Here is a 141,982-nt window from a genome sequence, read left to right on the forward strand (position 1 = left end):
GGCATCATGGTCTTCCTTCCTAGCACAGAACCAACCAAATGAATTAAAATATTAACAGTGCTAGTCCTTTTTAACCGAATATGTAGTCTATGCTGATTTTATCATTTCTATTGTGCTTCTACTTTTCAGTTACATCTTAAAACAAAGCTTGAATCTGCCTCCTATCCAGTTCTCCTCCACTAGGCAGGATTCTACTGACAGACATCAGTTCATTCCAGTGATTTCCCAGAGTTCCGTATTCCATCCCAACGGAAGAAATCTTCCATTCTACTAGCCAAAATACAAATTAAAGCTGACCCAGTTTTTGTGGAACCCTGTGGTATTTTGATACATACAGTATACCCTTAGGGAGAATGCTTAAGGTCAAATAAGGTAGGCTCTATCTGGAGATCAGTGTGAAGACAAATGTAAATTATGTAAGAGGCATGTATTCATGCATATTGTATACTGTGGGTGATAATGACAGGGTCTTGAATTCATTCTTGCAAGTATGTTCAAAATGAATAATGTCAGATTTGACAAGATCGGATCCTTGAATTGATCTGTGTTAACAATCACCTGCTGGGTGTCGAAAAATGGCAGCAATTCAAACATTTTATGAACTGGCTGATGTTCTTTAATCACAGGTGTTCAGGTTAGACGGCACCCAATGTTGTTAAGTGGACAATGTGTGGCTCAGTCGGTAGAGCATGGAGCTTGAAACACCAAGGGTCATGGATTGGATTCCAGCTGGGGCCAGCCATACATAAAATGTATGCACGCATGACTAAGTTGCTTTGGATCAAAGCATATGCTAAATTATAAGGACACTGCCATGCATTGCTCTGGTGTATTTCCCCTCTAACCTGTTTCAATATTGTGCAAACAAGTTCAGTATACTGTATAATATTTACGTAGTAATAAATCAAGTACAATTGAACTGTTGAAAGGTTTTTAATATGTTGCGTCATTCTTTTTACCCCCCCCTCCCCCAAAATAGGTTGCACTAATACAAAATAGGTTGCATCAAATGCAAACTTCACACATTTTCTTGACATTACCAGTCTTACATTGAAAGAGCCCACAGAAAGAAACCTTCATATATACACTACTTCTGCAAGCCAGAGCTTTGTACTGTTATTGTTCCAATACAACCGCTGAACCATTTCTAAGAAAGACATTTCATTGGGCGATATAAAAACATACATTTTATGCATAAAATGTATACATTGAGAGGCACAGAACTATGGCAGAGGATGAGATGGATGAGTCCAATTTACAACTGGCTTATGACCAGCATGACTACAGCGTAGGCTCTGTTTCAACATTCACACTAGCACACTACTTAGAATGAAGTTCTGGACATGTACTTGTAGTATGCTAGTATGGACATTGGAATGTAAGGCTACTACATTTCCTTTGAGTAACGTCCGTCCGGCTATCTCCGTCTACGTGGGGAGCTCTCCCTGCTCCGTTCCTCGTTTCTCCTGGGTTCTCTGTATCTGTCAGAGTGATGGCGGTTCTCCCTGTTCTCCTTGTCCGCCCGCTCTGCTTGCTGCTCCACCCCGTTCCTGTACGAGTTACTGGAAGAATCCGTGTCTTTCTCCTTGCGGGTGCTCTTCTCCCGTGACTTTGACCTCTCTCTGTTTCTGTACCTGGCTGGTTCCTTCTCTTTCTCAGGGCTGCGTTGTCTGACTCTGTCATGGTCAGCCTGGTCAACCTGGGGGGCTTGGCGTTTCCCATCATATTTCCCCCCATCGTCCCTGTTGTGCCTGCGGGACTCTGGATGTCTGTCACTGTCCTCGTAGTCTCTGCCTCTATCAGGCCTGCCACGAGGCTGCTCCTCATCTTGGTGCCCCCCACGGTCGCGGTGGGGTCTCTCATACGTGGGTTGCGGCGCGTCTTCTTCTCGACCCCTGTGGCGAGAGAATTTGTGGTGGTCCTCAGGCTCTGGTCTACTCCCACCGCGCTTCGCCGCCTCATCGCTACTGCTGTCATCGCGGCGACGGTTGTCGTTTCTCGGACTCTTATTGGGCCGTTCCTCCAGGGGTGACTTCTGATTTGAGGAGGTATTTTTGGAAGAAGCCTTGGACTTGGTCATCTTGTCTTTCTTCTTGTCTTTGTCACTCTTCTTATTTTTTCTCTGGCCCTTGCTCTTCTTACGCCTCGAGTCAGAATCTGTAAAACAGTAAGTACGTCTTAGAAGCACGAGATAATTCCAGACTTTGAACCAAAATCTGTTAAACATAAGCAAATAACCTAAATAAATCCAGAAGCATGCAAACAGCACACCACATTGCAATCCCATAGAGCGAGACATTACATATGCTGTAAAATAAAATAGACAGTCTCATCACCCAACATCTGCACACACAGGTTGTCCCCCAAATGGCACCATATTCCATATATAGTGCACTTCTAGGCCCTGTAGGCCCTGTTCAAAAACAGTGCACTAAATAGGAAATAGGGTGCGATTTCGGACACAACCTGTGTGTGCAGATAATGTGTGGCGATGACAGACTGCTTTTAGCAGGTGCCTGGAGTGCCCTACTCTGCCATGTTAACATGTCACTCTACCCTACAGAGAGCAGGCCAGGGACACCCAACACCACACCAGTCAAACAGTCACCAGACTGCCAGAGCACTGACTGCAGGGAGGGTGTATGTGTGTGGCCATTGCAGGGACTGACTGTCTTTACATGCATGTTTTTCATAGATATTTGCATACAAACACACAGGATGAATGGTAAATAGCCACATCAACATCACAGCAGGAAACACCTCTAGTATCTCAAACAGGCTTGATATCATGTTCAGGACAATTGAGAACCAACAGAAGCTCAGAGGACATTTCTGTGCCATTGGAAATTTCAGTGCTATCAAGGAAATGTTTTGTGCTGTTGGACAGACATTTCAGTGCTATTGGACATTTTAGTGCAACGTCATTTCAGAACGATTGATTTGATGTGAAAGCAGTGATTGTGTAGAGAACATCTTTCTCCCGGACAATTGCTGCTCTCTTCTCAAATAGGACATTTCAAGTTCTGCTCTGACAGACATGTTTCTTTAATTGAATAAGTGAATACAGACAGGTCCTCGGTTGGCTGTGGTTGCATGTCATCAGCAAGAGACTGACACGAAAAGCCATCTTAATGTCCCACAATCAAACAAGAGGTTGCCTAATCAGGTCTTTGGATAAAAACCTTTGCAAAATGGAATTTGGGGAGAAGCATTTTCCAGGGAAACAGTGAAGTCCTTCAAACATCCAAGTTTCATTTCAATAGAGCTGGTCAATTAAAATAATTAGCATGCCGAGTGAGAGGGGCTGAGTACAACACAGTGACATTCTTCAAGGTGAGGCAAGCGATGACCCATAACCCAGGCAAGCGCCCATGCACACAGGCAACAGGCTGTGCCACCCTCACATCAGGGACAGGACCTCCCCGACACAACACAACACAGGCATTATAATTAGGTAGAGGTGAATGTGGAGGGCAGACAGTTAATAAATACTAAACTATCGAAGGATGAATTAAAGGACAAGCACTTTGAATTCCTCAGAAATAATTCAGATATTGCTGTTAGAAGAGGGCTGGTTGTAAAGTGATTGCAACTACCTAAGTGTTTCAATAAAAAGCCTAGTTAGGATAGCCTGGTCCCAGATCTGTTTAAACTGCTGTTTGTGCTGATAATGACCAAAGTCAATACAGTATAAGAAACAGCTCTGGGACCAGGCTACTGTAAGGGTGGTAAAATGACTACCTGAGCTGCTGCTGGATGAGGAGGAGGAGTCACTGGAAGAGTCAGAGCTGTCACTGTCGCTGCTGTCACTGTCTGAGGAGGACGAGTCAGAGGACGAGTCGGTGTCAGACGACTCCACTTCCTGGTTCTGGGTCATGATAATCTTGGGGGCGTTCTTTAGATGCTCACGGAGCTCATCCCTGTGGTAATGAAGAGGAGAGATAGAGCAGGAGAGAGAGCAATTGAAAGAGGAGAGAGAAGGAGCGAGTGGAAATTATGACACTGGCAAGAGATCACAGGAGGCTGGTTACGCAATACACCAGCCTGTTATAGATGCCAAGGTTGTGGGTTCAAATCACACAGGGATCACAACACAGAAGGTTGGTGGCACCTTAATTGGGGAGGACTGCCCTATAAAATCAGTTTTATTTTTAAATAAATTCGTTGATGAGTTCAATACATTTTGGGATATCGTTGAATTCCGTTTTTGTTGTGTGGATTAAGTGATTTAGTCGGCGTTCTCCGCATCAGATTTTATAGTGCCCTAGTAATGGCCGGAGCGGAATGAGTCGAATGGTATCAAATACATAAACACATGGTTTCCATTAGTTTGATGCGATTCTATTCACTCTGTTCCGGCCATTATTACGAGCCTTCCTCCCTCAGCATCCTCCTGTAGATCACAAACATACATCAAATCTATGCACACATTGAGCTGTCGCTTTGGGTCAAAGCATCTGCTAGGTGGCACGTACTATCATATTATTAGGATGGAGGCACTTACGTAAGTCCACCCAGGCCGATGGAGGTGAAGAAATTAATGGCGAATCTGGTGTTCCTGGGGTTGTCACGAGGAAAAAGACCCTCAAAGAAGGGCTGCAGCGTCCTGGAAGATACAGAAAAGACCAGAAGCAGAAAAAAATAAAATAATAATCAGTAATTTGCCATTCAGTTAAATTAATTCAACTTTATTTTTCCTTTCAGGGGCAATAAAGAAAAACAGAGCCAGACTACAAATATCAACATCCTCAGGTATATATATTAGTTTACAGTGGATGAGGAAAAGACTAGATTGACTTACATATCCTTGAGTCGTTCATTGAGCCTGGGAAGTCCCATATAGGCACAGAGCTCCTGAAACAAGATCTTGACGAAGATACGACTGGATGAGGTGGTGGTGTCCTCACTGACTTTAATACATTCCAGCACCTGAGAGAGAAAAACCCAGACGGTGTAACTAGATTAGTAGCTGTTTAAAGGAAATCAAATCACCAACCCCAAAAAATCTTGGCTGACCGAAAGTCGTAAGGTTATTTCGACCTATCGATTGGTTGAAATGTTTAAACATGTATTATTCCATATAGACACACCCTATGTATTTTAATAAAATCATCTATATGCTTATCTGATTCTGTTTGATGAAATAAGACAGAAATTACTCAAGAGGGAGTCAGAGATCAAGATAACCAGAAGTGAAAACCCTTAACCCGACCATCCTCCTCCCGCTCCTGCTAGCTTTCGCAGATTCTGCCATTACTCTCCTGAAGTTGCCGGTAACGGGCTACACGAGGAGTCGGCAACCTTTGTCATGTGGCATGCCAATTTATCTGAACATTTCTACTAATCAACGTGCAAGTTATGGTTTTCATATGCACATTTTCTTCGAACAATTACATTTATAATAACGTCATCGTATCTCAAAATCATTATGTGGTTAATTAAAATGTATTCAAATCTGAATGAAAATGATAAACCTAAAATGTTGCATCTATTGCCAACTATGTAAAAAAATGTCCTACATAAAGCCCTTTTTTTTTTATTGCAGCCTGCAGGTAGAACAAAAATATTCTGATAAAAAAAACATAAAATCACACTGGCTACACATGGCCTGTCTGCAACGAATTTGAAACATTGTATAAACTATCAACTTTGGTCCAGCCGTGCCAGTGAGCTCGGGACAGACACAGCTTTAGGCTATTTTCCATAGGGGATAAGAGGTCATCAGGTAGACCTATTAAAAAATATATATATATATATAAAGTTTCCACTGGATCAGAGCATGACATTTTCCCCTTTCACGCTGAGTGATTATCGAAAGGCAGAGAGCTGGAAAGACCTTCCAAATACATTGAGTGTCATTCTCAATGGATGTTTAAAAAACAGACTCCACAGCTCATTAGTGGTAGTGCGTTAAGACAATTAGAAATACTATCAGATCCCCAAATGAGCACATTTATATGCCTACATTTACATGCAGGCCAGGTAGCCAACTTCTATGCGTAATCAGGTGCCTGTCCTTACTCATCATTGACAGTAGCGCTTTCTCACAGGTGTAGCATAGGTTGTGCGCTCTGCAAGCAACGTGTCTACTGGCCATGAGAATGGTAAAAGACGAATAATATACTGAATGCATTAACAGAAATTACCATAACCAAACAAACATTGTAGATGAGAAATTACAGGAATTAACAGTAAATGTAGGCTACTAGTGGTGATATATATAGTGGAGAATAGACACTAAATCAAGGAAAACAATTCACACAATTAAGTTACGAAACAATGAATGTGCACAAATTGGCGGGAGAGCGCATTGGATAGGGACTTGCATTGTGCGGTGTCTTGTGTGCCATAAAAAAAATATATATATATATACACAATGTAGAATAATAGTGAAGACATCAAAATTAGGAAATAAAACATAATGGAATCATGTTGTAACCCAAAAGTGTTAAACAAATCCAAATATATTTTAAAATTAGTAGCCACCCTTTGCCTTGACAGCTTTGCACACTCTTGGCATTCTCTCAACCAGCTTCATGAGGAATGCTTTTCTAACAGTCTTGGTGTTCCCACATTTGCTGCTTTCCCTTCACTCTACGGTCCAACTCACCCCAAACCATCTCAATTGGGTTGAGGTCAGGTGATTGTGGAGGCCATCTGATGCAGCACTCAATCACTCTCTTTCTGGGTCAAATAGCCCTTACACAGCCTGGAGGTGTGCTTTGGGTCATTGTCCTGTTGAAAAACAATTGATAGTCCCACTAAGCTCAAACCAGATGGGATGGCGTATCGCTGTAGAAGGCTGTAGTATCCATGCTGGTTCAGTGTGCCTTGAATAAATCACTGACAGTGTCACCAGCAAAGTACCCCCACACCATCACCCCTCCTCCTCCTCCATGCTTTACGGTGGGAACCACACATGCAGAGATCATCTGTTCACTTACTCTGCGTCTCACAAAGACACAGCGGCTGGAACCAAAAATATCAAATTTGTCTCCTATTCTCATTGGTGTCCTTTAGTAATAGTTTCTTTGCAGCAATTCGACCATGAAGGCCTGATCCACGCAGTCTCATCTGAACAGTTGATGTTGAGATATGTCTGTTACGTGAACTCGGAAGCATTTATTTGGGCTGCAATTTCTGAGGCTGGAAACTCTAACGAACTTATCCTCTGCAGCAGAGTTAACTCTGGGTCTTCCTTTCCTGTGGTGGTCCTCATGAGAGCCAGTTTCATCATAGCACTTGATGGTTTTTGCAACTGACCTTCATGTCTTAATGGACTGTTGTTTCTCTTTGCTTATTTGAGCTGTTCTTGCTATAAAATGGACTTGGTCTTTTACCAAATAGGGATATCTTCTGAACACCACCCACACCTTGTTACAACACAACTGATTGCCTCAAACACATTAAGAGATGGTTTGGGATGAGTTGGACCGCAGCTGTACATTTCAATGAAACATGGTGAAGCCACAAAATTGCCCTCGCTAGAAGCCTGTGTTTCAGACATAAGGAAGTGGAAGGCTGCAAACTTTCCACTTTTAAACTCGGACAAAACAGAGATGCTTGTTCTAGGTCCCAAGAAACAAAGAGATCTTCTGTTGAATCTGACAATAAATCTTGATGGTTGTACAGTCGTCTCAAATAAAACTGAAGGACCTCGGCATTACTCTGGATCCTGATCTCTCTTTTGACGAACATATCAAGACCGTTTCAAGGACAGCTTTTTTCCATCTATGTAACATTGCAAAAATCAGAAACTTTGTCCAAAAATGCAGAAAAATTCATCCATGCTTTTGTTACTTCTAGTTTAGACTACTGCAATGCTCTACTTTCCGGCTACCCGGATAAAGCACTAACACTTCAGTGCTAAATACGGCTGCTAGAATCCTGACTAGAACCAAAAAATGTGAACATATTACTCCAGTGCTAGCCTCCCTTCACTGGCTTCCAGTTAAGGCAAGGACTGATTTCAAGGTTATACTGCTAACCTACAAAGCATTACATGGGCTTGCTCCTACCTATCTTTCCGATTTTCTGCTGCCAAACATCCCTAGAAGTACGCTACGGTCACAAGACGCGGGCCTCCTAATTGTCCCTAGAATTTTTAAGCAAACAGCTGGAGGCAGGGCTTTCTCCTATAGAGCTCCATTTTTATGGAATGGTCTGCCTACCCAAGTGAGAGATTCAGACTCGGTCTCAACCTTTAAGTCTTTACTGAAGACTAATCTCTTCAGTAAAGTCTGGCCCAGGAGTGTGAAGGTGAACGGAAAGGCTCTGGAGCAACGAACAGCCCTTGCTGTCTCTGCCTGGCCGGTTCACCTCTCTCCACTGGGATTCTCTGCCTCTAACCCTATTACAGGGGCTGAGTCATTGGCTTACTGGTGCTCTTCCATGCCGTCCCTAGGAGGGGTGCGTTACTTAAGTGGGTTAAGTCACTGACGTGATCTTCCTGTCTGGGTTGGCGCCCCCCCTTGGGTTGTGCCGTGGCGGAGATCTTTGTGGGCTATACTCGGCCTTGTCTCAGGATGGTAAGTTGGTGGTTGAAGATATCCCTCTCTAGTGGTGTGGGCGCTGTGCTTTGGCAAAGTGGGTGGGATTATATCCTGCCTGTTTGGCCCTGTCCGGGGGTATCATCGTATGGGGCCACAGTGTCTCCTGACACCTCTCGTCTCAGCCTCCAGTATTTATGCTGCAGTAGTTTGTGTCGGGGGGCTCGGGTCAGTCTGTTATATCTGGAGTACATCTCCAGTCTTATCCGGTGTCCTGTGTGAATTTAAGTATGCTCTCTCTAATTCTGATTTGAAGAAGCACATAAAAGTTCATGTGGAATTTAACAATCACACCTGTTAATTGTAATGCAGTCCAGGTGACTACCTCATGAAGCTGGTTGAGAAAATGCCAAGAGTGTGCAAAGCTGTCAAGGCAAAGGGTGCTTACTTTTTTGGTTACTACATGATTCCATAAGTGTCGTTTCATAGTCTTGACATCGTCAGTTTGATTCTACAATGTAGAAAATAGTCAAAATAAAGAAAACCCCTGGAATGAGTAGGTGTCCAAACTTGTGACTGGTACTGTATATTTTCTACTGGTTATAACTGCACCATATAGGGAATAGGGCGCTGTAGAGAGCAACAATACGTACACTCCACGGGACTGAGTCTGTGTACAAGAGATGGGCGAACATTCTAGCAACATTCCTCAGTTTATTGGTCTCTAGGCGATGGATGGTTTCATACTGCTCCATGAAGATGGCCTCAAAACTCTCCATGTAGTCCTTCTTCAGCAGACAAAACCTCTGAGAAAATAACAGTCACGGTTAAAAATGTTAGTTGATGATAGAATAAAGTTATTTTTAAACTTAGTGCTCTTGAAGGAGAGTGTTAAAGGCCACATTAGTGAACTGTACTACTGTACCCTAAAGCTTACCAACAAATGTAATTTCAAGGGTGATGAAATTCCCATTTTCCCCATGCAACATAAACAGATTTCAACTAAATAAAAGAATGTCTCAGGCATAAAAAAGTATTACATTTTAGTAATTTAGCAGACGCTCTTATTCAGAGTGACTTACACGAGCAATTAGGGTTAAATGCCTTGACAGATGTTTAATTCAGTCGGCTCTGGGATTCGAACCAGTGACCTTTCGGTTACTGGCCCAACGCTCTTAACCGCTAGGCTACCTGCCGCTACTATGAAATATACACTGCTCAAAAAAATAAAGGAAACACTTAAACAACACAATGTAACTCCAAGTCAATCACACTTCTGTGAAATCAAACTGTCCACTTAGGAAGCGACACTGATTGACAATAAATTTCACATGCTGTTGTGCAAATGGAAGACAACAGGTGGAAATTATAGGTAATTAGCAAGACACCCCCAATAAAGGAGTGGTTCTGCAGGTGATAACCACAGACCACTTCTCAGTTCCTATGCTTCCTGGCTGATGTTTTGGTCACTTTTGAATGCTGGCGGTGCTTTCACTCTAGTGGTAGCATGAGACAGAGTCTACAACCCACATAAGTGACTCAGGTAGTGCAGCTCATCCAGGATGGCACATCAATGCGAGCTGGGACAAGAAGGTTTGCTGTGTCTGTCAGCGTAGTGTCCAGAGCATGGAGGCGCTACCAGGAAACAGGCCAGTACATCAGGAGACGTGGAGGCCGTCGGAGGGCAACAACCCAGCAGCAGGACCGCTACCTCCGCCTTTGTGCAAGGAGGGGCACTGCCAGAGCCCTGCAAAATGACCTCCAGCAGGCCACAAATGTGCATGTGTCTGCTCAAACGGTCAGAAACAGACTCAATGAGGGTGGTATGAGGGCCCGACGTCCACGGGTGGGGGTTGTGCTTACAGCCCAACACCGTGCAGGACGTTTGGCATTTGCCAGAGAACACCAAGATTGGCAAATTCGCCACTGGCGCCCTGTGTTCTTCACAGATGAAATCAGGTTCACACTGAGCACGTGACAGACGTGACAGAGTCTGGAGACGCCGTGGAGAACCTTCTGCTGCCTGCAACATCCTCCAGCATGACCGGTTTGGCTGTGGGTCAGTCATGGTGTGGGGTAGCATTTCTTTGGGGGGCCGCACAGCCCTCCATGTGCTCGCCAGATGTAGCCTGACTGCCATTAGGTACCGAGATGAGATCCTCAGACCACTTGTGAGACCATATGCTAGTACGGTTGGCCCTGGGTTCCTCCTAATGCAAGACAATGCTAGACCTCATGTGGCTGGAGTGTGTCAGCAGTTCCTGCAAGAGGAAGGCATTGATGCTATGGACTGGCCCGCCCGTTCCCCAGACCTAAATCCAATTGAGCACATCTGGGACATCATGTCTCGCTCCATCCACCAACGACACGTTGCACCACAGACTGTCCAGGAGTTGGCAGATGCTTTTGTCCGGGGCTGGGAGGAGATCCCTCAGGAGACCATCCCCCACCTCATCAGGAGCATGCCCAGGCATTGTAGGGAGGTCATACAGGCACGTGGAGGCCACACACACTACTGAGCCTCATTTTGACTTGTTTTAAGGACATTACATCAAAGTTGGATCAGCCTGTAGTGTGGTTTTGCACTTTCATTTTGAGTGTGACTCCAAATCCAGACCTCCATGGGTTGATAAATTTGATTTCCATTGATAATTTTTGTGTAGTTTTGTTGTCAGCACATTCAACTATGTAAAGAAAAAAGTATTTAATAACAATATTTCATTCATTCAGATCTAGGATGTGTTATTTTAGTGTTCCCTTAATTTTTTGGAGAAGTGTATATTGTGGTTATATTTTGTTATATTTCATATAATAAAACATGTACAAATATATTACATATAATAAAACATGTAAAAATATATTAATTTGGTCTACTTACCCCTGCTAGAAGACCAAAGAACTTCTCGTATGTCCTCTGTTGGGCACAGCAGTCCAGAATCATGTTGCACAGCTCTTTCTGTTGAGAGAAGACACACAAAAATAGCTTTAATCTCTGGCACATGGACATAGAGAGGGGATGCTGGCCGAGCCAGGCAGGGCTGCACCTACGGGGGATAGAAAATACCTTGTACTGGCCTGGAGTGGAGACCCATCTGTTACAACCTCCTGCAGCCAGCCAGAGGCTGCTTCTGAAATAGGACCCTATTCTCTACATAATGCCATTTGGGCCTGGTCAAATGTAGTGCGCTGTAGGAATAGGGTGCAATTTTGGACAGAGCCATTGTCTTTCCTCTCTCATTCTCCAACAATTATCCCAGCCAAGCAGGTTATTGATTTCATAAGATTATATTTTCGATGAGGAAGCCAGCCTTGGGCGACCATGGGCTGCGGTATGATCAATCTTCACACTAACGTCCTGGACAGGGCATGACAAAATTACACTGGTAGTGAGGAGAGATAGGAGAAAGTAAATATCTTGGGCTAATAATAGAACTATAATATGGAGATGGGAAAATGTATTTGCTATTTGTTTGACTAAAATATGAACACATTCAGATAACACAACACCTCAATGTCCCTCTCAGCACAGTTATTATAATAATGATGGGTATGAGGCTAGGCGCTGTATGTGTAGTTTGTTACTGAGAAGCCATTCTGTCTGGCGACGGTCTCTCTCTCTGCCACAGAGGAAGCCCTGGCAGCAGCATCAGGAGAATTATGTTGTTGTGTGATACAGAGATTGAAAGTGTGATGTTCGCACAGTGTGCCTGATTCACACGCCGCCCATGCCTGGCAACACGATGGGAATGCAATGAGACTGCTGTCTGTCCCCTATCTCATCTCAGCTGCTTTCCACCCGGAGGATATTGAGGGTACCTCCCAAATGGCACCCTATTCCCTTGTTTAGGGATGGGCAACTTTGATGGGGTGGGGGCCACATGAAATCGTAACGCATCATGAGGGGATGCAGTGGTTTGTGGGTCTGCATACCCACATCCATACCCAGGCCCAACCTTTTGGGGTCCCTAAGCAAACTTTTGTTGCAGGAAATGAGTTAATTTCCTACAATTCTACACATTTTGCCATAGGGTGGAGAGAAATGTTTGCAGTTTTAATATGATACACTACATGATGAAAAGTATGTGGACACCTGTTCATTGAACATTTAATTTCAAAATCATGGGCATTAAAATATGGAGTTTGTCCCCCCTTTGCTGCTACTTCTCATAGGTCCTCTTTTGGGCACAGCAGTCCAGAATCATGTTGAATAAAAAAAAAAAATTGCTTTAATCTCAGGCACATGGACACAGAGAGGGGATTCTAGAGATTGCTGTCCTGCTAAAGGTGCCCTGGTCAACTGTAAGCACTGTTATTGTGAAGTGGAAGGAGCAATAACAGCCCAGGTGCGAAGTGGTAGGCCACACAATCACACAGAACGGGACCGTCGAGTGCTGAAATGCGTAGTACGCAAAAATGGTCTGTTCTCGGTTGGAACACTCACTACAGAGTTCCAAACTTCCTCTTGAAGCAACGTCAGCACAATAACTGTTAGTCGGGGGGATTCGGGGAATGGGTTTCCATGGCTGAGCAGCTGTACACAAGCCTAAAATCACCACGCACAATCCCAAATGTCGGCTGGAGTGGTGTAAAGCTCACCGCCAGTGTAAACGCGTTCTCTGGGGTGACAAATCCTGCTTCATCATCTGGCAGTCTGACGTACTAATATGGGTTTGGCGGACGCCAGGAGAACGCTACCTGCCCGAATGAATAGTGCCAACTGTAAAATTTGGTGTAGGTGGAAAAATGGTCTGGGGCTGTTTTTCATGGTTCGGGCTAGGCCCCTTAGTTCCAGTGAAGGGAAACCTTAACGCTACAGCATACAATGACATTCTAGATGACTGTGCTTCCAACTTTGTGAAAACAAATTTGTGTAAGGCCCATGCCTGTTTCAGCATTACAATGCACAAACAGGGATGCAAACTGCTGAGGGCCCAAAAAGGAGATTTTTTGGGGGTTGCACTGAAACATGCACTAATTAAACAAAGAACATGATCTACATGATCAAGTGGTTAATGTGAACCTAACTCACAGCTAAAAAAAATAAAGAAAGCAATCCAATGTTATTTGTTGCCTAGACTTTACTGAAAATGACACGTCTTGAGAAAAAAACAATATGAACTATTATTGCAGTTTGCCATGACAGCCTTTATAATAGAATGCTTGTGACCACACACATCTAAATATTGCACTTAGGAAAAAAAACTTCTTAAAGTAGAAATATAATGAAACAAACAGGCATTCTATTTTCTCTATTATAGTAGCTAGTATAGCAGACATCGATCAAGTGCACAAGGCTACTGATGCTGTGACTAGTAAGTTGGTTGCCTATTTCTTCAGTCATGTGCTGCGCTACATTCTGTTATGTGAACAATTGGCTGAGAGTTGGATACAGACAGGGTTGCTCCAAATGCGCATCACTTGTTCACTTACAGCCAGTAGTGATCCAATGCCCCCCACTTTTCTAATCGGATCTACACGAATCACGTAGGTCACCTATTTTGGATTCATAACGGCGAATTTCACCAAAAGGTGACTAGTTCACATCCCTGACAAAGCAAGGTACATAAAGAAATGGTTTGTAGAGATTGGTGTGGAAGAACTTGATTGACCTGCATGGAGCCCTGACCTCAACCCCATCGAACACTTTTGGAACGCCGACTGCGAGACAGGCCTATCATCAGTGCCCGACCTCACTAATGCTCATGGCTGAACGGAAGCAAGTGGAAGTACTTGGCGCCGAAGAGGATGGCTGAAGTTTCACATGCTCCTAACCAACTATATTGTTCGTTTTTTTGCATTGTTTGTAACTTGTTTTTTTTATATAATGTTGCTACTATCGTCTCTTATGACCGAAAAAAAACTTCTGGACATCAGAACAGCAATTACTCACCACGAACTTAAAGGAAAAAGCTTCAACTTCTTTACGCTACCCACCCCTTAACTTCTTTGATATAGGGGGCGCTCTTTTAATTTTTTGATAAAAAAACGTTCCAGTTTTAAAACAAGATATTTTGTCACGAAAAGATGCTCGACTATGCATATAATTGACAGCTTTGGAAAGAAAACACTGACGTTTCCAAAACGGCAAAGATATTATCTGTGAGTTCCACAGAATTGATGCTACAGGCGAAACCAAGATGAAATTTCAAACAGGAAATGCCCCAGATTTTGAAGGCGCTGTGTTCCAATGTCTCCTTATATGGGTGTGAATGCGCCAGGAATGAACCGACACTTTGTCGTTTCCAAGGTGTCTGCAGCATTGTGACGTATTTGTAGGCATATCATTGGAAGATGAACCATTTTACACTACATCTACCAGGTGCTCGCTTGGTGTCCTCCGTCGCAATTATTGCGTAATCTCCAGCTGCGTGTATTATTCCATTTGCTTCCGAGGAGAAACCCAACTGCCACTAATTATTTATCATCGAATAGATATGTGAAAAACACCTTGAGGATGATTCTAAACAACGTTTGCCATGTTTCTGTCGATATTATGGAGTTAATTTGGAAAAAAGTGATGAACAAAACAGAGCGATTTGTCCTACACCAATAATCTTTTTGGAAAAACTGAACATTTGCTATCTGAGAGTCTCCTCATTGAAAACATCCGAAGTTCTTCAAAAGGTAAATTATTTTATTTGAATGCTTTTCTTGTTTTTGTGAAAATGTTGCCTGCTGAATGCTAGGCTTAATGCTAGGCTAGCTATCAATACTCTTACACAAATGCTTGTGTAGCTATGGTTAAGAAGCATATTTTGAAAATCTGAGATGACAGTGTTGTTAACAAAAGGCTAAGCTTGTAAGTGAATATATTTCTTTCATTTCATTTGCGATTTTCATGAATAGTTAATGTTGTGTTATGGTAATGAGCTTGAGGCTATGATTACGCTCCCGGATACGAGATTGCTCGACGCAAGAAGTTAAGCCGGATAATTGTCAACAACAACCGCTGAATAGCGTAGCATCACAGTCAAATAATATTACTAAAAATCACAAGTGCGATATTGCAAAACACAGCTTAGCCTTTTGTTAATCCACCTGTCGTCTCAGATTATGAAATTATGCTTTACAGCGAAAGCAATTCAAGCGTTTGTGTAAGTTTATCGATTGCATGACAAAACATTAAGTACATTTAGCATCAGGTAGCTTGGTCACAAAAATCAGAAAAGCAATCAAATTAACCTGACATGATGATGACTCCTTGCTGTCTCCAGTCCACCTGACCGTGCTGCTGCATTAGTTTCAACGGTTCTGCCTTATTATTATTCGACCATGCTGGTCATTTATGAACATTTGAACATCTTGGCCATGTTCTGTTATAATCTCCACCCGGCACAGCCAGAAGAGGACTGGCCACCCGGCACAGCCAGAAGAGGACTGGCCACCCCACATAGCCTGGTTCCTCTCTAGGTTTCTTCCTAGGTTTTGGCCATTCTAGGGAGATTTTGCTAGCCACCGTGCTTCTACACCTGCATTGCTTGCTGTTTGGGGTTTTAGGCTGGGTTTCTGTACAGCACTTTGAGGTATCAGCTGATGTACGAAGGGCTATATAAATAAATTTGATTTGATTTGTTTACCTTTGATGATCTTCAGATGTTTTCACTCACGAGACTCCCAGTTACACAAATGTTCCTTTTGTTCCATAAATATAATTTTTATATCCAAAACACCTCTGTTTGGCGCATTATGTTCAGGAATCCACAGGAAAGAGCGGTCACGACAACGCAGACAAATTCCCCAAAATATCCGTAATGTTCACAGAAACATGCCAAATTTTTTTTTATAATCAACCCTCAGGTTGTTTTTAAAATATATAAATCGATAATATAATCAACCGCAAATGTCTTTATCGGTAGGAGAGGGAAAAACAATAAGCTGTCCAAATTCTTTTGCGCGAGCAAAACTCATGTGACCACCTGACGCGATGTTATCTTTCGGGCTCATTTTTCAAAATAAAAGCCTGAAACTATGTCTTAAGACTGTTGACACCTTGAGGAAGGGATAGGAAAAGGAATCTGGTTGATATCCCTTTAAATGGCGCAATGGGAGGCTATGGAACATCGAGTTTTCAAAATAGAAGCCACTTCCTGGTTAGATTTTTCTCAGGGTTTCACCTGCAATATCAGTTCTGTTATACTCACAGACAATATTTTGACAGTTTTGGAAACTTTAGAGTGTTTTCTATCCTAATCTGTCAATTATATGCATATTCTAGCATCCGGTCCTGAGAAATAGGCCGTTTACATTGGGAATGTTATTTTTCCAAACATAAAAATAGTGCCCCCTAGCTTCAAGAGGTTTTAACGAGTCCGACGAGGATATAGTGCTTTCCCGGGAACAGGCCCAAATCCCCGTCATTTGCGTGAAGAAAAGTGAGGGGAAAGAGGACGCAGATTGGGCTATACAGCTCAGCTGTAAAATACAGTTCAGCATTAGTGTTACTTTTTGCTTTAGTTCATTTGGTAAATATTTTATTAAAACTCTTCTTCAACTGCACTGTTGGTAAAGGGCTTGTAAGTAAGCATTTCACGGTAAGGTCTACACTTGTATTCGGCGCAAGTGACAAATAAAGTTTGATTTGATGTCCCCACAACATGACCAGCATCATACCCCCACAACACGATGCTGCGACCCCCGTGCTTCACAGTTGGGATGGTATTCTTCAGCTTGCAAGCCTCCCCCTTTCTCCTCCAAACATAACGATGGTCATTATGGCCAAACAGTTCTATTTTTGTTGTTTCATCAGACCAGAGGACATCACCCCCAAAAGTACAATCTTTGTCCCAATGTGCAGTTGCAAACCGTAGTCTCGCTTTTTATGGCGGTTTTGGAGCAGTGGCTTTATCCTTGTTGAACGGCCTTTCAGATTATGTAAATATAGGACTCGTCTAACTGTGGGTATAGATACTTTTGTACCCGTTTCCTCCAGCATCTTCACATGGTCCTTTGCTGTTGTTCTGGGATTGATTTGCACTTTTCGCACCAAAGTACGTTAATCTCTAGGAGACAGAACATGTCTCCTTCCTGAGCAGTATGACGGCTGTGTGGTCCCATTGTGTTTATGCTTAAGTACTATTGCTTGTATAGATGAACGTAGTACCTTCAGGCGTTTGGAAATTGCTCCCAAGGATGAACTATAATTGTGGCGGTCTACAATGTTTTTTTTCTGAGGTTTTGGCTGATTTCTTTTGATTTTCCCATGATGTCAAGGTACACCTCCAATTGACTCAAATGATGTCAATTAGTCTATCAGAAGCTTCTAAAGCCATGACATAATTTTCTGGAAATTTCCAAGCTGTTTAAAGGCACAGTCAACTTAGCGTATGTAAACTTCTGACCACCTGGAATTGTGATACAGTGAACTATAGTTTGTTAACAAGAAATTTGTGGAGTGGTTGAAAAATGTTTTAATGACGCCAAACTAAGTGTAAGTAAACTTCCGACTTCAAACTGTATCTGTTCTCCTTTAAAAACAGAGGCAGACAGGCAGCGTTTGTGTGTCCACAGTCCAGTGAGCCGTGAAGAGAAATGGGCTATACTCTGCTGTGGCTGTGAATTGGTTGACAATCACTGCTTCAGTCATTAGCTTTTCTAATGTGTCTATACAATCACAGCTAAGATATTGAGCAGTCCATAACTCATGGTCTCCGTTATTATCCTATCCACTTGGCTGTCGGTCCAAGGAATTCTCTAAATGAATGTGTACCCATAGCCTAGAATATGTTAATTATAGAATGTGTGTGTGTGTGTGTGTGTGTGTCCTTGTCCACCTGGTTGTGAGGGCAGAAACCTCCATCACTGACACTCCGAGTCCTTGTAGCTGGGTGGGTATTACTTGCTAAGGTCGGCTCTATAGGAAGTGTGAGGATTATATATGCAGACATAGAGAACTATTTCTACATGGTTCTGTGTGTGCATGCTTCCCAGCAGCATTAAAGAGTTCACTTTAAATAACATTTGGTTCATTACCATGAAAGCAGTTTGTGGACATGGAAAGACAGCAGTCATGCTTTGGGTTCATTTACTGAGCAATTTCTTACCAAAAACCAATGCAGCTCTGACCATCCCTGCAGCTTACTACGGTATTTCTCTGGGCTGCAAAGAAAGTATTCAGCCTCTTTGCTACGAGAGACGAAATTGAGCTCAGGTGGATCCTGTGTCCATTGATCATCCTTCAGATGTTTCTACAACTTTATTGGAGTCCACCTGTGGTAAATTCAACTGATTGGACGTGATTTGGAAAGCCACACACCTGTCTATATAAAGGTCCCACAGTTGATAGTGCATGTCCGACAAAAAAACAAGCCATGAGGTTGAAGGAATTGTCCGTAAAGCTCAGAGACAGGCTTGTGTCAAGGAACAGATCTGGGTAAGGGTACCAACACATTTCTGCAGCATTCAAGGTCCCCAAGAAAAACAGCGGTCTCCATTATTCTAAAATGGAGGAAGTTCAGAAGCACTCTTCCTAGAGCTGGCTGCCCTGCCAAACTGAGCAATTGGGAGAGAAGGGCCTTGGTCAGGGAGGTGACCAAGAACCCGATGGTCACTCTGAATGAGCTCCTCTGTGGAGATTGGAGAACCTTCCAGAAAAACAACCATCTCTGCAGCATTCCACCAAATCAGGCCTTTACAGTACAGTGGACAGACGGAAGCCACTCCTCAGTGAAATGCACATGACAGTTGGCCAAATGGCACCTAAAGACTCTCAGAACATGAGAAACAAGATTCTCTGGTCTGATGAAACCAAGATTGAACTCTTTGGCATGAATGCCAAGTGTCACGTCTGGAGGAAACCTGGCACCATCCCTACGGTGAAGCATGGTGGTGATAGCGTCACACTGTGGGGATGTTTTTCAGTGGCAGGGACTGGGAGACTAGTCAGTAACGAGGGAAAGATGAAAGGAGCGAAGTACAGAGCTCCTTGATGAAAACCTGCTCTAGAGTGCTCAGGACATCAGACTGGGGTCAAGGTTCACCTTCCAACATGTCAATTACCCTAACCACACAGCCAAGACAATGCAGGAGTTGCTTTGGGACAAGTCTCAATATCCTCGAGTGGCCAGAGCCAGACTTGAACCTGATCAAACATCTCTGGGGAGACCATAAAATAGCTGTGCAGCGATGCTCCCCATCCAACCTGACAGAATCTGCAGAGAAGGGAGAAACTCCCCAAATACAGGTGTGCCAAGCTTGTAGCGTCATACCTAAGAGCCTGTAGTCTCTGCCAAAGGAGCTTCAAAGTACATATTTCCATGTTTTTATTGTAATAAATTAGCAAAAAAAAAAAAAAAAAATGGGGTATGGGGTATTGTGTGTAGATTGATGAGGAGAAAATACAATTGAATATATTTTAGAATAAGGCTGTGACCTAAAAATGTGGGAAAGGTCAAGGGGGCTGGAATACTTTCTGAAGGCACTGTAGATAAAGGCCAAAAGGGTCTCACTCCATACAACAGCATAAAATTTCTAAACCAACCCTAGACAATCGGAGACTCATCAGCCGAAAGACTAAACTGATAACATTGGTGTGCTTTCTTTTTTGTGTTCACAAGGTGAAAAAAAAAATCCTAGCTGAAATGTACATTTTTGCAATATATTTCACAGCAAGCGTACTTTTATGGAAGCATGTCATTCCGGTATGAGCAAGTAAAATGCATGTAAAACGTGTAAATCTCCATATAAACATTTCAAATATTTAAGAGGACAGATTCTGATTGATAAAGCGGGGCCGACAATCTCAATCTTTGTTTTCTTCTAGCAGAACAAACCTTCACGGTGAAGCATGGAGAGGCAGGCAGGGATGCTGTGAACAACGAGAGACCTAGCTGTAGAAACGACTGACACCGATTCATGAATTAATTATTCATTCATCCCAGTTATGACATTATACTATACATTGACACAGAGGACTGAAAGTCATTGAGGGTCAGTTTATCTGATCCAGATTGTCCTGGACTAAACAGCATGGTCAGTGAAAAAAAACAAAACAATTTCAAGTTCTTTCTAAGGAGCCCTGGAGTAGGCTTAATCGGAATCCAGGAAACTGGCCTTCAACGTGGGTGGCAGGTAGACTAGTGGTTAAGAGCGTGTGGCCAGTAACCAAAAAGGCGCTGGTTAGAATCCCCAAGCAGACTAGGTAACAAAAAAAATCGGCCAATGTGCCCTTGGTCCTGCAAGTCGCTCTGCATAAAATGTAGGGCTGTCCAACTCAAATAAATAATAATCTTGGTCGACCGAGAGTCCTCCTGTTTTTTAAACCTTATTTTTCCCAATACTGGACACACCCTATGTGTTTGAATATAATCAAATACATATGCACTGAGCTTGCCTGATGTTTTAAACACACTGTTAGATTAAATAATTAAGAAACAAAATGACCCAAAAAAAGAGCTCGATGGTCACACTTAAAAAATTACGAGTGAATGTGTGACTGGCGCACGTTGTCTCACTCTCCTCTCTACTGCAGCAAAAGGGCACCACAGCAAGTGTTTATTGCGCTGTCCGTGCTGAAGCTGCAACATTTCAGCGATTTAGTTCCTTACTTGTTTTTGACTGCCAAGTTCTGTCACTGATATCGTCTATTTGTTTGGGAAAAACCTTCCCTCAACCCTTGCTCTCTTTATGTGAAACATATGCATGAGATGTGTACGTGAAACATAGGGCCTGACCTATAGCCTATCATAAATCACATATATAAATTGGTCATAAATTCAGAACACAGTAACAAGTGACAGCAAAATGGATCCAGAGGACATGAAAAGGAACTTGAAACAGGCAAATGTTTACTGGTTGTTCAGGAGGTGTGTCTCCTGACCCCTCCTGTCTCAGCCTCCAGTATTTATGCTGCAGTAGTTTATGTGTCGGGGGGCTGGGGTCAGTTTGTTATATCTGGAGTACTTCTCCTGTCCTATTCGGTGTCCTGTGTGAATCTAAGTGTGCGTTCTCTAATTCTCTCTTTCTTTCTCTCTCTCGGAGGACCTGAGCCCTAGGACCATGCCCCAGGACTACCTGACATGATGACTCCTTGCTGTCCCCAGTCCACCTGGCCATGCTGCTGTTCCAGTTTCAACTGACCTGAGCCCTAGGACCATGCCCCAGGACTACCTGACATGATGACTCCTTGCTGTCCCCAGTCTACCTGGCCATGCTGCTGCTCCAGTTTCAACTTCCACCTGACTGTGCTGCTGCTCTAGTTTCAACTGTTCTGCCTTATTATTATTCGACCATGCTGGTCATTTATGAACATTGAACATCTTGACCATGTTCTGTTATAATCTCCACCCGGCACAGCCAGAAGAGGACTGGCCACCCCACATAGCCTGGTTCCTCTCTAGGTTTCTTCCTAGGTATTGGCCTTTCTAGGGAGTTTTTCCTAGCCACTGTGCTTCTCCACCTGCATTGCTTGCTGTTTGGGGTTTTAGGCTGGGTTTCTGTACAGCACTTTGAGATATCAGCTGATGTACGAAGGGCTATATAAATAAATTTGATTTGATTTGATTTGATTTGAAAGGGGAAGTCAGACTTATTTGTGGAAACTATTAGAGATCAAGATAATGGAGGGTATAGGAGCAAGCTTTGCGTGAGTATTGTGTGCCAAACAGTTGCTCTTAGATTACAATATCATAAATAAATAAGTGTACCAGAGTCTGTTCTGACGAAAAAAATATATAAAGCCTTTATTACAGCAGAAAAGAAACAGTTGCACGCATTCGTGTATTGCATGAATGTCTTGTATGCTGTGATGGCATGAACAAATTAAACTCCAAGAAGCTAGCCTGAAACTAGCCAGAAGCTAATCCAGAAGCTAGTTCAGAAGCTAGTTAGCTCCTTTACTGGCAAATCGTTAGTATTCAGCTAACCACGGTTTGTGGTCATCAGCTATCCTTTAGCTCGAAAATCTATCGCCAGTTCTGTACGGCGCAGCGCGGCTCGGAACGGAACATACCGGACCAATTTCTCTCTCCATGTCCCTGGATTTCGTCTGCTCTCTGGACATTCATACCCGGATCTCACAGCTAGCTAGCTGCTATCCGTGTGACTATCGGCCTTCGTCGATTCCGGAGCAAACATCAATTATTCCGGAGCTAGCAAGCTCCGTCAATCACTCCTGAGTTCCATCAATCACACCTGGGCTGCAGTCACCTATCCGGACCCGTTTTACTGCCTTCGCGGAGCCCCACCGGGCCTTCACAACTGGACTGCCGACGTTATCTACCCGAAGGAGTTATTCGGCTGGCTCCTCCGTCGCGACGTTACCTGAACGCCCATCTGCGGCCTGCTAACCGTTAGCTGTCTTACCGGCTGCTATCTGAATAGACAATCGGACAATTTTTTTATTTTTTATTATTATTATTATGTTTTCTTCTTGGGCCTCTATAACTATATCTATTGTTTTTATTTTTGTTGTTGTTGTGTGATTTGGATTAATCCCCTCTACCACACGGAACCCCACTAATCTACTGACGGAACGCAAGAGGTGGCTAACAACAGACATCCATCCTATGCTAGCTTGCTACCGATGCCCTGGCTAGCTGTCTAAATCACCAACCAACCTCTCCACTCACAGGACCCTTTTGATCACTCGACTAAGCATGCCTCTCCTTAATGTCAATATGTCTTGTCCATTGCTGTTCTGGTTAGTGTTTATTGGCTTATTTCACTGTAGAGCCTCTAGTCCTGCTCACTATACCTTATCCAACCTATTAGTTCCACCACCCACACATGCAATGACATCTCCTGGTTTCAACGATGTTTCTAGAGACAATATCTCTCTCTTCATCACTCAATATCTAGGTTTACCTCCACTGTATTCACATCCTACCATACATTTGTCTGTACATTATACCTTGATGCTATTTCATCGCCCCCAGAAACCTCCTTTTACTCTATGTTCCAGATGTTCTAGACGACCAATTCTCATAGCTTTTAGCCGTACCCTTATTCTACTCCTCCTATGTTCCTCTGGCGATGTAGAGGTGAATCCAGGCCCTGCAGTGCCTAGCTCCACTCCTATTCCCCAGGCGCTCTCTTTTGACGACTTCTGTAACCGTAATAGCCTTGGTTTCATGCATGTTAACATTAGAAGCCTCCTCCCTAAGTTTGTTCTATTCACTGCTTGAGCACACTCTGCCAACCCGGATGTTCTAGCTGTGTCTGAATCCTGGCTTAGGAAGACCACCAAAAATTCAGACATTTTAATTCCAAACTACAACATTTTCAGACAAGATAGAACTGCCAAAGGGGGCGGTGTTGCAATCTACTGCAAAGATAGCCTGCAGAGTTCTGTCCTACTATCCAGGTCTGTACCCAAACAATTTGAACTTCTACTTTTAAAAATCCACCTCTCTAAAAACAAGTCTCTCACCATTGCCGCCTGCTATAGACCACCCTCTGCCCCCAGCTGTGCTCTGGACACCATATGTGAACTGATTGCCCCCCATCTATCTTCAGAGTTCGTGCTGCTAGGCGACCTAAACTGGAACATGCTTAACACCCCAGCCATCCTACAATCTAAACTTGATGCCCTCAATCTCACACAAATTATCAATGAACCTACCAGGTACCTCCCCAAAGCCTTAAACACGGGCACCCTCATAGATATCATCCTAACCAACTTCCCCTCTAAATACACCTCTGCTGTCTTCAACCAAGATCTCAGCGATCACTGCCTCATTGCCTGCATCCGTAATGGGTCAGCGGTCAAACGACCTCCACTCATCACTGTAAAACGCTCCCTGAAACACTTCTGCGAGCAGGCCTTTCTAATCGACCTGGCCGGGGTATCCTGGAAGGATATTGATCTCATCACGTCAGTAGAGGATGCCTGGATATTTTTTTTAAATGCCTTCCTAACCATCTTAAATAAACATGCCCCATTCAAGAAATTTAGAACCAGGAACAGATATAGCCCTTGGTTCTCCCCAGACCTGACTGCCCTTAACCAACACAAAAACATCCTATGGCGTTCTGCATTAGCATCGAACAGCCCCCGTGATATGCAGCTGTTCAGGGAAGCTAGAAACCATTATACACAGGCAGTTAGAAAAGCCAAGGCTAGCTTTTTCAAGCAGAAATTTGCTTCCTGCAACACTAACTCAAAAAAGTTCTGGGACACTGTAAAGTCCATGGAGAATAAGAACACCTCCTCCCAGCTGCCCACTGCACTGAAGATAGGAAACACTGTCACCACTGATAAATCCACCATAATTGAGCATTTCAATAAGCATTTTTCTACGGCTGGCCATGCTTTCCACCTGGCTAATTCCTACCCCGGACAACAGCACTGCACCCCCAACAGCAACTCGCCCAAGCCTTCCCCATTTCTCCTTCTCCCAAATCCATTCAGCTGATGTTCTGAAAGAGCTGCAAAATCTGGACCCCTACAAATCAGCCGGGCTAGACAATCTGGACCCTTTCTTTCTAAAATTATCTGCCGAAATTGTTGCCACCCCTATTACTAGCCTGTTCAACCTCTCTTTCGTGTCGTCTGAGATTCCCAAAGATTGGAAAGCAGCTGCAGTCATCCCCCTCTTCAAAGGGGGGGACACTCTTGACCCAAACTGCTACAGACCTATATCTATCCTACCGTGCCTTTCTAAGGTCTTCGAAAGCCAAGTCAACAAACAGATTACCGACCATTTCGAATCTCACCATACCTTCTCTGCTATGCAATCTGGTTTCAGAGCTGGTCATGGGTGCACCTCAGCCACGCTCAAGGTCCTAAACGATATCTTAACCGCCATCGATAAGAAACATTACTGTGCAGCCGTATTCATTGATCTGGCCAAGGCTTTCGACTCTGTCAATCACCATATCCTCATCGGCAGACTCGACAGCCTTGGTTTCTCAAATGATTGCCTCGCCTGGTTCACCAACTACTTCTCTGATAGAGTTCAGTGTGTCAAATCGGAGGGTCTGCTGTCCGGACCTCTGGCAGTCTCTATGGGGGTGCCACAGGGTTCAATTCTTGGACCGACTCTCTTCTCTGTATACATCAATGAGGTCGCTCTTGCTGCTGGTGAGTCCCTGATCCACCTCTACGCAGACGACACCATTCTGTATACTTCCGGCCCTTCTTTGGACACTGTGTTAACAACCCTCCAGGCAAGCTTCAATGCCATACAACTCTCCTTCCGTGGCCTCCAATTGCTCTTAAATACAAGTAAAACTAAATGCATGCTCTTCAACCGATCGCTACCTGCACCTACCCGCCTGTCCAACATCACTACTCTGGACGGCTCTGACTTAGAATACGTGGACAACTACAAATACTTAGGTGTCTGGTTAGACTGTAAACTCTCCTTCCAGACCCATATCAAACATCTCCAATCCAAAGTTAAATCTAGAATTGGCTTCCTATTTCGCAACAAAGCATCCTTCACTCATGCTGCCAAACATACCCTTGAAAACTGACCATCCTACCAATCCTCGACTTTGGCGATGTCATTTACAAAATAGCCTCCAATACCCTACTCAACAAATTGGATGCAGTCTATCACAGTGCAATCCGTTTTATCACCAAAGCCCCATATACTACCCACCATTGCGACCTGTACGCTCTCGTTGGCTGGCCCTCGCTTCATACTCGTCACCAAACCCACTGGCTCCATGTCATCTACAAGACCCTGCTAGGTAAAGTCCCCCCTTATCTCAGCTCGCTGGTCACCATAGCATCTTCCACCTGTAGCACACGCTCCAGCAGGTATATCTCTCTAGTCACCCCCAAAACCAATTCTTTCTTTGGCCTCCTCTCCTTCCAGTTCTCTGCTGCCAATGACTGGAACGAACTACAAAAATCTCTGAAACTGGAAACACTTATCTCCCTCACTAGCTTTAAGCACCAACTGTCAGAGCAGCTCACAGATTACTGCACCTGTACATAGACCACCTATAATTTAGCCCAAACAACTACCTCTTTCCCAACTGTATTTCATTTTAATTAATTTATTTATTTTGCTCCTTTGCACCCCATTATTTTTATTTCTACTTTGCACATTCTTCCATTGCAAAACTACCATTCCAGTATTTTACTTGCTATATTGTATTTACTTTGCAATCATGGCCTTTTTTGCCTTTACCTCCCTTCTCACCTCATTTGCTCACATTGTATATAGACTTGTTTATACTGCATTATTGACTGTATGTTTGTTTTTACTCCATGTGTAACTCTGTGTCGTTTTATCTGTCGAACTGCTTTGCTTTATCTTGGCCAGGTCGCAATTGTAAATGAGAACTTGTTCTCAACTTGCCTACCTGGTTAAATAAAGGTAAAATAAAAATAAATAAATAAATTGATTGATACAGTAGCTTGTATATTGAAATATAGGCCTAAGTAAGTTACAGTATTTAGACTAAACAGGCCTACAGCTAGGAGGTGGTTATACAAAGATACTATACAAAGCCTACTCATAGCGACATTATTTATTATTATAATGATTATCATAATAATAATTGTAATAATAACAATAAGGAAATCAAGAAAAGGGAGGATATAGGAGCAGGAGCTGCATGCATATTATGTGACAAACAGGTGCTGTTAGATTAGTATATTCTTCTGCCTGTTTGGAACAGTGTAAACACTAAATAAATTAAAAGTAATACCAGTCTGTTCTAACGAAAACAATTGCCTTTATTATAGCATAGCAAAGATTAAAAAAACAGACGAATCTGTGAAATTGCTTTATCCAACATTTTGCCGTTGCATGAGGCTTGGTGATCATGGTAAGCTATTAAAACACACACTCAAAAAGGGAACAAAGCAATGTGTCTTATTTCTGTAGGATTATTTATAAAGCCAGGCACATTTAACAGTTACGCTATTAATTATAGACCTAATTAAGTTGGGGTTTCCTCTCTCCTCAACTTTCTTAGACAATTAGGCTAAGGCAAGGGCTGTTTCCTCGTCTCTGCCACATTGTTCTCAATCCCAATATTTTTTTTACATTTTACCTTTATTTAACTAGGCAAGTCAGTTAAGAACAAATTCTTATTTTCAATGACGGCCTAGGAACAGTGGGTTAACTGCCTGTTCAGGGGCAGAACGACAGATTTGTACCTTGTCAGCTTGGGGGTTTGAACTTGTAACCTTCGGGGCGGCAGGGTAGCTCTAACCACTAGGCTACCAGGCTACCCTGCCGCCCCGATGGTTACGCCCCGATGGTTATGATGGTTACCTTTGCTATTATGCACATAGTAACATAGGGAAAGTTGCCAATTCTACTGCGCACTGAAGAATGTCCGCGGTTCTGAAACAGTGACCGTATCCAACGCAGGAGAAAGCATGTGTTATAAAATAGTATAAGATTTATTCGTGTTGCTTCATTATTTTTTACATAATATAACGATATACAATTTCAGTATCACATGTCTTAGGGTAGGGCTCTCCAACTCGGTTCCTAGAGAGCTACTCTCATGTAGGTTCACTCCAACCCCAGTTGTAACTAACATGATTCATTTTATCAACCAGCTAATTAGAATCAGGTGTGCCAGATTGGGGTTGGAGCAGAAACCTACAGGACGGTAGCTCTCCATGAACAGGGTTAGAGAGCCCTGTCTTAGGGTGATGGAAAGTGCCATCCACAATGTATTAGTCCACTGAGACAGGTGTCTTGTGCACCATGACAAAATAAATCTTGGGTGACCAAAAGCCTATCGACTAAATGGGGTCAGCCCTACTAAAATGTAAATGTAATTAAATCATGAAGAGGATATAGAGCAACCACAATTATTGTGTTCCCCTCCAGTCTAATGACCTTGCATTTCAGCCAGACAGGATCTGCCGAATATGTAGGTCACCCTGTTTAAAATCGGGTTTAAGTGTCTTGTCCCTAAATGACAGCACCATGTGAACAGCCCATCAGCACTCAGTCACTAGAGTCACACCTCACGTAAAGACCTTCGTCTACGCATTTAATACAAAGACCTTTCTCCATCTTCTTCCATCTCTAATTATCTGTGACTGCTATGGTAACAGAGATAGGGGAAAGGATAGTAGGCAAGAGTGAAAGAGAGAAGGGGAGAAAGAGACACCTAAAAAGACTGTGCAAGAAAAATGTAAACTCAGCAAAAAAAGAAACGTCCCCTTTTCAGAACCCTGGCTTTCAAAGATAATGTTGATATAGAAGCGGTGATCAAAACACAGCTATAGGTTCAGAGAACATGCTCATTAAAATACCACGTTACAAATACATGAACCAAGTAGTCTCGTATTTAATTTATTCACGAGCCAAAAAAATAAATACAATAATAACAGTATAGCTATAGTACTATATGAATACAGCTGTAAACTTCATCATGCACAACTCTATTCCTACACTAAATACCTAGATGGGCACAAACTGAGGAATTATTTGGATGTTAAAAGTGACCTAGTAGTAAGCTCACAAAAGCAGCCATTTGATATGTTATACAACTGCTGGCCCTGTGGCTATACAGCACAGTGTACCCATGATATACACCTCAGTGATTCCTTTATAAAGCAGGGAAAAGACAGATGTATCAAAGACGCCTGGGTATATTTTCTTTCACTATTTACTTACACATCATAGCTTTATTTTCAACACTTATTTCTTATGGAAATAGCCAACTTACAATTGCATAAGAGACTAAACATATTGCAGAGTACAGGTACATGATAGCGAACACATAATATTATTTCCACCCACAAACATGTGTACTGTAGGCTGGCCACGAGAAAACATGACCTATCGCACAGCTATTTTAAGGTAACATATTTCACAGCCAGTAAATCATTGCGTTGCATTACATAAAACGTGTAGGTGCATTAACGGTGTGTAGGATGTCTCTAAACCTCTCCGCTCTACTGGGGATCTACTGTAAAGACTACAAGATATTGAAGCTTGTTATTACAATGTCCACAACTGGCACAGTTAAAAAATGGGACACTTCGGGGAAACAAACTACTTGATCGGCTAAATCATAGTGGGGAACACCCAGTTCCTAAAGGAGTGACTGAAGAATCCAACAACCCAGCAGACCAGAAACTATTTAGATGAAGGTATAATCTTTGATAAACAGCTCTGGAAGCTCTTTAGATTAGATGGCCATGATATGTCAGGCTGGCAGCTAGGGGGAAAGTATACTGGTGGAAGGGTATTGGGAGGAGAAGTATTGTAACCTACCGTTTGGCTGTCAGGAAAGTCCATCTTGATCAATTTGTGGGCACACTCCTCAAAATCCAAACTGTTGAAAGAAGAGAAACATGTATTCACTATTCATCATGACTTAATAAGACAATAATAATTACACAATAAGTGCATAAATTTGCATTATCATATTCCAAACATCTTTATCATGCCATATGGACTAGGACAGAGTGTCCAGGCACTAGGCAGGGTTGTCTTTGCTTGGATGGAATTTTAAAAACTTATCACACAGAAAAAATAAACTTTATCTGCACTCATGTTTATTTTAGAAGTACATTCAGTACGCATTTAGACTTTATATATCCATAAACAAACATGGGGAAAATAAATGTCTGATTTTGTTGTTTGATCACTTTGGAAAATTCCATCCAACCCAACTGCATTTAGGAAGCAGGCAAGACTGCATTCCAGACATGGTGTAAAACTGTGGTAAACACCACGGACCTCTCATTTCATTCATACATTTCCACCAGCATTCTGCATCTCTTCTCTAACCGCTGACAAACCCAGACAGACACACTGCTGAGCCAACGTGTCGATCCACGTGTTCCAAAACCACACAACACTCTAGAAAGCTGTCCTGACCATTTCATTTACCACGACTAGACAGGGGAATTCTGACAGGACAGTGTTAATACACAGAGGTTGGATAATCCCAGTGACAGTTATATAGCCTTCTTCAATCCATGTGACATGTCATACATGTTATTATATCACATTCATAAAGGACAATTTGTATAAGCTCCTTTTGAAAAAGAGACACTGATCTGCATCAAACCGGCTATATTCATGCATCCGTAGAGGTAAAACAGAGAGCAAGGCCTTGTCGAATTTCCTATGTAATCACTTATCAGGGTTCCTAAAGTTCAGTCCTGTCTCCGTGTTGATGCTACTGCCTTTCTACCAGCTGGAACAGAAAACCTTCTCTCACACCAAGTGGAGTTGAACTGGGCCAATGTGAGCCAAAAATAGCTACGCCAGCCCAGTTCGATTCAGGTCGGCACAATGTGAAAAGGCTAAGAGAGAACAAGGACCACAGCACTACCTCTTTCAGATTAAGTACAGTGTGGCCATTTATCACACGGAGACAGACAAGCCGGCCGGTCAACGGAAACTGATTTGAGTATATCACAGAAATTATGGAAGAATTATTGAAAATGTGACAAACTAGGCTATGACAAACTACTTACCTTTACTGGAAGGCCACAAATATGCCAAATGTCTATGTCCCCATGCTTATACAAAGGTGCATTGCAGTATGCAAACACATGTAATACAAATATGTGGTGGACCTACACTGCACATACAAATACTTAGCCTGTCTATTAGTGGCCTGAAGACGTTTAATTCAGAAACAAGGAAAAATAGACTGCAAACACGCATAACCTCTTATCTGAAAGGGCTTAAGAGAAGAGGAGCTTTCAGCATCAACATATGACTGGTCACTGACTGGCCCTGAGGTAGTATGTCTGAGACAGTTGATGGCTATGCACTCTGCTCTTCCAAACATTGCAGTGTGTCTGAGAGTAAGTGGATTGCTCTGCAGTGTGTCATCCTTCCACCTGCAACGTCTTGAAAGCAAGTCTGCTCTGTTCTCTCCTTCCTACACCCTACATCGGCTGGAAAAAGACCAGCTCAGATTTAGAGAAGCAGAAACTAAGAAAAATAGCCAAAAATGGTTGCCATTCTCTTGGACCTCTATGGCCAGGTTTTACTCATTAGGCAGAAAATGGAAGAAACTGTGATTGGACTACCTGGACAAATGTATTGTTAGTGTGCTTTAATGAAAAAGATCCAGCGCAAAGAGAGAAAACTTCCCAAAAAGATGAAACTAGAGCATGGTGCATTCTGATCTTAGACTTCAGCAGGGCTGCTGCGTATGAATGAATAGCCTACTTCATCACTTGGTGCAGCAGTCTCCCTAACAGCAATGTTTTAGCTAGTCACTAAAACATGGTTTATAACACCCCCGTCTCTCTGGACAATGACAAGTCTGTTCCTCTTCAAATCTACCCCAACATCCCTTAACACAATGCTATTAAATTCTGCTCTGCAGAAGTCTGTGCCATTGAGAACTTAACCCTATAAAACATTTTGTACCAATTAATTATGAATGCGTGTAAAACAAAAATGTTCATTCAATTAAGAGAAAAACGACATTCAGCAAATACAGCTTTAACTACACTGCATTCGAGACTTGTCTATCTGCCGTGGACATGCAGTGATTTTTAGCCATCTAGGTTTGGCCCAGAGGAAAAGTCTACTGCCCCATTTCTCCTGAAAACATCCCTGGATCTGGACCCTTTCCCATTCTGTTCTGTGGTTTGGCAGATCTAGTTTACTTTTCTTAACAGAAAAAACATTCAGGCAGCACGGACACACAGAAAAAATAAGATGGATTTCAATAAGGGTGATTGAGTCATATCAGTGAATCATTGCAAAAATTATAGCTAACTTGCAGATTGCACTCTGCATTCACCCTATAAAACCTGTGAAAGAGTGAAAATCCGCATTTATCAAAATTAAAATGCAGCAAAAAGTTTTTTGGGGCCAAAGCAGGCAGTAAGTTATGTGCAGAATCATTTGTATGGGGTATGCAATGTAAGTAGTGTAAAAACGTCGTCAGCCAAGCTAGCAGAATGATGCTGAAATTTGGAACGAGAGAGGCAAATTGAGGGTTCATTTGAATTTCAAAATGTGATCATTTCACCACTTCACCTGACTTGGGAGGGCTCAGTGACCGCTGGCAAACATTACAGCACGTCTAATCCTTTTAACACACACACACACACACCACACAAGACTGAGGTTATAGGAAACACACACACCATGCTAACCAGATCCTGATAACGGATAAGAAACAGAGGATGGGCTGCAGTAAGCGGGCTGCACAATTCATTTAATTTTAATAGAAATTGCGACGTTGACATGTGCAATATGAATATAGCAATGTCTTTGACGTCTCTATCCAGTCACCCTCGCTTTCATGCAGCTGCTTGCTTCCGACACAAACCAAGCCCCGCCCCTTGTCACTCAAGCAGGCACAGCTGGCTGTTAGATTCACTCACTCAGCTTGAGTCGGCATGCTTGTTTGCTTCTTCGTGTCAATCCACGTTTCCTGTATTAGACTATTTGTTTTTGTATCTTTATCTCTGCAAACAGCTAGTTGGTTAAAGACCCACACCACGTGAATCCCCAAAAACATGTTAGCTTCTTATGTTAATTTCTCTAATACAGGCTGCTGCGAGTGACTGAGGCCGCATGTTGTTTGTGCAACGACATGTTCTGAGTCAGAGAAGAACACGAGAAGCGTATTTTAAAATCTTGTCTGAATATAACAGCTCTATTCAAAATGTATCAAGTCTCCTGGGAAACACTGACCAACACCTTGGATTCTACCCTGTCACAACTCCTTCTATAAGGTATTTTTTATTCATTGTCATGCCGAACACCAGCCATATAAATGTCAATAGGCTACTCATTCTATTTCTATGATTCCAATGGTTCACATCACACACACACAAACTGCCTTCAATAAGTATTCAAACTCCTCAGTTTATTACACATTGTGTTAAAGCCTGAATTCAATCTGTTTTTTTCTCTCATCCATCTACACACAATACCCCATAATGACAAATTAAAAATGTTTTTAGAAATACCAAATACCAAATATTGATAATGAAATACAGAAATCTAATTCACAAGTATTCACACCCGAGTCAATACTCTGTAGAAGCACCATTGGCGATGACTACAGCTTTGGTTTCTACCCTGTGACAATTTCTATTTGTTTTTTCTTTTCTTTCGTTGTCATGCCAAACACCAGCCATAACTTCTTTGAGTGGTCTTGGGTAAGTCTGCATCAGCTTTGCACATCTGGATTATCTCCCATTCTTGCAGATTTTCTCAAGCTCTGTTAAGTAAAATGGGGAGCTGCAGTGACCAGCAATCATCAAGTCATTCCACGGATTTTCAATGGGATTCAAGCCTGGGCTTTAACTGGGCCACTCAAGTACTTTCACATTCTTGTTCCGAAGCCATTACAGCTTTGCTTTGGCTGTATGCATTGTCCTGTTGGAACGTAAACCTGCGGCACAGTCTAAGGTCGTTTGCTGACACCACCATGCTTCATGGTAGGGATGGTGTTAGACGGGTGATGAGCTGTGCCTGGTGTTCTCCAGACATAATGCTTAGCATTCAGGCCAGAGTTATATTTTTGTCCCATTAGACCACAGAATATTTTGTTTTACACTCTCAGACTCTATCACGTGTCTTTTTGCAAACTCCAGGCGTGCTGTCATGTGCCTTTTCTCAGGAGTGATTGGTCACCTCCCTGACCAAGGGCCTTCTTGCCCGATTCCCCAGTTTGTTAGGTCTAAGCTGGGAAAATCCATACATCATCTATTTCCCAACTTTTAACACTCAAGAATGTTGTATACCCTTCCCCCGATATATAGTACCAGTCAAAAGTTGACACACCTACTCATTCAAGGGTTTCTTTATTTGTTACTTTTTTCTACATTGTAGTATAATGAAGACATCAAAACTATGAAAAAAAACATATGGAATCATGTAGTAACCAAAAAAAGTGTTAAACAAATCAAAATATATTTTAAATTTGAGATTCTTCAATGTAGCCACCCTTTGCCTTGATGAGCGCTTTGCACACTCCTGGCATTCTCAACCACCTTCACCTGGAATGCTTCTCCAACAGTCTTGAAGGAGTTCCCACATATGCTGAGCTGGCTGCTTTTCCTTCACTCTGCGGTCCAACTCATCCCAAACCATCTCAACTGGGTTGAGGTCAGGTGATTGTGGAGGCCAGGTCATCTGACGCAGCACTTCAACGCTCTCCTTCTTGGTCAAATAGCCCTTACACAGCAGAGAGGTGTGTTGGGTCATTGTCCTGCTGAAAAACAAATGATAGTGGGACTAAGCCAGATGGGATGCCGTGTCGCTAAAGAATGCTGTGGTAGCCATGCTGGTTCAGTGTGCCTTAAATTCTAAAATAAATCACTGACAGGGTCACCAGCAAAGTAACCCTCACACCTCCTCCTCTATGCATCACTGTAGGAATCACACATGCGGAGATCATTCTTTCACCTACTCAGCGTCTCACAAAGACATGGCGGTTGGAACCAAAAATCACAAATTTGGACTCAACATACCAGTTTAATGTCCATTGCTCGTGTTTCTTGGCCCAAGCAAGTCTTCTTATTGATATCCTTTAGTAGTGGTTTCTTTGCAGCAATTTGACCATAAAGGCCTGATTCACGCAGTCTCCTCTGAACAGTTGATGTTGAGATGTGTCTGTTACTTGAAACTCTGAAGCATTTATTTGGGCTGCAATTTCTGAGGCTGGTAACTAATGAACTTATCCTCTGCAGCAGAGAACTCTGGGTCTTCCGTTCCTGTGGCGGTCCTCAGGAGTGCCTGTTTCATCATAACGCTTGATGTTTTTGCGACGGCACTTGAAGAAAATTTCAAAGTTCTTGAAATGTTCCAGATTGACTGACCTTCATGTCTTAAAGTAATGAAGGACTGTCCTTTCTCTTTGCTTATTTGAGCTGTTCTTGCCATAATATGGATTTGGTCTTTGACCAAATAGGGCTATCTTCTGTACACCACCCCTACCTTGTCACAACACAAGTGATTGGCTCAAACACATTAAAGAAATGAATTACACAAAATAACTTTTAACAAAGCATACCTGTTAATTGAAATGCATTCAAGGGGACTACCTCATGATGCTGGTTGAGAGAGTGCAAAGCTGTCGTCAAGGCAAAGGGTGGCTACTTTGAAGAATCTAAAATGTATTTTCGTTTGTTTAACACTTTTTTGGTTGCTACATGATTCCATGTGTTATTTCATAGTTTTGATGTCTTCACTATTATTCTATTCTACTATTATTCTACAACTTAACTCAATTTGGAGTGTCATAGCAAAGGGGTGTGAATACTTAAGTAAATTAGATATTTCTATTTTCAGTAAATGTGCTAACATTTCTAACACTATGTGTTTTCAATTTGTCATTATGGGGTATTGTGTGTAGAAAGGTGAGAGTAAATGTTTTACTTAATCCATTTTGAATTCAGGCTGAAACAACAAAATGTGGATTAAGTCAAGGGGTATGAATACTTTAAGGCATATATGCCATTTAGCAGACGTTTTTATTCAAAGTGACTTACAGTCATGCGTTCATACATATTTTCCGTATGGGCTGTCCCGGTGATCAAAGTGTTTTGATCTAAATTGCAATAAAAATGTATAAATCGCGGTAAACAAATCGATTTTTGGCACATATCGTGCAGCCCTAACACACACACGCACAGCCCAACTACCCACCTTGACTGGATGGCGAGATAGATGGTACGGCGAAATGCGACTAGGTTGACTTCCGTCTGGTCAAAGATGGTGACTTTCTGTGCTTCTATAAAAGTAAAACAGTACATAGTTATAAGGATGAAGGAGGGTTGTATTGATTGTTACACTGTCAGGTGTTGTCATGCTATCGGTCTCCACACAGAGGTCAATCTGTTTATCTCACTCATTCTTTTGGGAGTTATTTCCATTTCCCAAGCATGGCGTTGCCAATGCCAAAGTCATGTGTTTGATTCCCGCAAGATACTAAAAATGAATGCACTTACTGAAGTCGCTGTGGATAAAAGTGGCCAAGTGGCATGTATTATAATAATAAAACTGGGGTCATTCAAGTTGATACAAAGTTTAATGAATAGAGTGCCGAAGTGTTCTGACAGACCATCTAGGAGAGAGCAGTCAGTGAAACGTAAAAGCAGTGACCGATCTCTTGCTTGCCATGGGATAGCATGGAGACACTGAGAAATGACCATGTGCATCCCTAAATGGCACCCAATTCCCTATATAAGGGACTACTTTTGACCAGAACCCATTTTAGTGCATTATATAGGGAATAGGGTGCCATTTGGGATGCACACAGAGAAGCAGAGGTCTCCTTCCTACCTAATGGTCTTGGTATGCAGTACATTTCCTTTGCAGTACTGAGCCACTGGGGATGATGAGATTTCTGGGGCAGATTACCTCTGGGACCATCAAGGACAGCCAAGGCCACCACTATAACCACCACTGTCCTCAAGTTACCGCAGTACAGAACGCGTCACTGAACTGAGCACTGTTAACATAACAGTATCCTTCCTCGCATGTTTAGAGTTTTGAACCATACTCTTTGTAATTGTTGAATGTCAGTGTCCTTCTGTGTTAATCTTTGTGATTTTTCAAATGAATAAGATGTTGTATGCATACCATCTCCACCCTCTTCCCCCTCCTTTTCTCCATCATTATCATCATCTTCATCATCATCACTTCCATTGGCATCCTCTCCAGAGTCGCTGCTGCCCTCATCCAGGATCTCTGTGGAGAAAAGATATGGTCATATGACATATTCTACACTAACACACATTACTTTCGCCAACATTTGTATTTATTTAACTAGGCATGTCATGGAGGAGACCATCTTTTACAATAACTATCTGAAATTATGGCACAGTATGGTGGAATTCAGTTGATCATACAGACTTTATACACTGTATACACTGTAGTAGCTGCAACAATAACCTATTACACATTAAACCATATTCAGTTCAAAGTCAAATGTTTTGCTTTGTCTTAAGGCAATAATTGGCATTGTGATCCATCCATCTAGCAACTCACCCTTTTTAATTGCTTTGTACTTCTCCTCGTTCTCCAAGAAGTCTGTATCCATCTTAAAGACATCTGCAAGATACAGAACATTATTGTTTTTAATAGCAACCATTCGTTTGCAATTACTACATCCCAGAGCAATTAAAATCACTGCAAATGAGCCACAATCAGAAGTAATTACCCATAAAAACACACTCATTGTGTATTAGGATGCATTTCATATCAGGGCTTAAAGTGATAATGGCTTTCTTCCCTTCTCTTGCACCCTGAAGGAACGCTTGTATAGATTGTCCAATTAGGACAAGTGTGTATGTGCTGAAGCTACAGAAAATATGTTCATCTGTTGAATTGAACAAACATAAATAGAAGCGGAATGTTAATGTCCTGAAAATATAACCCTCTTTTACGAGAGAGCGAGGGAGTGAGATAGAGGGCAGAGGCGAACGCTGTGATTTCTCTCCTCTCAGAGAACATCATTCCACACTGGGACATCTATAGAGAGACTGATAGAGGAAACCCCCAGCTATACCAGTATAATTAGCTCAGAATCCTTAGGGGCCTAAAGGACAGCAGGTGAATTGACTGAATAATGGGACGGGGTATTCTCTCTCCCCTGGCAATGAACATGCTGAAAACTAAGCCATCACAGATATGGCTCAATCATATTTTCTTAAAAACATGTTTTCACTTTGTCTCCTCCCCTTCATTTACACAGATTCAAATAGTCTTGATCGTTGAAAACCACATGGTGGAAGCTAACCATTGGCTGGCTTTCACATTGTCAGTTATTTCAGAACAGCGCAATTAAGTAGGGTGAGGATAGGACTGTTGTGGTGACCATATTAGTTCCACACCGGCAGTCATGAGTCAGTCAACTTCCACATCAAATTTTAATTGGTCACATACACATGGTTAGCAGATGTTAATGCGAGTGTAGCGAAATGCTTGTGCTTCTAGTTCCGACCGTGCAGGAATATCTAACAAGTAATCTCACAATTTCACAAAAACTACCTTATACACACACAAGTGTAAAGGAATGAATAAGAATATGTACATATAAATATATGGATGAGCGATGGCCGAACGGCATAGGCAATATGCAGTAGAGGGTATAGAGTACAGTATATACATATGAGATGAGTAATGTAGGGTATGTAAACATTATATAAAGTGGCATTGTTTAAACTGACATTTATTACATCCAATTTGCCAACATACTGATTTGAGTCAGATGAAAAACATTCTTACATAGGTATTCCTCTAGTCCAGATGGGTTAGGGCAGTGTGAGTGTGTTGTCTGTGGACCAATTGGGGCGGTAAGTGGGTCTAGGGTGTCAGGTAATGTATAGGTGATATGATCCTTGACTAGTCTCTCAAAGCACTTCATGATGACGGAAGTGAGTGCTACAGGGCGGTAGTCGTTTAGCTCAGTTACCTTAGCTTTCTTAGGAACAGGAACAATGGTGGCCCTCTTGAAGCATGTGTGAACAGCAGACTGAGATAGGGATTATGTCCATAAACACACCAGGCAGCTGGTCGGCGCATGCTCTGAGTACACGGCTAGGGAGCCTTGCGAGGGTTAACACGTTTAAATGGTTTTACTCACGTTGGCTGGGGTGAAGGAGAGCCCACAGGTTTTGATAGCGGGCCGCGAGCAAAGTTGTTTAGTTTGTCTGGGAGCAAGACGCCCGTGTCCACGACGGGGCTGGTTTTCTTTTTGTAGTCTGTGATTGACAGTAAACACTGCCACATGAGTCTCGTGTCTGAGCCGTTGAATTGTGACTCTACTTTGTCTCTATACTAACGCTTAGCTTGTTTGATTGCCTTGCGGAGGGAATATCGACACGGTTTGTATTTGGTCATGTTTCCGGTCGCCTTGCCATGATTAAATGCATTGGTTTGCGCTTTTAGTTTTGCGAGAATGCTGCCATCAATCCACAGTTTCTGGTTGGGGAAGATTTTAATAGTTACCGTGGGTACAACATCATTGATGCACTTGCTAATAAACTTGCTCACCGAATCAGCGTATACATCAATGTTGTTGATCTAGAACATATCCCAGTCCACGTGATTGAAGCAATCTTGAAGCGTGGAATCAGATTGGTCGGACCAGCGTTGAACAGACCTGAGCACGGGCGTTTCCCGTTTTAGTGTCTGTCTATAGGCTGGGAGCAACAAAACGGAGTCGTGGTCAGATTTGCTGAAAGGGCGAGGGAAGGCTTTGTATGCGTCGTGGAAGTTAGTAGCAGCAATGATCCAGAGTTGCCAGCCCAGGTCATGCATTTGATATGCTGATAAAATTTAGGGAGCCTTGTTAAAAATCCCCAGCTACAATAAATGCAGCCTCAGGATGTGTGGTTTCCAGTTTACATAGAGTCCAATGAAGTTCTTTCAGGGGGGGGGGGGGGGGTACACACGGCTGTGATTATAATCGATAATTATTATCTTGGTAGATAATGCGGTCTGCATTTGATTGTAAGAAATTCTAGGTCAGGTGAACTTGAGTTCTTGCATGTTGTTATGATCACACCACGACTCGTTAATCATACGGCATACAACCCCACCCTTCTTACCAGAGAGATGTTTGTTTCTGTCGGTCCCGATGCGTGAAGAAACCGGGTGGCTGTACCGACTCTGATAACGCATCCCGAGTGAGCCATGTTTCCATGAAACAGAGAATGTTACAATCTCTGATGTCTCTCTGGAAGGCAACCTTTGCTCGAATTTAGTCTACCTTGTGAGCCCGGTGAGACTGTCTACGGAGCCTGACCAGAAGACCGCTCCGCCTGCCCCTTCTGTGGCACTGTTGTTTTGGGTCGCGTATTGGGATCCGATCCATTGTCCTGGGTGGTGGTCCAAACAGAGGATCCGCTTTGGGAAAGTCGTATTCCTGGTCGTAATGTTGGTAAGTTGACATTGCTCTTATATCCAATAGTTCTTTCCGGCTATATGTCATAAGACTTAAGATTTCCTGTGGTAACAGTGTATGAAATAATACCCCAAAAAACTAAATACTGCATAGTTTCCTAAGAAAGCAAAGCGAACATCTCTGGCGGAACCATATCACGCACGTTTAGTCACAATAATTTGGATTCTCCAAGCTCTGATGCTGCTGCTGGTCATTAGTAGCCTCCAAACTTGCTAACTGCCTGGTACTCAGCACTCTATTTTCCTTTAATCACTATGACATAAATGCAAATGTATTAGAAAATCTAATCAAACACTTCATGAGAGCCCATGAGCTCATGTTGCGCAACATTTCTATAGGCTATTCAACTGCGGGAGAAAACAGAGTGACAGCCGCTAATAAAAAAAGGATTCCATCAGCTTTCTATAGGCTAGGCCTACTAGATTTATTTCTCAACTTCCCTAATATTAAGTACATTGCTTATATTTCCAACAGGAGTAAAGCCTACGTGAAAATAAACCACGGGGAAAAGTGTCCTCCATTCGGTATTTAAGTGCATAGATGACATGTATTTTTTCCCGTTGCCCCTGTTTCGAGACAGGTGTATGATAATGGTCCATTCTAAATTAAATGTCAGACATATGATTTGGTATATATAAAGACAAGATTAAATCAAGAATAGTCTGATGGGTGACAATATTAGCCTATCACTTGTGAATGATGCCCAGCACCAAGGTCAGAAACTATGCCTTTTTGGGCAACTTTTTTTAATCAGTCGCACACTTTTTTTTGAATAGCCTAGCCCATAGGCCTATATGTTTTAATAAGGTTTTATCACAACTAAAGTAGCCAAATAACTTCTTAAAATGAAGAACATTAATCCATTTTAGAAGGGGTGTAAATCCTAACTGGCATACACAAGCAGCGCGTGAGTTTCAAGTTTGGGGAAGAGCTTACCAACATTTGAAGATCAATATTCTGATCTGTTGAGTCAGCCTCATTGCTTTAAAAAAATATTTTGATGCTAATGGATGTATTAATTTGGTATCTATCGCATCCCACAACTATGTTTGAAATGTGTTCCTCGCACAGAATAGGTAGACTTTCGTACTACGGGGAAGCAGACTGACATAGGATAGTCCTTTTGCTGTTCGTACGCCTACTCCTCTTGTTGGCTGACGAAATGTAAATGTGGACAATTCTACCAATATCTTCAATTTGCACCTCTGAATTGGAGGACGTGCGCAGTTGCATCCCAACGTGTATGTCTTCACTTGTAGCCTGTGAGAAAGACCAGATCACGTGATGGCGAGCAATGTAAGTGAGAGACGCTTCGGATTGCACAGGACACTCAGGGAGAAGGGCACAATGCAGCACTCTGGGCCACAAAAGGCATGGATTTTTTGGGGGGTGAATTACAACCACAAAAGGGATGCCACTGTGAAATTCAAGACATTATCAAGTGCTTGTCAAATTGTGAATGAGAGACTACTGGAGTGTGCACAGCCTGCCCAAAAAACAAAGCAGAGCTCATGCCTTTCAAGCAATGTTTTTCAAATCATCATTAGTCTCATCATGCAGCCTTACAACGTATTAAACATTCAAATATATAGCCCAACATTGGTAGTAGAACTAAAGGTACATTAATAACTCTAAATGAAGCATATAGGAGTACCTATTTCTTTGTTAACCACTCAACACAGAATAGCCACGTGTGCGCACTCCTTCAAATCATTGAGAAAATATTTATATTTTATTCAGCTTTGTTCAATTGTATTCTTCAGACTATAAAATAATGCCACGGAATTCTAAGAAAATCTTGTCTGCTAAATGAACTAGTGTAGCCCACAGCCATTTGGCATAGCCACATCAGGACAACTCATAGTATGCTATTCTGTTCTTCTGAAATAGACTACATTTTCCTCATATCATGCTTCTTTAGACCTGTCTAAAATAAATAATGGATTTATTGTGAAGGTGACTTTTTGTCTTGTAGGCTGTGTGTGGAAGCCAGCAGATGCTAAATGTGTTTATGTAAATTAACTGTCAATTACCGTGAGGACAACAGTTATTTCCTTGACAATCGCCGGGAGACGAAATTGTGACCCCCACAGCCCTAGGTGAGGACACGTTGTTTTTTTATAAAGTCTTGGCTGGCTGGGCCTACCTAACTCAGGATATCTTCTTGGTTGTAGTGATCCTCTAGGGGCAGCATGGGTGTGAACTGACCCTACTAGGGACTCCCTACTAGAGGCTCCAGAGTGGCGCAGCAGCCTAAGACAATGCATCTCAGTGCTAGAGGTGTCACTACAGACACTCTGGTTTGAATCCAGGGTCTATCACAACCGGCCGTGATTGCGAGTCCCATATGGCACCCCACAATTGGCCCAGTGTTGTCCGGGTTTGGCCTGTATAGTCCGTCATTCTTAACTGACTTGCCTAGTTAAATGAAAGTTAAATAAATATTCTATACACAGGGCCACTCAGTGACCAGTTTATTAGGTACACCACCCCCCGTTCACAAAAATGGTTCTCTCCTACCGACAGTGAGTCACGTGGCCTGCTATATAAAGCAGGCAGACAGACAAAGGCATTCAGTTACTGCTCGATTAAAAACAAGTGACCTAAACGTCATGGTATGATCGTCGGTGCCAGGCACACCGGTTCTAGTATCTCAGAAACATTCGGCCTCCTAGGCTTTTCACGCACGACAGTGTCTAGCGTTTACCGAGAATTGTGAGACAAACACAAAAACATCCAGTCAGTGGCAGTGCTGTGGCCAAAAACAGCTTGCTGATGAGAGGTCGAAGGCGAATGGCAAGAATAATGCAAGGTGACGGGCCACAAACAGGCAAATAACAGCGCAGTACAACAATGTGTGCAGAATGGTATCTTGGAATGCACAACTCGTCGGTCCTTGTCACAGATAGGCTATCGTATCAGACGACCACACCGGGTTCCAATCCTATCGGCTAAAAACAAGAAGAGGCTCCAGTGGACACGCGATCACCAACACTGGATAATTGAGAAGTGGATAAACATTGCCTAGTCAGACAAATCCCGGTTCCTGTTGCGTCATGCTGATGGCAGAGTAAGGATTTGGAGTAAGCAGCACGAGTCCATGGCCCCATCATGCCTGGTGTCAACGGTATAGGCTGGTGGTGATGGTGTGGGGAAGGTTTTACTGGCATACGATAGGTCCCTTGATAACAATTGAGCAATGTTTGAACGCCACACCTTGTAGAATCTATGCCCTGAAGAATTCAGGCGGTTCTGGTGGCAAAGGGGGTCCAACCCGGTACTACAGTGCCTTGCGAAAGTATTCGGCCCCTTTGAACTTTGCAACCTTTTGCCACATTTCAGGCTTCAAACATAAAGATATAAAACTGTATTTTTTTGTGAAGAATCAACAACAAGTGGGACACAATCATGAAGTGGAACGACATTTATTGGATATTTCAAACTTTTTTAACAAATCAAAAACTGAAAAATTGGGCGTGCAAAATTATTCAGCCCCTTTACTTTCAGTGCAGCAAACTCTCTCCAGAAGTTCAGTGAGGATCTCTGAATGATCCAATGTTGACCTAAATGACTAATGATGATAAATACAATCCACCTGTGTGTAATCAAGTCTCCGTATAAATGCACCTGCACTGTGATAGTCTCAGAGGTCCGTTAAAAGCGCAGAGAGCATCATGAAGAACAAGGAACACACCAGGCAGGTCCGAGATACTGTTGTGAAGAAGTTTAAAGCCGGATTTGGATACAAAAAAATTTCCCAAGCTTTAAACATCCCAAGGAGCACTGTGCAAGCGATAATATTGAAATGGGAGTATCAGACCACTGCAAATCTACCAAGACCTGGCCGTCCCTCTAAACTTTCAGCTCATACAAGGAGAAGACTGATCAGAGATGCAGCCAAGAGGCCCATGATAACTCTGGATGAACTGCAGAGATCTACAGCTGAGGTGCGAGACTCTGTCCATAGGACAACAATCAGTCGTATATTGCACAAATCTGGCCTTTATGGAAGAGTGGCAAGAAGAAAGCCATTTCTTAAAGATATCCATAAAAAGTGTCGTTTAAAGTTTGCCACAAGCCACCTGGGAGACACACCAAACATGTGGAAGAAGGTGCTCTGGTCAGATTAAACCCAAATTGAACTTTTTGGCAACAATGCAAAACGTTATGTTTGGCGTAAAAGCAACACAGCTCATCACCCTGATCACACCATCCCCACTGTCAAACATGGTGGTGGCAGCATCATGGTTTGGGCCTGCTTTTCTTCAGCAGGGACAGGGAAGATGGTTAAAATTGATGGGAAGATGGATGGAGCCAAATACAGGACCATTCTGGAAGAAAACCTGATGGAGTCTGCAAAAGACCTGAGACTGGGACGGAGATTTGTCTTCCAACAAGACAATGATCCAAAACATAAAGCAAAATCTACAATGGAATGGTTCAAAAATAAACATATCCAGGTGTTAGAATGGCCAAGTCAAAGTCCAGACCTGAATCCAATCGAGAATCTGTGGAAAGAACTGAAAACTGCTGTTCACAAATGCTCTCCATCCAACCTCACTGAGCTCGAGCTGTTTTGCAAGGAGGAATGGGAAAAAATGTCAGTCTCTCAATGTGCAAAACTGATAGAGACATACCCCTAGCGACTTAGAGCTGTAATCACAGCAAAAGGTGGCGCTACAAAGTATTAACTTAAGGGGGCTGAATAATTCTGCACGCCCAATTCTTCAGTTTTTGATTTGTTAAAAAAGTTTGAAATATCCAATAAATGTCGTTCCACTTCATGATTGTGTCCCACTTGTTGTTGATTCTTCACAAAAAAAATACAGTTTTATATCTTTATGTTTGAAGCCTGAAATGTGGCAAAAGGTCGCAAAGTTCAAGGGGGCCGAATACTTTCGCAAGGCACTGTAGATGGGTGTACCTAATAAACATAATCTGTAGCATCTTACTGAGTATATCTTCTTGGTTGTAGTCGTCCTCTAGGGGCAGCATGTGTGTGAACTGATCTTCTTCCTCCACCAGGTCCAGCCCCTCTGGGACGATAGGGTGGTCCTTAAACCCATCCTTCCTGATGGCAAACATCACTTCGATCATGTACTGCACCCGCTTGTCAATCTCTGACTCGTGAAGGATGTTGCGCAGCCGCTCGAAAATGGCTAAAAACAGAAGAGACAGTGTTTAAATTAGATAACAAGCGAAATGGGACGTAAGAACACCAGAGAAATAAAGAATTCCCTTGATTTCTCTGAATGAGCTGTGATGGAGTGCTAAAAGGATTCTGTAGCTTTGATGGAACTAATGCTTCCTTAAGAGCGGACGTGTTCTGTATAGCCATGGACCATTAATGCCACTAGGAGACCTCAGTGTATAGCCATGGACCATTAATGCCCCTAGGGGAGACCTCAGTGTATAGCCATGGACCATTAATGCCCCTAGGGGAGACCTCAGTGTATAGCCATGGACCATTAATGCCCCTAGGGGAGACCTCAGTGTATAGCCATGGAACATTAATGCCCCTAGGGGAGACCTCAGTGTATAGCTATGTACCATTGATGCCCCTAGGGGAAACCTCCGTGAGTTTGAGGCCACACTCCTTGAGGAAGCTAATGGACACCTCCACGCTGTCGTCAGTAGGTCTCTCCAGGAGCAGAGTCAACATCTCCAGACACAAGACCTCATGGGCCACATTCTGATTGACGAGATGAGCAACAAACTTTGATGCCGTGAGACATTGTGCCTGAAACAAAACACAAAATGTATTAGAAAGAGTTAAACAGCTGAGCTCTGAACTTCTCCATAATATGTATCAACGTTATATGTATAAATGAGGCAGGAGTGACTGAAGTAGCTGAAGTCACCGTGTCTTCCCATCACATCGTTATGTCAAAACTAAACGAGGCAGCAGCTAGTCACCTTGTCGTTCCTCCGGTAGCCCTTGCGGAAGTTAAGGATGAGTCTCTTGAGGATGAGCTCTCCTATCTGAGGGAACTTGGAGTTGATGATGGCTACCACAGCAGCATAGACGTGGGTGAAGGTGGCCGAAGCACTCTGGGCCTGCAGGGTGGACCTGGCCAGGAGACCTCTGGAGAATGGACACGGACACACACAGGCGGCACAGACAGAGACAAGGACAGACAGACGGATGGACGGACAGACAAACACACATTAGTGAGCTGCACTTAAAAATGACTTTACCCAAATAATCCATGTCTCAAAGCTAAAGAGTAATACATTTGATTGATAAATCAAGCTGGAGCCATTACCTGCCCCTAACAATGTTCTCCTGCAGCAGCTCCTGAATGATCATGGCGATGTTGGACACATTCACCTTGTTGATCAGACCGTTGATGGACTTCTTCAGAGCCTCCCAGCTCATACGCTGGTACGCCAGACTGGAAACAGGAGAAAAATCATCCTTATCAAATGTATTCATGAAGCCATTTTTACATCAGCAGTCAAAAAGTGGTTATACAGTAACGCAGCCTTACAGCCGCATGCTGAGTCGACTCAGCTCATTTCAGAATGGTGATTGCAGCAGGGATGTGTGCAACCAAGTAATAACAGTACATGCTAACAGCGCATTTCTACAACACACTTTCCATGAAGCAGAACATATTTCAAATTCTTTTGCAAAACAATACATCCTAAAATGTCAGTACCTACACCAGACTACCGCAAAACAATACTAATTTTTTATTTCAGCCTGGTTAAGACATATCTACTTTTCCCACGATAAATAAATACATATATATATACACAATTGAAGTAGGAATATTAACTACACCTTAGCCAAATACATTTAAACATTTTCACAATTACTGACATTTAATCGTTTAAAAATTCCCCGTCTTAGGTCAATTAGGATCACCACTTTATTTTAAGAATGTGAAATGTCAGAATAATATTAGAGAATGATTTCAGCTTTAATTTCTTTCATCACATTACCAGTGGATCAGAAGTTTACATACACTCAATTAGTATTTGGTAGCATTGTATTTAAATTGGTTAACTTGGGTCAAATATTTCAGGTAGCCTTCCACAAGCTTCCAACAATAAGTTGGGTGAATTTTGGCCCATTCCTCCTGACAGAGCTGGTGTAACTGAGTCAGGTTTGTAGGCCTCCTTGTTCGGACACACATTTTCAGTTCTGCCCACAAATTTTCTATGGGATTGAGGTCAAGGCTTTGCCATGGCCACTCCAATACCTTGACTTTGTTGTTCTTAAGCCATTTTGCCACAACTTTGGAAGTATGCTTGGGGTCATTGTCCATTTGGAAGACCAAGCTGCCAAGCTTTAAATTCCTGACTGATGTCTTGAGATGTTCCTTCAATATATCCACATAATTTTCTTCCCTATGACGCCATCTATTTTGTGACGTGCACCAGTCCCTCCTGCAGCAAAGCACCCCCACAACATGATGCTGCCACCTCCGTGCTTCACGTTTAGGATGGTGTTCTTCAGTCTAGCGAGCCTCCCCCTTTTACCTCCAAAAATAACGGTGGTCATTATGGCCAAACAGTTCTATTTTTGTTTCATCAGACCAGAAGACATTTCTTCAGAAAGTACGATCTTTGTCCCCATGTGCAGTTGTAAACCGTGGTCTGGCTTTTTATGGCAGTTTTATAGCGGTGGCTTCTTCCTTGCTGAGCGACCTTTCAGGTTATCTTGGAATCCAAGATGGCTTAGCAGTCAGACGTCTTGTTGTGTCCCTTGTATATACCGTTAAAAAAAAATATTTTTCTTTGCATATCTTTTAAAACATTTTGCTAAACCTCAACATCTAAATACTCTCCTGCAACCCGCCTCACCCAATGTAGCGCGGATCTGCTTTTTTTCCCTAAAGTATTTATATTTACTTCGGATCCGGAACCCCAGCTAACTACCAGCTATCAGGCAGCAAACCATTGCTAGCGGTCATCAGCTTACCTTTAGCTCGGAAAGCTCTCGCCAGTTCGAACAACGCGACTCTAACCAGAGCATAACGGACCTATTATTTTTATCCCCGGATTCCCACAGCAAACGGAACATTCTCATCTGGATCTTCACAACTAGCTAACCGCACCCTCGGATGATTACTCCTGGCTAGCGTTTCCATCCACTTAGCCTGAAGCTAGCCCGGCCAGAGCTCCTGTGCTACCACCGAAGCATACTCCTGGGCTACAATATCCAGACCCACGACAGGTCTAGCGATGTCACCGCATGAAGAGGCATAAACAGACTTAACCCCATTGCGACATCCCCCAAAGGCTAACTTTCTAGCCCTTGCTATCTGATTGCTTGCTAATTCGGCCTGCTAACTGCTAGCTTATTTAGCCCCGGTCTGCTAACTGCAAGCATGTTTAGCCCCGGCCTACGAACTGTTCGCTTGTTAGCACAGGCCTGCTAACTGTCTGAATCGCCGCGTCCCCAGCCAGCCCAACCACTCACTGGACCCATATTTACTTTCAATCTCTTTTCGATGTTTATTTCGATTATACCTTCCGGTAACCTGCCTCACCCAATGTGATACGGAATCGCTATTATTTTTAGAACATATTCAAGAACCTCCAGAAGCTAACCAGCTAACTAGCTACAAGCTATTTAGTCATTGTTAGCCACTGCTAGCGGCTTTTACCTTCTGCACAGCCAGCCAGTTTTTTTAACCTGGATAATACTCGCCAGTCTAGCTTCCTTGTCCCATCCACCGCTGCCCCCTGGACACTGATCACTTGGCTACATAGCTGATGCATGCTGGACTGTCCATTAACCACGGTACTCCATTCTGCTTGTTTATGTTTTATCTGTTGGCCCCAGTCGCACTCAGGCTCTGTGTGTAGTCAATCCGACCCTCTCTGCCTATTCAACGCCATTTTACCTGCTGTTGTTGTGCTAGCTGATTAGCTGTTGTCTCACCTACTGTTTTAACTAGCTATCCCAATCAACACCTGTGATTACTGTATGCCTCGCTGTATGTCTCTCTCAAATGTCATTATGCCTTGTATACTGTTGTTCAGGTTAGTTATCATTGTTTTAGTTTACAATGGAGCCCCTAGTTCCACTCTTCATACCCCTGATACCTCCTTTGTCCCACCTCCCACACATGCGGTGACCTCACCCATTACAACCAGCATGTCCAGAGATACAACCTCTTATCATCACCCAGTGCCTGGGCTTACCTCCGCTGTACCCGCACCCCACCCGTCTGCGCATTATGCCCTGAATATATTCTACCACGCCCAGAAATCTGCTCCTTTATTCTTTGTCCCCAACGCTCTAGGCGACCAATTTTGATAGCCTTTAGCCGCACCCTCATACTACTCCTCCTCTGTTCCACGGGTGATGTGGAGGTAAACCCAGGCCCTGCATGTCCCCAGGCACCCTCATTTGTTGACTTCTGTGATTAAAAAAAGCCTTGGTTTCATGCATGTCAACATCAGAAGTCTTTGTTTTACTCACTGCTTTAGCACACTCTGCTAACCCTGATGTCCTTGCCGTGTCTGAATCCTGGCTCAGGAAGGCCACCAAAAATTCTGAGATTTCCATACCAAACTATAACATTTTCCGTCAAGATAGAACTGCCAAAGGGGGAGGAGTTGCAGTCTACTGCAGAGATAACCTGCAAAGTAATGTCATACTTTCCAGGTCCATACCCAAACAGTTTGAACTGTACTAATTTTTAAAATTACTCTCTCACTGTTGCCGCCTGCTACCGACCCCCCTCAGCTCCCAGCTCTGCCCTGGACACCATTTGTGAATTGATCGCCCCCCATCTAGCTTCAGAGTTTGTTCTGTTAGGTGACCTAAACTGGGATATGCTTAACACCCCAGCAGTCCTACAATCTAAGCTAGATGCCCTCAATCTCACACAAATCATCAAGGAACCCACCAGGTACAACCCTAAATCTGTAAACAAGGGCACCCTCATAGACGTCATCCTGACCAACTGGCCCCCCAAATACACCTCCGCTGTCTTCAACCAGGATCTCAGCGATCACTGCCTCATTGCCTGTATCCGCTACGGATCCACAGTCAAACGACCACCCCTCATCACTGTCAAACGCTCCCTAAAACACTTCTTTGAGCAGGCCTTTCTAATTGACCTGGCCCGGGTATCCTGGAAGGACATTGACCTCCTCCCGTCAGTTGAGGATGCCTGGTCATTCTTTAAAATGAACTTCCTCACCATTTTAGATAAGCATGCTCCGTTCAAAAAATGCAGAACTAAGAACAGATGTAGCCCTTGGTTCACTCCAGACCTGACTGCCCTCGACCAGCACAAAAACATCCTGTAGCGGACTGCAATAGCATCGAATAGTCCCCGCGATATGCAACTGTTCAGGGAACTCAGGAACCAATACACGCAGTCAGTCAGGAAAGCTAAGGCCAGCTTCTTCAGGCAGAAATTTGCATCCTGTAGCTCCAACTCCAAAACGTTCTGGGACACTGAAGTCCATGGAGAGCAAGAGCACCTCCTCCCAGCTGCCCACTGCACTGAGGCTAGGTAACACGGTCACCACCGATAAATCCATGATTATCGAAAACTTCAACAAGCATTTCTCAACGGCTGGCCATGCCTTCCGCCTGGCTACTCCAACCTCGGCCAACAGCTCCACCCCCCCCCCGCAGCTACTCGCCCAAGCCTCTCCAGGTTCTCCTTTACCCAAATAGCAGATGTTCTGAAAGAGCTGCAAAACCTGGACCCGTACAAATCAGCTGGGCTTGACAATCTGGACCCTCTATTTCTGAAACTATCCGCCGCCATTGTCGCAACCCCCATCACCAGCCTGTTCAACCTCTCTTTCATATCGTCTGAGATCCGCAAGGATTGGAAAGCTGCCGCAGTCATCCCTCTCTTCAAAGGGGGAGACACCCTGGACACAAACTGTTACAGACCTATATCCATCCTGCCCTGCCCATCTAAGGTCTTCAAAAGCCAGGTCAACAAACAGGTCACTGACCATCTCGAAACCCACCATACCTTCTCCGCTGTGCAATCTGGTTTCCGAGCCGGTCAAGGGTGCACCTCAGCCACGCTCAAGGTACTAAACGATATCATAACCGCCATCGATAAAAGACAGTACTGTGCAGCCGTCTTCATCGACCTTGCCAAGGCTTTCGACTCTGTCAATCACCATATTCTTATCGGCAGACTCAGTAGCCTCGGTTTTTCGGATGACTGCCTTGCCTGGTTCACCAACTACTTTGCAGACAGAGTTCAGTGTGTCAAATCGGAGGGCATGCTGTCCGGTCCTCTGGCAGTCTCTATGGGGGTGCCACAGGGTACAATTCTCGGGCCGACTCTTTTCTCTGTATATATCAATGATGTCGCTCTTGCTGCGGGTGATTCCCTGATCCACCTACGCAGATGACACCATTCTGTATACTTCCGGCCCGTCCTTGGACACTGTGCTATCTAACCTCCAAACGAGCTTCAATGCTATACAACACTCCTTCCGTGACCTCCAACTGCTCTTAAATGCTAGTAAAACCAAATGCATGCTTTTCAACCGTTCGCTGCCTGCACCCGCACGCCCGACTAGCATCACCACCCTGGATGGTTCCGACCTTGAATATGTGGACATCTATAAGTACCTAGGTGTCTGGCTAGACTGTAAACTCTCCTTCCAGACTCATATCAAACATCTCCAATCTAAAATCAAATCTAGAGTCGGCTTTCTATTCCGCAACAAAGCCTCCTTCACTCACGCCGCCAAACTTACCCTAGTAAAACTGACTATCCTACCGATCCTCGACTTCGGCGATGTCATCTACAAAATAGCTTCCAATACTCTACTCAGCAAACTGGATGCAGTTTATCACAGTGCCATCTGTTTTGTCACTAAAGCACCTTATACCACCCACCACTGCGACCTGTATGCTCTAGTCGGCTGGCCCTCGCTACATATTCGTCGCCAGACCCACTGGCTCCAGGTCATCTACAAGTCCATGCTAGGTAAAGCTCCGCCTTATCTCAGTTCACTGGTCACGATGGCAACACCCACCCGTAGCACGCGCTCCAGCAGGTGTATCTCACTGATCATCCCTAAAGCCAACACCTCATTTGGCCGCCTTTCGTTCCAGTTCTCTGCTGCCTGTGACTGGAACAAATTGCAAAAATCGCTGAAGTTGGAGACTTCTCCCTCACCAACTTCAAACATCTGCTATCTGAGCAGCTAACCGATCGCTGCAGCTGTACAGTCTATCGGTAAATAGCCCACCCATTTTTACCTACCTCATCCCCATACTGTTTTTATTTATTTACTTTTCTGCTCTTTTGCACACCTATATCTCTACCTGTACATGACCATGTGATCATTTATCACTCCAGTGTTAATCTGTAAAATTGTAATTATTCGTCTACCTCCTCATGCCTTTTGCACACAATGTATATAGACTTTTTTTCCCCTACTGTGTTATTGACTTGTTAATTGTTTACTCCATGTGTAACTCTGTGTTGTCTGTTCACACTGCTATGTTTTATCTTGGCCAGGTCGCAGTTGCAAATGAGAACTTGTTCTCAACTAGCCTACCTGGTTAAATAAAGGTGAAATAAAAATAAATGTCGATAAAACTTGTTTTACTGTGGATATAGATACTTTTGTACCCGTTTCCTCCAGCATCTTCACAAAGTCCTTTGCTGATGTTCTGGGATTGATTTGCACTTTTTGCACCAAAGTACGCTCATCTCTAGGAGACAGAACGCGTCACCTTCCTGAGTGGTATGACGGCTGCGTGGTCCCATGGTGTTTATACTTGCGTACTATTGTTTGTACAGATGAATGTGGTACCTTCATGAGTTTGGAAATTGCTCCCAGGATGAACCAGACTTGTGGTCTACAATTTTTTTTCTGAGATCTTGGCTGATTTCTTTAGATTTTTCCCATGATGTCAAGCAAAGAGGCACTGAGTTTGAAGGTAGGCCCTGAAATACATCCACAGGTACACCTCCAATTGACTCAAATGATGTCAATCAGAAGCTTCTAAAGCCATTAGATCATTTTCTGACATTTTTCAAGACGTTTAAAAGGCAAAGTCAACTTAGCGTATGTAAACTTCTGACCCCCTGGAATTGTGATAGTGAATTATAAGTGAAATAAACTGTAAACAATTGTTTGAAAAATTACTTGTGTCATGCACAAAGTAAATATCCTAAAAGACTTGCCAAAACCATAGTTTGTGGAGTGGTTGAAAAATGAGTTTTAATGACTCCAACCTAAGTGTATGTAAACTTCTGACTTCAACTGTACGTGATATATATATTGATGGTGATGCTTTATTCAGGAACCCTAGAGTAGGCTCATAGTGTACCTGTGTGTAATGTATGTGCGTCTGTGGACGTGCTGTGTGTGTGTGTGTGTGTGTGTGTGTGTGTGTATGTGCTGTGTGTTAGTTAGGCTCTGTGAGGAAAGAAGGATAGCAGGCCAGGATAACTCCTTCATTGCCCTGCTCCAGAAGATCTCATTGAACCAATCACTACTTCATTATCTTCGCCACCTTCACTGCGTCCCAAATAGCACCCTATTCCCAATATTGTGCACTACTCCTGACCAGGGCCCAAGGCACTCTGATGAAAAGTAGTGCACCACATAGGGAGTTGGGTGCTATTTGGGACGCAGACCTCGTCTCAGGGTACTCTGACTTAAGGCGCCAAAATGCTATTTCAAGAAATGACAGGAAGGTGACTGAAAACACCTTGAGCTACAGATAGTCTATGTCTGAAATAGCATCCAGGTCCATATATAGTACAATGCAGGGATTCCCTATATAGTACTACGTATGGATTAGGGTGCCATTTCGGACACAAACTTAGATATGCATGCCGCTCTCAGAGAGTCAGCTGTTCATTTTAGCCTCTTGCTTCAACACCTTGCTCCCGCCAGACCAAAAATGATTATCTACTGTGTTGCCATCAACTTACTAGACAGCATCTTAGAAGATCATTTATAGCATTCTTTTATATTAGAAATATGATAATGTTTCATTCTTTGATTGTAGTCTTGAGTTCGACTTCACCATCCATGAGTATTTGTTCTGTGATGACAGGCAGATATAGAATCCATAGAATGGACAAAGCCCCTCAGACCACAGCAATCTAAATGGGAATGTACATTCGAATAACTATATTTCTAAGTTTTCAGACAACAGCTTAACTCACCTGCTCTTGTCAGTGATCTGGGCTTGCATCATGCGCAGTTTGGCCGGGGGGATGTAAGCTCCACCAGTCCTGGTCAGGATAGGGTCCAGTTCCTCCTTCTTCTTCTTCACTGGTGGTTCCTCTGTAGCAGGGTCTTTCTTGGCTGGGGAGGGCGACCGGCCTCTCCTCCTGAACTCAGCCTCTCTGTCACGACTGGACTGGCGCTCGTAGTATCGGTCCCTGTTACGATCATCCTCCCTTGACCTGTGGTTGAGGCAAGGGCAGGTCAATATATCAATACTGTAGTGATCTTTTTAAGAATGGGGCTAGGGCTAGTCTAAATGTGGTCTACCCTAAATTAGCTATAAACATGATACAGATCAATCATATTTAGAAAGCCCTTTTCACATTCATCAAAGTACTTTACAGTAACTTAGGCCCCAAAGAACAAGCAGAAGTGGCAAGGAAATACCTCCACAGAAGGAAACCTCAAGTGGAAGAGGGCAGACTATGCCGTGTTCCGTTTTCGTACCTGCCATAACTTCCTCCACCGTAGCGCCGGTCCCTCTCCTGACTTCTGGAACGGGACCTAGAGCAGGAACTGCGGCGATCACCATCCCTGGAACAATGAGAAACAGCTGTAGGGTTGCAAAATTAGAGACTTTCCCAACGTTCCCAGGTTCTTCATAAATACCAGTTGAAGGATTCCCGGAATCAAGAGGGAAGCCCTGGAGAGTAAGGGATGACCTACAGCTCTTATATGCAGGTTAACAGAGATAGTCACTCACCTGTCATCTGGGGTGGGGCTCCTGCCTCTGTTCGCACTCTGGTCATCTGGACCACGCTGGAACACAAAATGTCAAAATCCCCCATCCGGTCAGTGTTGACCAACATTATTACCACAGCGCAAACTTTTGTAATCGCATAACGTTAACAGTATGTACGAATATCAGTTTGGAGGGTTTGTTTCCCGGACAGTCGGACACCGATGAAAACATAGTCCTCAACTAAAAAGCATGGTCAATAAAGAATCTCCACTGGGCAGTACACCATATTTCACGATACACCGGTAGTGACGCAAGGACCGGTTTGGGTTTTTACTTAACCTTCTATAAATGGTATTTGAATGTACTTGAATGTCTGGTTTGTTAAATGTGATATGCCGACCCCATGTGTAACATCCATTTTTATAGTTTACTTTGCTACTTCAGTCATCTCTCTCGCTTTCAACACAGACCTAGAACCCGCCCCGTCATTCAAGGAGCATATTTTAACCGGATTATACGGTCCCCTAGGACACACAACACTTCCTACCCTGTCACAATAACTCCTGCCTGGCATTTTCATTCATTGTCATGTCAAACACTGTATTCAAATTATAGAATTAGATTAATCATTATATTGCCATGATTCCAAAAGTTTTCTAAATCGCAAGTCAAATCACAATTGCAACATTTGGCAAAAAATAAGGCATAGATTGGGCTGTACGATATGGGTAAACAAAGTGGCAGTGTGGAAATGATCTCAAATGAGCACAGGAAATGATTTGGGGTTGAAAGCATAACACAATCAGAATAGAGAAAGAAACCACTTAGAATGTAGGTGTTGCCACACCAGGGTAAGACACTACTCATAAAGCACATTTAGAACTTCTATTTTTCAAAAACATAAAATAGTTGTTTTTTTATACAGTGATACAATATTTTGGCCATAACGCCCAGCCCTAGCTGAAAGTATTTTTGGGGTGCAGGATTACTTTCCAAACTGTCTGGCAAACAGGCCACAAATGTGGCTGAGTCAGTCACTCACCATGATCTGTGCCACGCTGCTCTTCATCCTGCAGCCTACTGCCTCATCACTGCTCCCATCAGAGCCGCTGGACTCATCTTCCTCCTGGCTGACACTGGCACTGGATGGGGCCCTACTACCCCTGGTGGCTCTGGAGCTGGCTACTCCTGGACTGGCCACTCCAGGACTGCCTAGAACTAGGAGGGCCTCTGAGCTGGCCGCTCTGGGACCTTTGGGTCCAGGACTGGCTGCAGAGCTATCTGCCCCCTCTGTAGCTTCCACTGCAGAAAAAACAAAGTTTGGTTAATAAGTGTCTTTTACTACGCAGTTCTACGTGATATTGTAGGACAAGGTGGAATGTTGTCCAAAATGACAGTTTTTTCTTGGAGACAAAGTTATACAGTGCATTCAGAAAGTACTCAGACACTTGAATTTTAACACATTTTATTATGTTACAGCCTTATTCTAAAATTGATTAAATTGTTTTTTTCCCCCTTCATCAATCTACACACAATTCGCCCCTAATGACAAAGCAAAACCGGTTTAGAAATTGTTGCAAATTACAAATAAAAACCTGGAATATCACATAAGTATTCAGACCCTTTACTCAGTACTTTGTTGAAGCAACTTTGGCAGCGATAACAGGCTTGAGTTTTCTTGGGTATGACGCTACAAGCTTGGCACACCTGTATTTGGGGAGTTTCTCCCATTCTTCTCTGCAGAACCTCAAGCTCGGTCAGGTTGGATGGGGAGCGTTGCTGCACAGCTATTTTCAGGTCTCTCCAGAGATGTTCGATCGGGTTCAAGTCCGGGCTCTGGCTGGGCCACTCAAGGACATTCAGAGACTTGTCCTGAAGCCACTGCTGTGTTGTTCAGGATCATTGTCCTGTTGGAAGGTGAACTTTCACCCCAGCCTGGAGCAGGTTTTTAAATCAAGGATCTCTCTGTACTCTGCTCCGTTCATATTTCCCTCAATCCTGACCAGTCTCCCAGTCCCTGCCGCTGAAAAATATCCCGACAGCATAATGCTGCCACCACCATGCTTCACTGTAGGGATGGTGCCAGGTTTCCTCCAGAAGTGACGGTTGGCGTTCAGGCCAGAGTGTTAAATCTTGGTTTCATCAGCCCAGAGAATCTTGTTTATAATGTTCTGAGAGTCCTTTAGGTGCCTTTTGGTAAAGTCCAAGTGGGCTGTTATGTCCCTTTTACTGAGGAGTGGCTTCTGTCTGGCCACTCTACCATAAAGGCCTGATTGGTGGAGTGATCCAGAGATGGGAGAACCTTCCAGAAGGACAACCATCTCCACAGAGGAACTCCGGAGCCCTGTCTGAGTGACCATTGGGTTCTTGGTCACCTCCCTGGGCCCTTCTCCCCTGATTGCTCAGTTTGGCCGGACGGCCAGCTCATGGCTGGAGTTTTTCTCTGACATACATGGTCAACTATGGAACCTTATATAGACAGGTGTGTGCCTTTCCAAATCATGTCCATTCAATTGAATTTACCATAGCTGGACTCCTATCAAGTTGAAGAAACATCTCAAGTATGATCAATGGAAACAGGATGCACCAGAGATACATTGAGACTCATAGCAAAGGGTCTGAATACTTCTGTAAATAAGGCATCTGTTTTTATTTTGTATACATTTGTAAACATTTCTGAAAAATTATTTTTTGCTTTGTCATTATGGGGTAGTGTGTGTAGATTGTTGAGGATTTAAAAATATTTTTGTAATTCATTTAAGAATAACTTACAAAATGTGAAAAAAAGTGAAGGGGTCTGAATACTTTCCGAATGCACTGTATGTCTTAGATTCATTGCGCTTGCATATTTTTTTTATTTAACGGGGTGGATCAGCTTTAACATTGCAAATACATTGTGGCTTCCCTCAATGTAATTGCCTGCGTCATTTCCAATCCCCCATATATATTTTTTCTTTATAAATATATTACTTTAAAACATATTTTAAATATATTTTCCATTATCTTCCCCCAACTAACCCTCCCCTAATGGACAACGACACAGACTTCTACTCACAGCTTATACATTTCATGGACACATATATTAGTTATCTATTGTTTGTTTTTAATCCCATCCTTCAGCTCCCCTCAACTCCTCTCATCCATCTCTGAACACCATCCAGTTTTGATTTGACATTTTCAGGTGTGCCGTAAAAAAAAAAAATCGAAACCTACATAAAATATACTGTGTCCGTAAAATGTAACATCAGTGAGCTTGTTTTTTGTTATTTTTAGTCCCACCCTTCAGCTCCCCTCAACCCTTCCCATCGATCTCTGATCTCTCTCTGTTTTGATTTATATTTGACATACATTTCTTTCAATGGTGCTGTTTCACCAAAGTTCTGAACCGTTCTATTCTCATAGTTTCTACAGATTGTAAAAGATTATTTTTTTTGCTAAGAGTATTATTATATTATGCTTGTCTATTGTTGAACACGTTGAATGCGTTGTTAATGAAAGTGGGATATGGAAATGTGTCTTGAGTCTTTTACAACATGTAGACAATCTACATTCAGACCACAAGCAATTGACAAGCAAACAAGAATGAAAAGGAGCGAGAGTGAACTTCAACTGACATTCAGTTAATGCTCTATTTGAGAGAACTGACTGTGCTGAAGGCTTAAGAACAGGAAGGCTGTATTAAATAATTGATGAAGTGCACTGTAGTGGCCTGCTGAGATAGATCCCTAGTTGTACCAGTGACTCATCTCCTGCCCAGTCCCCAGCTCATTCCTTCATGCCTGTTGGCTGATTTCTATGTAGACTCTGACAACGTTAACTTAGCACATCATGCAGTTATTACAGCAAACGTTTTCAAGAAACAATGAAACATGAAAGTTAAATATTGTGAGAATTACTTCAAGCGCTGTCTATGCATTCAGCGAGACAATTACAAAATTACATGAGAATAAGAGTGGTCTACTAATTTCATAGCTGGAATCCCAAAGCAGTGCGGAGTGTCTTGCAGGCAACTGCCATCAGAGTTAAAAGGTGTGCCAAAAGGTCTCCGACAGCAATATCAATTTCTAGATGCTACCACAGCACTCGGCTCTGTTACACACACGAGAGAAGACTCTGCAATGCATTGTTGAGAATTGGCACTGTGTGATTTGCATAATACCCATTTTAATATTCAATGTTGACACTGAGGAATAAAATGTTATTTGTCACATGCGCCTTAGTGAAATGCTTACTTACAAGCCCTTAAGAAAAAAAGTGTTAACTGCATTGTTGGTTAAGAAAGTATTTACTTAAATAAACTGAAGAAAAAAAATAATAATAAAGAGCAACAATAAAATAACATTAGCAAGGCTATATACATGGGGTACCGGTCCAGAGTCAATGTGAGGGGCACCGGTTAGTCGAGGTAATATGTACATGTAGGTAGAGTTAAAGTGACTATTCATGATAATAAACAGAGATAAACAGAGAGTAGCAGCAGCGTAAAAATGGGGGGGTGGGGTGGGGACTAGAGGTCGACCGATTATGATTTTTCAACGCCGATACCGATTATTGGAGGACCCAAAAAGGCCGATAAGGATTTTATTTATACACACACGACAATTACAACAATACTGAATGAACACTTATTTTGACTTAATATAATATATAAATCAAATCTATTTAGTCTCAAATAAATAATGAAACATGTTAAATTTGGTTTAAATAATGCAAAAACACAGTGTTGGAGAAGAAAGCAAAAGTGCAATATGTGCCATGTAAAAAAGCTAACGTTTAAGTCCCTTGCTCAGAACATATGAAAGCTGGTGGTTCAATTTTCCAAGTTCTTCAATATTCCCAGTTAAGAATTTTAGGTTGTAGTTATTATAGGAATTATGACGCGTCGACTATTTCTCTCTATAGCATTTGTATTTCATATAACTTATGACTACTGGATGTTCTTATTGGCACTTTAGTATTGCCGGCATAATCTTGCGAGCTGATAGGCTTGATATCATAAACAGCGCTGAGCATTCAAGCATTGCTAAGAGCTACTGGCAAAAAGCAGTAAGTGTTGTTTAAATGAATGCTTATGAGCCTGCTGCTACCTACCACTGCTCAGTCAGACTGCTCTATCAAATCATAGACTTAATTATAACATAATAAACACAGAAATACGAGCTTTTGGTCATTAACATGGTAAAATCCGGAGACTATCATTTCGAAAACAAAACGTTTATTCTTTCAGTGAAATACAGAATATATATAAAGGCTATATAAATAAATTTGATTTGATATTCACGAGTCTTATGAACAGTCAATGAGAGGCTGGAATCCTTGGCAATTTTTTAGGCCTTCCTGACACCGCCTGATATAGAGGTCCTGGATGGCAGGAAGCTTGGCCCCAGTGATATATTGGGCCGTACACACTACCCTCTGGAGTGCCTGGCGGTCGGAGGCCGAGCAGTTGCCATTTTAAGTATCTGAGGACCCATGTCAAATCTTTTCAGTCTCCTGAGGGGGAATAGGCATTGTCGTGCCCTCTTCACGACTGTCTTAATGTGTTTGGACCATTATAGTTTGTCTCATTGTTGTCGGTGATCAGACCTACCACTGTTGAGTTGTCGGCAAAAAAATGACAGGAGTCGTGCTTGGCCATGCAATCATGGGTGACCAGGGAGTACAGGAGGTGACTGAGCATGCACCAGAGGGGCCCCTGTGTTGAGGATCAGCGTTATATATGTGTTGTTACCTACCCTTACCACTTGGGGGTGGCCCGTCAGGAAGTCCAGGATCCAGTTGCAGAGGGAGGTGTTTAGTCCCAGAGTTCTTAGCTTCGTGATGAGCTTTGAAGGCACTATGGTGCTGAACGCTGAGCTGTAGTCAATGAATAGCATTCTTACGTAGGTGTTCCTTTTGTCCAGGTGGGAAAGGGCAGTGTGGAGTGCAATAGAGATTGCATCACCTGTGGATCTGTTGGAGCGGTATGCAAATTGGAGTGGTCTAGGTTTTCTGGGATAATGGTGTTGATGTGAGTTTTGACCAGCTTTTCAAAGCATTTCACTCCTACAGACGTGAGTGCTTCGGGTCAGTAGTCATTTAGGCAGGTTCCTTGGCGTTCTTGGGCACAGGGACTATGGTGGTCTGCTTGAAACATGTTGATATTACAGACTCGGTCAGGAACAGGTTGAAAATGTCAGTGAAGACACTTGCCAGTTGGTCAGCGCATGGTCAGTGTACATGTCCTGGTAATCCGTCTGGCCCTGCGGCCTTGTGAATGTTGACCTGTTCAAAGGTCTTACTCTCATCGGCTCTTCCTGTAATGATGCTTTGCCTGTGTGATGGTTCGTCGGAGGGCATAGCAGGATTTAGCAGGAAGCGTCCGGGTTAGTCCCGCTCCTTGAAAGCGGCAGCTCTACCCTTTAGCTCAGTGCGGATGTTGCCTGTAATCCATCGCTTCTGGTTGGGGTATGTATGTATGGTCACTGTGGGGACGACGTCATCGATTAACTTATTGATGAAGCCATTTGCAACCAAAAGATGGAAAGAGGAATGTTCTTACTCTTTGTGCAAGAACACAAATAGCACAAGTCCCTATTGGACTGCTGTGTGTGGGGGGGGGGGGGGGGGGGAATGCAACAGCTCTAACCCTGTTCTCTAACCCTACTTTTGCCCAGAGCTCCATGAGCCCTGGTCATAATTAGTGCACTGAATAGTGAATAGGGTGGCATTTGGAATACAAACCCCTGGGTGTTACAGAGGAACTAGTTTTAAGGGACTATCAGCAGCAGACAGCACATTCTGTGCTCTGACAATTTTCAAATGCCCTTGGGTTGAGGGCAGCTTGTGCTGCTCTCCCCTCTCTATCATCGCTCACTCTCCTCTAACTCAGAGCAGAGGAAGGATTTGCAACAGCTTAACAGAAGGGATGATTGAAAGCATTATCTGGACAATAAGAGAGGCTAAAACTAGGCTATAACTGTCTGTCAGTGATGAGGTTGAGAAACCATGGGGACCTGGAGTGTTTGATCAGATAAACAACAGATGGGAGATGGCAGGATCCAAGGTTCAACAAGACCAGTGCAAAAAAAATATATGGGTTCTTCTCAACAGAAACTGATCGTTGATAGCCTAGTTATTCACTTTTTCCACCAGTCAAGGGTTTATTTTGTAAGTGATAAGATTTCATCACACATTTTAAAACAAAAGGAAGCTTTTTAGATGTTTATCTTGGCCTATTACATAGATTACAATTACAATTTATCTTCAGGTGACAAAACCTTTGTTTATCTGAGGAAAAAGTAATTTCCACTCACTGCTGCTGCTCTGCTGTGCCACATCGTTTCCCCCCTCTCCTTCCTCTGACGGGCTCCTGCGGGGCTGACCCATGTCACTAGACCTGGAATGCTGGAGGACATACAGAGGACACAGCTGGTTTAGACTACATGGATATCTGAACTGAAGTTTGATGTTATGTGTTATGAAAGCAAAGGGCCTGGAAACAAATGGTAATGCAAGCTGCTCACAGAACAAACCCCTCCTTGAGCAGAGACATTAAAATGCATAACAGCAGGCAAATTAATATCATTACTGAGATCATGTTGTAGGCCACTGGGCCAATGTGCTCTGGCTGCCACTGCTGGAAGGAAACTGAAATCAGAGGCTGTAGTGTAGAGGTTATATAAACACAGGTTATAGTAAACCTGAAGGAAGCTAAATTAAGCCTGCAGCTGTTAGATATGAGGTCATAGGTGTTTGTTGATTAGATGGAGGCACATAAACAACAAGTAGCCTATATGCACCAGCAACACCTGTGTCTGCAACCACAACAGTACAAGACATCTCAAAGGAAGTGGTCATTTTCCCTTCAAACATTACATAAAGGTTGCCACTTTCCAACCATGCTGCCTCTAGCTCAGCTAGCTCAACCAAATGCAATGTGCTCTATCAGCAGGACTGGCAGGCCTACGCCTGTCTAAGCTCATCCCTCGTGTGTTGCTGAGGCGGGTGTCACTGGGCTGAACCAGTCCCTGATGGAGATGGATAGGGAGCTGGGTAGGAAAGAAAAAGGCAACTAATAGCAACAACCCACGGCTACGCTTTGCTGCTAGATGCATTCCACTGCATAAATGAAATGCGTTATGAAATTAGACTTTGTCTCTAACATTCAATGACAAACTGCCATGCTGATGGGAATCTAACAATGGACATTTGTACATAGGTGAGACACCCGTCTGCAGATAGCTAACGTGAGACACTGCCATGTTCTGTTGATCAATGTGTACACAAACATAGCTAGCTAACAAAACCCTAGTAGCTGGCGACACACTGACAATCAACACTGACCATGTTGAACAAGAGGTTTGGACTGAAATGTACACCGTTGTTCCATGTTTCTGTTATCATGTTTTTGTTTTATGTGGCGTAGCTAGCTAGCTAACATCGATATGAAACTCGTTAGCTGCTGCTAGCGATTTTATTTTTACCCAACAATAAAACATTAACATTTTACTGACCAACGGACTATCTAGCAATCTAACTAACTACCCAGTAACTAACTAGTTACGTCGAGGCGAAACAGCAACTAACCCCTTGCTACATGGCTAGTTTAGCTACAAATGCGCTCTCCTCCATGTGTGCCACTAATTGCATTTGAGAAGCGCGATAGATAACTTTGCTAGCCTGGCTAAAACACAACTTGGAATAACTAATACTTCCGTATTTATGTATGGCCTTTTATCTTTCGTGTATTTATATGAGTGTAAACTTCTTACCTCTTCTTTAGAAGTAGAGCTCAACTCCACTGCTAAATCGTTGTCGTTTGTCTTCGTAGCCATTTCCCCCCTGTCCTTTTCCGCAAGTTTTGCTACGGATAGCAGTAAGGGCCAAAAAGAACGCACGTAAACGCGAAATCAATGAGGCCTACTGTTCTAATGTAATTTGCAAGCGAACAAATCAAACAGCAAAGTAAATTAACTATGTTGCCGTACATCTCATATTACGATGTAACAAGTGCCCTGTATGATGATCTCAGATATGAGGATCAGTGATGCGCTGATTTACTCAACCCTGTAGGGTGGTTTAGGGTCGGTCATCAAAGGGATACTTGAGCTACTTTACCTGATTCAGATGAACTCGTGGATATCAGGAAGGTAACTTTGCGAGCTGATAGAGTACCACAGTATGAGTCATAATACCCATAAAACCTAGCAGTCAAACAGGGAAATGGTTCCAATCGTTTTTCCACCATACATTTTTCCCATAGGTGATTTTAGAAACACTTAAGATAAGGGCCGTGTTTCATGTAGGCATACCCTGGTGTGTCGTTATGATAACCGTGTAAATCTCTCTAGGAGAACGTGATTTTTATCAATATATATACCTGTATTTAAAAAAATTTTTGGTGGATGGGTAAAATTTGTATATATAAGTAAGTCATATTTAAAATTACTAAATCGGGTAATTTTGTATACATTTATTTACATTTGCATCGGCCAGCTTCTGGAGGGATTCTGGTAAGATGCCAGAAGAGTCGGCTGAATTCCGGTAGACGGAAACGGCCGGATGTTCTTGGGCCTATTCTGGGCAGTCATTCATTTTGATTCCGGGCCTAGTCCGACACCCGATTCCGGGCTGATTCAATCAGTTCTGACCCCCGGAAGAGGGCCGCTTCTGGGACGATTCCTCAATGCTAGCTGGGAAGTAAAATAATTTGATCCAAAAATATGAATTCATGGAATTAGCCTACTTATGCATAGGACAAAAGCTTTATCATTATATAATAGATAAGGTAATTAACTGCGGTCCTTCCACGGGGTGCAGAAATTCATACTTTTGAGAAAAATGTTTATTGAATACAACCACTGACTTTTTCCTAATTTGTGTTGCTCAACTCAGCACGAATGTGCATGTGCCAATTGAATATCAGCTTATGTACAGTTGAAGTCGGAAGTTTACATACACTTAGGTTGGAGTCATTAAAACTTGTTTTTCAACCACTCCAAAAATGTATTGTTGACAAACTAGTTTTGGCAAGTCGGGTAGGACATCTACTTTGTGCATGACAAAGTAGTTTTTCCAACAATTGTTTACAGACAGATTATTTCACTTATAATTCACTGTATCACAATTCCAGTGGGTCAGAAGATTACATACACTAAGTTGACTGTGCCTTTATTCAGCTTAGAAAATTCTAGAATATGAAGTCATGGTTTTAGAAGCTTCTGATAGGCTAATTGACATAATTTGAGTCAATTGGAGGTGTACCTGTGGATGTATTTCAAGGCCTACCTTCAAACTCAGTGCCTCTTTGCTTGACATCATGGGAAAATCAAAAGAAATCAGCCAAGACCACAGAAAACAAATTGGAGACCTCCACAAGTCTGGTTCATCCAATTTCCAGATGCCTGAAGGTACCACATTCATCTGTACAAGCAATAGTACTTAAGTATAAACACCATGGGACCACGTAGCCATCATACCGCTCAGGAAGGAGATACATTCTGTCTCCTAGAGAGGAATGTTCTTTGGTGAGAAAAGTGCAAATCAATCACAGAACAACAGCAAAGGACCTTGTGAAGATGCTGGAGGAAACAGATACAAAAGTATATACTGTATATCCACAGTTAAACGAGTCCTATATCGACATAACCTGAAAGGCCGCTCAGCAAGGAAGTAGCCAAAGCTCCAAACCCACCATAAAAAAGCCAGACTACGGTATGCAACTGCACATGGGGACAAAGATCATACTTCTTGGAGAAATGTCCTCTGGTCTGCTGAAAAAAATTGAACTGTTTGGCCATAATGACCATCGTTATGTTTGGAGGAAAAAGTTTGAGGCTTGCAAGCCGAAGAACTCCATCCCAACTGTGAAGCACGGGGTGGCAGCATCATGTTGTGGGAGTGCTTTGGTGCAGGAGGAACTGGTGCATTTCACAAAATAGAGGGCATCATGAGGGAGGAAATTATGTGTATATATTGAAGCAATATCTCAAGACATCAGTCAAGTTAAAGCTTGGTCGCAAATGGGTCTTCCAAATGGACAATGACCCCAAGCATACTTCCAAAATTGTGGCAAAATGGCTTAAGGACAACAAAGTCAAGGTATTGGAGAGGCCATCGCAAAGCCCTGACCTCAATTCTATAGAACATTAATGGGCAGAACTGAAAAAGCGTGTGCGAGAAAGGAGGCCTACACACCTGACTCAGTTACACCAGATCTGTCAGGAGGAATGGGCCAACATTCACCCAACTTATTGTGGGAAGCTTGTGGAAGGCTACCTGAAATGTTTGACCGAAGTTAAACAATTGAAAGGCAATGCTACCAAATACTAATTGAGTGAATGTACATTTCTGACCCACTGGGAATGTGATGAAAGAAAGAAAAGCTGAAATAAATGATTATTTCTACTATTATTCTGACATTTCACATTCTTAAAATAAAGTGGTGATCCTAACTGACCTAAGACGGGGAATTTTTACTAGGAATAAATGTCAGGAATTGTGAAAAACCAAGTTTAAATGTAGTTTGCTAAGGTGTATGTAAACTTCTGACTTCAACCGGTGGTTGTATTCAATAAAAGTTTTTATTAAAAGTGTAAATAGGGCAGGGCAAAACTTTACTGACTTTTAAAATCACTTTGTTGCTGCAGTCTGGGCATTGATGTAGAAGAGGCTCTCCTTTGGGGTGTTGTTGCAGACTCTCTCATTAGCTCTCTCGTTCACATCATGAAGGACTGTGAGGTGCTTTCTGTTGTAGACCTTGCATGATGCTTCACTTGGCTGACTGATGGCCTCGGCCCCAACAGCAGCATATGTGGTTGCTCTTTATCCAGCTGATTGTCTGTTCTTTTGTGAGCTGCTTGAAGTTAGCACAATCATTGAGAAAGTCCTTGGTGTTTTCACAGTAGGGACAGACTTTTCCTGTGTCTTGGGGGCGGCAGGATCGGGGGTAGTTTCTGGAGCAGGAGAGGTAGAGTCTGGCGATTTCGTTAGTGTAGAGGAGAATGGTGGTTATTCTGAGAGGGGGTTTGTGTTTTCTGCGCTGATCCTTCCCACAGTTACTGGTGAACACAGACCCATCTTCCTGGATAAGGATTTTGTATTCCAATGAGTCAGCGAAGTCGAGTAGTGTGTGAATGTGAATTTTTAGCTGGTGGACAAATCTCTTGAAGTTGGACCTTAGGTCATGTGGGAGCTTTCCTGACAAACGTTGGACCCGCTCCATGTCACCATTCCTTCCCAGCTGCTCCAACATGGACACCAGGGAACAGGTTGAGTGCCAACATACGGAAAGCCTTACCATCTCCACTGCGAATTTCAGGGCCATCCATAAGCTCAGCGACGCAGGGCCAGCTGATGTGGTTGTCCATACTGCTTAGTGAGAGAGTATATGGTGTCTGAATATGGGTAGCTGGAGTTACTGTATGAATCTGTGATCAACAGGGCCTCTTCCAGTCTCAGGTGATTGGTGAGGATCTGGAACTTGAACCTTTCGGTCGTATCTGCTGACAGATGTTCTCTGTGGCTATTTTCATACGTGCAAACTCTCTCGGGCCAGGATGGACAACGTCTGGTATGGTAGGAAGTATGTTTTTTTTCTGGTTTGGGTGCACCATGGAGAACTGTGATGACGGGAAGCAGAACGGTCGCAGTCAGGCGAGTAGTATTCTCTATTTGATCTGTCATAGTAGTCCTGACATCGCCAGGGGAGTTTCAGGGTTCCCGCAGAGAAGGGTGCCAATGTCTGTCTTCGGTGTGATGGTGCCGTCTGCTTGGGGCTACAGAGTGGTCAGGTGACACAGCTGCTGCTGATCTGGAGGGGGCCTGTGCCATCTCTGAGTGTCTTATGTGCTCTCTGAGCACCGCAGCCACAATGTTGGGGTCTGATGAACACACATCCTCATCTTTGTCTGGAGGTTGGCTCCTTGTGTGAGGCGCAGGTACTGGTCTGTCTCTGATGTGCGTCTTCTGACTTTGGTGTTGCTTAATGGTGTGTTGAGATGTGGTTGGCCATGGTGTCTGTAGCTGAGTAGAATCTGGAAACTTGAGTTCTCGCACCTCATAGTGAAGTGTTTCATAGTCATCCTTGGTGGCCTCATGTCAGTTCTATTATTGTTTCTGATTGTTCTCTTGCCTTGCGCAGGAGGGCTGCATTCTTCATTTTTATGTTTTGGTACGTAAACCTGTACTCGTGCAGGTGGCTAACCTCGCTGCAAGGTACTTGATTTCTTGCTCCATCTCTCTGAAGGTGACAATCCACTCATGGAGACTGCTGCTGGGTGAGGTGGAGAGTGCCTGATCATAGAAGTCTTCTTCTTCTCTTTGGTTGGACGTTGCAGTGCGTGGCAAGGTGGGGGGTGAGAAGTGCATAACATACACACATATACATAACCTGGACCTCTCAGGTCAGAATCGATCACATTATCTGGGAGGCAAGTCTCACGCCGGGGCTGCGTGATAGTTGGTTCAGGCTGGTGCATCCTCTTGATTGTGGTGGTTCCTATATCCGGCTCTTCTGAAGGACCATGTAAAATAGGGCAGGTGTAAACCTGTGTTCTGATAGCTAAGCAAGGTTGCTGTGTTGGATATTGAATCTGGCCCACCAACAAAATTATTGGCCCCCCCAAAGCCCCAAAATTTATTTTGAATTTTATAAACATTAGATAAAAATAATAATTTAAAAAAATTCTGACCCGAGATATCAAAAAGTCCCAAATGCAATGTCCCAAGAAGGAAGTTACTCTTCCTAAATAATGCACAACTACATGTTTTACTTCATTCATGAGGAGAGCAAATGCAGGAGACAGTTAACTAATAAAGCAGGCAGCAGACCATTTTGTGGTGTTGAAATGTAAAGCTGCCAAATATTATTTGGCCCCCCAAAGTAATTATGTATTTTATATCAATAATAAAAAATCTCAGACCCGAGATGCAAAAAGTTCCAAATGCAATGTCCCAAGAAGGAAGTTACCTAAATGCTACCTAAATAAATGCAATAGTTACATTTTTACTTCTTTCATGAGGAGAGCGAATGCAGGAGACAGTTAACTAATTGGCTCCCGAGTGGCACAGCTGTCTAAGGCACTGCATCTGTGCTAGAGTTGTCACTACAGACCATGGTTCAATTCCAGGCTGTATCACAACCTGCCGTGATTGAGAGTCCCACAGGGCGGCGCACAATTGGCCCAGCGTCATCCGGGTTATGGTTTGGACGGGGTATGCCGTCATTGTAAATAAGAATTTGTTCTTAACTGACTTGCCTAGTTAAATAAGTGACTTGACAGTTAACTAATAAAGCAGGCAGCGGACTATTTTGTGGTGCTGAAATGTAAAGCGGCAACCGCGTCTGTACTGGTTCCTGTCGTGAGTCTTAATTGTATTCATAGAGAAAATGCTTATTTTCCACCATCATTTGCAAATAAATTCATAAAAAATCCTACAATGTGATTTTCTGGATTTTTTTCCCTCATTTTGTCTGTCATGGTTGAAGTGTACCTATGATGAAAATTATAGGCCTCATCTTTTTAAGTGGGAGAACTTGCATAATTGGTGGCTGACTAAATACTTTTTTGCCCCACTGTATAGGGAGCCATTTGGGATGCATTCGAGGTCTACTGAGGTCCCTGTGGCCAGACAGACAGCTCAAGTCCTGCTGTGACCTCAATGAAACACAGACACTATGGTCTAATTCAATTAACCAGCCAGCCTGGCAGTGGCAGCTAGGACATGTCACTGTGCTTCCCTCCCCTAGCCTTAAGCACTCTGTAATGTGAGTGAATGCCACCAGGCAAAGGCTTATCATCACACAGACGGGGTTAGAGTTTCTTTGGGTCACTGGTTTCACCAAAACAAACATAGCTAGGAATACTAAAATTAAGGATCCTGGATTTCTCATCAAATGAATACATTTGTTTCATGGCTTTATCTTGAAAATGTGAATAGACACGCATCACAACCTCAGTATCCCCTCATCCATCCAGGCACTCAAAGACAAATGCTCCCTCCCTAAGGGCACTCCAGGATTCAGCTATCAACCAATGCTCTGTGGGTTATAAAAGTAAAGGCCATTTTCTATTCCAGCCTAGTTTATTCTAATATTTTGCTGTTGTTTATATACAATAGGTTAAACTAACATCTAGTACACTGTATTTAGTACAGGGACTACAGGAAACGGAGTTCACCCCCATCCACATCAATGGTGCTGTTTTGGGGAAGTTCGAGAGCTTCACGTTCCTCAGTGTCTACACCACTACGGAATTAACATGGTCCATACACCCACACAGTTGTGAAGGAACGACAGCACCTCTTCTCCCTCAGTAGACTGAAAAGATTTGGCATGGGCCCTCAGATCCTCAAAATATTCCACAGATCCACCATTGAGGGCATCTTTACTGGCTGCATCACCGCTTGGTACGGCAACTGCAAGGCACCCGACCGCAAAGCGCTACAGAGGGTTGTGAGTACGGCCAAGTACATCACTGTGGCCGAGCGCCCTGCCATCCAGGAACTCTATACCAGGCGGTATCAGAAGAAGGTCATAACAAATTGTCAAAGACTCCAGCCACCCAAGGCATAGACCAGGGGTATTCAACTCTTACCCTACGAGGTCTGGAGCCTTCTGGTTTTCTGTTCAACTTGATAATTCATTTCACCCACCTGGTGTCCCAGGTATAAATCAGTCGTTGATTAGATGGGAACAATGAAAAAAATGCTGTGGAATTGACTTCGAGGTCCAGAGATGAGTTTGAGTGTCATAGACTGTTCTCTGCTATCGCACAGCATGTCTGGAACCAACAGGACCCTGAACAGCTTCTATCCCCAAGTCATAAGACCGCTAAACAAGACTGCTAAATAGCTAATCAAATGGCTACCCAGACTACCTGCATTGACCCCTATACTGACTATGCACACACACTGGACTCTACCCACACACTCACACATACTTACCACTGACACCCCAACACACACATGTATGCATGCATACATACGTACATACATACATACATACACACATCGTACACTGCTGTTCCTGCCTATCATCTATCCTGTTGCCTAGTCACATTATCCCTATCTACTGTGCATATGTACATAGCTACCTCAATTACTTCGTACTCCTGCACATTGACTAGGTACTGGTACTCCCTGTATATAGCCTTGTTATTTTTACTTTATATTGTTATTCGCTGTGTATTTATTCCTCATGTCACTATTTCTATTTTTCTATTACATTTTCTATCTTTAACTCTGCATTGTTGAAAATCATCCATAAGTAAGCATTTCACTGTTAGTCTACACCAGTTGTTTACGAAGCATGTGACAAATATAACTTGATTTGATATAAAACATTTGTTTTACACTCTGCAACTCTGCAGTGAATGGCCTCCATAATATAGCTCTTTTGGGAGGGAATGCTGTGTCTCTGTTCGCTCATGGACGTCTTTGGCATTTTCTCTGGCTGGAGTGAAAGAGCAATGCCTCCAAGGCTGCCTTTCTCTCCTCCGTGGCACTTTGCTCCTTAAACAGATCATTGTGAAGGGACCTGTGTTACATTGGTGTTATTGTTATTCTCTCCCTTGACTTTTTCCACAAGGCAGTTAGTGTCAATAGTGTTAATGTCAAGGGATATGAAACATATATTGCAGTTTAGGGCGAACTAAGCTGTCCTCCACATTCAGTGGCTGAGCATTCCACAGATAATACATATAGGGAGCAGTGTTGACATGTTTTATTGTCAATATTAAGCCATGAAAAGCAATTATTAGAACACAATAAATGTGCCATGATGATCAAGAAACATTTTAAACCATACGCATCTCTTGATGATTCATTATAAGCAAGACAAGATTTTTATAGTATAACCCAAAAGAGGAGATGCCTAGAGAATAGATCCTTCTCTATTTATATAATATTTATGTCTCAACACAAAGATTGGTATGATGGATGTGAAGGGAATGTTTTTTTCCAGTCGCAAAATGTAATGCATAGTAATAGACTTCACTATTACTTAGCCAATCTATCATTTTTGTTTTGTAATTGAGCTGCAACCATGACATGAGCCATTAAAGACACAACACTGTCATCTACTGGTCATAGTGAAATACACTGACATTATATTTGTGCCATAAATCAAGACTAATCGACCTCCTGTCTTTTGAAAAGTAATATCTGGCTGGTTCTACATTACAAGTGGTGAGCTCATATTTAGCATTTTATCTTATTCAGACAACGCACTGTGTGCTTTAAGGATGAATCTGATGGCTTCATCACAATGTATTTAATAATCCACTGTCAATATTTACCATTGATGCACTATGGAGAAAAGGAAAAATGGATGTTCTGTGTATTAAAGAGACCACCAGACATTGGATTGCATACTCGTATCAACCATAAAAGAGGCTCATCTATAGTCTACTGCTACTGTCTATCAAGCAAGTACAGTGTCTCTTTATCTTTACTTTATTAATATAAAGGAAATAAAATTTCCTGAAGCGAATATTAGTAGCTAACAACCGGTAGGCTTGAGTGAGCCAGGCAGTGCACGTGAGGGTAAATACCAAAATAAACCTCTGGCTCACGATCGTATGTGGATCAGGTTACCCCCACACATAGCTACACACGGACACACAGGGTCACACACGGTCACACACTGACACACACACAGACACTTGTGAGTAGCAGCAGGACAACTCCTCATTGGTCTCTGGTTGAGGAGTCAGAAGCTGAAAGGTCATGGAAGTAATGAATAGCACCGTTCCAGCCAATTGATTTACTGTAGCTGAGTGTGGATGGGGGCATCAGAAAACCTATCTAGAAATCATACGTTTATGCACTGTGTGGGTCTCTGTCTCTGCCTCTGCCTCTCTATCGTTCCATCCTTTCTCTCTTTGTCTCTATCTCTCTCTCTCTCTCTCTCTCATTTTAACATTCATAGAGCAAGAAGGCACTGTGCTCTGGTCTCATGTTTATTTCATACAATTACTGTGCTTAAAGTTTTGCCTCATTCCATCCTTCTTCCTCAATTAAGACATCTGATTTTGGTTCACTGTTACTCCTGTCATTTGGCGCTTTTCTAAGACTATCACTGGTGGTGGTATCCTAGAAAATATGAAGATGGAAAATGAAGAGGAAATACATTTAATGAAATGTAGACGCAACAGGATATGTGCTTTTATGTGAGATTAAAAAAGGATAGATCAAACCAACACCTGTTACAGTAGAATAGAAAATAATAGCGGCCTACATGATCTTAGCACTATGTAGGTATGAATAAACGCCTCTTCTGGACTGTTTAAATCTCTCCCACATCCATTAAATATGGCTAGTAGGTTTTAGCTGCCACTGGTCTGAGCCCCACATACATTAGTCTCTCTCTTTATATGTGGATTAGATGTTATATTATCAGTATAAGAGGGCAGGATATAACTGCTTTAATGATCCAACATGTTTATTCCACGGCTGTACCGCTGCTGGCTTTGTCCCAGATGGCACCCTAAATGACCTCAGTTTTTCACAATTCCTGATTTAAAAATCCCTGTCTTAGGGCAGTTAGGATCACCACTTTATTTTAAGAATGTGAAATGTCTGAATAATAGTAGAGAGATTGATTTATTTCAGCTTTTCTTTCTTTCATCACCTTCGCAGTGGGTCAGAAGTTTACATAAACTCAATTAGTATTTGGTAGCATTGCCTTTAAATTGTTTAACTTGGGTCAAACATTTCAGGTAGCCTTCCACAGGCTTCCCACATTAAGTTTGGTGAATTCTGGCCCATTCCTCCTGACAGAGCTGGTGTAACTGAGTCAGGTTTGTAGGCCTCCTTGCTCGGACACACTTTTTCAGTTCTGCCCACGAATTTTCTATGGGATTGAGGTCAGGGCTTTGTGATGGCCAGTCCAATACCTTGACTTTGTTGTCCTTAAGCCATTTTGCCACAACTTTGGAAGTATGCTTGGGGTCATTGTCCATTTGGAAGACCCATTTAAATTCCTGTCTTGAGATATTGCTTCAATATATACACATAATTTCCTCCCTCATGATGCCATCTATTTTGTGACGTGCACCAGTCCCTCCTGCAGCTAAGCACCACCACAACATGATGCTGCCACCCCTGTGCTTCACGGTTGGGATGGTGTTCTTCGGCTTGCAAGCATCACGCTTTTTCCTCCAAACATAACAATGGTCATTATGGCCAAACAGTTATATTTTTGTTTCATCAGACCAGAGGACATTTCTCCAAAAAGTACGATCTTTGTCCCCATGTGCAGTTGCAGACCGTAGTCTGGCTTTTTTATGGCGGGTTTGGAGCAGTGGCTTCTTCCTTGTTGAGCGGCCTTTCAGGTTATGTCGATATAGGACTCGTTTTACTGTGGATATAGATACTTTTGTACCTGTTTCCTCCAGCATCTTCACAAGGTCCTTTGCTGTTGTTCTGGGATTGATTTGCACTTTTTGCACCAAAGTACGTTCAGACAGAACGAGTCTCCTTCCTGAGCGGTATCATGGCTGCGTGGTCCCATGGTGTTTATACTGAAGTACTATTGTTTGTACAGATGAATGTGGTACCTTCAGGCATCTGGAAATTGTTCCCAAGGATGAACCAGACTTGTGGAGGTCTACAGTTTTTTTCTGAGGTCTTGGCTGATTTCTTTAGATTTTCCCAAGATGTCAAGCAAAGAGGCACTGAGTTTGAAGGTAAGCCTTGAAGTACATCAACAGTTACACCTCCAATTGACTCAAATTATGTCAATTAGAACACCAGAAGCTTCTAAAGCCATGACATCATTTTCTGGAATTTTCCAAGCTGTTTAAAGGTACAGTCAACTTAGTGTATGTAAACTTCTGACACACTGGAACTGTGATACAGTGAATTATAAGTGAAATAATCTGTCTGTAAACAATTGTGTCATGCACAAAGTAGATATCCTCACCGACTTGCCAAAACTGTAGTTTGTTAACAAGAAACTTGTGGAGTGGTTGAAAAATTAGTTTTTTTAATGACTCCAACCTAAGTGTATGAAAACTTCCAACTTCAACTGTATATAGTGCACTACTTTTGACTAGGGTGCATGTCAAAAGTAGTGCACTATATAGGGAATAGGGTGTAATTTGGGATACACAGCAATGTGTGTGTGTGTGTGTGTGTGTGTGTGTGTGTGTGTGTGTGTGTGTGTGTGTGTGTGTGTGTGTGTGTGTGTGTGTGTGTGTGTGTGTGTGTGTGTGTGGTTTCGTTTTACTATCCTTGTGGTTACAGAAGTGGTTACCAGAAGTCCTCACAAGGATAGTAAAACAAGGGAAATTCGGACAAGCGGGGATATTTCACCGGTCCCCACTGGAAAAAGGATATTTTATGCTTGGGGGCTAGGTTTAGGGTTAGGGTTATAATTAGGGATTATGAGTTAGGGTTAGGGTTATAATTAGGGGTTATGAGTTAGGGTTAGGGTTAGGGGATAGGGAAAATAGTATTTTGAATAGGAATACGTTTTTTGGTCCCCACAAGAATAGTAAAACAAGTGTGTGCGTGTGCGCATGCAAGCATGCGTCTGTGTAAATTCTTGTGTGTGTGTCATTAGACTACAAGTCTACTGGAGGTGAGCCCTGCAAAGCAAAATAAATGGTGTAATACAGAATATGAAGGTTGGTTTTATCAGACTATTCCTCAGGGCTTAGAGATCTAATGTAGGGAGAGGTGTTGCTGCTCTGCTGTTCACTGTAGGAAAGGGAAGCATTTCATTTCAATTTGAACTGAACGCACGAAGAGAAGGCGCTGACTGTGACCTCTGTGAAAAATTGTGTGTGAGTGTGTGTGTGTGTGTATTATGTCCAGAGAAGGCCAATTAAGATAGGCATATTCAGAGCTAGTCATACTGGAGCTGTTTAGTGATTTGCATCTGATAAAGCTTTGCTTGAGATCTGACAATTTCCCAAATTTGGCAACCTTTTTGAATAAATTGAATTGCGTGTGAATATACCACAGGGAGTGAGGTGTACCTGAACGGCATACCAATACACTGTTAACAGTCCACCTATACTCTCTGAGTTATTATCCACGGAATTAATTGTCCCTTGGTAAATATGTGATAGAGAATGTTTTGAAATGACTGGTTTGAACTATGACAAGTTGATCAAGATGAGTCTAGCCTATATTTTCAACATAAGGGGCCGGTGTTGTAGGCACAGATTAAAGAACAACTGCCCCTAAAAAAAACGTATAATTCAAAATCGACTACAAAGTGTAAATAGGATCATTCTGGTCATAACCCAGTGTAGTGTTTTTGTGCACTTTACGGTAGTATTTACTGTATTATACTATAGTATTGACAGTTAACTATAATATAAAACTGGAGTAAAAGAAAACTGTAGTATATACTATTAATGTCATGTTTTTGCGGATTGTAGTATATTTGAGTATTTACTGCAATATTTTTGCGGACTGTAATATACTGTATTATTTACTGTAGTGTTTTTGCGGATATTACTGCAGTAAATACTAAAATACTGCAGTATTTATTATAGGGTTTTTGTTTTATTATCTTTGACATAGGCTTCCTCCTTGAGTAAACCTACTGGAGAAATACTAATAGAGCAAATGTTCTATAGCCTGTAGGTAGGTAGGACTGGGGTCAGAATGGATAGTTCAGAGCTTCTGCTCTTTTCTATAGCCTGTAGGTAGGTAGGACTGGGGTCTGAATGGATAGTTTAGAGCTTCTGCTCTTTTCTATAACCTGTAGGTAGGTAGGACTGGGGTCTGAATGGATAGTTTAGAGTTTCTGCTCTTTTCTATAACCTGTAGGTAGGTAGGACTGGGGTCTGAATGGATAGTTTAGAGCTTCTGCTCTTTTCTATAACCTGTATCTTCTTCAAGTTTTTATTGGCAGATTCGCAACCAACTGAAAGGTGCATACACCGCCACGTACTGTACTGGAGTGTGAGGCCAGTCACAGCCTACCTATACTACTATATTCTCTTAACAAACCCTGAATTTCTAACAAAATAAAGAATTCGATGCATTTCCCAATGGGCTCGGGAGGTGAAGGTCGAGTCATGCGTCCTCCGAATCATGACCCGCCAAACCGCAATTATTAACACCTACCCGCTTAACACTGAAGCCAGCCGCACCAATGTGTTGGAGGAAACATTGTTCAACTGTTCAACCGAGGTCAGCCTACAGGCGCCCGGGCCGCCACAAGGAGTCGGTAGAGTGCGATGAGCCAAGTAAAGCCCCCCCGGCCAAATGCTGGGCCAATTGTGCGCCGCCCTATGCGACTCCCTATCACTGCCGGTTGTGATACAGCCCGAGATCGATCCCGGGTCTGTAGTGACACCTATAGCACTGTGATGCAGTGCCTTAGACTGCTGTGCCACTCGGGAGGCCCCCAGTACTATATTATTCTATAGTAAACTGTAGTATTTTTGGTCACACTTTATTTGGATAGTCCAGATTTTCCGTCTGAAGATGCTCATACTATCTGAAGATGCTCATACTAGTCATACTATCTGTTGATAAGCAACTGCTTGCTAAGGTTATGGTTAGCATTCGTTAGGTTTAGCATAAGGGTTAGGGTAAGGGTTATGACAAAGGTTAGGGTTAGCATATAGTTAGTTGAAATGTTACTGATAGTCTGTAGATTGTCCATCTGTAGATGCTAGACAGACTATCCAAATCAAGTGTTACTGTATTTTTTCATATGGGAAAGTCAGTCTCACATTTGAATTCAGTCATGCCGCTAGCATTTCTTAATTAACCAAATAAAAAACGAGGCCAAATCAGGAAGTTCAGTCACCCTTTAAAGGTCAACTGCCTCTTCGAACCAACATCTCTGGTTTTAAACATCAAAAACATACATTTACTCCAAAGTGTCAATAGGATAATTTTGGTGAGTTTGTCACGATTTACAGGAGCGTTGGTGCTGTATTACTGTATTACTTAATGCTCACTTTTGCCAATGATACCCAATTGCCCAGAGACAACACTGGGGTCTGCCCCCAGTTGCTATGTGGACATTTGTTGTCAAGTCTTCAAATGGGTCTGATCAAAGAGGTTGGTGGCACATTAATTGGGGAGGATGGGCTCGTGGTAACAACTGGAGCGGAATTTGTGGAATGGTACAGAATACATCAAACACATGGTTTCTATGTGTTTGATGGCATTCCATTTGCTCTGTTCCACGCATTATTATGAGCCGTCCTCCCCTCAGAGCCTTCACTGCTTGATCAGCATGGTCTTCATTCACCCAGAGATTGGCCAAACAAATTAGCTTTATCCTGTCAGATCCAACAATTACTGTCTACTCACATTAGGCCCAAGAGGGAAGGGAACAGAAGTGTTTTCTCTAGTGGGTTAGCAGCAACACAGCCCTGTTAATGTCCTCTTCATCTATCTACCCCATGGTGACTTCGAGAACTAAAGCCTGTTGGGCCTAAGAATCCTAGCCTGGTTCCAGATCAGTTTGTGCTGTCTTGCCACAAGTTTGTGCTGTCTTGCCACAAGTTTGTACTGCTATTGCATGACAATAGAAGTTGGCAAAAAAACACAAACTGATCTGGGACCAGGCTACAAGAATCCCTCCAGCCCTCCCTGGTGGAGGGTTTGGCCTAGCTAGCAGGACAGAAAGATCACTGCCTGGTCCAATATCTTGCTTAGGTAGTCTGCAGAAACAACCTCCAGCAACAACCAAGGTCAGGGGATGGAAATGGTGTAACTGACTCAGAGCTGTCTCTCCTCAAACACTGACAGATGAGAGATGAGACTGATCCACGAAGACAGAATAGGACAGTGGTAGAGGGTCACCGAGAGAGCTAGGAGGGAAACTGCTCTGATGGCTTTAAAAGGTGGTTTATGGATCTAAACTAGACAAGATATGTGATGGATATATTGATTGTTCATCCCTCGGTCAGCAAGACATACTGAATACTGTATCTGCACTGTAACAACAATTAGGATGTACCTTTTAGATTCAAAATCCAAGTCCGTGTGATCAAAACTGTAGTGAACTGCTGTCCAATCATCATCAACAATGTAATCATATCCTGTATCCTTTAAGTGGAGTCGGTGGACAGACACTTTACACTTCTACTAACCACCTTCAAAGTCCATTATCAGCCTTACCTAATTAATATAACAGACATTGTTGCGTTGCTCCTAAGCAGGGCGAGGGCATAAGAGAGGAGGGTTCATTTCATGCCAGTAAATTCAACTTTAGAGGCGTTGCCGCTTTGGTATGGCTTTTATTTGTTTAAAATAATTGCCTTAATGAATGCTTAACCCATGTATGATGAAAAGGTCTGATAGATGGCTGCATTTGATGACATGACCTGGGGATAAATCACAGTATGGACAGAGAGAGAGGGGGGGGGGGGGGAGAAGGGAGGGGAAGGGGAGGATAAGGGGGGGGGGGGGAGAGGGAGACAGACAGAGGGAGAGGGGGTGGGAAAGGGGAAGAGAGGAAGATAGAGACAGACCACAATAATGGTGTTCCAAAAAAGTTCCAGTCGCGAGGACCACAAATACAAATTCCATCTAGACACCTTTGCCCTAGAGCACACAAAAAAACAATACATACCTTGGCCTAAACATCAGCGCCACAGGTAACTTCCACAAAGCTGTAAACGATCTGAGAGACAAGGCAAGAAGGGCATTCTATGCCATCAAAAGGAACATAAAATTCGACATACCAATTAGGATCTGGCTAGAAATACTTGAATCAGTTATAGAACCCATTGCCCTTTATGGTTGTGAGGTCTGAGGTCCGCACACGAACCAAGAATTCACAAAATGGGACAAACACCAAATTGAGACTGCATGCAGAATTCTGCAAAAATATCCTCTGTGTACAACGTAGAACACCAAATAATGCATGCAGAGCAGAATTAGGCCGATACCTGCTAATGATCAAAATCCAGAAAAGAGACGTTAAATTCTACAAACACCTAAAAGGAAGCGATTCCCAAACATTCCATAACAAAGCCATCACCTACAGAGAGATTAACCTGGAAAAGAGTCCCCTAAGCAAGCTGGTCCTGGGGCTCTGTTCACAAACACAAACATGCCCCAGGACATCAACACAGATAGACCCAACCAAATCATGAGAAAACAAAAAGATAATTACTTGACACATTGGAAAGAATTAACAAAAAAAACAGAGCACACTAGAATGCTATTTGTCCCTAAACAGAGTACACAGTAGCAGAATACCTGACCACTGTGACTGACACAAACTTAAGGAAAGCTTTAACTATGTACAGACTCAGTGAGCATAGCCTTGCTATTGAGAAAGGCCACCGTAGACAGACCTGTCTCTCAAGAGAAGACAGGCTATGTGCACACTGCCCACAAAATGAGGTAGAAACTGAGCTGCACTTCCTAACCTCCTGTCCAACGTATGACCATATTAGAGATACATATTTCCCTCAGATTACACAGATCCACAAAGAATTCGAAAACAAACCCGATTTTGATCAACTCCAATATCTACTGGGTGAAATACCACAGTATGCCATCACGGCAGCAAGACCTGTTGTGACCTGTTGCCACAAGAAAAGGTCAACCAGTGAAGAACAAACACCATTTTAAATACAACCCATATGTATGCTTATTTATTTTCCCTTTTGTACTTTAACCATTTGTACATCGTTGTACATCGTTACAACACTAATATATATATATCTATCTATCTATAATATGACATTTGTAATGTCTTTATTCTTTTGGAACTTCTTTGAGTGTAATGTTTACTGTTTATGTTTATTGGTTATTTCACTTTTGCATATTATCTACTTCACTTGCTTTGGCAATGTTAACATATGTTTCCCATGCCAATAAAGCCCCTTGAATTGAATTGACAGAGGTAGGGCGAGAGAAGCAAAGAGAGGGAGAGGGGTAGGGAGAGAGAGAGAGAGAGAGAGAGAAACTGAGAAAGAGATCCCAGACATCCAGAGGAACTCATAAAGGTTCATAGTAGTTCATGTGGTTCCATCCAGAACTGCTCATAAAGTGTTATAGTAGGTCATGTGGTTCCATCCAGAACAGCTCATAAAAGGTCACATGGTTCCATCCAGAACTGCTCATAAAGGTTCATAATGTGCTTCCATCCAGAACAGCTCATAAAAGGTCATAGTAGGTCACGTGGTTCCATAAACATTACTTGATGTTCATTCATCATTCATCACCAGGTGAAATGAAAATCACAAAGCATGCTTCCAGAGATAGAATTCATTAATTCGTTCTTTCGTTAATTTGTTCATTCATTCATTCATTCCACAGGGGTAATGCATTGCAGTTCCTCTCTTCACCCACAATCAACCTCAATGGGAAGTTACTGTGGAACACATTAACCTCAATGGGACCGTACTGTGTAACACATCCCCTGACTAGGTTGACGTCCCTGAGCTAGAGAGCGTTAAATCTGTGTTACCATAGGAAAACACCAAGTGGTAGGTCTGTTGACTATGCTAGCCCCTGTGGTGCTCAGACATGCATGGTTGAGACATTTATAATCGTCTCCTATTCCTATCCCACGTCTTACTCCATAAAGCTGGTCTAAGCTACTAATAAAGTTTGATGTTAGTTTGACGTTATGTTCTAGCTTCAGGCAGCAGTGGCGGTCTCATGTAGCTCAGTTGGTAGAGCATGATGCTTGCAAGGCCAGGGTTGTGGGTTCCAGTTGTCCTGGATGTATAAAATGTGAGCTGTTTATACTCAAGAGATTTAATAATGTTCCATTTAGAGATGCCTTCAGTGCACATCCGGCACGCTCATCAGGCAGGAGTAGGCAGCCGCCTAAGGAGGCAGATTGACGAGGGTAGCACTTCCTGAGCTAAACCGACCAAGACGCACCTCCAACACATAAAACTTGACCATTTCTCTCAACCAGTGGCATATGGGCTTTTTAGGTGAGCACTGACGCTGTCCTTTGATAAGCAGTGCCCACTTTGTCTAAGGCATTGGCGCAAAATATTTACCTTGTCCGTTCCCAGCGCGCCTCTCCAGGGTGAAGTTGGAGAGATTCATCTCTGCTGCGCTCCACCAACTTTCCGTTAAAAAGATCATCTAACATAAATCATGTAGCTAGAAAGAGTGTGCCATTTTCTGTAGCCTACAGACGGGAGATAAAATGGATGACAATGTAATGAGATGGATACTTTTTACATCATGCAGGTTTCTCCGATCAAATAGCCTAACCTAAATGGCACTCAATCAAATAAATGAGCTGTTATGTTTGCAAACAACACATCCTAAAAACAGGTCAGGTCAAAGTTAAATGGATAATATGGAATGGACAATCACAACTGTTGTCCAGGAGTTTCACCCCATTGTGATGATCAGTGGTTTCAAGTTTATATTTGTCAATCTTTGACAAGCTGATCATAGTGAAAAATAAAATACTTGTGCATCTCCCGCTGTGTAAACACATTACAATAGGCTCACGATAACTCCTGTTAAAGTTGGGTAGCTGATATTCAAAGCTTAAATAGCCAAATTGATTAGTCACAGGAATCAGGACTAATAAAGCCAATGCAACAGCCTGTTTTACAAACGTTGGGCCTAGCACATGGATTGGCATTCATCAAATTCCATTAAGGGCCGACATGGTAAGCTACACCCCAGTAAGGCACTAGCCAACAACGTCTTTTGGACTTTTTTATTTGGTCCAGTCCGGATGTCATTTTTTAAAAAGTCTACCACATAGATGGCATTCATAAAATTGAATTTCAGGCAACACTATAGGCTACACCTCAGTAAGCATGGACCGACACTGACGCCTTTTGGACATCTTTTTTTTTTGGTGCAGTTCCAGACTTAATTTCCACATCCACGGACATTGGTCTGGACCAGCCTTGATTTGGCCCAAACATAGATGCCTATAAATGACTTATTTTCAACTTTCATTCAGGACCTAAAATAAGCCTGATTTCAACATTTGGAAAATACATATTTTCAACTTTCATCCTGATTTCAACGTCTGGAAAATACGTATTTTTCAACATCCGTAAAAGATGCCTTTTCAACGTACTGGAAAATATGTATTTTTAAACATACAGAAAATACATTTTCACCTTTCATTGAGAACCTAAATTGAACCTAACTTCAACGTCAGGAAAATACTTTTGCTTACTGGGACTATTCTAGTTTTGTGGGGGCAGCATTTTTTGGTCTAGCCTAGGGCGGCAGAACGGCAAGGACCAGCCCTGCTTCAGTGATATATGTTCCTAATCATAAAGATCAGATCACTTCAATAATAGTGTACACTATAATATGTCTAATTGTCCATGTTGTGTATCAAGTACGCTAACAGGTTTGTACATCAATGCTCTTACTTGTTTTCCCAATAATTGTGTTTCAGCTAAATATAATGGCAGATAACATAATAACAGTATAATTATGTACTTTGGTATTGAAGAATATGAGTTCCTGAAATCCGTTGAACCCTCAGGAGTGAAACACCATGTAAATTGTATTTGATGAGCATCTTACAGTTTTTTTTCAATTGCTAACAATTATCGGTCAATACTGATGCCAATCTTTCAAAACTCTTTACACAGTCTGCATTACCAACATGCATCTTGGCCAAACAGTTAATCTCACCTCCAAAACTCACTCAAACCACCAAAACACTTCATACATGTCTCAAAATAAGCTTGTTCGACCATAACACTGGCAACAATTCTCACTCAGAAAGCATACATTGTCATATACTAAAGTATATGTTACGAATGAATCAGAAATGCAGCAATTTGTTTCAATACCCATATTTTTTTCTATATCTTTGCATATAGTAATTTACTTGTGAAAAATAAAAAGTTGAAACAAAATACAAATTCCTGAAATTCCAGGGCTGCAATAATACTAAATTGAAAAAAAACATACTGTACAGTACTGTGGGGGTTCCAGTTCTCATCACCATGTATAGTATAAATCACTCATACTGTACGGTACTGTGAAAGTTCTAGTTCTCCCTCTCTTTGGCCACAAGTTCTCATCAACATCACATCTTATGTCTTCTCTGGCGATGCATCTTGGAAAGTATCTTCCTGAATGTCTAATCGAACCCTGGCAGTCTTCAGGAGAAGTGTCTCCACACCCCACATTCATAGCATTCAGTAAGGACATCTGGTCATGTGAATGGTGGTCATAAACCTTCCACCTCCATGCAGAGAAAAACTCCTCTATGGGGTTTAGGAAGGGGGAGTATGGAGGCAGGAATAGTACTGACATCCTGGGATGTGCAGCAAACCAGTCTGTGACTGCAGCAGAGTGGTGGAATGCCACATTATCTCACACAACGAAGGTAGGGGAGTTTCTTGCCCCTCTCCTCCGCTGGCACAAGTTGATTATGCAGGTCAAGCAGAAAATAAATATGCCTCTCTGTATTGTAGGGGCCAATGAGAGGTTTGTGTAACAGCAATCCATCATTGGACAGTGCTGCACACATTGTGATGTTACCTCCTCTCTGGTCTGGGACATCCACGGTTGCTCTCTGTCCAAACACATTTCTTCCCCTGCGGCATGTTTTTGCCAGGTTGAATCCAGCTTTATCCACAAAGATGAATGTTTGCACTTCCATCTCCATTACTCTAAAATACTATAAATACACAGTTTTACAGTAATTTCATTATGCATAGCTGTATATGTACCCTGTTTGATTATTGAACAGACATCTTACCTGGACATATTGATACGAGAGTTCTTTCACACGTTCACCGTTTCTCTCAAAGGGTACAGAGTACAACTGCTTCATCCTTATTTAATGTTTCTCTAGGACTCTGGCAATTATCGTTGTGCTGACCGTATTCACATTCCCAAAAGTGATATTGTCTGCCAGCACTCTGTCCCATATTTCCCACAGTTTTATTGCATTGTTGCCAATTAACCATGTCAACAATTGCATTTTCCTGCTTATCTGATAATTTTCTGCCTCTCCCTTCTGTGGGAGGCAACCTTTGGATCCTACTGAAAAACACAAAACAATCAATATATTTCAAAATGTCAGTACATGTAAAAATGGGAACATGCTGTATTGTACTGTAATATGTAATTAAATTATAATTGAAGCATGCACATCTAACCTGTTGTTTTGCCAGAAAATTCATACTATTGATGCAGCCCCAGATTTGGTTGCACCCTTAAACCGTCCTCTCTCAAAGAGAGACCATGGTTTACAACATGGTCAATAATTGTGGCCCTTATCTCATCAGAGACCACCGCTCTTGGTCTTCCTCTCCTTTGTCCTCCACACATTCTCCCTCTCCCTAGCACTCTTCTTTCCCCACCAACCTGTCTCCCTCTCCCTGCCACTCTTCTCTCCCCACCAACCTGTCTCCCTCTCCCTGCCACTCTTCTTTCCCTACCAACATGTCTCCCTCTCCATGGCACTCTTCTTTCCCCACCAACCTGTCTCCCTCTCCCTGCCACTCTTCTCTCCCCACCAACCTGTCTCCCTCTCCCTGCCACTCTTCTTTCCCTACCAACATGTCTCCCTCTCCCTGGCACTCTTCTTTCCCCACCAACCTGTCTCCCTCTCCCTGCCACTCTTCTTTCCCCACCAACCTGTCTTCCTCTTCCTGCCACTCTTCTTTCCCCACCAACCTGTCTTCCTCTCCCTGCCACTCTTCTTTCCCTACCAACCTGTCGCCCTCTCCCTGCCACTCTTCTTTCCCCACCAACCTGTCTTCCTCTCCCTGCCACTCTTCTTTCCCCACCAACCTGTCTCCCTCTCCCTGCCACTCTTCTTTCCCCACCAACCTGTCTCCCTCTCCCTGCCACTCTTCTTTCCCCACCAACCTGTCTCCCTCTCCCTGCCACTCTTCTTTCCCCACCAACCTGTCTCCCTCTCCCTGCCACTCTTCTTTCCCCACCAACCTGTCTCCCTCTCCCTGCCACTCTTCTTTCCCCACCAACCTGTCTCCCTCTCCTTTGTCCTCCACACTGTCTCCCTCTCCCTGCCACTCTTCTTTCCCTACCAACCTGTCTCCCTCTCCTTTGTCCTCCACACTGTCTCCCTCTCCCTGCCACTCTTCTTTCCCCACCAACCTGTCTCCCTCTCCTTTGTCCTCCACACTGTCTCCCTCTCCCTGCCACTCTTCTTTCCCTACCAACCTGTCTCCCTCTCCCTGCCACTCTTCTTTCCCCACCAACCTGTCTCCCTCTCCCTGCCACTCTTCTTTCCCCACCAACCTGTCTCCCTCTCCCTGCCACTCTTCTTTCCCCACCAACCTGTCTCCCTCTCCCTGCCACTCTTCTTTCCCCACCAACCTGTCTCCCTCTCCCTGCCACTCTTCTTTCCCCACCAACCTGTCTTCCTTGATCCATGTTTCCAAACTAAATCATTCCGAAGCTGCCCTTTTTTGTCTGTTTGGTAACGAGACTAAAAACAGGACACTTGGGTAGGCGTTCAGCTGAATTTGCAATCAGCTGTGTTTGGAATAATTAAATATTCTGCTGAGATTTTCTATGTTTCAATCTGGTCACTGCAGAAATGCACGACATTTGCAATCATTCTGTTTTGAATGTGTTTTAACAGTTTTGGAAACAGTGTGTTTGCATTTGAAAACATGTGCTGCAAATATATAGTTTTGCAGGGGCTGGAGTGTGAATGACAAAATAGTTCATGGATTTTGGAGAATGTGGTCATTGAATGGATTTTGTGTGAAAGCAATGAAAAATTATTCACAGTTTGGTCCACATACACTTCTGTTTCGCTGACTGTGTGAAGAGTTTTGAGAATGTGACTTCAGTTTTGACCAGTGCATGTTAGCAATTGAAAAAAACTGTAAATTGTTATCTTGAATGTGTCTTTTATGGAGCAAATAATTTGTGTATGTCACACATTTTGTTCACCAAAGAACAATGCATGTTTTCCTCCTGCTACATTGTTAACTGAGACAGTCACAGTCAGTCAACATATATTGATGGATGGAGCCTGGTGATGTGGGAGAGAGGTGAAGCAAGATATTGTGTTGTGATAAAAAGGTGCCCAGAGTAAACTGCCTGCTACTCAGGCCTAAAAGCTAGAATATGCATATAATTATTAGATTTGGATAGAAAACACTCTGACGTTTCTAAAACTGTTTGAATGATGTATGTGATTATAACAGAACTCATATGGCAGGCAAAAACCTGAGAAGAAATCCAAACAGGAAGTGGGAAATCTGAGGTTTGAGGTTTTTCAAGTCATTGCCTATCGAATATACAGTGTCTATGGGGTCAAACAAAACAAACATTTATTGTGGAACTGGAATTTCTGGGAGTGCATTCTGATTAAGATCATCAAATGTAAGTGAATATTTATAATGCTATTTCTGACTTCTGTTGACTCCACAACATGGCGGGTATCTGTATTGCTTGTTTCTGTGTCTGAGCGTTGTACTCAGATTATTGCATGGTGTGCTTTTTGCGTATTAAAAAAAAATAATCTGACACAGCGGTTGCATTTAGGAGAAGTTGGTCTAAAATTCCATGCATAACACTTGTATTTTCATCAACATTTATGATGAGTATTTCTGTAAATTGATGTGGCTCTCTACAAAATCACCAGATGTTTTGGAAGCAAAACATTACTGAACATAACGCGCAAATGTAAACTGAGATTTTTGAATATAAATATGAACTTTATGGAACAAAACATACATGTATTGTGTAACATGAAGTCCTATGAGTGTCATCTGATGAAGATCATCAAAGGTTAGTGATGAATTTTATCTCTATTTCTGCTTTTTGTGACTCCTCTCTTTGGCTGGAAAAATGGCTGTGTTTTTCTGTGACTAGGTGCTGACCTAACATAATCTTTTGGTGTGCTTTCGTTGTAAAGCCTTTTTGAAATCGGAAACTGTGGCTGGATTTACAACAAGTTTATCTTTAAAGTGGTGTAAAATACTTGTATGTTTGAGGAATTTTAATTTGGCGCCCTGCAATGTCACTGGCTGTTGGCGAGGTGGGATGCTACCGTCCCATATATCCCAGAGAGGTTAATGTCTCGTTTCCAAGGGAGCCCTGCATGAACACAATTTATAAAATGTACAACATTAAAACATACAATGTAATAAATCTTGTAGATCAATGCACTGCTCTCTTTGTTTATAAAGCCCTTTTGTGCAAACTTCCTTCATACTTCATCCTTCATTGTTAAATTACAGACATATGAGTCACCAGCCCCGGATCTCAGGGAAGGCTGACTCTAGAGATCCCTTCTAGAGATCCCTTCTAGAGATCCCTTCGGTCTCCACTGAATTAGGTAGATCTGCACCTTACTTGTGGAATGATGTCAAAAACTCTCTAAAGTTGGATGTCTTGGTACCGCTAGGGCATTTCAGACAGCTGGTTGATTACTTTTCTACTGAGGAATGTTTTTTTTTCATGATGGTGTTTTGTATGTTACAATATTTACAAGTAATTTAAGAAAAGTATGTTTTTACTGTGTTGGAATTGTAAATATTCTGAATTTGTATGACTGTGTGCAGGGCTCCCTTGTAAAAGAAGCCTTGGCCTCAATGGGATTTTTCTGTTTAAATACATTTTAATAATACAAAATACATTCAATAATACAATCAATTTAAGAAGCAAACATATTCCTCAACAATGAGGTCATCCATTAACAACTTGAACTGCCCAAGAGGCAGAAGAGCATCAACGTGCAGAGAGCTCTGCAGATCATTGCATATACAAGGCACAAAAAAACTGAATGCAGATTTACCTAATTCTGAAGAGATCAATGGGGCCTCTAGAGTTAGCCATGCCTGTGATCGGGTCTGGTGACTCGCATGTCTGTAATTTAATAATGAAGTAAGGTATGTTGTTTGAACAAGATAGCTTTATAATCAAAAAGAGAGCAGGGAAATGATCTAGAAGACTTAAGAGAGGGCCAGCCTACTTTCTGACACAGAAGACAGTGATGTGTATTGAACCTGTCACCTGTAATAAAGTGCAGTGCACTATGATAAACTGTAACCAATGGTTTCAATACAGCGGCAGCCACATTCATATAGACGATTTCACCATAATCTATAACTGGGTTGAATGTTGACTGAATGATTTGTTTTCTGCTATTTAACGGAAGGCATGCCCTATTTTGGTCTCCCGAGTCGCGCAGCGGTCTAAGGCACTGCATCTCAGTTCTAGAGGCATCACTACAGACCCTGGTTCGATTCCAGGCTGTATCACAACCACCTGTGATTGGGAGTCCCATAGGGCGGTGCACAATTGGCCCAGCGTCGTCTGGGTTAGGGTTTAGCTGGGGTAGGTTGTCATTGTAAATGATCATTTGTTCTTAACTGACTTGCCTAGTTAAATTAATAAATAAAAAATGACTACTAATAATCAGTGGTGAACAGCATCAAAAACCTTTGACAGGTCGATTGAAAAGGCCAGCACAATACTGCCTTTTGTCAATGCAATTTACAATGTAATTTATCACCAAAGAAGCAACAGATATAGTGCTATGATCTGGCCAGAAAACCAGACTGATAGACTTAGAATACATGTTGTGGCTAGAAAAGATCTAATGTGTGTGTTGGAAAAGATTCAAACATTTTTGCTAGGCAAGACAGTTTAGAGATCAGACGATAATTATTCATGTCAGAGGGGTCACCACCTTTGTAAGTGACCCTATGGGCCCTGTTCAAAAGTAGCGTACTATGTAGGGAATAAGTTGCCTTTTGGGAAAATAATGTGTATTATCTCTTTTGGAAGACAAGTGAAAAAAGATTTTGGTGAAGAATACAACACTAATCTTTGTAGGGGATTTACATGAGCATTGAACCTTCAAGCACTGACACTGACAGGCAGGCAGGCAGACTGGTGAAGCACGCTTCTTGAATCCTGAAGTACTACAAGGTGCAATGATTCTAGTACTATCTACAGCACAAGGTGGCATCTACAGCACGGAGTGTGCATCCCAAATTGTACCTATTCCCTATATACAGTTGTATAATACTTTTGACTAGAGCCCTATTGGCCCTGATCAAAAGTAGTGCACTAAATATGGAATAGGGTGCCATTTGCGATGCAGCCAGAGGCTGAGTTTCTAGGCTTCAATAGGCATACAGACTGCTTCATTAAATCTGTATGTCACATCACCCCAGATTTACTCTGTATGGACAGAAATGCTTACAGGGCCAAAAACTCTGCCGACACATTTCTCCTTTCTCCTCTTTTTTCTCCGTGCCCCCGAGGCTTAGTACGATGATCTCAGAGAAAAAGTATTGCTCTCTACTCTTGGTTGTGTTTGACACAGACCTCCCACTGGGCACACACTGGTTGAATCAATGTTGTTTCCATGTCATTTCAATTCAATTACGTTGAACCAACGTGGAATAGACGTTGAATTGACATCTGTGCCCAGTGGGCTGCATAGACAACTCTGTTATGATTATCAAAGTTCCCAAAAATGTGGGTAATCTTTGTACCTTATCACACACATAGGCTATATAGAGTAGCTGGGGTTTCTTATTTGCCTTCCTGATGCTGTTGTATGGGGAAACCTGTACTGTATAGCTTGATTTTTATAATGAAATTGTTATTTTATTTCATTGTTTTGAAATACCTTGGGGTATTATTTATGAAGATGATGTCATATCCCTCTTGGTTATCTTGTATTTTGGTTATCGTGTATTATTCACTTTGTGCACTGTGTAAAACTACTCTCTGTGGGACTGTGTATTATATTTTCCCTATGATTTTATTGGGTGAGAGAAAATAAGAGTCTGTTTTTATATTTAACATGTGGAGAGGATCTGAGAGATGTGAGTCAATTGCTGTACAGATCAGTAGGCAGAATTTGAATATAACAATGTAATCAGAACTGGTTTCCTTAAAGTGGTGTTCCCACAGTGTGCTGGCTTGGCTGGGACTCACATTATAGTCAAGATGTCTCTGGCCAAGTGCCTCACACCCCATATATTTTAAGATTGACACTTACTGAAGCTACTGCATAGAATAAATCAAATGTAACTTTATTGGTCGTGTAAACATATTTTGCAGATGTTATCACAGGTGCAGAGAAATGCTTATGTTCCTAGCTCCAAAAGTGCAGCAATACCTAACAATAAAAATAAACAATAAACGTAAATACAAATGAATGAAAGAAAGAAAGGAATTAAAAATCGAGAAATATTAGAACGAGCAATGTTAGAGTCCAGAATATGAATACATATATGTATATGATAGTGTGTATAATTCAGTTAGACTGAATTCAAAATGTATTAAATGTGTTTATTTTCACTGGTACACATGGTACTCCATAACGACAAAGTGAAAACAGGTTTTTAGAAATGTTAGAACATTTATTGAAAATTAAATACAGAAATATCTCATTTACGTACCAGTAAAAAGTTTGGACACACCTATTAATTCAAGGGTTTTTCTTTATTTTTACTTTTTTCTACACTGTAGAATAATGGTGAAGACATCAAAACTAGGAAATAACACATGGAATCATGTAGTAACCAAAAAAGTGTCAAACAAATAAAAAATTATGTTATATTTGAGATTCTTCAAAGTAGCCACCCTTTGCCTAGGTGACAACTTTGCACACTCTTGGCATTCTCTCAACCAGCTTCATGAGGAATGCTTTTCCAACTGTCTTGAAGAAGTTCTCACATATGCTGAGCAATTGTTGGCTGCTTTTCCTTCACTTTGCGGACCAACTCACCCCAAACCATCTCAATTGGGTTGAGGTCAGGTGATTGTGGAGGCCAGGTCATCTGATGCAGCACTCTAGCACTCTCCTTGGTCAAATAGCCCTTACACAGCCTGGAGGTGTGTTTTGGGTCATTATCCTGTTGAAAAACAATTGATAGTCCCACTAAGCTCAAACCAGATGGGATGGCGTATCGCTGCAGAATGCTGTGGTAGCCATGCTGGTTAAGTGTGCCTTGAATTCTAAATAAATCACAGACAGTGTCACCAGCAAATCACCCCCACGCCATCACACCTCCTCCTCCATGGTTCACGGTAGGAACCACACATGCAGAGATCATCCGTTCACCTACTCTGCGTCTCACAAAGACATGGCGGTTGGAAACAAAAATCTCTGCATGTGGACTCATCAGAACAAGGGACAGATTTCCACCTGTCTAATGTCCATTGCTTGTGTTTCTTGGCCCAAGCAAGTCTCTTCTTCTTATCGGTGTCCTTTAGTAGTGGTTTCTTGGCAGCAATTCGACCATGAAGTCCTGAATCACGCAGTCTCCTCTGAATAGTTGATGTTGAGATGTGTCTGTTACTTGAACGCTGAAGCATTTATTTGGGCTACAATCTGAGGTGCAGTTGACTCTAATGAATTTATCCTCTGCAGCAGTAGGAGGTAACTCTGGGTCTTCCTTTCCTGTGGTGATCCTCATGAGAGCCAGTTTCATCATAGAGCTTGATGGTTTTTGCAACTGCACTTGAAGAAACATTCAAAGTTCTTGAAATGTTCCAGATTGACTGACCTTCACGTCTTAAAGTAATGATGGACTGTCGTTTCTCTTTGCTTATTCTTGCCATAATATGGACTTGGTCTTTTACGAAATAGGGCTATCTTCTCTATACCACCCCTACCTTGTCACAAAACAAGTGATTGGCTCAAACGCATTAGTTGAAAGAAATTCCACAAATTCACTTTTTACAAAGCACACCTTTAATTGAAATGCATTACAGGTGACTACCTCATGAATCTGGGAATGCCAAGAGTGTGAGAATGCCAAGAGTGTGCAAAGCTGTCGTCAAGGCAAAGGGTGGCTACTTTGAAGAATCTTAAATCTAAAATATATTTTGAATTGCTTAACACTTTTTTGTTTACTACAGGATTCCATACGTGTTATTTCATAGTTGTGATGTCTTCACTATTATTCTACAATGTAGTGTCCAAACTTTTGATTGGTACTGTAAGTATTCCCACCCCTGTCAATACATGGCAGCAACTACAGCTGTGAGTCTTTCTGGGTAAGCCTCTAAGAGATTTTCCTGGATTGTACAATATTTTTCCATTATTATAATTTTTTAACTCTTAAAGCTCTGTCAAGTCGGTTGTTGATCATTGCTTGACAGCCATTTTCAAGTCTTGTCATATATTTTGAAGACAATTTAAGTCAAAACTCTAACTAGGCCACTCAGGAACATTCAGTGTTGTCTTGGTAAGCAACTAAGTTTATATTTGGCCTTGTGTTTGAGGTTATTGTCCTGCTGAAATATGAATTTGTCTCCCAGTGTCTGGTGGAAAGCAGACTGAACCAGGTTTTCCTCTAGGATTTTGCCTGTGCTAGTTCTGTACAGTTTATTTTCATCTCCCTAGTCTTTGCCGATGACAAGCATACCCATAACATGATGTAGCCAACACTATGCTTGAATATATGAAGAGCGGTACTCAGTGATGTTTTGGATTTGCCCCAAACATAACGCTTTGTATTCAGGACATTGCCAAATTGTTTTGCAGTTTTACTTTAGTGCCTTATTGCAAACAGGATGCATGTTTTGGAATATTTGTATTCTGTACAGGCTTCCTACTTTTAACTCTGTCATTTAGGTGAGTATTGTGGAGTAACAACAATGTTGTTGATAGATCCTTAGTTCTCCTATTACAGCCACTAAAGTCTGTAACTGTTTTAAAGTCTCCATTGGCGTCATGGTGAAATCTGTGAGCGGTTTCCTTCCTCTCCGTCAACTGAATTAGGAAGGACACCTGTATCTTTGTAGTGACTGGGTGCATTGATACACCATCCAAAGTAATGAATAACTTCACCATGCTTAAATGTATATTCAATGTATGCTTCTTTTTTTTACCCATCTACCAATAGGTGCCCTTCTTTGTGAGGCATTGGACAACCTGCAGTTGAATCTTTGTTTGAAATTCACTGCTCGACCCGAGGGACCTCAACCGAGGGACCTTGCATGTGTGGGGTACATCGATGAGGTAGTCATTAAAAAATTATGTTAAACAGTGTTATTGCACACAGAGTGAGTCAATGGGAACTTATGTCTGTGTGGATGGTCCATTTCAGGTTGTCAGTGATGTGCACGCAGAGGAACTTAAAGCTTTCCACCCTCTCCACACGGCCCTGTCAATGTGGATGGGGGTGTGCACCCTCTGCTGTCTTCTGAAGTCCACGATCAGCTCTTTTGTTTTGTTGATGCTGAGGGAGAGGTCATTTTCCTGGCACCACTCCACTAGGGCACTCACCTCCTCCCTGTAGGCTGACTAGTCGTTGTTGGGACTTCAGGCCTACCACTGTTGTGTAATCTGCAAACTTAATGATTGAGTTGAAGACGTGCGTGGCCACGCAGTCATGGGTGAACAGCGAGTACAGGAAAGGGATGAGCATCCACCCTTGTGGGGCTCCTGTTTTGAGGACCAGTGTAGCAGAGGTGTTGTTGCCTACCTTCACCACCTGGGGTCGGCCCGTCAGGAAGTCCAGGACCCAGTTGCACACGGCAGAAGAATAGATCTCTGTAGTGAAAGCCTTGTCAAAGCAGCATGGATCAGAATAGGAAGTACAGTAGAGGTGTATATTGTCATAATGTGGTTAACTGTCTTGAAACTTTAACTGTAACTATCTTAAACTGTCTATAAAAATTCAATGTTAAAATTGGTAATGTAATGTTATCAGCTTAGTCAGGAGGGCTGATCAGCAATCAAGTCAGCGAAGTAGACACACACACGACCACCGTAATGAGAATTGACTTATCAGTCAATAATTGACTAATGCCAGGTCAGGTTTGTGAGCTTATCTTTATGCATCATGTACTGTGAAATAGATTCCTTTGAATCATGATCAATGACACATTGCAACGACACAGTCATGGACATGGCCCCGTGTGGCTCAGTTGAAAGAGCATGGGACTTGCAACACCAGGATTGTGTGTTTGATTCCCATAGGGGACCAGTACGAATGAAAATGTATGCACTCACTACTGTATGTCTCTGGAAAAGAGTGTCTGCTAAATGACTAAATTGTAAAAAGTCATTTTTAAATCATACACCTCAGTGTGTGAATTGACACCTGAACTTGTTTCACTTACCTAAACCCATTCCCTTCAAGGCTCATTTAATTCCCCCTAGTCTTCTTCTTCACCCCCTTCCTTCCACAAAACAATCTCACAACACAACACCTTGCTGTAGTTAGAGCCAAATGCAGCACAGGCACAGGATACTTACAGTGTGACTGCCATACAAGAGACAAGAGGAGTCGGCTATCTGGACTTTTACAGCACAGGAATGAGAATGACAGATCCCACGGGTGTTGAGAGAGAAAATTTAAAAGAGAGAGGGAGACTACCAGAATATAGAGTAAACCTAATCTGGCTTCTCTACTGTGGAAACTATGTGAGAGAGAGAGAGAGATTTGCACCATGCAACACTCCTGGATGTAGCTACTGTGGAGACGAGGAGAGGGGGAAGAAAGGAGAGCGAGAGAGAGTCTCTGATTTGTACCATGCAACTGTCCTCCTGGCTCCAATGTTCTCCTCTTTACTCCCCAGCAGGACAGAGACAGACAGAGCTTGTTTCTCTTCCTCTCAGCCTGGAGTGAAAGAGCGGAACAGAGGGCTGCCAGTCCCCCGCCAGTCCCCCAGTGGAGTAGGCTGACTTGGCTGGGTGTGAGGGCCAGATGCTGCAGATGGATGGAGCAGGGCTCAGACTTAGCCACCATACCTCCACTGTCCCTGGCTGCAGCTAGCTTCCCAGGGGCCACGCCACCCAATCTATCACCTCCTCCCTCTCTCTCCTTAGAGGAGAGGAGACACTTCACTGACTCACATGCTAGCTGTGGAATAATGGTGTCCGTCCACATGATCACCAAATGAAGGCTTGAGAAGAAAGATATGAAAATCCTCAAAACTGCACTCGCCAGTATTACTTGCTTATTTGAGCTTACCCATCAACCTCACAGCCTTCGTCAAAGCAAGATGAGACCGATAGAAACAGATACACCTCCATCTCCATGTGCAACCACCCTCAACAACATGTACTGGATGGATTCTGTTCTGGTTATCTGACAGACAAGACTGAGCACTATTCCTGTTTTACCTGCTGCAATCATCACAACTCATCCTGACTAGGGATCAGATCAGGAGATCATCTCATCTATCATTCCAAGGGTATATAGCCTACGTGGAGTTTTATGCACTTTCAAAATAATAACAGGAGCTGTCTAAAATAATGTACAGTACATAGATAACAAGGGGATGTTCCCTCTGTTTTTCTGCTCCCAAACTTGATATTTTAATAAAGCTTTGGTGATTTAAGATTTCTTTTAAAGCGGTCTCACAAGCCAAACGCTTTATCAACAGTCTAGACTGCTTGGCGAATGCATTGGGCAGGACAAAACAAAACAGCCTTCATTGAGAGGAGGGGAGGAGAAGCTTGGATTTTAATCAAATGAAACGAAATGGGAAAAAACATACTTTTATAATGTTTGTAAATAAAAGGTTTATGTGCACAAAAAGCACATATCTCTTGTTCCATGAGCATATGGGCACAACTGGATAGGCTGCGCTTCCACTGGATATTGCCATAACCAACCTCGTTACCAGATTTTGGTTGGTCTTGATTATCCCCATCAGCGTTGCTGAAATTGGCACTTTGGCGTCTGTATTTTAAGGACACACCTCATATATTGCCGCCCCTCCCACCTGAGTGCAAGCGAGTTTATATAAAACAAGTAAATTACCAATCCTGGCGCTAGGGTTTGAAAATAGAAGAGCGCTGGATTTAACAGGATCGAAATTGCAAAGGAGAGTGCGTTTGACAATTGCGCTGACTTAATGCCAGCCTAAAATAGAGCTATAGTTGTTTGACAACGACAACCTGCCCCTTCCCATTCTGTTGTCTAATGTAGTGTAGAGGAACAATGTGTAAGACAGAGTTTGTGTCCCAAATGGCACCCTATTCCCTATATAGTACACTACTTTGAACCCTATGGGCCCTGGTCAAAAGTAGTCTCCTAAATAGGGAATAGGGTGCCATTTGGGACGCAGACAGCTCCCCCCTCCTCAGTCTGTCCCCACAGTGTGAGCACATTGTTTAGTATGCAGCTGCAGCTGCTGCTGCCATTGTGCCTGTGCTGTTCATTCTCCTCCCTCCTCCGAAGGCTACCCTGAGGGAATGTCTTCTCCCTCTCTACCCAGTCTTCCCCTCTTCCCTGTCTCTGTCAGTAGGCCCACATTTTTAGCCCCACCTTCAGCTAGGGAACCTCAGACACACAGGAACACATATTAAGACACAAATGCACAGACAACCAGGCCCAACAGTCAGCAAAGGCATTGTTACAGAGAACTGTGTTATCAAGCCAAAAAATATTTGAGTAAAGCATATTTTGAGTTTTTTTTTTTGGAAGGCAGAAGAAATGCATTCTCAGCATTAAGCCTATGTGTTCCAGCTGTCCTGTGTGTGCTGTGACTAGAGTCTGATCTGTGGGATTAATTGCATCGTTAGTGCTGCGTATTTAAACGTTTTTTATCCTCTTTAAAACGACAGTATGTGCTTATTGATAAAGCTCACAGGAGATGATCGAGATTGTTTGAGTCATTCAATAAACCTGAGACCTGGCCCATTCAGTTCTGTCTCTTTCCTCACACTGTCTGCCTGGCTGTCTGCTTACATTTGCATGGATGATAATGATGAGTAGATATTACTTTATTGTAAGTTGTGTTCCTTTTTTTTGCTGGTCCAATGATACTTATATATAATAATGAGTGATGATATCCAATTACAGCCATATGTGTGTATGGTTAGCTTACTGAGGTTGGGCCCTGTGCGATAGTGATAGTGATACCCTGCCCTGCTTTTAACACAGGAGACAAAATGGCTTTGTGTAAAATGTTAGGGTGGGTTTTATGGGCACTCCCTTAGGGGTGATGCAGAGTAATTGGGGCCTGTACATTCATCTGGCTCCCATAGATGGAAGATCGGGTGGGTTCCTACACATTACCCACACACGCACGCAAGCATACACATAGAAAGATACACCTACACAGCTAAGTCTAAATCATGACCCACATTCTGCAGCCACTCGGTCATACCTCTAGTCTATGCTGCGTGTGTCTGTGTGTGTATTTTCTGACATCAGCAGGTGACTGGGTTGAATGGATATAATGGCTTTTACAGCTGCTTCCAGGGACCAGACAAAGCCATTAGAAACATATACAGTAAACTCCAAAAGTATTGGGACAGTGAGAGTTTTGTTGTTGTTTTGGCTCTGTACTCCTGCACTTTGGATTTGAAATTATACAATGACTATGATGTTAAAGTGCAAACTGTCAGCTTTAATTTGAGGGTACTTTCATCCATAACAATTGAACTGTTTAGAAATTACAGCACTTTTTGTACATAATCCCCCCATTTCAGGGGACCAAAATAGTTTGGACAAATTCACTTACAGTACCAGTCAAAAGATGGGACACACCTAGGATTTTTCTTTATTTTGACTATTTTCCACATTTTAGAATAATTGCGAAGACATCAAAAACTATGAAATAACACATAAAGAATCATATAGAAACCAAAAAAGTGTTAAACAAATCAAAATATATTTTATATTTGAGATTCTTCAAAGTAGTCACTCTTTGCCTTGATGACAGCTTTGCACACTCTTGGCATTCTCTCAACCAGGTTCACCTGGAATTCTTTCCAAACGTCTTGAAGGAGTTCCCACAAATGCTGAGCACTTGTTGGCTCTTTCTCCTTCACTCTGCGGTCCAACTCATCACAAACCATCTCAATTGGGTTACGGTCAGGTGATTGTGGAGGCCAGTACATCTGAAACAGCACTCCATCACTCTCCATCTTGGTCAAATAGCCCTTACACAGCCTGGATGTGTGTTTTGGGTCATTGTCCTGTGGAAAAACAAATGATAGTCCCACTATGCGCAAACCAAATGGGCTGTCGTATCGCTGCAGAATGCTGTGTAAATCGCAGACAGTGTCACCAGCAAAGCAATCCCAAACCATCACACCTCTTCCTCCATGCTTCACTGTGGGAACCACACACGCAGAAATCATCCATTCACGTACTCTGCGTCTCACAAAGACACGGTGGTTGGAACCAAATATCTCACTTTTGGACTCAGACTAAAGGACAGATTTACACTGGTCTAATGTCCATTCCTTGGGTTTCTTGTCCCAAGCAAGTCTCTTCTTATTGTTGGTCCTTTAGTAGTGATTTATTGGCAGCAATTCGACCATGAAAGTCTGATTCATGCAGTCTTCTCTGAACAGTTGATGTTGATGTGTCTTTTACTTGAACTCTGTGAAGCATTTATTTGGACTGCAATTTCTGAGAATGGTAACTAATGAACTTATCCTCTGCAGCAGAGGTAACTCTGGGTCTTCCTTTCCTGTGGCGGTCCTCATGAGAGCCAGTTTCATCATAGCCCTTGAAGGTTTTGCGACTGCACTTGAAGAAACGTTCAAAGTTCTTGAAATGCTCCAGATTGACTGACCTTCATGTCTTAAAGTAATGGACTATCGTTTCTCTTTGCTTATTTGAGCTGTTCTTGCCACAATATGGACTTGGTATTTTACCAAATAGGGCTATATTCTGTATACCCAGTGGTGGAAAAGTACCCAATTGTCATACTGTACAAAAAGTAAAGATACCTTAATAGAAAATGACTCAAGTAAAAGTGAATGTCGATGAGTACAATGCTAATTGAGAAAAAATATTTGGGTTTAAATATACTAACCTCTTCGATGTAATGGCCAAATGTAGATTTCCGCCTAAATAGACATACCCAAAAGTAACTGCTATTCATGTGTAATTACATGATTCTGACATGCCAAACCTTGGTATGTTTGGAAAGAGGACATCTGGGAGATTATTTGGAAATGATCAAAAGATAGGAGTTACATAGTTCAGAATACACAACATCAAGCACACACAAAATAACCGCTTTTTACATTTTGAAAGTAATCTTTCATTGACAAGCTACAAGTGAATTATTGATGCCCAGAGCTGGAAACACATCAGATGGCTTCCACAACAAGTGTCAGTATGTAGCGGGTAGGACGAAGTCAGGCGCAGGACACAGAACCGAGAAAAACTTTACTTTACTCGAAAATAAACCAACAAAATATTCCACGCTGGGAAACACACCAGCTCACAGAAATAATGACCACTTAACAACAAACAAACACACACAAAAACCATGGGGAAAACAGAGGGTTAAATAATGAACATTTGGGAATTGGGGAATTGAAACCAGGTGTGTGTGAAACAAAGACCAAACAAAAGGAAAATTAAAAGTGGATTGGCAATGGCTAGAAGGCCGGTGACGTCGACCGCCGAAAGCTGCCCGAGCAAGGAGAGGGACCGACTTCGGCGGAAGTCGTGACAGTATCCCCCCTTGACGCGCGGCTCCAGCAGTGCACCGACACTGGCCTCGGGGACGACCCGGGTGGAGACGGTGAAATTCCTGCTGTAACGACAGGTCCAATATGTCCTCCACCGGCACCCAGCATGTCTCCTCCGGACAGTACCCCTCCCACTCCACAAGGTACTGAAGGCCCCACGCCCGACACCTTGAGTCCATGATGGCTCGCACAGTATACGCCGGGGCCCCCCAGGAAGGAATTTTGGGCCATCTCCGCCCAGGCGATGAAAGCCGTCCAGCACACCCACATCCTTGTTAACTCTCTCCACCTGCCCGTTACTCTCGGGGTGAAAACCTGAGGTAAGGCTGACCGAGACCCCCAGGCGTTCCATATACGCCCTCCAGACCCTAGACGTAAACTGGGGACCCCGATCAGAAACTATATCCTTGCAAGCCTTGCAATGGGCGCACACTGAGCAGGAGGAAACATCAACCCTCACGTCCTTAGCTAAAGTGGGCCTCCCACTAAGACGGCGCACTGTCCGACCGATGCCAGGATGACCAGAGGAGGGTGACATGTGAGCCTAACAGATGAAACGATCGCGGACATCAGACGGAACGTACAGACACCCAACTGGACACTGGGTGGGAGTGGGCTCTGTACGTAATGCCCGCTCAATGTCCGCGTCCACCTCCCATACCACCAGTGCCACCAGGCAAGAAGCTGGAAGTATGGGAGTGGGATCCGTGGGCTGCTCCTCTGTGTCATACAGCCGGGACAGTGCATCTGCCTTCGCATTCTGGGAACCTGGTCTGTAGAATTGGGTGAAAACAAAACGGGTGAAAAACATGGCCCATCTTGACTGGCGAGGGTTCTGTTTCCTCGCTGCCCATATGTACTCCAGATTGTGGTGGTCAGTCCTGATGAGGAAAGGGTGTTTAGCCTCCTCAAGCCAATGCCTCCACACTTTCAGAGCCTTTACGACAGCCAGTAACTCCCGGTCCATAGTTACTCTCCACCGAGCTGAGCTTCTTCGAAAAGAAAGCGCAGGGGCGGAGTTTGGGTGGCGTACCCGAGTGCTGAGACAGCACAGCATCTATCCCAGCCTCGGACACGTCCACCTCCACTATGAACGCCAAAGAGGGATCCGAATGAGCCAGCACAGGAGCCGAGGTAAACAGAGCCTTCAGGTGACCAAAAGCCCTTTCTGCCTCAGCCGACCACCGCAGCCGCACTGGTTCCCCCTTCAGCAGTGAGGTAATGGAAGCCGCTACCTGACCAAAACCCCGGATAAACCTCCGGTAGTAGTTGGCAAACCCTAGAAACCACTGCACCTCCTTTACCGTGGTGGGAGTAGGCCAGTTAAGCATGGCTGAAATGCGGTCACTCTCCATCTCCACCCCTAAAGTGGAAATGAGGTACCCTAGGAAGGAGACGGACTGTTGGAAGAACAGACATTTCTCAGCCTTGAAATACAGGTCATGCTCCAACAGTCAACCAAGCACCCTGCTCACCAGGGACACATGCTTGGCGCGTGTAGCGGAGTATATCAGAATGTCGTCGATATACACCACTACACCCAGGATTGAAAGACTGATGGAGCATTCATCAGCCTGTACGGCATGACGAGGTATTCATAGTGCCCAGAGGTGGTACTAAATGCCGTTTTCCACTCATCCCCCTCCCAGATACGCACCAGATACGCGCTCCTGAGATCCAATTTTGTGAATTAGCTCACCCCGTGTATTGACTCGATTGCACTGGCCAAGAGAGGCAGCGGGTAACTACCTCACAGTGATCTGATTTATGCCTCTATAGTCAATACACGGGCGTAAACCACCCCCCTTCTTCTTCACAAAAAAGAAACTCGAGGAGCCAGGTGAAGTGGAAGCCCGGAATGTATCCCTGCCTTTGCAAATAGGGGCTACCGTTCTCATACCAGACTGAATTAAATAAAATCAAATCAAATAGAGTCCCCAAATATGGGGACTTAACATTTTAAGAGGTTTTAAGTATCAAAAGTAAATGTAATTGCTAAAGTATACTTACATTTCAAAAGTAGAAGTAAAAGTATAATCATTTCAAATTCCTTATATTAAGCAAATCATACAGCACCATTTTTGTGTTTTTTATTTATTTACTGATAGCCAGGGGCACGCTCCAATACTCAACAATCATTTACAAATGAAGCATGTGTTTAGTGAGTCTGCCAGATCAAAGGCAGTAGGGATGACCTCTTGATAAGTGTGTGAATTAGACCCTTTTCCTTTCCTGCTAAGCTTTCAAAATGTAACAAGTACTTTTGGGTGTCAGGGAAAATGTATGGAGTAAAAAATACATAATTCTCTTTAGGAACGTAGTGAAGTAAAAATTAAAAAAATATATAAATACGGAAGTAAAGTACAGTACAGATACCAAAAAAACTACTTATGTAGTACCTTCAAGTATTTTTTTTTTTTTGTACTTTCACCACTGTGTATACCAACCTTAACTTGTCACAACACAACTGATTGGCTCAAATGCATTAAGGAAAGAATTTCCACAAATAAACTTTGAACAAACCACACCTTTTAATTGAAATGCATTCCAGGTGACCACCTCATGAAGCTGGTTGAGAGAATGCCAAGAGTGTGCAAAGCTGTATTTTGAAGAATTTAAAATATATTTTGATTTGTTTAAAACTTTTGGGGTTACTACATGATTCCATATGTGTTATTTCATAGTTTTGAGGTCTTTACCATTATTCTACAATGTAGAAAATAGAATGTGAAAGTAGGTGTGTCCAAACTTTTGACTGGTAATGTAATGTATTCAACCCCTTGGCATTTTATAAGATTTTATGCAACCAATTACCTTCAGGAGTCCCATAATTAGTTAATTAAATAAAGTCCACCTGTGTGCAAGCTAAGTGTTACATGATCTCAGTGTATATACAGTATATACCTGTTCTGAAAGGCCCCCGAGTCTGCAAAACCACTAAGCAAGTGGCACCACCAAGCACTATGAAGACCAAGGAGCTCTCCAAACAGGTCAGGGACAAAGTTGTGGAGAACTACAGATCAGGGTTGGGATATAAAAAAATATTAGGAACTTTGAACATCCCATGGAGCACCATTAAATCCATTATTAAAAAATGGAAAGAATATGGCACCACAACAAACCTGCCAAGAGAGGGCCTGTCACGCCCTGACCTTAGAGCCTTTTTATTTCTCTATTTGGTTAGATCGGGGTGTGATTTGGCCGGGTATGGTTCCCAATCAGAGGCAGCTGTCTATTGTTGTCTCTGATTGGGGATCATAGCCTTTTTTCCAGCTTAGGTTGGTGGGATCATGTTTTTGTACTGTTGCTTTCCAGCCCTACAGAACTGTGCGTTTAATTTTGTATTTGTTGTTTTTTCAGTGTCATCAATAAAAGAAAGATGTATGCCTACCACGCTGCACATTGGTCTACTCCTTCCATCGACGAACGTGACAAAAGATCCCACCTCAACTGGACAAAGCAGCGTGCCCGGGAGGAGATTGCATCATGGTCTATAGAGGAAGTTGAGGAGAGAATAGCCTGGACTTGGGAGGAAGTATTGGAGAGATATGAAAGCCTGCTGGGGAAGCAGGCGGAAGCAGCAAAGGAGCATCAACGACGACTCCGGGGGCCGCAACCACGACGCAAGCACGAGAGGCAGCCCCAAATTTCTTGGGGGGGAGGGAACACGGGGTGGTTGGCGGAACCAGGTTTCAGACCAGAGCCAACACCCCGCACTCGCTTTAAGGAGCGTGTGACCGTTCAGGCACCATGTTATGCGGTGATACGCACTGTGTCTCCAGTGTGGATTCATAGCCCGGTGTGCTCGGTGTCAGCTCCCCACACTTGCCGGGCTAAAGTGGGCATCCAGCCAGGACGCGTTGTGCCAGCTCTATGCTCCAGACCTCCAGTGCGCCTCCACGTTCCAGTATATCCTGTGCCAGCTCCATGCACCCGGCCTCCAGTGCGTGTCTCCAGCCTGGTACATCTTGTGCCTGCTCCACGCACAAAGCCTCCAGTGATGATCCATGGCACGAAGCCTCCAGTGACAATCCATGGCCTGGAGCCTGCAGTGATGATCCATGGCCCGAAGCCTCCAGTGGTGATCCATGGCCCGGATCCTCCAGTGATGATTCATGGCCTGGAGCCTCCAGTGATGATTCATGGCCCGGAGCCTCCAGTGATGATTCATGGCCCGGAGCCTCCAGTTGTGATTCATGGCCCGGGGGCCTCCAGTGATGATTCATGGCCCGGAGCCTCCAGTGATGATTCATGGCCCGGAGCCTCCAGTTGTGATTCATGGCCCGGAGCCTCCAGTCATGATTCATGGCCCGGAGCCTCCAGTGATGATCCATGGCCCGGAGCCCCCAGTGATGATCCATGACCCGGAGCCTCCAGTGACAGTCTGCAGTCCAGAGCCTCCAGCGACGGTCTGCAGTCCCTCCAGCGACGGTCTGCAGTCCAGAGCCCCAGCGACGGTCTACGGTCCAGAGCCTCCAGTGTCAGTCTGCAGCCTAGAGCCTCCAGCGGGGGTTCCCAGTCCAGAGCCTCCTGCGAGGGTTCCGATCTACGGTCCGGAGTCCCCGGCGACGATCTACAGTCCGGTTCCTCTGGGAACGATCAACGGTCTGGTTCCACGGAAGCGGAGGGATCAGCGAGCGCAGCGGGTTCTACGTCCCGAACCGGAGCCACCACCGAGGCTAGATGCCCACCCGGACCCTCCCCATGGAGTCAGGTTTTGTTTGTGTGTAGTTGCTTTCTGCACTGCATGTAGCTTTATGTTCATTTTTGTATTATTATTTTTTTTCGGTGTCATTGAATAAAAGTAAAATGTACGCCTACCACGCTGCACCTTGGTCCAATCCATCTCTAAACGATCATGACAGGGCAGCCCACCAAAACTCACGGACCAGGCAAGGAGGGCATTAATCAGAGAGGCAACAAAGAGACCAAAGGTAACCCTGAAGGAGCTGCAAATCTCCACAGCGGAGATTGGAGTATCTGTCCATATGACCAATTTAAGCCGTACACTCCACAGAGCTGGGCTTTACGGAAGAGTATCCAGATAAAAATAAGGAAACATGTTTGGTGTTTGCCAAAAAGGCATGTAGGAGACTTCCCAAACATATGGAAGAAGGTACTCTGGTCAGATGAGACATAAATTGACCTTTTTGGCCATCATGGAAAACACTATGTCTGGCACAAACCCAACACCTCCCATCACCCCGAGAACCTCATCCCCACAGTGAAACCTGTTTCAGTCTTCCAGAGACTTGAGACTGGGACGGAGGTTCACCTTCCAGCAGGACAATGACCCTAAGCATACTGCTAAAGCAACACTTGAGTGGTTTAAGGAGAAACATTTAAATGTCTTGGAATGGCCTAGACCTAAATCCAATTGAGAATCTGTGGTATGACTTAAAGATTGCTGTACACCAGCGGAACCCATCCAACTTGAAGGAGATGGAGCAGTTTTGCCTTGAAGAATGGGCAAAAATCCCAGTGGCTAGATGTGCCTAGCTTATAGAGACATACCCCAAGAGACTTGCAGCTGTAATTGCTGCAAAACGAGGCTCTACAAAGTATCGACTTTGGCGGGGGTGAATAGTTACGCACGTTGAAGTTCAATGTTTCTTTGTCTTATTTCTTGTTTGTTTCACGATAAAAAATTATTTGGCATCTTCAAAGTAGTATGCATGTTGTGTAAATCAAATGATACAACCCCCCCTAAAAATCCATTTTAATTCCATGTTGTAAGGCAACAAAATAGGAAAAATGCCAAGGGGGTGAATACTTTTACGACCCACTGAATGTGTATTAAAGTAGTCAAGTGTAGTATTTGGTCCCAAATGTATAGCAGGCAAAGACTACATCAGGCTTGTGATTACAAATTTGTTGGATGCATTTGCTATTTGTTTTGGTTGTGTTTCAGATTATTTTGTGCCCAGTCACTTTAAATGTAAATAAGATTAGAATACGTTTGTCATGTTCGTTATAAGGATCGGACCAAGGCGCAGCGAGGTATTCGTACATTATTTTATTTAACTGAATGAACACTGAACAAACTAACAAAACAAAACGTGAAGATATACAAACGAGTGCTGACAGGCAACTACCCATAGACAGGATCCCACAAACACCAAAGGGAAATGGCTACCTAAATATGAACCCCAATCAGAGACAATGATAAACAGCTGTCTCTGATTGGGAACCATATCAGACCAACATAGAATACAAAACCCTATACATACAAAACCCCTAGACAATACAAAAACCCTAGACAATACAAAACTAGCGTACCCACCCTAGTCACACCCTGACCTAACCAAAATATAAAGAAAACAGATATATAACGTTTCTAAACACTTCAACACTAATGTGTATATGCAACCATGATTACAGATCATCCTGAATTAACCGTGAATAATGATGAGTGAGAAAGTTACAGAGGCATACATTTCATAGGTTAGCATGTCGTGGGGGTATGATATTTGTGTGTCCTATTAGATCCATGGTTGTACAAGAACACCCTTTGTTCTGTGATGGACGTGCACACAGACTTGGCGCAGTGCATTAGCAGTGCACTTGTTTTGGCCCAGCATCTACTGTATGTCTGGGTCAGGCCCTGATGTCTGTACTGAGGCATGGAGGTTGGTGGGTCCCATGGCAGGTTGCAGGGGGAGGAGTCACTGTGATTAATCACCCAGGACTTTCTCTAGTACACTAAGCCACCAGCCCCTTACAGTATCCGTCTCAGTTGGAATATGACTGCGTCCTTCTACTGTGGCACCGACCACCACACAAAAGGCGTCAATAGAATAGATCTCATTCACAAGTCTTAAGATTTCTTTGGGTGACTAGAGGTGTTGTTCACAAAAATGTTTTCAGTGTATAGTGGGGTGGACTTTGCAGTCTATTGGTTTGCAACCTATTTTCCAGTCTTTTCAGTTTGTAGCCTGTGTGTTTGCAGACCATTTTTCTAGTATTACAGGTGTGTTTCTATACAGGCATTATAACCCCCACCTAAACAGAAGTTAAAAAACTATGCAGGGGTCCTGTTAATTCAGAGTTGGACTAATGGGTTTACCTGTTACGGAGAGTTGAATTAAACCATCACAAATAAGACAGACACCGTGTGGAACTGAATTAATTAATCACACTCACTTTACGACAACAGGTTAGTAACCTGTGTGAAGGAATATGTAGGGGTATGTGTAGTTTATAGCCTGTGTGAAGCAATCAGTAGGGGTATGTGTAGTTTGTAGCCTGTTGTGATGGAATCAGTAGGGGTATGTGTAGTGTGTAGCCTGTGTGAAGAAATCAGTAAGGGTATGTGTAGTTTGTGGCCTGTGTGAAGGAATCAGTAGGGGTATGTGTAGTTTGTGGCCTGTGAGAAAGGAATCAGTAGGGGTATGTGTAGTTTGTAACCTGTGATTAGGAGTATGTATAGTTTGTAGCCTGTGATAAGGAATCGGTATGGGTATGTGTAGTTTGTAGCCTGTTGTGATGGAATCAGTAGATTTGTGTATTTTGTAGTCTGTTGTGAAGGAATCAGTAGATATGTGTAGTTTGTAGCCTGTGTGAAGGAATCAGTATGGGTAGTTTGTAGTCTGTTGTGTAGGGGTGTCAGGCTGCTATCATCCTGGTGAGATAGCATTTGCTGTGTCTTCTCCTGAGGGTATCCCAGCTGAATACAGGCCAGTAATACAGCTCATCACAGGATGTATCTCAATTTCATTATCCTCCACACTACACATGTATAGCCCATGCCCCACAGACAGTAATAGCCATTCACATAAGAATCACAGCACTGATAAACATGCATGTAGGGAAATCCTCAGTCAAACATACACTTACTTGGCGGCATCGAAAATTGTAGTGCATTACTTTTTAGCGTTCTATTTTGGACGCTGGCGAGGTAAACCTGATGTCTAATCAGAAGAGCCTTCATACTTATAAATAAAAAAGCCGTCCTCGAAAATAAATAATGCAATTCTTGCATCTCTTGTCTCTCACTCGATGAAAAGTCTCCATCAATTGCATGGGTATTGTTTGTTATTATTACCTGCCCCTGCAGGAGAGATTTGTTCAACATAATATAATACTGTGAGGCGCTACGCGGTGCAGCGGCTGCCACATTTGTTCCAGTGTGAGGTAGTCTTTCATAATCACTGATATAGCCATTGAGCAGACAGACGTGTGTGTTGGTGTGTTTGTGTATGTGTGCGTATGTGTGTGTTTGTGATATTGGGGACTAGGGATGCAGTCATTTGCAACAGCTGTGTGAAATGAAATGCAGGCTGAAGAGCCAGTCAGTCTTAAATCATTATTACAGCATCATGTCAGAGAGCAGAGCTAAGTAGAGCAGAGCAGAGCTCCCCTAGGCAGATAACATAACCTGCAAATATTGCCCCTCTCTTTCTATCTTTCTCTCTCAATTCAATTCAACTGGCTTTTATTGGGATGAGAAACATGTTTCCATTGCCAAAGCAAGTGAAATAGATATTAAACAAGAGTGAAATAAACATTACACTCACAAAAGTTTCAAAGGAATAGAGACATTTCAAATGTCAAATTATGGCTATATACAGTGTTGTAACGATGTGCAAATAGTCAAGTACAAAAGGGAAAATAAATAAACATAAATATGGGTTGTAATTAAAATGGTGTTTGTTCTTCAACGGTTGCCCTTTTCTTGTGGCAACAGGTCACACATCTTGCGTGATGGCACGCTGTGGTATTTCACACAGTAGACATGGGAGTTTATCAAAATTCGATATGTTTTCAAATTCTTTGTGGGTCTGTGTAATCTGAGGGAACTCTCTCTCTCTCTCTCGCTGTCTCTGTCTCTTTCTCTCTATCTCAGTTCATGCTGGGAGTGTTTTGTAGTTGAGAGGCCGTGTGGAGGTCTCTGTCCTCTGTCCTAGCTGTTTTTGTTCAAAGTTAGGGAGGAAGAGGATGGAGTTTTAGTTTCCTGGGGTTTGAACGGTGTGGTGTGCACAATGGCCTTTCAGCCTAGCGCGGAGGAGACACTGTCTTTACGGCATTGATTCAGGTGTGTTTCTGAGAATGGAGATAAGGTGGAGGAGGTTCTTGCTTGCGGTCGGCGAACAGGTAGGAGCTGAATTTATACATTCTGCATCCAAAATGAACAAATATGTGGTTGTGTTCATGAAAATAGTACATTTAGTGGGTAGTCTGATTGCTATTGAAGTATTTGTAAGGGACGTGTTGATGCTGATTTCTCCTCTTTTGACTCCTTCGACAAGAGTGATAGTTGCATTTATTACGGATGATCAAATCCGGAAAAAGTCGTTTTGGTAAATTTGCTAGGGGTTTTCATGTACTGTCGGCAGTTTTTCATGCAGATGCAGTTAAGCATGTTGTTTCGTTCTGGAGGCAAGTGTTCAAGTTTCTCATTAACAATAAGCAACAGTTAAATGTGCATTTTAAAGTGAGGCAGGGGCTCTACATGGGGTTTGCCAACACAGATAGTCTGTAGTGCTTTGAGTGTGGGATTTGGGGCATAAGAGCTTTGGGTGCCCACAAAAAGGTCATAGACAAGGTGAGGGTACAAGCGCAGTGAGGGAAATCAAGGTCAATGTGCAGGGGTCCATGAGACCCAGACAGCAGAGGCTGGGCCTAGTCATGCTATAGATGGTGGTGTATGGGAAAATTCCAAATTCTGCTTTTCTGTCAAGAGTACACAGCTCTCTCATCTTCAGAGGCTAGGAGTGTATTGGGGGAACTAGAACATTGTATTAGTGAGATGGAGATAGAGCAGGTGGGGCAAGGCAATGTAGGCCTCCAGGCTAATTTAGCTGAATTACGTAGGGACCGGGCAGTTTTTTTCCAGGTTAAAGCAAAGGAAGCACTTGTAAGAGCTAGGTTCTCCATGCTCAAGGAGATGGATGCTCCCAGCTCCTTCTTCTTTAATTTGGAAAGACAGAGCGGTGCCAAGGGTATGCATTGTCTACAGCTGTTGGATGGGCAGGTGACCTCTGTGGTGCGGGAGATGCGGGAGCAGACTGTGGAGTTTTATACTGAGTTGTATAGGGCAGAACTGTGCGATCCTATGTGTGCTCAGGTTTTGTTTGCAGAACTCCCTAAGCTCTCTCTTGCACATAGGGATGAAATTAACATTCCCCTGTTGTCCCACGAACTGGCAGAGGCCGTAACACAGATGTTCCCAGGCCATGCACAGGGAGTCGATGGACTCCCAGTGGAGTTTTATAAAAAAAAAATCTGGGGAAACATTGAACTGGACTTCTTTTGCGTGTTGCATGAGTGCGTAGGAGTAGGAGAGTTTCCACTGTCATCGGGCGGCTCTAACTCTCCTACCCAAGAAAGGGGACTTAAGAACTGGAGGCCTGTGGCATTGCTCTCTGTGGACTTTTAAGATATTTGCCAATGTCCTCCCTAACAGACGGAAGTCCCATCTGGACTCTATAGTACACAAGGACCAGACATATTGTGTACTAGGACGCTGAATCAAAGACAACTTATTCATAATCAGGAACATGTTGGACTTGTTTGGATTGGTGTCTTTAGACCAAGACAAGGCTTTTCATAGTGTGGACCATGAGTATCTGTTTAATGTGATGTCTGTGTTTGGTTTTTGGCCTGTGTGAAGATGTTGTATGATGGGGCATCATGCATGGACATGGTGGGAGGGTGGCTCAGTAGGCCAGTCTGGGTTTAGGTGGGGAATCAGGCAAGGATGCTCTCTATTGGGGCAGTTATATACACTAGACATTGAGCCTTTTTTCAGGAGACTGCTAGGAGTGTGCTGGATAGGCATGTGTATGTTGACAGGTATAGCAGTGTTGGTGTATGCAGATGACATTTCTGTGATGGTCAGGGAGCTTGTCAGCTAAGGTGAACTGGGGCAAGAGCAAAGCTCTGTTATGTGGGGCATGGAGGAATACCCCCCCCCCCCTCCTGATTCAAGGGGGTTTGCAGTGGGGTTGTGAAGGGCTTAACATTTTGGGGTTGTACCTGGGCTCAGAGAGGTGGGTCAGGAAGAACTGGGAGAGGCTGTCACAGGTAGGGATGTCAAGACGGGCCAGATGCAGGTGGCTCCTGTCCCAAGTGTCATATAGAGGGAGGGTGCTGATAATCAACAATCTGGCGGCATCCTCCCTATGGCTTAAACTGCCTGTCCTCAACCCCCCCCCCCCCAGCTGTTCCCCATGCCACTGGAGAGGCTGAGTAGAGAAGGTCTCTCTGGTTTTACTCTGAGATGCTGAGGGCCTGGCAGCTGCTAAGGACCACACGGGAAGGGGGTGTGGAACCTAGGCTGTGGGGGTGGGAGGAGCCTATCCCTTTGAGATCGGCCATCCTGCAGAGGCGACTGATGACAGCGGGCTTACTAAGGCTGGGTGACTTGCAGCTGCAGGGGGAGGAGGGGTGGAAAACCCCAGAAGTACTGGAACAACAAACATAGGCTGCTGGAGAGATTCCTGGGGAAGGTTCAGGAGGCACTGAGCCGGTAAGGGGGTTGTTTGAGCTGCCAAAGGGGGAGGGGCCACCAATGTTTCCACTAGTGCAGATGATAGCAGAGACTGAGGACTGGCAAGGGAGTCTGGAGGACTGGTTGGATTTTAACACTCTGAGCCTGGGGGAGTTTGAGGGGTTGGGAGATAAAGCCCTCTACAACCTCTGCATTAAGGCGAGGAACATTAGGAGCCTGACAGGAGTGAAGGCACATCAGTGGCAGAGGGTATGTGGGGCAGAGAGTATGGTTGGTTTTAGATGGAGGTGGCTCTACCCTGTAGAGGGCTCTGCAGGGAGCCCTGGCCACTAACAGCTGGTTGGCACGGGTCGACCCGGGAGTCGGACAGGGGTATCCTTCCTGTGTCATGACTGAAACTGTGCATCATGTGTTTTCTATGTGTGCCAGGTTAATGCAATTAATGTCTCTTTTGGAATGTCTGTGTGAGAGGTTTGGGGTGGAGTTTTCTGTCTGAATATTTATAATGGGCTACAGGTATTCGAAGTAGAAAAAGGCCATACGTGTGTTATTGAATTTTCTGTTTGGCTAAGAAGGAGGAACAGGATCAAAGGTGGGGGGATAACAGACCCCGTATTATTATTTAATGGGATGGTCTCTGCGCAACTTTGAGTGGAATTTGAGTTCTATAAAATGATAAAAAGTGTGGAGATGTTTCAGTAGATATGGTGTGTCGGGGGGGTGGGGGGGGGGGTGCGCGTCTGTACAAAAAGTGGTGAGGTTTTGGTTATTGTGATGGGTGGTGTTGTTTTGTATCGTGCGGTAGAGGGCGGTGAAAAGAGGATGTATCATTAAAGAAAGACAATGTCAAAAGTATCTCTCTCTGCCTCGCTCTCTCCCTCTCCCTGTGTCTCTGTCTGTCTGTCTCTCTCTCTCTCTCTCTCTCTCTCTCTCCATGTCTCTGTCTCTCTCTAACCATGTCTCTGTCTGTCTCTGTCTGTCTCTGTCTCTTTCTCTCTGTCTCTCTCTGTCTCTCTCTCTCGGTCTCTCGCTCTCTCTCGCTCTCTGGTCCCACAGTTGACAGTGCATGTCAGAGCACTTGAGGTTGAAGGAATTTTTTGTATAGCTCTGAGACAGGATTGTGTCGAGGCACAGATCTGGGGAAGAGTACCAAAACATTTCTGCAGCAGCCGCCCGGCCAAACTGAGAAATCTGGGGAGAAGGGCCTTGGTCAGGGAGATGTCCAAGAGCCCGATGGTCACTCTGACAGAGCTTTGGCCTGAATGCCAAGCGTCACGTCTGGAGTTATCCCAAGCTTGTAGCATCATACCCAAGAAGACTTGAGGCTGTAATCACTGCCAAAGGTGCTTCAACAAAGTCTTGAGTGAAGGGTCTGAATACTTATGTAAATGTTATATTTCTTTATTTTTATTTTTATAAATGAGCAAAAATACCTAAAACCCTGTTTTTGCTTTGTCATTATGGGGTATTGTGCATGGGAAAAACCATTTTTATAAATTTTAGAATAAAGCTGTAACATAACAAAATGTGGGAAAAGTCAAGGGGTCAGAATATTTTCAGAAAAGGCACTGTATCTAAGCACCAGACAGAGGGACAGACAGAGAGAGGGACATGTAGATTACTATGCATATTTGCTCAAAAGCATGTAATGCCTAACAATATTCCAGAAATGCATGGCTTTGACATGTAATCTACAGGGTTGCCAAAGTGGTTCCTAATTTGTCTTCTTAAATTGCTCTTTATATGATTAATGGAGATAATGTTTTGGGCCTCCAAGCCAAAACTTTGGCAGTGATATAATTTAAATTGTGATGATGAGTAAAAAACAACTAATCACCTAACTTTAAAGGTCAAATATGCAGAAATTGCACCGCCATTTCCTGCTTGCAAAATTTTTCATTGTTTGCCTTACAAAACAAGCAAGGTAAGTATAGTGTAAAAAATCATTGTACCATCTAAACTGCTGTGAAATATATTTTCAATAACCAAAAATATTGTATTTTCAGCTGTTTGAAGCTGGTGTACAAAACTGAAAGTCAAAGATGCAAAATTTTAAATATCATCACAGGAAGCATAGAAATAGTGCACCCAGAACATATATACAGCTTCTTAAACATACTTTTAATGAGAATGCCAGATCTATAACTCGTTTTTTTTATCTGCATTTGGTTGGGTTGCCCAAAAAGTTACATATTGCAGCTTTAACTTTCTGTCATAAAGAGCACATATTCAACTTAATAAAAAACATGTTTTCCCATCTCAAGAGGTAACATAAAATATGACTAGTGGACTCTTAAAAATACAAATAGTTTGTTTATTTGTCACTACATGGCCGATAATGTATCATGTTTGTAAAAAAAAAGTGTGGTCATTTAATTGCATTTTAGTGCTTTTGGTATGTGTCAAGTACAATAAAAATGCATTTCGACAAATTATTTGATTTGGCCATTTTTTTACATTTTAATTAAAAAATATATTTATACAAATACATTACATTTTACTTTTAAATGCACAAAACATTTCCAAATCTCCCTCTCTCCCCAGGTCCTCCAAGAGAGCAAGATCCAAGTCACCCCCAGCCCCAGAGGGCCAAGATAGGACAGGAGTTGTCAGAGTGCAATCTGAGAAACCCCCTGCCATCTCCCGGAGCTGTCATATTTTTCATCAGCTTGTATTTTTAGAGTGCATTTGGGTCCGTTGGCTCAATCATGTGCTGAGAGCTGTAGGAGCAGGAGACAACCACACATACACACCATCATTCTCTGCCCCCTCTCATGTCGCTTTCCCCAGATAGCTCTGTGGCAGCCACCTTTCAAAACCTTGGCTGCTAAATTATGTTTCTTAAGATGTTTTTTTTTATGTCACTCCAACAGCCACATTAAAATCTACAGCTGCCCCGGAGCTGAGGGAGCTGACTGGGAGTATACGTCCAAAATGGTACCCTATTCCCTATAAGGTGCACTACATTTGACGAGAGCCCTATTGGCCCTGGTCAGAAGTAGTGCAGTAAATAGGGTGCCATTTGGAACTGAACCTGGGCGATTTAGAGGTTGCTGGTACATGTCTTGCCAAAACATGATTCTTAACAGAGAGAGACATAAATAAAGTCTGGGCTGTAAAGGTATATCCAGTATCTGTTTAATAAAAACTGTACTGTTTGGGGAAGAATCTGTCATTTAGAAGTTTTGAATATCTCGAACATGGCAGTTGAAAATTGATGCTTATGGGGCCTGGGTATCTACTGATCTGCATCCCAAATGGCACCCTATTTCATACATTGTGCACTACTTTGATCAGGGCCCATAGTGCACTATGTAGGGAATAGGGTACCATTTGGGACGTACACTATATCGCAGTAAGTAAGAGGAACAACCAATTAACACACAACATCACACTGTCAATGGCCACCAGAGGATGGAGTTGTCAGTTTGGGATATCCTTGATAGTGGAGTGAGTTTGAAAGGAGAGTGTCATCACTCATGCTGCTGTCAATAAAACAAATCATCTATTGTCATGCACTGTACCCCGGGGTGTCAATTAGCATGTAAATGATAAAGAGTACCTGAAACACTATGAAGCAGTTCTCTCTGTCCCTCTCAATTGGATGTTTATTGAAGGCTGTAATATAATGGATGAGTGAAGCATTCAGAATTCATTGATTTTCACCACAGGTTGTGATCACACACTGTGTCCCTAATGGCGCTGGTCAAAAGTAGTGCACTATATAGGGAATAGGATGCCATTTTGGACATAACCTAAGAATCGGCTGATTGCTTGATCGGACACTGTAAAAACAGTATGGTGAGTGATATGATCATCATTTAATTTAGCATAGTTTTTCCTGTAATGTTTTTATGACATGTTCGTAGAATGCATTTAATTATTTATTTATTTAAACTTGATTCTTTACAGTCAACAGACTGTCCTTCCTTCCTCCTTCCCTGCGTGGCTGATTCTAAAGGGAACTCTGTCCAACCCTGAGCTCTTCATCCCTTTATCATACTATAACCAGCCAGCACCACAGGGGCACCATCAATCAGGTATTTATCAGGATCCAAGGTCAACTCCAACCTTACTGGAACAAATGGCTGCTTAGATTAAACGGAAACATATCTTGGGTAGATACAGTTGAAGTCGGATGTTTACGTACACCTTAGCCAAATACGTTTAAACTCAGTTTTTTACAATTCCTGACATTTAATCCTAGTAAAAATTCCCTGTCTTAGGTCAGTTAGGAACACCACTTTATTTTAAGAATGTGAAATGTCAAAATAATAGAGAGAATTATCACATTCCCAGTGGGTCAGAAGTTTACATACACTCAATTAGTATTTGGTAGCATTGCCTTTAAACTGTTTAACTTGGGTCAAACATTTAGGGTATCCTTCCACAAGCTTTCCACAATAATTTGGGTGAATTTTGACCAAACTCCTCCTGACAGAGCTGGTGTAACTCAGTCACTTTTGTAGGCCTCCTTGCTCGCACACACTTTTTCAGTTCTGCCCACAAATGTTCGATAAGATTGAGGTCAGGGCTTTGTGATGGCCACTCCAATACCTTGACTCTGTTGTCCTTAAGCCACAACTTTGGAAGTATGCTTGGGGTCATTGTCCATTTGGGAGACCCATTTGCGACCAAGCTTTAACTTCCTGACTGATGTCTTGAGATGTTGCTTCAATATATCCACGTAATTTCCCTACGTCATGATGTCATCTATTTTGTGAAGTGCACCAATCCCTCCTGCTGCAAAGCACCCCCACGACATGATGCTGCCACCCCCGTGCTTCAAGGTTGGGATGGTGTTCTTCGGCTTGCAAGCCTCCCCCTTTTTCCTCCAAACATAACGATGGTCATTATGGCCAAACAGTTCTATTTTTGTTTCATCAGACCAGAGGACATTTTTCCAAAAACTACAATCTTGGTCCCCATGTGCAGTTGCAAACCGTAGTCTGGCTTTTTTATGGTGGTTTTGGAGCTGTGGCTTCTTCCTTGTTGAGCGGCCTTTCAGGTTATGTCGATATAGAACTCGTTTTACTGTGGATACAGATACTTTTGTACGTGTTTCCTCCAGAATCCTCACAAGGTCCTTTGCTGTTGTTCTGGGATTGATTTGCACTTTTCACACCAAAGTACATTCATCTCTAGGAGACAGAACGCGTCTCCTTCCTGAGCGGTATGACGGCTGTGTGGTCCCATTGCGTACTATTGTTTGTACTGACGAACGTGGTACCTTCAGGCATTTGGAAATTGCTTCCAAGGATGAACCAGACTTATGGAGGTCTACAATTCTTTTTCTGAGGTCTTGGTTGATTTCTTTTGATTTTCCCTTGATGTCAAGCAAAGAGGCATTGAGTTTGAAGGTAGGCACTGAAATACATCCACAGGTACACCTCCAATTGACTCAAATGATGTCAATTAGCCTATCAGAAGCTTCAAAAGCCATGACATAATTTTCTAGAAATTTCCAATCTGTTTAAAGGCACAGTCAACTTAGTGTATGTTAACTTCTGACCCACTGGAATTGTGATACAGTGAAATAATCTGTCTGTAAACAATTGTTGGAAAAATTACTTGCGGCCTGCACAAAGTAGATGTCCTAACCGACTTGCCAAAACTATAGTTTGTTAACAAGAAATTTGTGGAGTGTTTGAAAAACTAGTTTTAATGACTCCAACCTAAGTGTTTGTAAACTTCCGACTACAACTGTACAGACGAGATGTTGATATGCCCACCAGATCCTACAGAGTGAAGAAAGTGTACACGAAAAATAAAATGTTATGATTTTATTTTACTTCCATGAATACATATCAATATATGTCATATACCTACAGAGTAAAGAACAAGTGCACAAACAATAATATATCATTATCATTTTTGTTACCTAGTTAGCTCTGGGATTTGAACCAGCAACCTTTAATTTGCTGACCCAACAGTCTTATCCACTAGGCTACTTGCCCACTGGTACATGTCATATACTCTTTATAGACCAACCCGCAAGGCCCCCCAGATAGTGTATGAACACGTCATAAGCCACGAACAAAATGTTTAGAACGATAAGAAATGAATTTCAAAACTGCAAAATGTATCTCAGCCTCATGGCAAAATGTGTAGAATAACAGGAAATTAGCTCTAAAACAGCAACATTTTCTCTCAGCCTCATGGCAAAATGTGTGAAATAGCACGAGAGCAGTTATAAAGCTGAGCAGGGGCCCTTGCTACACTGGCTCAGTTGATTGGATAGTAACAGAGTTCAGAATTCTCCTCTGTGCCTATAAGCATTTTTCTCACGACAGACCGCCTACTCAGTAATTCACTACCAACCATCCAGCTGACTTTGTTTGCATCCCAAATGGCCCCCTATTCCCTATATAGTGCACTACACTGGTCAAAAGTAGTGCACTATATAGGGTGCCATACAGGACGCAACCTGTGTGAAGGAGAGGTGGAGAATTGCAGGCATCAACAATAAAGACAAGATGTCCTATAAAAGTACAAAGAGACCAGCGTGAGGATGATAGCTGTGAAGAGAGGAATGAAGAGGGGATTAGAAGGATGAGAAGATGGAGAGAGGGATTCCTTGAGTAGTACTTGACGCTTGAAACACAGTGAGTACTGATATACATATAAATGTAAGAAAATGATAAACTGGCTTGAGAGAGATTGAGAGACTGCAGTTCCTCAAAGTGTAAAACAGACAGGCAACAATAGTCATCTCTTTTGAAGATGAACAAAACTAAAATCATCCCTTCTGAAGATGAACAGGTTTATATAAATGATATAGAAAAACTAACAGGAAACAGTGTAAATCATTGTTCTCCCAGCTAGCACTGTATACCTCCATCCCTGCTTTCCATTGTTCCAGCCATCTTTTATAGTAAAACCACAATATAAAATACAACACTGTATCCTAATTGAGCCTGCATAGAAACACCCTAGACTCAAAAAGAGGGCAAAATAATCTAAACGGATGCAGCAATGAAACATAACATCAACTGCTGTCTTGGTGCGTCCCAAATCCCACTCGTCCCAATGCCACTCTAGTCCCTATATAGTGCACTGCATTTGTACAGAGCCTTAAGGGCCCTATTCTAAAGTACTGCAATATAAAGGGAATAGGGTGCCATTTGAGACGGTCCCTTTTTATGTTCTGTAATCCTCTATCTCTGCCCTGGGCTAACACAGAAAACTGGAAGTAAAATCCCTAGATGCTCAAAAGACAACAAAGGGAATAAGAGAGAGAGAGAGAAAGAGGCAGAGAGGCCTCCCTTTCCAATCAGTTTCCCTCCTTTTCATTCCCCCTCTCTATATATTAATTGTGATACTCCAAACCCATTGTGACACAAATGAGAAGAGACAAATACAGTTATTACTGGGATAATCATCTCAAGAATAATAGTTTCAGAGAGCAGACGTTTGGAACATCCCCTAAAGTTAGAGACAGATGATATTGTGTGTAAATCTGTGATCAAGGTCTCTCTGTCTCTCCTCTCTTCTCTCACTCTTTGTCTATATGTCTCTCTCTCTCTCCTCTCTCTCCCGCTCTTGCTCTGTGTGTTTGTATGTCTCTCTCTCATTCTCTATTTTTCCCCTCTCTCTCAATTAAATTCAAAGGGGCTTTATTGACATGTGAAACATGTTTAAATCAAATCAAAAGTTATGTCACATGGGCCGAATACCCCAAGAGAAAAAAACTAGTATACTTAAATGTACAAACATTTTTATATTATACTTCAAATACGAGATGTACTTTTCTAGTATATCGTAATTATACTATAAATATAATATCATTACACTTCAACACGCTTATTAAAAGTGTGTTAATTGTTTTTTCAGTCTTTTAGTATACTATAAATATGCTATAATCACATTTTAATACACCTATTTAAAAAAAGTGTACTTTAAGTGCATTGTTTTTCAGTCTTTTAGTATACTATAAATATAGTATCATCAACCTTCAATACACTTATTAAAAGTGTACTTTAAAATAATTGTTTTTCAGTCACTATCATTAAACTTACACTCTCGTTAAAACTGTATTTGAATTTCAATCGCTTTAAATCAAATTTAGTATATCCATTCAAAATACACTTGGAGTTGTTTTTAAGTTGAAGAATTGGTTTGGGTTTTTATAAAACTCTGCTTGTGAGTCGTCAAGTACACTATAAATACATTGGCTTGTGAAAGTATTCACCCTCTTAGGAATTTTTCTTATTTTGTTGCCTTACAACCAGGAATTAAAATAGATTTTTGAGGGGTTTGTATCATTTGATTTACACAACATGCCTACCACTTTGAAGATGCAAAATATTTTGGGGGGTGAAACAAACAAGAAATAAGACCAATTAACAGAAAACTTGAGCGTGCATAACTATTCACCCCCAAAAAGGTCAATTTTTGTCTCATCTGACCAGAGTAGTCTTCTTCCATATGTTTGGGGAGTCTCCCACTTGCCTTTTGGCAAATGGCTTTTTTTCTGGCCACACTTCCGTAAAGCCCAGCTTTGTGAAGTGTGCGGCTTAAAGTGGTCCTATGGACAGATAAAGCATGAACCACTGCTTTTAACCAGGGCAAGGTGACCGGAAACGTGACCGAATACAAACAGTGTAGCTATTTTCTCTCCGCAAGGCAATCAAACAAGCTAAGTATAGAGACAAAGTAGAGTTGCAATTCAACGGCTCAGACACAAGAGGTATGCGGCAGGGTTTACAGTCAATCACAGACTACAAAAAAAAACAGCTCCGTCACGGACCAGGATGTCTTGCTCCCAGACAAACTAAACAACTTCGCTTTGAGGACAATACAGTGCCACTGACACGGCCCACTACCAAAACCTGCGGTCTCTCCTTCATGCAGCCGATGTGAGTAATAGATTTAAACGTGTTAACCTTCGCAAGGCTGCAGGCCCAGACGGCATCCCCAGCCGCATCATCAGAGCATGCGCAGACCAGCTGGCTGGTGTGTTTACGGACATATTCAATCAATCCTTATCCCAGTCTGCTATTCCCACATGCTTCAAGAGGGCCAGCATTGTTCCTGTTCCCAAAAAAGCGAAGGTAACTGAGCTAAACAACTACCACCCCGTAGCACTCACTTCCGTCATCATGAAGTGCTTTGAGAGATTAGTCAAGGACCATATCACATCCACCCTACCTGACACCCTAGACCCACTCCAATTTGCTTACCTCCACAATAGGTCCACAGACGACGCAATCTCAACCACACTCCACACTGCACACTGCTCTAACCCATCTGGACAAGAGGAATACCTATGTGAGAATGATGTTCATCGACTACAGCTCAACATTTAACACCATAGTACCCTCCAAACTCGTCATCAAGCTCGAGACCCTGCAGACGACACTACAGCGGTAGACTTGATTACCAACAACGACGAGACGGCCTACACTGAATACTTGCAAAGTATTCATACCTTTTGAATTTCTTCACATATATTGTGTTACAAAGTGGGAATAAAAATGTATTTAATTTACATTTGTTGTCAACTCAAAATATGTAAAAATAACAAAATAAGATAAATAAACATTTGATAACTTTGATAGCTATAAGATATACAGTGGGGCAAAAAAGTATTTAGTCAGCCACCAATTGTGCAAGTTCTCCCACTTAAAAAGATGAGAGAGGCCTGTAATTTTCATCATAGGTACACTTCAACTATGGATTGGATTTTTTAATGAATTTATTTGCAAATTATGGTGGAAAATAAGTATTTTGTCAATAACAAAAGTTTATCTCAATACTTTGTTATATACCCTTTGTTGGTCAAATGTTTTCTGTAAGTCTTCACAAGGTTTTCACACACTGTTTCTGGTATTTTGGTCCATTCCTCCATGCAGATCTTCTTACGAAGCCACTCCTTCGTTGCCCGGGCGGTGTGTTTGGGATCATTGTCATGCTGAAAGACCCAGCCACGTTTCATCTTCAATGCGCTTGCTGATGGAAGGAGGTTTTCACTCAAAATCTCACGATACATGGCCCCATTCATTCTTTCCTTTACACATATCAGTCATCCTGGTCCCTTTGCAGAAAAACAGCCCCAAAGCATGATGTTTCCACCCCCATGCTTCACAGTATGTCACGAATCCCGCTTCCTGAGTCTGTGTTTGCCTGTGTTTCTGTCCTGGAGTGTGTTTCCGGTGTCCTGGAACGCACCCTGTCTGGTTGCCGGGCGAATTAGCTTGTTGGGAGATCGATGTTCACCCGCACCTGTATCCCATCAGTAATCTGCACACCTGTCCTGATCATCACCTCTCCCCTTCAAAAGCTCTGACCTGACATCCATTCTCTGCTGGATCGTTAGCCATGAACAGTATGTTGTGCCATAGTATCAGCCTCAAGTTGGATAGAATTTGTTTTGTTGTTTTTTACGTATTGCTTGCCTTAAACTTACCTCTGTTTGTTCTGTCTTCAGTTACTCACCCGGATCATTTACCCCATTCCCGCCTGGGATTCCGCTACCCCATTGGATCCACCTATTTACTCCCATCAACTCACCACCGTTGCCCGCTACGACCACCTGGATATATCTACCCATTCACATTCACTTGTAAATAAATACTCAACTTCTTCCTACTCTCCTTGTCCTGGTCTGCTTCTGGGTTTGATTTTGAAAGAACGTGACACAGTAGGTATGGTGTTCTTTGGATGTAACTCAGCATTCTTTGTCCTCCAAACACGACGAGTTGAGTTTTTACCAAAAAGTTATATTTTGGTTTCATCTGACCATATGACATTCTCCCAATCTTCTTCTGGATAATCCAAATGCTCTCTAGCAAACTTCAGACGGGCCTGGACATGTACTGGCTTAAGCAGGGGGACACGTCTGGCACTGCAGGATTTGAGTCCCTGGCGGCGTAGTGTGTTACTGATGGTAGGCTTTGTTACTTTGGTCCCAGCTCTCTGTGGGTCATTCACTAGGTCCCCCGTGTGGTTCTCGAATTTTTGCTCACCGTTCTTGTGATCATTTTGACCCCACGGGGTGAGATCTTGCGTGGAGCCCCAGATCGAGGGAGATTATCAGTGGTCTTGTATGTCTTCCATTTCCTAATAATTGCTCCCACAGTTGATTTCTTCAAACCAAGCTGCTTACCTATTGCAGATTCAGTCTTCCCAGCCTGGTGCAGGTCTACACTTTTGTTTCTGGTGTCCTTTGACAGCTCTTTGGTCTTGGCCATAGTGGAGTTTGGAGTGTGACTGTTTGAGGTTGTGGACAGGTGTCTTTTATACGGATAAAACCGGTGCCATTAATACATATAACGAGTGGAGGACAGAGGAGCCTCTTAAAGAAGTTACAGCTCTGTGAGAGCCAGAAATCTTGTTTGTAGGTGACCAAATACTTATTTTCCACCATAATTTGCAAATAAATTCATAAAAAACAATGTGATTTTCTGGATTTTTTTTCTCATTTTGTCTGTCATAGTTGAAGTGTACCTATGATGAAAATTACAGGCCTCATCTTTTTAAGTGGGAGAACTTGCACAATTGGTGGCTGACTAAATACTTTTTTGTCCCACTGTAGTAGTTGCATAAGTATTCAGAAAGCCTAAATTAGTTCAGGAGAAAAATTGGGATTAACAAATCACATAATATGGACTCACTGAAATAATTGGGGTTGACATGATTTTTGAATGACTAACCCTTCTGTCCCCCATACATACAAAATATATAAGGCCCCTCAGTCAAGACTTTTAAGGACAGATTAAACTACAAAGACCAGGGAGCCTTCCGAAAGCCTAATAAAGAAGGGCAGTGATTGGTAGATGGGTAACCATATCAAATCAGACATCGAATGTCTCTTTAAGCATGGTCAAGTTAATAATTAGTTAATCATTATTATATATTAAACCACACAGACACATCAAAGATACAGTTGTCTTTCTGAACTGAGCTACAGGACAGGAATGAAACTGCTCAGGGATGTTACCATGATGCCATTGGTGATTTTAAAACAGTTACAGAGTTCAATGGCTGTTATGGGAGTAAACTGAGGATTGATCAACAACATTGTAGTGACTCCACAATAATGACTTAAATGACAGGGTGAAAAGAACAATACAAATATATAGAATCAAATATTCCAAAACGTGCATGTATGCAGCAAGGCCCAAAAGTAATATTGCAAAATAACACTGCAAGGGAATACACTTTTTGGCCTAAATGCAAAGACTTTTGTTTGGGGCAAATCCAACACTGAGTAACTGCCTCCTTAAATTCCGAAGTTTTTCTAGATACAAATAAACGGGATGGAGCTAAGCACAGGCAAAATCCTAGAATATACATGTTTCAGTCTGCTTTCCAGGGAATTCACCTTTCAGCAGGACAATAACCTAATACACATGGCCAAATATACACTGAAGTTGCTTACCAATAATGTTTGTACCATGTTTTGTGCCTCTACCATGTTGTTGTCATGTTGTGTTGCTATCATGCTGTGTCATGTGCTGCTGCCTTGCTATATTGTTAGGTCTATATTGTTAGGTCTTAGGTCTCTCTTGTCGTGATGTGTGCTTTGTTTAGTTTCAACAACAAAAAAACGGTATTTCTAATGTGTTTCAAGTATACTTTTACAAATACACTTTTACTCATTAACCACATTCGCTATTGTAATTACTCATGTAAAGTTTACCTTTATTAACAAAGGAACCTTCTCAGCCAATATTAACAACTGAAAGTTGTGATTTTGATACCTGTGTAACAGTCTGATTTCACACATTAGTTGTTCATATAACGGTGATAAATTAACATTGAAATAAAATATGTAATGTGCAATTCAAAATACAACATTATTCAGTTTGAAAATTAACATCAAAAGATTTGAAAAAGCTAAATATGAGGAACAATATCATATTGTTTATTAAAACTTCAACTGCAGAAAAGGATGCTGGGTAATACGCAAAAGATTTTGCACATGCGTTTTTGAAAGTATATTTTAAATATATTTTGTGGACATTTAAGGTATATACTTTTTGAAAGTATACTAAAGTATATTTTCTTGAGCTATTAAAAAGTGTACTGTCCGGAAGCATGTTCATCAGCTGTGCATTTTCCTTACGTGGTATAAACAGTCATTATCATTGCCAACTTTCTCTGCACTCATCTGAACAGGATTTCAGAAAGTACATCAAAACTCATCATTCCCACTGAAACTACAGTGCCTTGTGGAAGTATTCATAACCCTTGGATTTCTTAATATTTTTTTGTTATAAAGTGGAATTAAAAAGGATTTAATTGTAATTTGTTTGTCAACAATCTGACCAAAATACGTTGCAATGTAAAAGTGGAAGATAATTGTATATATTTTTAAGATTGATAGAAATTAAATAACTAAAATATAGTCGTTGCATACGTATTCAGCTCCCTAAGTCAATAGATGTTAGAAACACCTTTGTCAGCAATTACAGTAGTGAGTCTTGGGTAAGTCTATAAGGGCATTACACACCTGGATTGTGCAACATTAGCCCTTTATTCTTTTCAGAATTATTCAAGCTTCGTCAAGATGTTGGGGATCATGGCTAGGTAGCAATTTTCATGTCTTGCCATCGATGTTCAAGCAAATTTAAGTCAAAACTTTAACTTGGCCACGCAGGAACATTCACTGTCTTCTTGTTTTTATTTATTTCTATTGAACCTTTATTTTACTGGGCAAGTCAGAACAAATTCTTATTTTCAATGACGGCCTAGGAACAGTGGGTTAACTGGCTTGTTCAGGGGCAAAATTACAGACTTTTACCTTGTCAGCTCGGGGATTTGATCTTGCAACCTTTTGGTAACTAGTCCACCGCTCTAACCACTAGACTACCTGCTGCCCCTTGATAGTTTGTTGGTGATGTGGACACCAAGGAACTTGAAATTCTCGACCAGCTCCAATACAGCCGCGACGATGTGAATGGGGGCGTGTTCAGCCCTCCTTCTCCTGTAGTCCACGATCATCTCCTTTGTCTTGCTCACGTTGAGGGAGAGGTTATTGTCCTGGCACCACACGGCCAGGCCTCTGACCTCCTCCCTATAGGCTGTCTCATCGTTGTCGGTGATCACGCCTACCACCATTGTGTCGTCATCAAACTTAATGATGGTGTTGGAGTCGTGCTTGGCCACACAGTTGTGGGTGAACAGGGAGTACAGAAGGGGACTAAGCACACACCCCTGAGGGGCCCCCATGTCAAGGATCAGCATTGCAGATGTGTTGTTGCCTACCCTTACCACCTGGGATCGGCCCGTCAGGAAGCCCAGGATCCAGATGCAGAGGGAGATATTAAGTCCCAGGGTTCTTAGCTTAGTCATGAGCTTTGTGGGCTGACTAGGCTGAGCTGTAGTCAATAAACAACATTCTCAAATAGGTGTTCCTTTTGTTCAGGTGGGAAAGGGCAGTGTGGAGTGTGATTGCGCTATGTGTGGGGTGGTATGCGAATTAGAGTGGGTCTAGTGTTTCCGGGATGATGGTGTTGATGTGAGTCATGACCAGCCTTTCAAAGCATTTCATGGCTACCGACGTGAGTGCTACGGGGCGGTAGTCATTTAGGCAGGTTACCTTCGCTTTCTTGAGCACAGGGACTATGGTGGTCTGCTTGAAACATGTAGGTATTACAGACTCGGTCAGTGAAGACACTTGCCAGATGGTCCGTACATGCTTTGGGTACACATCCTGATAATCAGTCTGGCTCTGCGGCCTTGTGAATGTTGACCTGTTTAAAGGTCTTGCTCACATTGGCTATGGAGAGCGTGATCACACAGTCGTCCGGAACAGCTGATGCTCTCATGCATGCTTCAGTGTTGCTTGCCTCGAAGTTAGCAAAGAAGGCATTTAGCTTGTCTGGTAGGCTCTCGTCACCGGGCAGCTCGCAGCTGAGTTTCCCTTTGTAATCCGTGATAGTTTGCAGGCCCTACTACCTCTGACGAGCGTCAACGCCGGTGTAGTGATTCTATCTTAGACCTGTATAGACACTTTGCCTGTTTGATGGTTTGTCTGAGGGTGTAGCAGGATTTCTTATAAGTGTATGGATTTGTGTACCAGCAGCTCTAGCCTTTAGCTCAGTGTGGATGTTGCCTGTAATCCATTGCTTTTGGTTAGGGTATGTACGTACGGTCACTGTGTGGTATACTTCGTCAATGCACTTATTAACGAAGCTGGTGACTGATGTGGTAAACTCCTCAATGCCATCGGATGAATCCCAGAACATTTTCCAATCTGTGAAAGCGAAACAGTCCTGTAACTTAACGTCCGCCTCATTGGACCACTTCCATATTGAGCGCATCACTGGTACTTTGTGTTTGAGTTTTTGCTTGTAAACAGGAATTAAGAGGATGGAGTAATGGTCAGATTTACCAAATGGAGGCAGAGTGCGAGAGTAAGAGTATAGAGTAAAGGTGATCTGGAATTGTTTCTCCTCTAGTTGCACAGGAGACATGCTGGTTGAAATGAGGTAAAACAGATTTCAGTTTCCCTGCATTAAAATGTCCTAGCCACTAGGAGCGCTGCATCTGGGTGAGCATTTTATTTTTTGCCTATGGCCTTAACCCCCACAGAATAGCATGATTGGTCAGGAGCCCATATAATGGCGGCCATCCCCCTGGCACCATTCTATCTTCTTACATTGCTAAACCAAGTGACAAAAAAAACAAAAACAACAACAATAACCAATGTAGTCAATTAAATAAAACAAAAACAATTAGACATTAACAGTAAACATTACACACACAACAAGTTTCAAGAGAATAATAAGGTTTAAAATACATTATTTGCAGTAAAAAAAATTGTATAACATTTTAACTGTGTTGTGACAATGTGCAAATAGTAGAATGTACGAATGACGGGGGGAAATTAATAGGCAGATAAATATAGGTTAAATTTACTTTGGTGTTTCTGACTCACTGATTGACCATTTCTTGTGGCATGACAGCAGATCACATTTTGCTGCAGGGATTGCACACTGCAGTATTTCTCCTAACAGATACAGGAGTTTGTAAAAATTTGATTTGTGTTTGAATTCTTTGTGGGTTTGTGTGTAAATATGTGTTTCTTATATGGTCATACATTTGGCAGGAGGTTAAGAGGGCAGCTTGGATTCTACCAATTTTTGTGGGCAGTGGGCAAATAGCCTGTCTGTTCTGGAGAGCCAGATCTGCCTATGACTGCCTCTCTCAATAGCAAGGCTATGCTCCCTGAGTGTGAGTACATAGTCAAGGTTTTTCTTTCTCCCTCTGTCTCTCTCATTCTCTTACTAAGTAATGAGCCAAACTCTTTTCCTACAGTAATCTGTTATAATCTTCCTCTATCAGACTCTATTGTAAGGAATGACAGTGAAATCACACTTAATTCCTATGTTGTGCCATTCAGAAACTAAGCATGTCCCCAGAACAGAACAGAACAGAACAGAAGCCGTTTATTCACATACAGTTGAAGTCGGAAGTTTACATACACTTAGGTGGTAGTCATTAAAACTAGTTTTTCAACCACTCCACACATTTCTTGTTCACCAACTATAGTTTTGGCAAGTCGGTTAGGACATCTACTTTGTGCATGTCGCAAGTAATTTTTCAAAAATAATTGTTTACAGACAGATTATTTCACTTATAATTCACTGTATCACAATTCCAATGGGTCAGACGTTTAAATAACACTAAGTTGACTGTGCCTTTAAACAGCTTGGAAAATTCTAGAAAATAATGTCATGGCTTTAGAAACTTCTGATAGGCTAATTGACATCATTTGAGTCAATTGGAGGTGTACCTGTGGATGTATTTCAAGGCCTACCTTCAAACTCAGTGCCTCTTTGCTTGACATCAAGGGAAAAAGAAAATCAATCAGCCAAAACCTCAGAAAAAGAATTGTAGACCTCCATAAGTCTGGTTCATCCTTGGGAGCAATTTACAAATGCCTGAAGGTCCCACGTTCATCTGTACAAACAATAGTACAATAGTAGTACACAAGTGTAAACACCATGGGACCACGCAGCCGTCATACCGCTCAGGAAGGAGATGCGTTCTGTCTCCTAGAGAGGAATGTTCTTTGGTGAGAAAAGTGCAAATCAATCACAGAACAACAGCAAAGGACCTTGTGAAGATGCTGGAGGAAACAGATACAAAAGTATATACTGTATATCCACAGTTAATCGAGTCCTATATCGACATAACCTGAAAGGCCGCTCAACAAGGAAGAAGCCACTGCTCAAAAACTGCCATAAAAAAACAGACTACAGTTTGCAACTGCACATAGGGACAAAGATCGTACTTTTTGGAGAAATGTCCTCTGTTCTGATGAAACAAATATAGAATTGTTTGGCCATAATGACCATCGTTATGTTTCGAGGAAAAAGGGGGAGGCTTGCAAGCCGAAGAACACCATCCCAACCGTGAAGCACGGGGGTGGCAGCATCATGTTGTGGGGTTGCTTTGCTGTAGGAGGGACTGGTGCACAAAATAGATGACATCATGAGGTAGGGAAATTATGTGGATATATTGAAGCAACATCTCAAGACATCAGTTAGGAAGTTAAAGCTTGGTCGCAAATGGGTCTTCCAAATGGACAATGACCCCAAGCATACTTCCAAAGTTGTGTCAAAAAGGCTTAAGGACAACAGAGTCAAGGTATTGGAGTGGCCATCACAAAACCCTGACCTCAATCCAATCGATTATTTGTGGGCAAAACTGAAAAAGTGTGTGCTAACAAGGAGGCCTATAAACCTGATCCCGTTACACCAGCTCGGTCAGGAGGAATGGGCCAAAATTCACCCAATTTATTGTGGGAAGTTTGTGGAAGGCTACCTGAAACTTTTCACCCAAGTTAAACAATTGAAAGGCAATGCTACCAAATACTATTTGATTATATGTAAACTTCTGACCCACTGGGAATGTGATGAAAGAAATAAAAACTCAAATAAATAATTCTCTCTACTTTTATTTTGACATTTCACATTCTTAAAATAAAGTGGTGATCCTAACTGACCTAAAACAGTGAATTTTTACTCTGATTAAATGTCAGGAATTGTGACACTGAGTTTAAATGTATTCGGCTGAGGTGTATGTAAACTTCCCAGTTCAACTGTACCTATCAGTCTCTCACAGGAAACTCTTATCTCAGTTGTCAACACACTGACCTTAGGCTCTCCAGACACTAACAGAATAATGTAGATTTTAATCTGATATACATAGTACTTTGCTGCATACACAGCATATGTCTTGTAATATATTATATTCAACACTGTTTTTCTAAGAATTAAGCTGTTTTGATTGGCTGCAATGGCCATATAATTATTTATTGATTTGTTGATTTGCTTAATAAGAACCTGATTGGTCAGCACTCAGTAATTGTGTCATTACAACCAGTTCTCAACCTGAATATATTGTCACATGGTTGGATGTAATCTGGTTGCTGACATCATTACAACCTGTTTACAAAGTGAATGTATTGTCACATGGTTGGTTGTAATCTGGTTGTTGACATCTGTCGTGTTGTTGATTATCATTAAATGTTAAGACTGTATATTATCAAATCAATTCTGTGTAATTTAATTACGTGATTAAACTAATAATGTAACTTTATATAACCTGGAAGTTGGGGCACCGATATGACGGCATGGTAGACAAAGGAAAGGGGGTGGGGACCGCTCAAGAGCGGGAAACTCATAGAGGATTACTAAACTTATAGAAATTGCTAATACTTTGAACATTAACAACTTGTCATTTGAAAATAAATTGCAATTATATATCTACGAGTGTCTGCCTTTGTTGTCCCTCTCTGCGATTGCCGGTCCGTCTGCTGGATAGTCAGTCGACAGAGAGCCCCTGGTTTGTCCACCAGAGATCGAAGTCGTAGGTTGTTAGAATGGAAACTTCAGAGTACCATTTGGAAATGTTCTTAGATCGAATGTGTTTACCAGACTAAAGTATTTAAACAGATGTAGTCTGAATATTTGCTCTTTGGTTTGTAGATTTCTTATCCATTTCAACGTGGGAATGATCTCCACATTGTCTGGTCTTGTCCTTTGGTAGAGTTGTAGTTCTTAACCATTTAAACATGTAGCGTCAGCTCCAGGTTTTCTAGTCTTCTTAACCATTTGAGACGACCAGCTTACTTCTCTTTGGCACAGTTGCCAACCATTTCAACATTAACTACCGCTTCATGTTTTCTGATCTAATGTAAATTTAGTCTGAAATGGGCTTCATACTTAGTAGAAGAAGGGGGTGTTCCATGACGCCTGCTGTTATGGCTGGGCTCACGGGGGTGTGGCCATTGACCAGTTAAACTTTATATGAAAATCCATACTCTCATTTAGAAGGCTAACATCACATTTAATCTTTCACAAATAGTCTAATATGTAATCATATACGTTTCACAACATTTAGATATACACTCCACAATTGAGAAGGGTACTCAACCAAAGACACAGTCATGTGTTTTTCTGTCCTTCATGAGATCACCCAATGAAACAGACTCGACATGACTGTCTCTTAAGTGTCCACGGACCATTCCCACATTCTCAAAAATATAAATATTGTTTAATTCTCCCATTTTGAGGATTAAGAGTTTTGGCAAGGAGAATGTCTTTGTTCTCCATAGGCTCTCTCCCTCTATACTGAGAGTTTCTACCAGGACTGTATGACCGTTGTGAAACCTGATGTAGGAGAGAGAGTGAGACAGCCACGATATGCACCCAAAAGGGCCACGTTGTGACACATCAATACAACCAGTTTACAAGCTGAATGTATTGTCACACGGTTGGTTGTAATCTAGTTGTTGAAATCATTACAACAAGTTTACAAGCTGAATGTATTGTCACACGGTTGGCTGTAATCTGGTTGTTGACATCATTACAACCAGTTTACAAGCTGAATGTATTGTCACACGGTTGGATGTAATCTGTTTGTTGAAATCATTACAACCAGTTTACAAACTGAATGTATTGTCACAATGTTGGTTGTAATCTGGTTGTTGACATCATTACAACCAGTTTACAAACTGAATGTATTGTCACACGGTTGGTTGTAATCTGGTTGTTGACATCATTACAACCAGTTTACAAACTGAATGTATTGCCACACGGTTGGCTGTAATCTGGTTGTTGACATTACAACCAGTTTACAAACTGAATGTATTGTCACACAGTTGGTTGTAATCTGGTTGTTGAAATCATTACAACCAGTTTTGCCCACTGGGTATGGCCTGAGTCTAAATTTCTGCCAAAATGCAGCTGGCCTGGTCAAACCAGGAAGGAATTACCTCAACAGTAAAATAGATCATCCCTCAGGTGAACTATAGACCAGACATGGTGACAGACAGTCCTGTGAGGGAGGGATGCTAGATGCTCTTCATCTGATGGAATTTGAATGTGGCATAAAGAGCTTTGTGTGTGTGTGTGTGTGTGTGTGTGTGTGTGTGTGTGTGTGTGTGTGTGTGTGTGTGTGTGTGTGTGTGTGTGTGTGTGTGTGTGTGTGTGTGTGTGTGTGTGTGTGCACGCATTTATAAAGAGTAGAGTGCCTCTATCTGTGTGGCCTTGAAAGGTGTATTTAAAACTCTGCTCAAGTCATCAGAGAGTCGTCAGAGACGATTCTCAAACTAAACTGCCACAGTCAAAGTGTATTTTATAGCACGTTTTACTTATGGCTGTGAGATAGACGATAAGGCAAATACATTTCATTACACCGTTTTGTGTTGAGGTCTAGGGATGGATTCTGTTCATGTTAACCAATAAAGATTAACATTGGGTCAGACTGGTTTGAAATGTTGCTGAGTGGGTGGTGAATATGAATCCAGATGGGTAATAATGATAGCTAAATCCTGCGTCCTAGCATAGAATCGAAATGAGAAGAATAAAGAGGAGAGTGAAAGAGAGAGAGCATGAGAGGAGACAGAGAACGAGAGAGAGAGAGGAATAACTGGAATTCCTCTCTTTTCCCTGGCAATAATTAATGGTGGATATTAGTACATCACATTTCAATTTCAACATCATGCAAACTGCACAGTGGTAATCAGAGGACATTGGGCTACATTATGGGAGGGAGGGGGGATGGAAAGAGAGAGGGAGAAAACGAGAGAGGAGTCTTGAGAAGGGGCTATTCAGAGGCTATATACTTTATATTAATCCAGGTCAACAGAGAACATATCGGAGCTAAAATAAAATCCTGTTTAATAAATCCTCAGCGGTCAAGACAAAGCCAGCCCAGAAGTGCTGTGAACATAGCCTATTCCCAAATCTGTTTGTGTTGTATATGGAACTCCTGTGGTTATTGGCATGATAACGACTATATACGAGTTGGTGAGAGTACAAACAGATCTGGGACCTGGTTACTATGCATCACCTTCCTCAAGTCATCCCCCACATGCCTCTGTCTTTAGGTGGCCTTTCATACAGATCAATCAGAATGTCTATGGTGATTCCTCACCTCCAAGTTGTAATACACCTGCAATATACCTCAGAATGAATAAAGGGTAATAATTCACAGATTCTCACCCCCATCAGCAGCTCGATTCATTGGTACTCTAATTACCACACACTGCCCCCCTCCCCCGCCCCCCTCACATATGTGTGTGTGTGTTTGTGACTGCGAGTGTGGGCACACACGTGCGCACACATGCGCACACATGGACGCACACACTCGCACACACTCGCAGTCACAAACACACACACACACATGCGATGGGGCAGCCAAAGCGTGAACTGTGAACGCTGTGTGATGAAAACAGAAGGCTCATGTCACTTCAGTAGAATATTGTAATCAAAGAGGGCTTATATTCACAAACTGCGTCCCAAATGGCACTCTATTCCCTAAATAGTCCACTACTTTTGACCAGATCCCCGATGGGCCCGATGGGTCCTCGCTAAGCCCTCCCTTTCGCACGTCTCCAGATAAGCTAAATCTACAAACCAATCATTAAACATACACAGTCAGAAGGAGTTATTCACACAATGTCCTCCCCTACAAAACTATTGGATTACAACAATGTAAATATTTGTTCTCGTTGTAGAAAATCCATCAGAGAGAGAGCAATGTCTAGACAAAAGAAATGTAATAGTCAGCAGGTTATGTGTAATTGTGCGGCAGAGCTACAGCTACAGACAACATGTGAGAAGCAATTCCAACCAAACAATGTTAGAATTGGTCAATAAGCAAAGAAATGACCACCACCATATTAGATAAAAGGAAATCGGATCCGGTATCAAATTGACAGATGCAGCAAATAAACAATTTGCCTTTTCTTTCAAAACACTGCATTTAACTTGATTAGAACCATATGGCAATTATCCACAAAGACATCAGTGGTATTAACACACCACATCATGGAATAATTTCACCATACTCTTAAGGCAATATTATCATCTCCAGTCTACAACTTCGCACAAGAGTCAACCTGATAAAATTTAAACTACAGTGAAAACAAATAGCTCTGCAGCTCTACCCAATATCAGAACACTCGGAGGCAATCCTCTACAGCACTCCATTTCATGTGTCCCAAATGGCAAAAGTAGTTCACCATTGGAAATAGGGTGCCATTTTGGACACAAATTTGTTTCTGGAGAAGGGACAACCCACAACTAAGTTAGCGAGGTGTCTGTCTTCAGGACTTAAATACTTGTGTGAGGAAAGTATGAATTCATCCAAAACCACACCAGAGAGAAAAAACAACATCAGATTACACAATGTTCTTCTGGGGGAGTTGTCTTTGGCTGCATGGTGCCAGTGACTCAGTGTCAATGAGCACAGCGGTGTGTTATGTCTGGGAGTCTGGATGTCCCAACATGCTGTTTCAGCCTATAGACCTAGGAGGAGCAGGAGAAGGCACTTTCCTGAGGAAAAAAAGGACATCAGATTTCTAATGCCCTTTCACTTTTTAATTATTTTAAGAAAGGACAATTGGAAGTTACAGAGATAGAGGAGCTTCGACAGAGTAATCAGAAAGGGGGATCAAACCCCCATCACCATGGAGGATACGTGGTTTGGAGTCTGCAGAACTTCCACTACACTCTTTACAATCTTAGAAACAAGGGTTCTTCAGCTGTCCCCATAGGAGAATCCTTTTTGGTTCCAGGTAGAACCCTTTTTGTTTCCGAGTAGAACTATTTTGGGTTCCATGTAGATAGCACTTTTTTTTCTAAGAGTGTAGACCAGACTGACGCACTAGTGGCTCTATCTACACTCAGAACTACACAGAGGGCACCTTCACAAAGATGGAATATACACTTCCTCCTCTCTGATTATCGGACCTTATTGACTCGTATTGTCTACACACACATAGTCAGCTCACTCATGGCAAGTACTTCCATATCAACATTAAAAGTACAGTATAAGAGAGGGGGAAAGCTTAATTGACCCAATAAACTAACTTCAAATATAGACATCTCCGATACACAAACACTCTTAGTAAATATCAGGAATAAAAAACAAACAAACATCAGGTCCTACCTTTGGACAAACCACTACCACCAAAAATACACACAGACAGCACTGGAAGGGGAAGTTTTTAAGAGCAATGTTCGGACGGACGGACGGACGGACGGACGGACGGACGGACGGACGGACGGACGGACGGACAGACGGACAGACGGACAGACAGACAGACAGACAGACAGACAGACAGACAGACAGACAGACAGACAGACAGACAGACAGACAGACAGACAGACAGACAGACAGACAGACAGACAGACAGACAGACAGACAGACAGACAGACAGACAGACAGACATCTATCTGTCTGTGTGATGAAATATTAATGTCCATTTCCTCTGCTTTCTGTGTACTGAGTCTAATTAAGAACCCATTATTAATATTAAGGCAGGACAATCGTTTTAGGGTCCTGGCAATTCCTAAATGTACTCTCATTTAAAAGAGCCACAAGGTACATTACTTTTATTTATAGTGGCTTTGTAACTCTCTGTGTGTGTGTGTTTGTGCGTGTGTATTCGCGTGCATGTGGGCAAATGAATTACTGTCTCTCTTGTAAATGCAAACCCATTGTCTTTAGAGTAGCTCTCATATTAGTTTCTATGAGTTACTTTAGTCCATCTTCCTATCGTTCACACCAAAGGCCTTAAAACACTTGAGCATAGCATTTTATGGTTTGAAAAATGCAGTTGGCTGATTATGATCAGAAATATATAGCGGTACAGTGGTTTTTCTCTGTTATCATAAGGGCTTTTTCAGGTGGCAATAAAGTGTTACTACACTCATGTCATGGATGAGTGATGAAGGACATCCTGCAGCTTTCAGTAAAAGGCAGGTGCATTATGTTCCATTACTTTGCATACTTTTGAAAAAGGAGCTTGACCGCTTCAGTTAAGCTTAATAAAATAGTTAAATCAACTGGAAGTTGGATGTAGACAAAACACGAATGATAACATTGCAGATAATTGTATCAGTTGACCTACTGATTCCTTCAAAGACATTCCTACCTTTATTTACCTTGAGGTATTATTCATGAATAATTGACTTGCACATATTCCTCTCGCTAATGGGAAGGGAAGCGATTACAACAAAGATACAATAAACCAAGGACTTACTGCCCTACTTCCTTTTGCTTTTATATTCAACACAATAATGAATACCAACCCATTTTTCACTCTGTTGATATATGCCCTCCAGAGATGTATTTATTTTATTTATTTTTATTTATTTTACCTTTATTTAACCAGGTAGGCAAGTTGAGAACAAGTTCTCATTTACAATTGCGACCTGGCCAAGATAAAGCAAAGCAGTTCGACAGATAAAACGACACAGAGTTACACATGGAGTAAAAACAAACATACAGTCAATAATGCAGTATAAACAAGTCTATATACAATGTGAGCAAATGAGGTGAGAAGGGAGGTAAAGGCAAAAAAAGGCCATGATGGCAAAGTAAATACAATATAGCAAGTAAAATACTGGAATGGTAGTTTTGCAATGGAAGAATGTGCAAAGTAGAAATAAAAAAATAATGGGGTGCAAAGGAGCAAAATAAATAAATAAATAAAAATTAAATACAGTTGGGAAAGAGGTAGTTGTTTGGGCTAAATTTTAGGTGGGCTATGTACAGGTGCAGTAATCTGTGAGCTGCTCTGACAGTTGGTGCTTAAAGCTAGTGAGGGAGATAAGTGTTTCCAGTTTCAGAGATTTTTGTAGTTCGTTCCAGTCATTGGCAGCAGAGAACTGGAAGGAGAGGCGGCCAAAGAAAGAATTGGTCTTGGGGGTGACTAGAGAGATATACCTGCTGGAGCGTGTGCTACAGGTGGGAGATGCTATGGTGACCAGCGAGCTGAGATAAGGGGGGACTTTACCTAGCAGGGTCTTGTAGATGACATGGAGCCAGTGGGTTTGGCGACGAGTATGAAGCGAGGGCCAGCCAACGAGAGCGTACAGGTCGCAATGGTGGGTAGTATATGGGGCTTTGGTGATAAAACGGATTGCACTGTGATAGACTGCATCCAATTTGTTGAGTAGGGTATTGGAGGCTATTTTGTAAATGACATCGCCAAAGTCGAGGATTGGTAGGATGGTCAGTTTTACAAGGGTATGTTTGGCAGCATGAGTGAAGGATGCTTTGTTGCGAAATAGGAAGCCAATTCTAGATTTAACTTTGGATTGGAGATGTTTGATATGGGTCTGGAAGGAGAGTTTACAGTCTAACCAGACACCTAAGTATTTGTAGTTGTCCACGTATTCTAAGTCAGAGCCGTCCAGAGTAGTGATGTTGGACAGGCGGGTAGGTGCAGGTAGCGATCGGTTGAAGAGCATGCATTTAGTTTTACTTGTATTTAAGAGCAATTGGAGGCCACGGAAGGAGAGTTGTATGGCATTGAAGCTTGCCTGGAGGGTTGTTAACACAGTGTCCAAAGAAGGGCCGGAAGTATACAGAATGGTGTCGTCTGCGTAGAGGTGGATCAGGGACTCACCAGCAGCAAGAGCGACCTCATTGATGTATACAGAGAAGAGAGTCGGTCCAAGAATTGAACCCTGTGGCACCCCCATAGAGACTGCCAGAGGTCCGGACAGCAGACCCTCCGACTTGACACACTGAACTCTATCAGAGAAGTAGTTGGTGAACCAGGCGAGGCAATCATTTGAGAAACCAAGGCTGTCGAGTCTGCCGATGAGGATATGGTGATTGACAGAGTCGAAAGCCTTGGCCAGATCAATGAATACGGCTGCACAGTAATGTTTCTTATCGATGGCGGTTAAGATATCGTTTAGGACCTTGAGCGTGGCTGAGGTGCACCCATGACCAGCTCTGAAACCAGATTGCATAGCAGAGAAGGTATGGTGAGATTCGAAATGGTCGGTAATCTGTTTGTTGACTTGGCTTTCGAAGACCTTAGAAAGGCACGGTAGGATAGATATAGGTCTGTAGCAGTTTGGGTCAAGAGTGTCCCCCCCTTTGAAGAGGGGGATGACCGCAGCTGCTTTCCAATCTTTGGGAATCTCAGACGACACGAAAGAGAGGTTGAACAGGCTAGTAATAGGGGTGGCAACAATTTCGGCAGATAATTTTAGAAAGAAAGGGTCCAGATTGTCTAGCCCGGCTGATTTGTAGGGGTCCAGATTTTGCAGCTCTTTCAGAACATCAGCTGAATGGATTTGGGAGAAGGAGAAATGGGGAAGGCTTGGGCGAGTTGCTGTTGGGGGTGCAGTGCTGTTGTCCGGGGTAGGAGTAGCCAGGTGGAAAGCATGGCCAGCCGTAGAAAAATGCTTATTGAAATTCTCAATTATGGTGGATTTATCAGTGGTGACAGTGTTTCCTATCTTCAGTGCAGTGGGCAGCTGGGAGGAGGTGTTCTTATTCTCCATGGACTTTACAGTGTCCCAGAACTTTTTTGAGTTAGTGTTGCAGGAAGCAAATTTCTGCTTGAAAAAGCTAGCCTTGGCTTTTCTAACTGCCTGTGTATAATGATTTCTAGCTTCCCTGAACAGCTGCATATCACGGGGGCTGTTCGATGCTAATGCAGAACGCCATAGGATGTTTTTGTGTTGGTTAAGGGCAGTCAGGTCTGGGGAGAACCAAGGGCTATATCTGTTCCTGGTTCTAAATTTCTTGAATGGGGCATGTTTATTTAAGATGGTTAGGAAGGCATTTTTAAAAAATATCCAGGCATCCTCTACTGACGGGATGAGATCAATATCCTTCCAGGATACCCCGGCCAGGTCGATTAGAAAGGCCTGCTCGCAGAAGTGTTTCAGGGAGCGTTTTACAGTGATGAGTGGAGGTCGTTTGACCGCTGACCCATTACGGATGCAGGCAATGAGGCAGTGATCGCTGAGATCTTGGTTGAAGACAGCAGAGGTGTATTTAGAGGGGAAGTTGGTTAGGATGATATCTATGAGGGTGCCCGTGTTTAAGGTTTTGGGGAGGTACCTGGTAGGTTCATTGATTATTTGTGTGAGATTGAGGGCATCAAGTTTAGATTGTAGGATGGCTGGGGTGTTAAGCATGTTCCAGTTTAGGTCGCCTAGCAGCACGAACTCTGAAGATAGATGGGGGGCAATCAGTTCACATATGGTGTCCAGAGCACAGCTGGGGGCAGAGGGTGGTCTATAGCAGGCGGCAACGGTGAGAGACTTGTTTTTAGAGAGGTGGATTTTTAAAAGTAGAAGTTCAAATTGTTTGGGTACAGACCTGGATAGTAGGACAGAACTCTGCAGGCTATCTTTGCAGTAGATTGCAACACCGCCCCCTTTGGCAGTTCTATCTTGTCTGAAAATGTTGTAGTTTGGAATTAAAACTTCAGAATTTTTGGTGGTCTTCCTAAGCCAGGATTCAGACACAGCTAGAACATCCGGGTTGGCAGAGTGTGCTAAAGCAGTGAATAGAACAAACTTAGGGAGGAGGCTTCTAATGTTAACATGCATGAAACCAAGGCTATTACGGTTACAGAAGTCGTCAAAAGAGAGCGCCTGGGGAATAGGAGTGGAGCTAGGCACTGCAGGGCCTGGATTCACCTCTACATCGCCAGAGGAACATAGGAGGAGTAGAATAAGGGTACGGCTAAAAGCTATGAGAATTGGTCGTCTAGAACGTCTGGAACATAGAGTAAAAGGAGGTTTCTGGGGGCGATAAAATAGCATCAAGGTATAATGTACAGACAAATGTATGGCAGGATGTGAATACAGTGGAGGTAAACCTAGGTATTGAGTGATGAAGAGAGAGATATTGTCTCTAGAAACATCGTTGAAACCAGGAGATGTCATTGCATGTGTGGGTGGTGGAACTAATAGGTTGGATAAGGTATAGTGAGCAGGACTAGAGGCTCTACAGTGAAATAAGCCAATAAACACTAACCAGAACAGAAATGGACAAGACATATTGACATTAAGGATAGGCATGCTTAGTCGAGTGATCAAAAGGGTCCGGTGAGTGGAGAGGTTGGTTGGTGATTTAGACAGCTAGCCAGGGCATCGGTAGCAAGCTAGCATAGGATGGAGGTCTGTTAGCCACCCCTTACGTTCCGTCAGTAGATTAGTGGGGTTCCGTGTGGTAGAGGGGATTAATCCAAATCACACAACAACAACAAAAATAAAAACAATAGATATAGTTATAGAGGCCCAAGAAGAAAATATAATAATAATAATTTAAAAAATAATTTAAAAAAAAATAATAATAAAAAAATTGTCCGATTGTCTATTCAGATAGCAGCCGGTAAGACAGCTAACGGTTAGCAGGCCGCAGATGGGCGTTCAGGTAACGTCGCGACGGAGGAGCCGGCCGAATAACTCCTTCGGGTAGATAACGTCGGCAGTCCAGTTGTGAAGGCCCGGTGGGGCTCCGCGAAGGCAGTAAAACGGGTCCGGATAGGTGACTGCAGCCCAGGTGTGATTGATGGAACTCAGGAGTGATTGACGGAGCTTGCTAGCTCCGATGGTCACACGGATAGCAGCTAGCTAGCTGTGAGATCCGGGTATGAATGTCCAGGGACATGGAGAGAAAAATTGGTCCGGTATGTTCCGTTCCGAGCCGCGCTGCGCCGTACAGAACTGGCGATAGATTTTCGAGCTAAAGGATAGCTGATGACCACAAAACGATTTGCCAGTAAAGGAGCTAACTAGCTTCTGAACTAGCTTCTGGATTAGCTTCTGGCTAGTTTCAGGCTAGCTTCTTGGAGTTTCTGGCTAGCTTCTTGGAGGATTACAGATCTGAGGTAAATAATACTTTTTTATAAATATACATTGGTGAGGCGGGTTGCAGGAGAGTGTTTTGAAGATGAGTTGATGGAAAATAAAAATAAAATGTATGTGAAAAAGTTGTAAATATATATATATACAGGACACGACAAGACGAGGACAAAAGACGTCTGAACTGCTATGCCACCTTGGAGACAAAATGTATCTATTCTCTCCCTACTGTACATTTGATTCATATCATGGCTGAGTACATAAAACTCTGTTTTCCTTTCCTTTCCCTGCTGTCAGTGAGCTGTCACAGACGATAAGGCCCAGACGTCAGGCACTTTCTCCTCTCCTCTCCTCTCCTCTCCTCTCCTCTCCTCTGGGGAGCTAGCCACACAGCCAAACTAAACAATGTTCCTTTCTGATTTCACCTCTAGATTCTGTGAAGGAGCCATCAAAACGTATTGTAGCTGATTCTGAATCCTACACTAATCAATGGTGGCATTTCTACAATATTTTTATCACAATGGTGTGACAAGAACTTGGCAAATAATTTACTGATAATGTTTTCCCCCCCTCGATCAATCAACTATGTGGTTATCTGCTGGGTGTCAAACGTTGCAGCTAATCCTCCTGTTTGCACATGTATCCTGTGGAAGCTGCTGAAGTAGCAACAGATTCAACTCTTTTCCCTCTGAGTAAGTGACTGGCATCTGTACATTCCAACCTGCCACAACAGTTTATGACTTATTTCTGACTGCTGTGTTCTTCATGTTAACACCCTGTCAAGCTGTCATGGCATTCCTTTGAATGTGTGTAGTGCAGAGAGGTAGGCCAATTCATAAGCAAATGTTTGAGGTTGTTAGATATTCTTTCATAGCCTGGCTGTCTAGACTCACGTGAAAGCCAGGAGGACTTCAAGTTAGATGTCAGCCAGAATAATTATTTCATGCTTCCGCCGTCAACATTTAAGTATCTCATACTACACCTGGGTAACCTGGC

General features: G+C 42.7%; 1 protein-coding gene and 1 non-coding gene across 2 annotated transcripts; both read right to left on the minus strand.

Moving 5' to 3' along the window:
- Window positions 1-914: 914 nt before the first annotated feature.
- LOC109868396 (pre-mRNA-splicing factor CWC22 homolog) lies at window positions 915-64,264 on the minus strand. The gene is made up of 21 exons (XM_020457928.2): window positions 64,246-64,264; window positions 63,900-63,991; window positions 62,442-62,532; window positions 56,189-56,448; window positions 55,168-55,223; window positions 54,912-54,998; window positions 54,401-54,643; window positions 46,529-46,657; window positions 46,179-46,347; window positions 45,813-46,002; window positions 45,215-45,421; window positions 37,343-37,405; window positions 36,935-37,042; window positions 35,999-36,083; window positions 29,630-29,690; window positions 11,368-11,445; window positions 9,143-9,295; window positions 4,802-4,929; window positions 4,505-4,606; window positions 3,742-3,920; window positions 915-2,157 (listed from the first exon to the last, which is right to left on the minus strand). The coding sequence occupies exons 2-21, from the start codon at window positions 63,960-63,962 to the stop codon at window positions 1,418-1,420; spliced, it is 3,192 nt and encodes a 1,063-aa protein (XP_020313517.1). The 5' UTR covers window positions 63,963-63,991; window positions 64,246-64,264; the 3' UTR covers window positions 915-1,417.
- Window positions 64,265-76,661: 12,397 nt separating this feature from the next.
- LOC116356887 (U7 small nuclear RNA) lies at window positions 76,662-76,718 on the minus strand. The gene has a single exon (XR_004205186.1). It is a non-coding gene; the product is annotated as a U7 small nuclear RNA (small nuclear RNA).
- Between the last annotated feature and the right edge of the window lie 65,264 nt (window positions 76,719-141,982).

This window comes from Oncorhynchus kisutch, linkage group LG2 (assembly GCF_002021735.2).
Source record: "Oncorhynchus kisutch isolate 150728-3 linkage group LG2, Okis_V2, whole genome shotgun sequence".
NCBI classification, from domain to species: Eukaryota; Metazoa; Chordata; class Actinopteri; order Salmoniformes; family Salmonidae; genus Oncorhynchus; species Oncorhynchus kisutch.

What these genes read in the sequence shown, in the direction of transcription:
- LOC109868396 (XM_020457928.2), bottom strand. Translation starts at nt 63,962, where the DNA reads ATGGCTACGAAGACAAACGACAACGATTTAGCAGTGGAGTTGAGCTCT. An exon ending in TATCTCGCCATCCAGTCAAG is followed by an intron (nt 29,691 to 35,998) that starts GTGGGTAGTTGG and finishes TTCTTTCAACAG; the next exon opens with TTTGGATTTTGAGGAGTGTG. An exon ending in CTCATCCAGCAGCAGCTCAG is followed by an intron (nt 2,158 to 3,741) that starts GTAGTCATTTTA and finishes ACTGTTTTACAG; the next exon opens with ATTCTGACTCGAGGCGTAAG.